General features: G+C 37.9%; 1 protein-coding gene and 1 long non-coding RNA gene across 2 annotated transcripts; one reads left to right on the forward strand and one right to left on the reverse strand.

Annotated features, from left to right (window-relative positions):
- Positions 1-42,181: 42,181 nt before the first annotated feature.
- On the forward strand, positions 42,182-114,429 carry LOC135730343 (uncharacterized). Its single transcript, XR_010525952.2, has 4 exons — positions 42,182-42,819; positions 112,935-113,095; positions 113,794-113,900; positions 113,979-114,429. It is a non-coding gene; the product is annotated as an uncharacterized lncRNA (long non-coding RNA).
- LOC135730341 (leucine-rich repeat transmembrane neuronal protein 4) lies at positions 109,463-118,390 on the reverse strand. Its single transcript, XM_065248227.2, has 2 exons — positions 117,748-118,390; positions 109,463-111,047 (listed from the first exon to the last, which is right to left on the reverse strand). Exons 1-2 carry the CDS (start codon positions 117,749-117,751, stop codon positions 109,501-109,503), a joined length of 1,551 nt encoding a protein of 516 aa, XP_065104299.1. The 5' UTR covers positions 117,752-118,390; the 3' UTR covers positions 109,463-109,500.
- Positions 118,391-144,179: the final 25,789 nt, after the last annotated feature.

Here is a 144,179-nt window from a genome sequence, read left to right on the forward strand (position 1 = left end):
AAATGGTACATATTAAAACCTAAAATGTACAACTTTTCTGAGTTTTTCTGATCTTTATTCAATATTAAAGATTAAGATTATACTTTCACAGAATGTTCTTTACATTATGTAAGATGATTTTATCTTGAAAACAGTCAATCACAAAAAAAAAAAATACTTTAGCTGTTTTTTTCAGATAGGGTCATAAATCTCTTATATGTTTTTATTATATTGCACACTGGAATGCTTGATTCTGATTGGGCAGTCGCGACATTTGCAGTTTTTTTATTCCCAGATAAAAACCGCTCAGAACTGATAACACACGGTTACCCGGATGCTGCAAATCATTTTGACAGGTACAGTTTAATATTACACAAAACATAAATATAAATGTATTTTAAAGGGCTGCTATAGGTATCTGGTATCGCCAGAATGTGTCTGTAAAGTTTCAGCTCAAAATACACTACAGATCTTTTATTATATGATGTTGAACATGGCAATGTGTGCAGTTTTTGTGTGTGTCTCACACACAAAAAAAACGCTTTCTGATCTTTATTCATTGATGCAAATTAGGGGGTAGAGCTCTTACACATGTGCTTTGGACAAAAAAAACATGTTTCTTTGGCAGAAGGTTGAACTACGCACTGATAAGGCGAAGTCTGTGACCGGTTATGGTTGGTGCGTAATCAATGTGACATCACATTGATAGGGGATCCCCAACAGCCTGTTTTGTGTGACTGTTATGGTTTAAATAGATGGATTAGAATAGATACATTTGTTTAATAACAGGATGTTTCTGCAACTCATTTTCTGACATATAAAAGTGAATTTTTTAGGTAAGGGGGGCTTTAACTCTTTCCCCACCAGCGTTTTCAAAAAAAAAAATTCAGTCATTTGTCATGATTTTCACAAAAGTTTAATGCCTTCCAGAAAATGTTCTTCTTTAAATATATAAACATACAATATGTCAAATGAAAGAACAGCCTCTCTGCTTAAAAAAAAAACATGTTTCATCCTACCTTCATTAGTTCTCTTTTTATCACCTCTCAAATATGGGTAGGTTTCTTCAAAAACACAACATTTTGATCAAAAAGCTAAAATAATAAAATTATTGTGAAGGACTTTTGATAGAGATCAGATTCAGAGCGATCCTCAAAACATACATGGACATACAGCATTGCCGAAAGTCGAAAATACTCATCAGCGTTTTCTCTTAACTGACGAGTTAACTCGTCAATGGCGGGGAAAGATGAAATAACCAACAGGTGTGATCTGTCTTACCGAAAGTAAACAAGTTTTCTTTGCGGAAGGTCTGCATTCGTTAAAAAATTGCAAATCAAATATTTCAAAACATTATTTAATTTTCCTTACCTTACGTTTGAGGTAAATAGCAGTGTAATAAGCAGGATAATACAGTACAGGCAGCAGGTGGTTAAATAAAATAAAATAAGCCCTGCGATAACAACCAGCTGCCTATACATTATCCCCTATACTTTAGTCTGGCACTTAGTTTCAATTGTTTATACTCAAGACACAAATTATAACTCAAATCGTGTAGTTATGTAGGCAAATATTTTTTTAAATCCCAGTATCATGTCAGTGAGTTTACTTTTGGATGTATAAGAGAAGCACCACGGCTATAATATATGGCTCATTTTGAAAGCAGGCATTGATATTCAGCAAATCTATATTTTGTGATTTACTTTCCAAAAAGTCTAATGTTATGGGTGGATTTGTGGAAATTGAATGGGATGTGTTATACAAATTGCATTGGCACTCATTTCTGTCTTCTGGAAAATCTGCTGTATATCTGTTATGCCAAAGCAGATAGTTTTAGAAAGCGAGTGTCTGAATGATAACCAAACCTTCGCATTTGACATGAATAATTTAGGCTCCATATCCTTAATAATTTCACAGTAAATCTGCCCTGTGCCTTCACTATAAGCACAGCGTGTATCATGTAAAGAAATATGGCATCACAGGTGCACGGTATACGCTGAAATAAACTGCTTGTGTTACAAAGGCAAACATTTCATTTACATAAACGTAAAATAGATGTAGGAGGTTTATAAGCTAAGCTTTGAAGATCTAAACAAAATGTCATGTTGCTTATGTAATTTTTTTTATTTAAAAATATTTGTCCCTTACGTCTCTGAAGTCTGAAACATAACCTACAATGCTCTACCAATTAACATCTGTAGTCGCTTTGTTAATTTAAGAGCACATCTAAAGTAGCACATATGGGTCATTTTTTAAGATATCTATCCGAGCAAGAGATCGAACAGGTGAATGCTTGGGCAATAACCGGGCCAGATTTAAATTTCTCAAGTCCTGGAGAATCTAAACAAGCTTCAGGGTTTCTCCTCTCAGTCAATATCAATACGACTGAAATATTGAAGTGATTTTATGAAATTCTTCTCATAGTTCACAAGCTGGAAATGAATTCTGAGGTGGACTGAGATCAACGCCGCGCTCAGGGAGGTATTGCATTGCTCTCATCCCGTCTGAGGTGTGTTTGGATGGGATTTGTGTCACGATCGGCTCCTCTAAAATAGTGCTTTCTGAACCAGAACGCAGGTCCAAAATTGAACTCTGAACGTTTCCAATAATCCGGTCGTATTTAATCAGTCTGTTGTGACCTAACACCAGAGATGCTCACAAGTCTCTGAGCTTGAGTCCAAGTCAAGTCTCAAGTCTTGTTGTAACAAATAAAACTCTAATAACAAATAAAGAAATTATAAACATTTATGAATAAGAACAAAGTTGCACATTAAGTAAGGTCTAAAATTAGCATTAGGTACAGAAATTAAATTAAATTGATAATAACACTGTCTTTATTGTACAAATTAAATATTATTATTATTATTATTTTTAGAGCATTAGAAGTGATTTTCAGTTTCTCTTGGGTTGTTTTATTAACATAAATGACACAGATTTAAGTAGGTCAATTGAGGTTACTGTCTCTTTAAGAACAAATAAGCCCAGACTGGTTTCTGACTGGTTTCTTAAGACTATTCAGTAAAAATTTCAAGGTCATGTAAATGTTAGAAACATTTTTAAATGTTGTGATGTGAATCCTTATAAGGTTTGTTGTATTTGATAACAGTTCTCACAGTGGTTAGAGAAAACCATTGTTTAACCCTATTAAGCCGGATGTATCGTCGGCGACATGAAGTTTTTATTCACATTGATTTATAGTTAAGGAACACAACAAACGATTTATTTTAAGATGGTAATAAACATGAGAAGTGTCAGTAATAGAAAGAAGTGCTAATAGAGTAGATCATATGGATAAAAAAATCTGGATTTGTGAAATGTAAAAAATCTATTTTAGGTTCATATTGAAATCTTCAAAAATATTGACTCTGATTGTAGATTAGGGAAATCTGAGCTCAGTTTGTGACATTGAGATAAAATTAGGTGGTGTTTTGAAAGTGCACACCACTGTTTGCAGACTTGCAATGCTTTTGGCAGTATTTCAGCACAGAAACCGTGCCAAAACTGTAAGCGCGGAAAAAACTAAGGTCAGATGCACAGCTCATACTTATTTAGTGTAAATATGAAGTTTCAGTTTTACAAGACATGAATTACACTTACGATTAACAGTAGTATGTTGCAAAACTTGTTTTCTTATGCTTGCAACTCGATTTACACCTTTACAAAACTATTTTTGCACATGCAAATTTATTTTACACTTGCAATGTTAAGTACATTCTTACTAATTTTATCCTGCGCATGAAAATCTTTTAGGCGCTAAATTACCTTCATAGTGTTTTCATTAAAGCATTTGCGTTTTAAAACGTTTTTAAAAGGTTGAAACATAAAAACACCTGAAACATGACCAATCACGCACACTGGACATGCACATGAAAGTGTAAAAGAACTCAAGAAAGCATTTTTTATGGTTTTCCCAACATTTCATTCAATCTTTATTTTTTCTCTGCATTAAAACTCTTCAATATGGATATTTTTCTTTTTAAAAAAATGGCAAAAAGCTGAAATAATTGAATTTTTAGTAAAGGAATTTTGTTAGAGATCAGATTCAGAACAATTATCAAAACATAGAGTTTAAAATTAGTAAAACACAAATTTCTGCTTCAGTTTTTTCATAAATTGGTTAAGTGCAAATCTTTTCTCCTAATTGATTAGATAACTCGTCAATGGCGGGGAAAGAGTTAATGTTCTTACTTATTTATATTCACAAAACGTGTCAACAAAACATCGACTAAAATTAAGAAACAAATTATATGAAACGAAATTCGTGTTAAAGACACAATCAAAACTTATTAAGTGGTCGAAAAATATGTCTGAGCCACTCCATTTCTCCCGTTATATTGACATTCAATTCATTACAATGCCTATATACAGTAGACGGTTTTTAATCGGACGCACGTGCGTTGTCGCAGTTACTGTACGTGTCTGGTCGGAACTTTACTTCCGGTCTCTGACTAAACTGAACTCTGAAACAAATACCTTGTTTACAAATACCTCAAAAACCTTTTGGTTTCCTAAAGATGAGGGGAGACGGCAATCATGGATCACTGCTATCTTAAAGGAATATTCCATTTTCTTAAAAGAAAAATCCAGATAATTTACTCACCACCATGTCATCCAAAATGTTGATGTCTTTCTTTGATCAGTCGAGAAGAAATTATGTTTTTTGAGGAAAACATTGCAGGATTTTTCTCATTTTAATGGACTTTAATGGACACCACCACTTAACACTTAACTCAACACTTAACAGTTTTTTCAACGGAGTTTCAAAGGACTCTAAACGATCCCAAACGAGGCATAAGGGTCTTATCTAGCAAAACCATTGTCATTTTTGACAATAAAAATAACAAATATCCACTTTTAAACCACAACTTCTCGTTAAGATCCGGTCGTCATGCGCTAGCGTGACCCGACACAATACGTCATCACGTCAAGAGGTCACAGAGGACGAACGCAAAACTCCGCCCCAGTGTTTACAAATGTGGTGAAAGAGGACCGTTCCTACGTTGTTGTATGTCAACTGATACTAATTAATGTCTTTGTGTCAGTTCATTGTTTACAATGGTCCGCAAATGTGCGTTTTATATTTGTAACACGTGACCTCCCTACGTCACTACGCATTTACGTTAGGTCGCGCTGGACCGGACCTAAACGAAAAGTTGTGCTTTAAAAGTGTATATTTTTTATTTTTCTTGTCAAAAATGACAATCGTTTTGCTAGATAAGACCCTTATGCCTCGTTTGGGATAATTTATAGTCTTTTGAAACTCCGTTGAAAAAAACTGTTAAGTGTTGAGTTAAGTATTAATTGTTGGGCTCTATTAAAGTCCATTAAAATGAGAAAAATCCTGCAATGTTTTCCTCAAAAAACATAATTTCCTCTCGACTGAACAAAGAAAGACATCAACATTTTGGATGACATGGTGGTGAGTAAATTATCTGGATTTTTCTTTTAAGAAAATGGAATATTCCTTTAAGGGAGTTTGGCAGCTGGTTTGTAGTTAACATTGTATATATTATAGTACACATTTTACACTATTAGCACACGTTACACGTTAGCTTAGTGTCATTCTTGATACGCTTTAGCTATAAAATATGAACTACGGTCATCAATTTGTTGTTTATTTTGCTTGATATCAGAAATAAACTACTCTAAAAGGACTTTGTTATTGATTCTTTGCCGAGTTTACAGGAAGTTACGCTTGTTCGACGAAAAACGTTTGTTTATGTTGTTACTGCTGAAACCATCTACATGACATTTAAAATTACAACCTGTCTTTTCGTTAAAAGTAAAGAGTAAAGTAAAAGTTAATTAAATTAAAACAAATCTCTTTGAGGTCTAAGATAAATAAATGATAAAAAGATCTCATCAGTGATTTTTCTTGTGGGTTCACACTTTGTTCTGAGTGTTACATTAAATGAAATCGCACCAAATGTTTACTGCCAACTTTTAAGAAAGTGTAACATTATAATTATCCAATGAGTCATAAATAAAGTTTTTAATAATGTTATACTTGCATGGACAATGTTTTTAGGACATGTCTTAGCTGGGCAATGATCATTATAAAATGTTTAAGATCATAAAGGTTGAACATATTGTGAGAATATCCTGAAAAAATTTCTGATGGCTCAGCTGCTTGGAACATCACGAGTCTATTCAAATCACAAAATGATGATCTGTTTATGATCTTCTGAGTACAATGCAGGTCTATTCATCTATGTATAACCATAGTGAGGGAGAAATCGAGCGAGATTTAAAGAGTGATTGGTGTGTAATTGAAAGGTTGTTCTGGAAATTTCCTGCAGTGCTGGCTCCATCATAGCTGCTCTTTCATTGTGATGCATGACCAGCCCTTACTATAGCGAGACCTAATCAGAATTAATTCAAACACGGTGGCCTGCAGAATTGAAAAAAGGCTTCTAGAAAGCGCCTGCGTTTTAAGCAGAAGAGACAGAATGCTGCCTAGACAAATATAACACTAAACACATCCTGCCAAAACATGCAGCCTGTTTCACATGTATGATCTGATAAAGTTACGTCTTCTGATGTTGATCTTACATATGGCACATGTGTGGGCAGCAGTAATGATGTATACAGTGTCCTTCATATGTCACATTACCATCTGAGTAACTTTAGACAAGCTCAACTTTAACTGCCATGATAATAACTAGCTTTCGGTAACGATCGACGTGCTTTCATGAGAGAGTGTTTCCTGCGCATGATGTTCCGTACGAGACATAGTGGCGTACAAACGCAGGAGCGCAACAAAACTCAAAAAATAAAAATCTAAAATGAGGATTTTCTCACGTCCGTATGTATTGCTCAATACGTCATATGCTGGAAATGAACTCTCTCATGAACGCGTGTTAGTTATTACCGAAAGCTAGTTATTTTAGTTTGTAAAGTTTTAAAGCCGGGGTGCATGACCTCTAAAAGCCAATGTTGACATTTGAAATTACCTAAACAAACACGCCCCTACCCCAATAGAATCTGGACCTTCTTCTGATAGGCAACAATGTTGATTAGCATACAAGCCCATTACTGCTGATTGGCTACAAGTGTGTTTTGGTAATCGCTCCGACTCCATTTTCCAAAGTGTTTTTCACAAATCATGCACCTTTATTATCCCATGGAGCCATGTGGATTACTTCTGTGAATTATGGATGGACTTTTTTGGGCTACAAATCAAAAGCAACATTTACTACCATTATAAAGCTTGGAACTGCCAGGACATTTTCTAATATTACTCTAATTGTGTTCATACTAAAAAAGATAATCATATACATCAAGTATGGCTTGAGGATGAGTAAATCATGGGGTCCTTTACATTTTTTGCTGAACCATCCCTTTAACAACTCTCTTCCGACCCGACATCATAACTTAAAAATCACTGGACCCTATTTTAATGATCTAAGCACATTGTCTAAAGCACACGGTCTAAATGCCACTTTTGCTAATTTAAGGATGGGAAAAATGGTTTGTGCACCAAGCGCATGGTCGAAAAGGGTTGTTCCTATTCTACTAATGAGTAATAGGTGTGTTTTGGGCGTAACGTGCAATAAACCAATGAGAGTCTTATCTCTCATCCCCTTTAAAAGCCAGTTGCGCTGGCGCTATGTCTAATCTCTATTTAGATGACGGACTTTGTAAACTGAAAAAATAAGCGGAGGAAGAAGATCCCCAGTTTAAGAATAATGTTAAAAAAAGTGTTTAACTTTTTGGATTAAAACCTTTAAAAGCCGTTTTCTTTCAGTCATATAAGTGAAAATAGCAGGCTTTAAACTGCTGTAAATGTATTGATATCCTTCATTATCATTGTAATCTCATAAAATAATTTGCAAATATGCAAGAAAAGGTTTGTACTCTAAAAATACAAACAAGAGATAAGGAAAATGTACAAACGTGCGGAGAACGTCTCGGTTACGTATGTAACCCTCGTTCCCTGAAGGAAGGGAACGGAGACGTCACGTCGTGACCGACGAATTGGGAACCGCTTCGCGGGTGACCTATCTACTTCGAGAACTATAAGAAACGCCAATGAACTTGGCATGCAGGTATTTGCATAATGCCGGCGCCGCCCCGCCAGGTGCGTATATAAGGCGCAGGTGCACAATACCAAATTAGCTATATTATTGCTGAGAAGCCGAGCAGCAGTGCCCGGCCTGAAAACAGCAATGGAACAGCAAACTGTGGCGACGGGACGTGACGTCTCCGTTCCCTTCCTTCAGGGAACGAGGGTTACATACGTAACCGAGACGTTCCCTTTCAGTCGGTCACTACGACGTCACGTCGTGACCGACGAATTGGGAATCCCTACCAAAACGCCACTGCAGCTGAACCCTTCCAGTGTCTGTAAAAGCCCTCCGCCCTCCACATAGGGGGCGGAACCTAAGGCGAAATGCAGAAGGCCGGTCACTACCTGTTCCTTAACCCACGATAGTGAAGCAGCGAACTGGGGAAGCGTCTAAACTGAGCGGAGCTAGAACACTGCGGAAGCCATCCCCTAAGAAGGTTGAATGGATGACATAAAAATATGAAACAACCGAAGGTTGCTCATAAAAGTCTCTGAACAAAACATAGTATGCAGAGAGATGCAGAGCAGGCTCTGCTAAGGAAAACGTGGAGGATTAGTACCCCACGGAGTATACACACAAATGAACCCCACGTAGGGGACAAATGTGGACGCCTAGCCTACACAGGTTTACAGAGAATACATCAGTGATAGGTTGACAGCGGATGCTCCGCAACACCAGCTATCAGGGCGGTGGAGGAGAGGCAAAAACAGTTTTTTAGACGTTTTTGCCCCGATGGCCTTCCATATTGGTGCAGATGTGCAGCACCAAAATAGAGGCTCCAAGCCGACACACGAGCCGACCCTCGGCATTCTTAACTAGTTAGTAGAAAGAACCCGAGTGGAAACCGGTTCGACACGAACACTATAGAATCTTGTGAACGTATTAGGTGTCGCCCAGCCTGCAGCTCTACAAATATCTGTTAGCGAGGAACCGCGAGCCAGTGCCCAAGATGATGCCACACTGCGTGTAGAGTGGGCACGTAAATTAAACGGACAAGGCACATTCTGCTTTTGATATGCAAGGGCTATAGTATCCACAATCCAATGGGACATCCTCTGCTTGGTGACAGCTTTTCCTTTCTGCTGACCACCGTAACAAACAAAGAGCTGATCTGAGGTCCTAAAGCTTTGCGTCCTGTCTATATACACACGTAGTGCACGAACAGGGCATAACAAAGCCGTGGCTGGGTCTGCCTCCTCCAAAGGCAGCGCTTGGAGGTTCACCACTTGATCTCTGAAAGGAGTGGTGGGAACTTTGGGCACAAAGCCGGGCCGGGGTCTCAGTGTTACGCTGGATGCAGCCGGCCCAAACTGAAGGCACGATTCGTCGACCGAAAATGCATGAATATCCCCTATCCTCTTAACAGAAGCCAAAGCAAGGAGAGTTAATGTTTTCATAGTAAGAAATTTAACACTCACACTATGCAGAGGCTCAAATGGGGCTTCCTGGAGTGATTTCAGCACCAAGGACAGGTCCCAAGGAGGAATAGAGGGAGGACGCGAAGGATTCAGTCTTCGAGCGCCTCTGAGAAATCTAATGACCAGGTCGTGCTGACCCACTGTTCTACCGTTTACGGGTGAATGGTGAGCTGATATCGCAGCGATATCGACTTTAATAGTGGATGGTGACAGCCTATTCTCCAAACGGCGCTGGAGATATAAAAGCACAACACTAATCGGGCATTCTCGGGGGTTTTCACTTTGGGAAGAACACCAGTCGACAAACAGGTTCCATTTAAGCGCGTAAGCCTGTCTCGTAGACGGCGCTCGCGCTGCAGCAATAGTGTTAGATACCTCTTGCGGTAAATCACTCAAATCCTCCGTGCCCCGTCCAGAGACCACACATGGAGGTTTCACAGGTCGGGGCGCGGGTGCCATAATGTGCCCTCTTGTTGAGAAAGAAGGTCCTTCCTCAGGGGAATCTTCCAAGGAGGGGCTGTCGCGAGGAGAGAGAGTTCTGGAAACCAACTCCTGGTTGTCCAATACGGTGCCACCAACAGCACGCTCTCCTCGTCCTCCCGGACTTTGCATAGGGTTTGCGCAATGAGGCTCACCGGAGGGAACGCGTATTTGCGCATGTTTCGCGGCCAGCTGTGTGCCAATGCATCCACGCCGAGCGAGTCGTCGGCTAGTGAATAGAACAGGCGACAATGGGTCGTCTCTGGGGAAGCAAACAGATCTATCTGCGCTTTGCCGAAACGTCTCCAAATCTGCTGAACCGCAATGGGGTGGAGTCGCCATTCGCCGGGACGCGCAGCCCGAGAGAGCGCATCCGCCTCTACATTGAGCGTGCCCGGGATGTAAATGGCACGAAGAGACCTCAAATTCTTCTGACTCCAAGTGAGGAGATGACGGGCGAGATGCGACAGGTGACGCGAGCGTAAACCGCCTTGACGATTGATGTACGCCACGGTCGCAGTGTTGTCTGTGCGAACTAATACATCTTTGCCCTGTAACTCGTTGCTGAAACGGACGAGCGCAAGATATACAGCCCACATTTCTCGGCAATTTATGTGCCAATGCAGCTGGGGTGCCGTCCAGACCCCCGAAGCCGCAAGCCCATCGTACGTGGCCCCCCACCCCGTGTCCGAAGCATCTGTGCATACTATTGCATGCCTGGAGACCTGTCTCAGAGGCACACCGGCTCGGAGAAACGCACGGTCTGACCACGGAGTGAAAGTGCGACGACACGCAGGTGTAATGATAACACGGTGAATGCCGCGCAGCCACGCTCTCCTCGGGACTCGATCGTGAAGCCAATGCTGAAGCGGTCGCATATGGAGCAGTCCGAGCGGAGTTACAGCTGCGGCTGCTGCCATATGCCCCAAAAGCTTCTGAAATTGTTTCAGCGGGACCGCGCTCTTGCTCTTGAATGTATTCAGGCAAGTCAGAATCGACTGTACACGCGCTTCTGTTAGACGAGCTGTCAAATCGATCGAGTCCAGTTCCATACCGAGAAAAGAGATTCTCTGCACGGGGCAAAGCTTGCTCTTTTCCCAGTTGACCCGAAGACCCAAACGAGCGAGGTGTTTTAAAGTTAAATCTCTGTGATCGCACAGCGTCTGACGTGTTTGAGCTATTATTAGCCAATCGTCCAGATACGCGAGAATGCGCACACCTCTCTCTCTCAGGGGTTTTAAAGCCCCCTCCACTACTTTGGTGAATACACGGGGCGACAGAGAGAGCCCGAATGGGAGGACTTTGTACTGGTATGCTCGCCCCTCGAACGCAAAGCGGAGAAACGGCCTGTGCCGGGGGAGAATCGATACATGAAAGTACGCGTCCTTCAGGTCGATAGATGCGAACCAATCGTTTGGACGAATGCATGGAAATATGCGTTTGGGCGTCAGCATTTTGAACGGCATTCTGTGAAGTGCACGGTTCAGCGAACGCAGGTCCAGGATCGGTCGCAAGCCGCCGCTTTTCTTGGGTACAATAAAGTAAGGGCTGTAAAACCCCGACCTCATCTCGGCTGGAGGGACCGGCTCGATCGCGTCCTTCGCCAGTAGGACAGCGATCTCCGCACGGAGGACGTGCGCATCGGCAGCTCTCACCGCAGTGAAATGAACGCCGGAGAATTTGGGGGGATGCCGGGCAAATTGGATCGCGTAGCCGAGACGAATCGTGCGTAAAAGCCAACGCGACGGGCTGGGAAGCTGTTCCCACGCCCCCAGACACCGTGCGAGAGGGACTAAAGGCACGATCGGTGTACCCGCGGCGGGCGCAACGGAGGTGATCGCCGGTGTGTGCGTATTGGCCGCACCGACAGCAGTGTTGTGCATGATAACACTCACCTGAGTCCGCTGCTGGGTGGGTGAGTAAGGGAGGCTCTGCTGGAGACACCTCACGCCACTCGATGCACCCTCTGGCGAAGGGGGAGGAAGACGATGGGTTATGAGCCCGTGATTGTCTTCTCTCCCCTGAGAAGACAGAGAGCGCGGAGGGGTTATGAGCCCGTGCGTTGCTCTCGTACTCCTCTGATGAGTCGGAGAACGAGGGGGGGTTATGAGCCCGCTCGTGTCTCCGGCGCTCATCTGAAGACCTAGAGATGGAAGTGGAATTCGCTCTTTTTGTGGAATTGTGGGTGCCGACTGAAAAGTCGGCGGAACAGAAAATTGAAACAAAGGATTCCCCAACCGGCCCTCCTCCGGTGGGGGGAGTGGTGCTTTCACCATCTCCCGAAGAGCGATCCCCTCCATCTCTAGGTCGCCCGTCTCAGGGCCGCTTCGATTTTCTTTTTCCACCCTTTGAAGCGGGCTGAGCGGGCGGGGCGGGCTGCTGACGACCGGTTCCTCGCTTCTTAGAAGAGCCCCGGGGAGGAACGGAGGCGGCCGCCGCAGGACGCCCTCGGCGAGGAGCAGGCTGAGGCGCCGACGTGGATGGGGCAGGCGCAGGACGCTTCCGACGTGGCATGATCTGAGCGATGGCCTCAGTCTGCTTCTTGGCCGCGGAGAATTGCTGCGCAAACTCCTCGACCGTCTCGCCGAACAGGCCGGTCTGGGAAACCGGAGCATTCAGGAGCCGGGTTTTATCGGCGTCCTTCATGTCCGCCAGACACAGCCAGAGATGGCGTTCCTGGACTACCAGGGTAGACATCGCACGCCCGACGGCGCGTGCGGTGACCTTGGTCGCACGAAGCGCCAGATCCGTAGCCGCACGCAGTTCAGAGAACTCCGCCGAGTCGTGACCTCCCGCGTGCAGGTCCCTCAGAGCCTTAGCCTGGTGGACCTGCAGCAATGCCATGGCATGCAGGGCAGAGGCTGCCTCCCCACAAGCCTTGTAAGCAGCACCGGACAGCGCCGAAGACTGCTTACAGGCCCGTGAGGGGAGAGTAGGCTGGTCCCGCCAGGAGGAAGCGACACCGGCCGGACACAACTGCATCGCGACCGGCCGCTCCACTGACGGGATACCAGTGTACCCCTTGGCATCTCCACCCTCGAGAGAGGTGAGGGGTGAAGGCTGAAACGGTCGGTTCCGGGCGGAAAACGGGGTTTTCCACGACCGCGTCAGCTCTTCATGCACCTCGGGGAAGAAAGGCACCGGGGGCGAGGACTGAGAAGCCCTGGCACCCCCGAAGAACCAATCATCGAGGCGGGACGGTTCAGGTGGGGGAGGTTTAGTCCACTCCAAGCCAACCGCCTCCGCCGCCCGAGCGAGCATGGCTGCCATCTCGGGGTCGAACACAGAAGCCGCAACCTGGCCCGAAGGCGGGAGCGGATCCGGATCGACGTCCGAGGCTGACAACCCCCCTTCCGATGTTACGGTGGACATCGCGTCGGGTGGAGGCTCGACAGAGCGCGAGGACACCGTAGAACACGGGCCGCTCGTCTCCATCGGGACCTCCGCTGGCAACGGATCAGGGCGCTGGGAGCTGCTGGACGAACCAGCAGACCGACCCAGCACCGTTATACGGAGGTCATCCTTCGCAAGTCTGGTAGCTGCGCTCTTAGCAGCACCAGACTTGGAAGGCGGGCGCCGTTCCCGGAGAAACGACACCCGTCTCCGCAAATCCGCCATAGTCATGCCCTCACAGATGGAGCATGAACTATCACGCAACGCTGCCTCTGCATGCTGGAGCCCCAGACACGAAAGACAACGCTGGTGGCCATCCCGGGGGGCGATGAACACACCGCATCCAGAAACCGAACACGGACGGAAATCCATCTTTAAAAAGACGACCCCGACCGTGACACGAATGAGTGGCTGTCTTTAAAAAGACACAAAGCTCAAACGTGCTGCTCTTTTAGGGAAATCACTCTTTTGTGCAAGCTGGTGAAACACACAGGGAGAGGCAACGCACTCACTCGAACTCAAGTCCTGATTAAAGAGACAGAGAGAGAGAGAAAGGGTGGAGAAAAAACACTGCGAGCCTCCGCTGAGGTGTCTTCGCCCAACCAACTTTGGCAAGCTGAGATCTTTTTTCCCACAGAACAGGATCTACGAAGATCAGTTTTTTCAGAATAGCTTCTCGTGAGCAGATGTCTGCCGGCTTCGAAGCAATAAAGCAGCTAATTTGGTATTGTGCACCTGCGCCTTATATACGCACCTGGCGGGGCGGCGCCGGCATTATGCAAATACCTGCATGCCAAGTTCATTGGCGTTTCTTATAGTTCTCGAAGTAGATAGGTCACCCGCGAAGCGGTTCCCAATTCGTCGGTCACGACGTGACGTCGTAGTGACCGACTGAAAGGGAACCGAAGCGTTTCAGCACCCAGACAGCACCATGGGATTTTTAAAAAGGCATTACTTAAAATGTTTCTCATCTCACCATATCCACAGGTACAGAGTCATCAAATACAATAAATCCGTAAGGTAGCATTTAAAAACATTTAAAAACAGATGCATTTGTTTAAAGCAAAGCATTTATTTACTTACCAGGCTGCAGGTGAAGCAGCTCTTTACGCCATCTAACGTCTCATAATCGATCCTCATTTATGTCCAAGAGACTTAATAATAATCTTTTACATTCAATCCTTTAATCTTTCATATTTAAAAGCGTTTTCGTCCTGCTACGCATTCATGTATGTGATAAGCAAACCCGCGTTGTCGTCACGTTTATAGGCGCATATTTCTAACACGCATATTAAATAAAAGGTTTTAGTTGGTCAATGGCGTAGTCTATTTTAGTTCCCTCAAAAAAGCAACGCCCCAACAATGCGCCTGAACACACCTCGTTTTCAGACCAGAATGCCCATGGGCGCAAAATTGGGCGCAAACGCATTTGCTGTTTAAACAACGTGGAGCTAAACGTGAAAATGATAATTGTGCCGGGTTGAAACTAGCAAAAGACACTTGCGTCATGCATTGCGCCGGGTTTATGATAGAGCCCATTATTATAATGTTACTGTTGTCAAGAGGGTTGTTTTAAATACACAAAAAACTGTGTTGGGTCAAAAAGGTTTAATCCCAACTCCAGATTTCACTCTCTTCCTAAAACGCATGGATTTGAAAAGTTCTGTGTCCCTGACTGGTCAGCTAATCTGTATGTTGTGATTGGTCTGAATACCTGACGCCAGCCGGAAATGTGACGCTCCTTACCATATTTGAAAGATTTGCTCACAATGCAATGCTAACAGGAGTTAACTTATAGTACAGCCTGTGAGTCCAAAGCGGGAGGAATTATGATAATGTCGGTCTTGTCTACATCACCAATCCCAGGAAGTAAACTGTTGCCTACAATCCATGTGTTTGTTGTAGTCCAAGAAAAGAGATTTAAGTTGGAGACGATAAATCACATCATAGTTTACTTTGGGATTTGTACCTTTTGCATATTGTTAACAAGTACTAATACACACTTACACCCCAAAGATAATGTAAAATTGTAAATCACATTTGTCCTTTAAAATTTTTGTATGGGAAATATGTTTTTCACCTGGGTTTGTCTCTTTTTGACCCAACGCTGGGCTAAAAATAACCCAGCAACAAACCAACTTATGGACTGCCGCTATATGCAAAATATAATATATAAGAAGGTCACGTAAAGAGTATTGAATTCTGGTGGACTGCAAACACTGTCAAAGGTATCCAAGTATTTCATGCATACGGAAATCCTGCATACCGTGCAAAGTCCATACAGCAGAGACAGATAAAGGGTATGGCAGTATGCCAATCCAAATATAACATGAACCCATAAAGCTACACTCAGCAGTCCAACACTGTTTTCCAAAACACAAGCCGGGTCGTTTGTCCAGTTATGTTCCTGGACCCGTCTGGTCTCGAGTCCCACGGCTCTCGCATTCCCCACCCTGTCACAGTGCCTCTTTCTACCTCAGTTTCCATGGTGATGACAGAAGAGTGAAGAGTGTATATCTGAATCTATGGAAAAACCCTTCATAAAAATTTGTGCAGGATGAAGGTGAAGAATTGAAGAAGATGAGGAGGGGTTGAGGGTCCTGAAACGCTGCCAGCGTCTCTTACGTCCTGCTTGGCTGCTTTAATGAAGTGCCTGGTGCCTTCTGAGGAGGCTTACAGAAGATTATGTCCTAATGTATTTATCCTTCTTGCAAACCGTGATATTTAGGCAGGATTTTCACAACGGGATATCACTTCAGGCCCGCTTTACCCACTGTTCTCAGCTATTGCGGAGGTGATCTTAAGTTCTCGGTGTGAATGGATAGGACTTCATGACCGACAACATTAGGCATGATGTCCTTCAAAACCCTTCTGTTTAAATACATGCATGCTCCTGGTCTTACTTAAAGGTTTATTTCTTTACATTTTCCTTAGTAAACTTTTATTTAAAGGGGACATTTCACAAGACTTTTTTAAGATGTCAAATAAATCTTTGGTGTCCCCCGAGTACATATGTGAAGTTTCATCTCAAAATATCACATACACTCACACAAAGGATTATTAAGAACACCATACTAATACTGTGTTTGACCCCCTTTCGCCTTCAGAACTGCCTTAATTATACGTGGCATTGATTCAACATGGTGCTGAAAGCATTCTTTAGAAATGTTGGCCCATATTGATAGGATAGCATCTTGCAGTTGATGGAGATTTGTGGGATACACATCCAGGGCACGAAGCTCCCGTTCAACCACATCCCAAGGATGCTCTATTGGGTTGAGATCTGGTGACTGTGGGGGCAATTTTAGTACAATGAACTCATTGTCATGTTCAAGAAACCAATTTGAAATGATTCGAGCTTTGTGACATGGTGCATTCTTCTGCTGGAAGTAGCCATCAGAGGATGAGTACATGGTGGTCATAAAGGGATGGACATGGTTAGAAACAATGCTCAGGTAGGCTGTGGCATTTAAACAATGCCCAACTGGCACTAAGGGGCCAAAAATTGATTCCTGATGGATAAAATCATGTATGTAACAAATATGTTTTTTACATAAATAAAATGGGTTACAAACTAATTTTGAGACTTACTGTATGTAAATGATGACAGAATTTTAACTTTTTGTTTAAATTATTTCTGAGACAAATAAGCGGAGACCATCTGCAGTACAACTGCGTATGATTAAAAATAAAGATACGGTACTGCACTGTAAGTCTGAGCTTACAGTATTCTCACTGCCAGATCTTTAGCTTCAGATAAAGGTCTAATTAAATTAAAAAATCAATTGATGCAGAAGCACTGAACAGGAAGACTTTGTACAATAAAGCATGCAGCTATTTCTGGTGTCCCTATTAGTTTTAAAACACGCTGGTTTCTGCTCGGTCCAAGCAGACCAGCAAACACAGCTACCAAATTCAACTGGATTTTTCAGCAGGGGTTGAGGTGAAGCAGCAGGCAGGTCGCCGCAGTCCCAGCATCCAGAAACATCTTTACAATATTGATGTGGCCAAGAACAAGAGTGGACAGGACACAAAGGATCCAGGTGCTATTGTGTTACAATATTACAGAATAAAACAACAAGCCCGAGTGGATATGAGACGGATGGGTGACTGTGAGCAAATAACCAGCGTGTGTTCAACAGTTACAGAAAAACCATGAGTCCTATGCAATAAAACACAGCAAGTTATTTTGTCACATTAAATAATTATGATTTATGGGACCATTATGCACTTTTACAAATAACAACATTCATAAAAAGCAGCTTCTAATCTGGAAAACAAAGTCAATGCTTATCAAATTTTATTTAGACATCCATATTGTATAGATCTTTACCAGGGGTCTTCAAACTTTTTGTGAGCAAGGGCTACCACAATGGATAAAACAATCTGAATGGCTACTCTTTGATATAGTCTACAGCGGCCATTCCCAAACTGTGGTTCGTGGACCACTAGTGGTCCGTGAGGGTACTGCAGGTGGTCCGTGTTAAGGCAAAATAAAATATAAAATAATATATATTTTTTAAGAAAAATATATATTTTTAAGAATATGTTTTAAGAATCTGTTGTACTGATGTGATGACCAGTTATAGTTTTGTTGATATGTTTTTATAATTGTTTAAAATGTTAGCATGCATAAAAGAAGCCAAGCTAACAGAAAAAAATATGTAATAAATTAATTTTAAAATTGAGGCTTTTAATAGAATTTGCTTTGGCGGGCAACCTGGTGCAGGTGGGAACCATGTTGGAAACCACTGATCTATACAATATATATCTATATTTATGTTTCACAGTTTCATATATGAATATAAATATATAAATGTTTCTGTTTGTATCTTAATAAAATAGATTGAAAGATAAATATGGTAGACATTAAAACTTCTAAAACAACAAGTCTGGTTGTGGTGCCCTAATGCTGCATTTACTCCAGCCGCGGTAGAGGCAGCAAAAACGCGATATTCGGGCTTTACCTTAAGTATACTTAGGTATACTTTTTTCCGCGGACGCGTGCGCGCGTGAGCCGGACGCTTAAGGCCGCGGAAAAAAGTATACCGCGGCCTTAAGCGACCAACAACGCCCGAATATCGCGTTTATCGCAGCTTTCCAAGTATACTCCCCACGGCTACAAGCGGATGGCCGCGTTCGACACTATACGCCATGGGTCTTCAACCGGGGGTCCGCTGCCCCCAGGGGGTCCGTGACGGAACTGCTGGGGGTCCGCCAAATGATGTTCATCAACAAGCTATTTTTTGCTTAAAACGTAAAATATTCCCCTTTAAGTTGTGCACGTGCGTGGCCGCATAGGTTTGAAGGCGCGCGTTCAGTTTAGCCAGCGGGCCAAAATAAAATATATAAAGATTATAAATGTCCACTCAGGAAGCAGCAATAGCGACAGAAAAGTCATCATAAAACAGGAAAATCTTATGTGTGTCTTTCTTTCAGAATGTCATTTTAGAATCAGTGCGACGTGTTGTCTCATCTATATTTCTGAACTTGGACGGCTGTTTCACGCGGTTCAGATTTAAAGCGATAATTCAAGAGGCAAATGACACCACACCGCGTCTGCATTTTAAACTGTGACAAACTATCGCTCGCATTAAAAAAATTATGAAACGCGTGCCGTGATGGTGCTTTGTGCAAGATTCATAGTCAGGTTGAAATCCGCCTCTCAAAAAGTTTCCCCAAAGAGATGCGCTCTGACTCGTTGCATGTTGTTCTCCTAAGTCTGATATGAAGCTATACAGAAAATAAACCTGCGTTACTTAAACTCGTGACAATGATGATACACGAGAAAGGCAACAGACCTCAGAATTATAAAGTAGCACAACCTCTATCCCCACCAGAATAGACAAATAGTCTTTGTGCCATTCACCATGATCAGTCTTCTTTATAAACTGAAAGCTCTTGTCCAATTCACAGTTAAATTAAAATATATTACACTGCAAATACCTTAAAATAATATTATATTATTATTATTATTATATTAATATAAAAACTAAATCTACTTTAACAAAACAATTATGCATTTTAATATGGCTGTGTGACAATTGGTTTGTTTCTATTTATAAAACAGTTCCAGTCCTTGATTCTGATCGGTCATCAGTTGTACTTTACTCCACTTTGCGTTGTGCCTAATACGAAAAGGCAGACTCTCGTACCTTACTGCTTACTTAAATATCTTTGTTTTACACATTTAGTATTAGGGGGTCCCTGCTCCATGCCTCTCTAATCTAAAAGGTCCCCGACCCAAAAAACGTTGAAGACCCCTGCTATACGCAATACAAATGATTTCTTATTCAAATTATTAGTCTAACAGGCTGTCAGGGCAGCACTGATTTGGCGACGTTTAAAGTAAATTTAAAACATTAGGATAGGTGAAGAAAAGTAACCAATCCACCAATGCAAACACAGTTTAGTACAAACAAGAAGACAACAAAGAACAGGAATCAAACATTATGGTAACAAACATGCTCCACAGCTTTCTGTTCTTGGAAGAAGTAAAAGTTAAAGAAGAAGAACGATAGTGTGTGTGCAAATGCTGTCTATTTCCTTTGTATAATTGTTTATAGTGGAGTGTATTGTCGAAATATTTTCACACGCATGCGCTGTTGTACGCACACTGTCTGCGTGGTCTCAAATTTTGGGCTCCACGCGAACGTCCCTAGTATACTTTCGGCTTTAAACATTTGAGTTTACTCGCTTCATTCTCACATGAAAGCCGCGCGTGAAATTCTAGTCATTCGAGACATTCACGCGTAAATTCGCGTCATGGGAGGGGCCTCTGCGACTCTGCTGAGACTCCGCTCACTTCCTGTAATCACGTCACTACTACAGCAAGGTCCTGATTGGTTAATGCGTCGCAGAAATCTGCTGAGGTTCAGATTTTTCAAATCGTGCGTTTCCCGTGGCAACGCTCAAATCGTGCGTTTCCCAAGGCAACTACCATTTGCGTCGCGCCTACCATTTTTATTTACATTTTATGATATAAATCTAATTGATTAATTTTGTCATCTACTCACAAACCCCCTGTAATTCCTTTGTGAACCCCATATTGGGAAATCGACCTGTAAATCGGTCCTGATTCACAGGTTTAAAAACCCCTCCCTTAAAATAACATATAGCTCAAATGCATTGTAAGTCACTTTGGATAAAAGGCACATTGTTCCTAAAATGTGTTTTAGTAGATCAGATCACAAGTGGAGAGGAGAGATGTTTGTCCATTCACACCTGACTACATGACCATCTACTGTACACCACAAAAGCAATCCGCTCAAATGCGATTTTGACTACCTTGAATGTGGTCAACAGTGGACGAGCTCAAAAACGTTTTACACCCCGTTTACACCTGTATTAGCGTGGTCCACCTGTTATCCAATTGATCAAAATGCATCTTAATATCAGGTGTAAACAGACCCAAAATTTCTGCCAAATCCATTAATGTAAACAAAACTGAGAACTTCAAATCTTGAAAGCTACGAAAGAGTAACGTGATCTTCTTCTGGGTGTGAACAGACGATGACGTGTGATGGTTTTGAAAGCATCTTTGCTCAACGTGTTGTAATGACCGCTACACCAGTGGTTCTCAAACTGGGGGCCGCAAGATGGTGCCAGGTGGGCCCCAGTTTTATGACATTTTATAAAATACGTTCATTTACAATAAATTCTGAGTAATTAAACCTAAAAAAAAAAAAAATAGGGCTACTAACCAAAAGCACTACTTTGTATAATTTAATATGTTTTTATTCAAATGTTGAGTTTTAGAACAGTTTTTTTGTCATAATTGTTTTTTGGGGGGGCGCGAAGGAATGCGCCATACACAAGGGGGGGGGGGGTCGCAGGCTGAAAAAGTTTGAGAACCACTGCGCTACACAACAGCCCTGTCATAAATACAGTCTCATACTGAATGTAGAGCAAGCAGAGCATTAGTTTTGAACTATGCAAAAATCACTCCGACCCCATCAGTAAACCCCTGGAGTCATAATGCAGGTGACCCGTGTACAATATAGTATGTGATTGTATAGAAGAGAGGAGGGTGGTGTTGTGTACAGTTGTGTTTCTCCCTGAGCATCCTTAAGGCTGTGTGTGTCTCTGTGCAGTTCACCGCCAGCAGGCAAACGCCAGCAGACTATCAGATCCTGATACACAACTACTGATCATTAATGCAAGAGCTACACACAGTATATTGGTATTACAAGAGAAAGGCACCTTGTATTTTTAAATTAAAGGGCCTCATCATACACCTGGCGCAATGCCCGACGCAAGTGTTTTTTGCTAGTTTTAGCCTGATGCAGTTATCATTTTCACGTCCAGCATCACATTGTTTAAAAAAGAATTTTGGATTTGTGCCCATTTGTGTGCCCATGGGCGTGTTGGTCTAAAAAAAAAAAACGAGTGTGTTTAGACGCATTGTTGCAATTTTGGGGCAACTAAAATAGACCACGTAGACAAAATAAAACCGACTTTAGAGTCAATGGCGCAATATTGTTTTTGTTTAGATTTTTTAATGCTACCCCACAAATTAATTGTATATGATGACTTTGTACCTTTGGATATGGTAAGATGACAAAAAAAAATTAAGTAATATTTTTCAAAAGTTTGCCCCAGTGCTGAAACGCCTCTCCACATGTTTTTAAATTCTTTATCGCCTGTTTGTTACAAATAAAGTATTTTTAAATATCCAAACTTTTTTTGCATATTTGTAAATTATCCTTAATTCTTAAAATAAACTTTTTGAGATTACAGTTATCATGCATCATACTTTATCAGCAATTAAAACACTACTTTTTTTGAAGTTTGAATTGTTTTCAAACAGAAGGACGTAGCTAACTCCTCCCCCTCCCTTCCGTGCTTTCATGGACACGCCCCACCCCCAAATCCTTTTTGTCGTTTATTGGCTGGAACACTTTGTTTTGTTTTGTGGTGCTAGGTTTGGCCACTGTGTTGTTATTGCCGTTTGTGAAGCCTGGGCTGTCTACAGAGATCGCGTTTTTTTACAGTTTGATCAGCGGACAGGCAGCAAGCAGATGTTTGCTGTATGTAACAAAAAATCTTTTATGGTCTAAAACGCGTCAATTCGCTTAGAGCACCTTTAATTGCAAAAATCACCATTTCAATAGATAAAACACAGCACATTTTTTTTTACATCAATCTTAAACTGGTGGTCTTTTTCATCTGCTTAAAGTTTTTTTCACTCACAAACTTCACGCAATCCACCTTGGTGGAGATGGCAGATGAGGGATGGGAGCTGTCTCATTGGTTTTTTGCACGTTACTCCCAAAACACACCAGTTACGCATTACGACAATAGGAACAACCCTTTTAGACTGTGTGCCAGGCGCCAGAGCAATTTCGTTAAATGAGCAAAAGTAGATTCGGACACACTTTGTGCACTTGCGCCATGCGCTTTAGACCATGTGCTAAGATCTTTAAAAAAGGAGAAGTTATGTACAACTAGTGCAGTGTTTTCATGGTCAATTTCAAAAGTAAAATTAAGAGATGTTTTTTTTTTGTAGTTTAAAAACACCCACAAGAGAAATTAAGAACTAAAAAAGCTGTTTTTGTTATTGTACCTTAATACTGTAATGACTACTAAATAAGTTATTATTAGATTATTAGACTTGACAGGCTTAAAAAAAAGACACAAGACACAAAACAACAGCCAATTATTTTTCTGCATGTGCACAGTTTGAAGAGTTTCTTTTAAATTTATCCACAGGATAAATCGCTGTATTGTTCTCATTTTGTAAGTTGTTTTGGATACAAACATCTGCTAAATGATTAAATTTTAATCTTAATTGATAAACAACACAAACACTGCTCATAGCAGACTCTCTGAAGTCCTTCAGTAATTGTTTCTTCTTCTTTTTTTAATCCAGTGAATGTAAATTATTACAAACACTGCGCTTTACTAAGGTGCTTTGAAGAAGATGAATTTAGCTATGAAACAATCTGTCCAGTCTGTCATAAACTCACAACCTATGAGAATTTATTGGAGCGCTGCATCCTTTCTTTTGCATTCCCTGCTTTCTTTCTGCATGTTTGTTCTTCTGCGAGTCTCACCACACAGGTCCTGATGCTCAGGGACGAGAGCAGATTCAGATGAATTAACCTTGGCTGTTTGATGCCTGAATTTGTCACTCCCACTGTGACAGACACCTGGCTATCTTTTCTCCCAGACCGGCAGTCCCATCCTGCAGACAGGAGCTTTTGAAAGGTCATTACACGTGTAGCAAACACATCATCTACCACAGTATTGTGTGATACATTTTACAGGAAACTACACAAGTCTGTCTGTCTTGCATTAAAGCAGCAAACAATCAGATGTAACTTATATTATGAGACAAACAGCATCTTAACACAAGGTTAATCAGCTTTCAACAAATATCATCTACTGTACTCAACCTCGCATTGTTCAAACCAGAGCGCATGATTTTGTGTGAAAACAGACCTATTTACTGAACATCTTCAGATCATTTTCTGGCTACTTGCATCGTGTCAGTAAAATATTTGAAGAGTTCAGGTGCAAAACCCTCTAAGTGTGTCTGACGAGTTCTTGTTAATGAGCATTTGATCAGGTTCTTACATTTAGGTTATTTCACTTTAATGGCAATTTAAAGATTTTTAGTGAGAAATGTAAATACCTTATTTTCACAAATATCACTTCTATAGTCATTTCATTGGTATTTAACAAATTTGACTGTCTTTCGGTGCAAAACCCTCTAAGTGCATGCAAGCTTTTTGGCAAAAACTTCCACTTCTATTAGAAATCGACTTCTTTAGGCAAGACCAGCCTGATCTCAAGAGAATTCATACACATATTTTACAAGTTGACGATTATCATAAATTATAAAAAAAACAATGAAACCCAACCCCTAACCCCGCCCCTAATCCCCAGCATCACAGAGGTCAAGGCAATCTGAATAAAAGTAAAATGTTAAAAATATTTGGTAAACCTTCTTAACCGGGTACAAAACATTTGCAGCTTGACAACTAAAATCCGATTTACACGTGCATTCGCTCATCCAGGTCGTCATCTACATTGCAACTCAACCCAATTCATTTCTTTTTAAAGATTAGGAGATGTAAATAGCACAATTAGGTTTAGATCTTTTCTCCAAGACAAAACTTTATTTTTCTTTGGCTTATTTTCTCTCTGCCAAGATTTAATTTAATTGTTACACACTGTGTAACAAACATGTTTCTGACTTCTCAATTTCTCATTTTCTGTTCTCAGCGTGCATGTCCTTGGAGACTTCACTATTCAAACCAATTTATAATAACTGCACTTGAATTTATTCTCACTGAAACTAGTTTCCTTCTCATTAAATGAATACAAATCATTTCAAGTGACCTTAAATTTCCAAAACGAAGTAAAATCCCATTTAAAAATATTAATTAAAACTGCATAAAAGGCCATTCCATCAAAAAAAAAAAAAAAAAAAAAAAAATTGCTGGTAATTTAGGCCATTATAAAATGTCTGGAAACAAATTATGGAAAGATTGATGTTTTATATCTGCTTTCTCAGCAAGGGTTTCATGCCTGAAAGAGCATTAATTACAGCACAAGCAAAAACCAATACACGGTTATATTCATAATCACTGACGTTTTCCTGCTAAAAGATCAGCTAATATCCAGAAAACAAGACGGTTACAACAATGAAGCAAAAAGAAGCTCTGACAAAAAATCTGACACCCCGTGCTGAACAAATAAAAAAGTATAAATTTATTTAGATTTTAGACGCGAGCGCCAAAAGCGGAACTAATGTGACGCAACGTTCTACACGGGCAAATTAGAGAGGCGCTCCCAATCACTGTAGCCGGCTGCGGGTGATGCTCAGCGAATTTGTTTCCAATCTCCCGATGTTGAGAATGTGTATGCAGGTTTGGGCACTGGTAAGGACTCTAGCTGACTTGACATTGGGACACTGTTCACGTGTTCGCCGTGATGTGGCTGTTAAGCACGGTGATCATTCACAGCTGTTACTCATCAACAACCGGTAAAACCAACATCTCGCTAACTTTTTAAAGTTTACACATTGTAAAAAGCGCTGTAATTATGCTCTTACATATACGTGCATACAATTGGAGGAATTTAATTAAATGTTACATATAAAAATGTTTACAATTTAAAATAAATATTATTTTAAATACTGATTCGATTGTAACTGTCTAGCAATGTGTGTTTATATGTAAACTAAAACAAATGTTTGTCTTTATAAAAGTTTGCATTTCATAAAGTTATTGAGTAGAGTCGCATGATTATCGGTTGGGGGGTTTAAGAAAAGAGCCAAGCTCCCCTTTTGCACCTGCACTCACTCTTGTATTAAATACATATTTATATGATTGTAAAGTTAAATAAAGTTTACGGGACAGTTTCCCGGAAATAAATGTAAGAGCTGTCCAAACTGAAAACAACTTGCAATGCCATATCTTAAAATACACCAGTGCCTTTTGTTTTGCTTCAAAATGCATACAAGTAATGTATTTAGTAAGGCATGTTTGTTAAAACTAGTTATATTTCCTAATTAAACTATAAGGCCTAGTCCTGTCTTAAACTAATTCCTGTAACCACCCCTATTATCTTTAAATATAATTTCTTGCCACTTTTTATGTGCCCCTCTGGTAAAACACTGGCCCCTCCTTGGCCCCACTAGTGAAATTTGTCTAGAACCGCCACTGTGTATGCATGTAGAAAATCAGCAAAAGCTGCATCAACATTCGTATTCGAAATGTAAATATTTCCGAGAGCGACTCGGTCAAGTTGCAAGTAAATCTTTGGTGCAGATGAAGGGTTCATAAAAATGCATTCCACTCTATTAAACAGTATTTCATTATTCTAACCAGTGACCTTAAAAAAGTGATAACTTCTAATGCAGAAGTTTATTAAAAACACAAGGGCATCCACTTTAACCACAGCTGAAAGTTTATTGCCCTTCTTCACACCGAGCATCTACATCACAGTCGAGCTCAGATAAACAGAACCGAGAGAAAACCGACTGAGGAGACGTCAGATCAGTTTCAATTAATAATTGGCTTGGACAGCCATGCGGCACGACGCTGCCGAGTTTAAACCGCGACCGACACAGCGCAGATAGCAGAGGGGGAGAAGACCACATATCAGAATGTATCAAAGAAGAACCACAAGAGATAATTGGCAGACGACTGTGGTCAAATTGACAGCTTCCTTAAGACTCAGATTAGACTTTGCCTTTGTCATAGCAGTGTACCAAAGAGACAAGAGACAACTGTTTTATCAAAACCCACCGAGAAGAAAATCTAAGAGGAGTTTTGTCAAAGTCAAGCAAAATAGTTTGGGGACACTAACAGTTTGTCGTCGACATACGAGTATGGACTATATGGGGTCTGAGGTCCTGTGCAACAGTGAAACAGGGTTGACAGTTTCTGCCAGGAGCACCACAGGAGATGCGGTTCAGTCCACGCTTCAGTCATGATCGGCAAAATGATTAATGCAAACATAAATGCAGTCTTGTTTTCGCACCTTTTTTTATGACGCTAACACGACTATGACTAGCTAAAAATGGCTCTAAGGTGACGAAAACATGACGAGACGCTTTCGAGTTTTCATTGATGAGACGGAACGAAAATTATTTTAAGTCTGACGTTCACAATGCATGTAATTACTTGTCAAACCTAAGCCCATTTCCAATACTTTTGTGGTGTATTTAAATAACAAGGTAATGCGTGCGTTTCTCAACTTTATAAGCGAGGTCTCAGCATAACACACAAACTCAACATGAGTGTATATCAGGCTCAGCTTTTTGTTATGACATGCGCAGAAGGCACACCGACTAAAACAACGGCAATCCCTCAGGGACAACCTTAATGCACATTTTAATAGTATTAAATACACCACAGTTTTTTACCTAAATTAATTAGTTAAAGGCTACTTTTTTTACTAAAATTGACTTAAACTAGAATAAAATCTTTTTGTGTTTTCGTCGACTTAAACTTGACTAAAACTATCAAGTTTATAAGTGACTAAAATGTGACTAAAACTAAAAAGGATTTTCGTCCAAAAGACTAAGACTAAGAGTTAAACTAAAAGAGCTGCCAAAAACAACACTGCATTAATGCAGTGAAATATCATATTTATGAGATAAACACACATGAATACCACAACAAAGTTATAAATACGAGCTAAAACCTTTGACACGCCAACATAGCATAATGACAATTTCAGACCCCTCAATGATTTCTAAGTGGGAGAACTTATATATATATATATATATATATATATATATATATATATATATATATATATATATATATATATATATATATATATATATATATATAATATATATATACAATATATATATTCATTCATTCATTCATTAAAGGTGCAGTGTGTAGATTTCAGCAGCATCTAGTGGTGAGGTTATGAATGGCACCTAACAGCTCAGTCCACACCTCACCCCTCCCTTTCGAAACATATGGAGAAGCTACAGTAGCTGTCACAAGACAAAAATGTAGTCGTCTGAGACAACATAGTGACGCACTTTGTAGAGCAGTTTGTCTGTTTAGGGCTACTGTAGAAACATGGCGGCGCAAATTGGCGACTTCCATGTAAAAGGACCCATGGTGCATGTAGATAAAACGGCTGATTGAAAGGAAATAAAAACATAGTTGTTCATTATGTAAGGTCTTTATACACCACTGAAACGATAGTTATGTATATTTTATATTACGTTTCTGTCATTAGATGCTCCAAAAATTTATACACTGCACCTTTAAGGTAAACCATCCTCTTGCTCCAACCAAATGGACTTTAGCACATGTGATGTCATACGACTTCCTACTTGAATACAAATGTACCAGAAGGACTTGAAAGCACCATTACTGCACATTATTGTTGAAATTATGAGACCTGTGACCCTAAATATATAAAGCATATACCACACATACTGTATATGTATTCCTGTGCAGTACATCACTAACTCAAGGACAAACCAGAGGATGCTTTAGAAAACTGAAAGCTTGTTGGTCTTTTTAATTTCAATAAACGGATGATAGCAGCTTTGTGATGATCTAACTAAAAACCTTTTCACGTCTCACCACCCTAGCTCACCGGCGTCACATGCAGCCCTATAAGCCTTATATATTAGATTTTATAATGTATTTTGATTTGAAATCTAATGTTGCAGAAACAAAGACAAAGTCTTTGGAAATGGTTTGCATTAATTCCTCAATATGTATTCCTCTCCACATCACTTTTTCACAGGCCAGGTCATGTTTCCTCTTACCCCAGGCTAAAGCTGTAAACAATACCTCTCCCGTACCTGACATGAATTTCATATTTCACCAAAAGCCTTTTTAACATTGAATGTTTGCTACCATTACTAAAAAAATTATGTTTACTGAAATAGAGCGCATTAGTAATGTAATTCTTTACCAACACTGGGATGTGAGCCTTCAATTTTATAATACACGCTGACCTTCATAGCATTGGAGGGCTGCATGGTTGAAGTAATGCATTAAATTAAGATCTCCCTTCGCCCTTCACTTCGGTTATGTCATACTATCACTCATACATCATTTTTCATAGAACAATCGCTAAATTGCCAATTGGATTTTGCGTCGAGTAATACAGTATGATTTACAATTCCCTATTTATGTGTCAACAGTTCCTTCTAAAACATTTCAATACATAAGATGCTGTTTTTATTATATAAATATATATATATATATATATACACACAGACACACAGACACACACACACACACACACACACACACACACACACACACACACACACACACACACACACACACACACACACACACACACACACAAAGGATTATTAGGAACACATACTGTGTTTGACCCCCTTTCGCCTTCAGAACTGCCTTAATTTTACATGGCATTAATTCAACAAGGTGCTGAAAGCATTCTTTAAATATGTTGGCCCATATTGATAGGATAGCATCTTGCAGTTGATGGAGATTTGTGGAATGCACATCCAGGGCACGAAGCTCCCGTTCCACCACATCCCAAAGATGCTCTATTGGGTTGAGATCTGTTGACTGTGGGGGCCATTTTAGTACAGTGAACTCATTGTCATGTTCAAGAAACCAATTTGAAATTATTCGAGCTTTGTGACATGGTGCATTATCCTGCTGGAAGTAGCCATCAGAGGATGGGTACATGGTGGTCATAAAGGGATGGACATGGTCAGAAACAATGCTCAGGTAGGCTGTGGCATTTAAACGATGCCCAATTGGCACTAAGCGGCCTAAAGTGTGCCAAGAAAAAAATCCCCCACACCATTACACCACCACCACCAGCCTGCACAATGGTAACAAGGCATGATGGATCCATGTTCTCATTCTGTTTACGCCAAATTCTGACTCTACCATCTGAATGTCTCAACAGAAATCATGACTCATCAGACCAGGCAACATCTTTCCAGTCTTTAACTGTCCAATTTTGGTGAGGTTGTGCAAATTGTAGCCTCTTTTTCCTATTTGTAGTGGAGATGAGTGGTACCGGTGGGGTCTTCTGCTGTTGTAGCCCATCGGCCTCAAGGTTGTGCGTGTTGTGGCTTCACAAATGCTTTGCTGCATACCTCAGTTGTAACCAACCATGCACGCTCAAAATTGCTTAAATCACCTTTCTTTCCCATTCTGACATTCAGTTTGGAGTTCAGGAGATTGTCTTGACCAGGACCACACCCCTAAATGCAATGAAGCAACTGCCATGTGATTGGTTGATTAGATAATTGCATTAATGAGAAATTGAAAAGGTGTTCCTAGTAATCCTTTAGGTGAGTGTGTGTGTATATATATATATGTTAGTGGAAGTCTGAAAACTTCAAAAATTCGGTGCGACTTTGACACGCTTTCAATTTATTAGACTAAAACTTGATTATTTTAATCCTAATGACTAAAATATTTAAAAAGATATGTTCTGTTCATGCCTCATTCTATCAGCCATGCTATAAAAGAGTTTAATGACATTATGATGTGCTAAAAACAGAAAACGTTACATTTTTAAACCGGCCCATTTAGTAGTTGTGAAGAGGCGAATCGCTGTTAAACCCAATGATGCGCAGAGGCTGTTGTAGCAAAGTTACGTGCGCATACAATTTGCTACTCTAATTAAAATAATTTCAAAATGAATTTCACAGTTGGGAGAATGGACAATGTTAGTTTCCGGAACATTAATTCTTGGAATACATTCTCCTCCCGCATAAGCTGACACACACTCTCGGATTTGCATTCGGAGAGACGCTCATATGGAAACATCCACGGTTACATCATAAAACTCAAGCTCAAAATCCACCTACTCGTGAACGCACACCCATGCGGCCCCAGTCTTTTCGGAGGGAACTCGCCCCGGGCCGGCACTCCACTAAGAGACATAATCAGTTAAGTTACTGCGCTGTTGGAAATGTTACGGCACATCCGAGTTGACAGCGCTTGCGACCGGTCATAAATCAAAACGTTCTGTTGCCCAAAGCTCACGAGGCTCCGGAGGAAGATTTTGCATGTATACATCAACCTGCATTAGAGGTGAAGCGTTCAGAGCGTGATACCCCAGAGAAACTCTGCAGGAACTTCCTGTTAGATTTGGAAGCTAAAAGCTGTTGCTCCTGCACGCCCTGTGCTGCTGACATCTACATTTAGACATAAACCTCTCAAGCAGAGGAATGTTATATGAGCATTGCAATTGACAGACCAAATACACCCACAGCATTTAATATGCTTTACAGTTACCGTGCTAACATTATTCTTAATAGCGTTCAACTTTATACAACGTTTCTGTATTTTTGCACTGCCAGTGGTTAAATGTTTGTTATTTTACAAGCAGCATAAATATGCCCATACGTCAAATGTGTTTGCAATGTCATGGCGTGAGTAATGATGACTTTTTGACAAATGACCACCAAACATCTGGAATTTCAAACCTCAACTGTAAAGTGAAGTACCTGCAGCCATGCACGTCAGTGTCAGATGTTTCCACAGAAGGAAGTGATGAGAACAGACAGACAGGTGTTTGGAGACAGCCAGAGAGAAAGAGACAGCAAGAGCGAGGCTTAGATGAAGAGAGAGAGACAAAGAAAACCAAAGAGGGAGAGATTGCAGGAGTAAGAGACAACCAGAAAGAAAGCGACAGCCAGAGAGAGAGAGAGAGAGAGAGAGAGAAAGAAAGAGAGTCAGAAAGAAAGACCGCCACATCAAGAGAAGCAGGCAGAGAGCAGCCCTTTTCACACAGAGATTACGGAAAATACACGGAAAATGTGTCCGGTATAGATTTTTGGTTCATTCACACTGCCAATGATTTTCCGAAATCTGGGCATGCATTCACACACATACCGTAAAGATCCCGTGACATGTTTAAAGTCCTGCACTTGGTAGGTTTTATCCACTGCATCTGAAGTTTGCTAATTATCCGTGATTTCTTCCTAGAAACCATGCGCATGCATTTTTGTCTATGACAAGATCGTAAGGAGTTTGTGATAGGGGTGTCACGATTCTCCAAATCCTCGATTCGATAACATTTTCGATTCAAAGGTCAAAATTTGATTCTCGGTTTTTACTTTTTTTGAGAGAGCAGGTTGCTATGCTATTTTTAGACTAGACTGAAACCTTAAACCCGGAGATGCCCTGCCATGTTAGTTGTGCTGGCAGTGTAAAAATATGGTACATGCACATACCTGATAAAACCAAAGTTCCTGTCAGATGAACATTCCTGTCAGTACTTTGCACCTTAAAAACACGCTTTTATTACCGTCAGACGAGATTGTGAGACTGTACCCCAATAAGTCATGTTTAATGCTGTTTTTATAACTTTTAAGCAACTGAAATAAGTTGATGTGAATCTTAAACGGATCTCAGTTCAGAGAAACGACCGGTCCTGTCACAGCTGAAGGCAGGAGACGTGTGCTGTTTTTTGGTTTCCCATGTAAATAGCAGCAGGCGTGGTGTCTCCTGCATCTGCCATGCTATCTTTTGACTGGCTGTAGCTAGCGAAATTAGAGAAGGTTGACTCGCAGGACTCAACACGTGACATGGGGGAATGGCATTTCATTTCAATTGATTTCGATTTAAAATCATGACACCCTTATGCGGCTTTCACATAGGATGCGGTGTGCGCTGCACTCGACAATGGGTTCAGTGCAACCAAGCGATTTGTGCTCTGATGCCAGACCAAAGTAGGCAGGGTTTTCAATAAATTCCTACAGTATTTATATTTGGGTTAAATGGTGGATGAGGAATAAAGAGACTGATGTTGCCCATCTCCGTTTCACGTAACTTTAAGCTGCCTACCTACAACAAGCTACTTGACTTGTGACCTATGCCAACTTGAATTACTACATGTTTTCATGACACGGCTTTCCTTCCGATCGTAAACTTGTATTATAAAGCTCCGGGAATTCCAGTATATAAGCTTTTCGTCCATTTTGATTTGCTTGTTTGGATGCCCCATTTCTATTGGCCGTGCGGGTAATCGTCACAGAGCACAGCGCAAAAGTTAAACTATTTTGAACTTTGACCACGGCGTGAGTGCAAGCTGTGCTAGCCCTTTGCTCGACGCAACAAAAAACCACCCTCGCGCGGCGCAAACCATTGAAATTAATGGGTTTCATAGCGCACACTGCATCCTTCGTGAAAGCCCCATCAGTGGGTGATGTGCTGTTCTGTCATGCTGGTGAATGATCTCTGCTTCAGTCCAGTTTGCTGACATTTCTCGTCGTGAATGTTGATCTGCATTTAAATCCTGTGTCAAAGAGCTGAACCATAACTTCTTGTTGAGATGACACGTGCGTCCTCACTATGGCACGCACTTTTCTGCATTGTTTCTGCCTCTTAAGTTGTTCACACAGGATGTTTTCTATAAATGTGACGGCAATGTTACTACATGTAGGTCCTTTTTACGGGAGAGATCCCAGAACATAATACGGGACGTGTTTGTGTTCACACAGAAGCCTCTCTGACAATTTTACAGACATTTTCTGGGACCAAAGTGATGTGTGAATGGGGTATGAGAGAGAGAGAGAGAGAGAGACAGAGAGAGAGACAGAGAGAAATACAGTAAAAGAGAGAGAGAGGTAGTAATGGTGGGGATGTTATGGGGATATGGAAGTTCTCCCTGATGAATTTATAATTTTCCAGAAAATAAATTATTCATACATTGTGATTGAAACAATTACATCCAAATCAGGGGCTGCTAGAACAGAATTACACCGTCACATATGAGATTGAGGGATGGGGTGTGAGGGGGGAATAGGGGGTGGGTTTGTTATGTAAGAAATTACATAAGATAACATCACGATATGGCAATGGCTGAAACCTACAGGATGGCAGGTGTAGGTAGAACAGACCATCTTAACAACCTTGATTCCTGCATGATACAGACAGAAAAATACTGTCTGTAAAGAAAGTAAACATTGCAAAAGTTTGCTCTATTGATTGCCCGTGTTTTAAGAAAAAATGACCATGGTAACCACAAGTACTGCTCAGTTTATATAGGACATCTGTCTTACTATAAAAAACTTCATTAAATCTTTTTACGACAGTTGTGACTATTGCCCGATTGCAACAGTTTCTGATGTACTGTAGTATGGTATTTTGGTAAAAGCATAGTAAGGATAATCAAATTGAAGTTTTGGGATGGAGCAGCTCTCCATCCTTCTGTATCACTTCACACTAAATTAAATTCTCATTGGTTGGAGTTATGTGAGATTTCTTCATGGAAAATAACTTTGGTGTGTCTTACTGCTAGCAATAAGCTCCAGGCCGGATCCGCAACGGATCCAGACCGGAGCTGCCGACTTCAGAGCGGTTCCGTTACAAATCCGCCCCAGAGCTTATTGCTATGTGCGCTTTAGAAAGTTTGGCTTTGTTTTTCTTCGTCTACAGTGAACTCCACACTCACTAAAGGCATCCTTTGCCAATATCTATGGGAACAGGAGCCTGTGGTTTTTCCTCCATTGTCTAAGGGTGTTTAGCTGTCAGTTCCCCATCTGTTACAACACACACCACCCTAAATCCTTTGCCGATCTGTGTGGGAAAAGGTGACTCAGCATAGCAAAGAATCTAGCGGCTGGCCACGTCTCTATAATCTCTGTTCCCATCTATCAGCCACGCTTGCTTACATTAGAGCAGGCTTTGGCTTTCCTGAAATTCGGTCGCTGACATAAAAAATACACAAATGAGTCAACTGTTGACATTTATTTCATGTAAAGAGCAGCAAGGGAAACCTTTTGAGATAATTGAGTTCATATTCACATATCAGAATCTTTCATTCTGGCAAATTTAAGCAAATAACTTTGTTGAATTTAATGCATTTAAGTTTTGAGTGTTCAACAATCACATGATTGTTTTTTTTTGTATGCAATTTTGCATGTAAATTTGTATGATCTTGTTTGGGGTGCGCCAATAGGGGTTTCGCCCAGGGCGTCAAAATGGCTAAAAAGGGCCCTGAAATGGACATTCCTGGTTCTGAATGCTTACTAGTCATTTACATTTATACATGCACAAAGCGACCTTTGTTTACAAGGTATATATTTTTTCATCTGTATCTGTGTTCCCTGGGTTTGAATCAATGACCTTTTTTGAACTAAGGACACACTCACTATCCAAACCGTATCCAACCCCTGCCCGATTGTCCCCTCTCCCTACTCACACTGTACTTTATTGATCCAAGCCCGGACACGCTTTTGTCATTAGGATGCGATTGTTTTAAACAAAGCAGGAAGTAAAGCGCTCTCTTAACACTGGAACCCATCAAAATGTTAAGTCTGTGCTTTGTATCTGGAGTCGTTTGGTGCTCGATGACACACAGCCCTTTCACATGCCTATCATATTGCTTAGTTGGTGTCGCGTGTGCAGCTCGGACATTTACGTAACCGTGCTGCGTGCATCAGAAGGTTTTTACAAAGGCAGGTGAGTCGTCGCGCAATTGACGTCTTTCTTTTTGAATCATGTTCTGGTGCGATTTGTGAACACATTGCTCGTTTCCCACCTGAGCCCAAGTGAACCACGCTCAACCCCACCTCAGAAAAAAATAGTAAATGGACTGCATTTATATAGCGCTTTCATAGACCAATGGCCATCCAAGCGCTTTACATATTACCTCACATTCACCCATTTACTCATTCATACACCAACAGCTGTGTCAGCCATGCAAGGCGCCATCCAGCTCGTCGGGAGCAGCTGGGGTTATGTGTCTTGCTCAAGGACAACTCACCTCAACACTTGGTAAGGTGGAGCTGGGGATTAAACCACCAACTTTCCGATTTGTAGACAACCTACATGAACCACTGCTGCCCCTGCAAGCCGGCCAGGGTGCAATTAACCAAACCGAGCAGTTTGGTTTGGATAGTGTGAGTGCGCCCTAATACAATGGTGTAGCACTGAACTATACAGGAGACGGTAAATACAAGCTGAAGAAACTAACAGGTTAAACCTCATTGCACAAACCTGCAGAGCAGTCACTGGTGCACAAGAATACTGTATAACCAATACGCTATGTTCATTCGGTTGTACAATATGTACTGAATGAAATATGATGTACAGTACCTCTAAATGTTTTGAGAACAGTCCTGCAGCTCTGTTCATTCAGCACAGCATTTGCCAAGCAAGCAAATATATGCTCATATGGCCCTTGGTGTTGTAGATCATCTGACCTGTTTGCTGATGATTGCTGATCGAGCTCTGGATTTAAGACTTTGTATAATTATTATGCATGAGATGAGAATTATGGATCGGGTTTGGCTTTCTGGCTGAACCCATATACTCTCTTTGTCCTTTTGTACGTTTAACCTATAAACTGTCTTTCAGGTAAAAACGTTGAGTAAGCAAAACTTAAGGAAGTTTTCCCATGAGCCACCTAAACCCTGAAGGTATTTAGATACGTACTGTACTCCAAGTCAAACTAAGAACTATGTTTTATAACAAAATTGTCCGATGTGAGCAATGTGTGGCCTATGACGGCATATTTTTCAACCCAGTGTTGGGTCAAGAAGGGACGAACCCAGCCTGTTGGGTTGTAATTTAACCTATGCTGGGATACTTTAACCCATTGTTGGGTCAAGTATAAACATTTTTCTGGGTTAATTTAACCCAACAGCTGGGTTTGTTCTTTTTTTATTATTTTCTTAAATATGTGACCCTGGACCACAAAACCATTCATAATTAGCATGGGTATATTTGTAGCAATAGCCAACAATACATTGCATGGGTCAAAATTATAGATTTTTTAACGCTAAAAATCATTAGGATATTAAGTAAAGATCATGAAGATATTTTGTCAATTTCATACTGTAAATATATTTAAAATATAAATGTATCATTCTGTAAAGACTTCAAAGGCAATTTTCTCAATATTGCACCCTCAGATTCCAGATTTTCAAATAGTTGTATCTCGGCCAAATATTGTCCTTATTTATTCAGCTTTCAGATATATGTATATGTTTATATGATATGTGGCCATTTACAACACATCCTCATCCCATGGCGTCAATATTTGACGCCACTTGACCATGCGTCAATATGTTACGCGGAGGGTATACCCTTCGCGTCATTTTTTGACGAACTGGGGACTTCAATACTATTAGGTACGCGAAATTAAACAGTTGTCGCCTGACATTGGGGTTAGGGATAGGTTTGGGTAGGGATGTCATTATGTAAATCTAACCCTAAACCGACGCGAAAATGGTAAGAAAATGGTACGAAAATAGGAAAGAGAATGCAACGGACTCAATAGTATTGAAGTCCCCAGTTCGTCAAAAAATGACATGTGTGTCTATGTTTAAAGGTTTTATTAATGACATGACCCCCAGTTCTCCTCTTTATTCTCACGTTACTGTGAAGTACAATATTCTTCTCCTATATAGATTTCCCCAAACTCTCGCATGCTGTTTTTCAAGCACTGGCTGTTTACAGCACACTCTTAAATATTTCAATCTAAATGCCACATAATCCTGAATGATACATGAAGCTTTGAAGTCGGTCACTACCAAATATTTCATGTCCCTAAAGCATTTCGACTCGGTGCCAAAAGAAACACCAGAGCTAAAGAGCTCAGCGTCTCAACCCCGTCCGATCTTTAATCGAGCGCCTTCGGCCAAACTGATATTAGCCGTAAAGACAAATCACTTCTAATTATTTTTCCTGTCGAAAAGTGCCAAATAAGCAACTTTTCCCCAGGTTTAACACTACTATGTTTTTAAGAGTAATACGAAGCACAAACTTGCAATGGGTTTCTTGGAACGAGACTGCAGGTCCATTATAAAGGGTTAACAGTGGCAACATCAGCTCGGTTACACAAAATCTACTGGGAACTCGACAAGAAAACACACACAGGCATTTATCAGATGAAGAAGGCAAACCTGTGGCTTTGTAGAGCGCACAGCATCACTATCACCAATGCACGCTTTGATTAGCACTTAATAGCACTCTGCAAAACTGAGCAAAGATTACACAGACCGTTTAGCCCATAGCAGATGTCTAATGGATGATTTTTGAGTAGCTTTAATAAGTCTGTGGGATATATTATTAACCGTAAGCCGACGCGCACCCACATAAAATATAACCGTGCCCTTAACAAGCTTAAAAAACTTGATGAGAAAAGACCGTCGAAATAATCGATGACTCTGTTCATCTGTGAAAACAAATTACCCTGTGCTGTTTCTTTGGCTGATTAAACACTATCCCCCCCATCTTTCTTAGTTTGTTCCCTCTCTAGTGCTCATAAATAGCGTTTATAAGATATTTCTTTTGGACGTCGCTTGTTTCCAGGTGCTCTGTTCTTCGGCACGCCTCATAAAAGCGTCGCCCATCACAACCTGCGGACGGCACCCGACATTCGACCTTTTGAGGGTGAACAACAAACATAAAACATGACTTAGACAGAATGTCAGATCTTCAATCATATATAAAATGAAATTCAGCTTGGGATTTATGCGACGGAGGACTTTACGAGGTTTTAAGAGGACACATCTGATTTTGCAAAGAAAGAGCTTCACAGATTCGTAAAGAAAGCTTGAATTCTGTAAGTAGGAAAATTAGGACGTTAAACAAGCTATCGGACAGGCAGAATCGAGATTTTATAATGTCTTTACAAGTGCATAAAGGTTTAGCAGGATCCTTGAGTGTAAATGACAGCGGGATAAAAAATGAAATAAAAACAAGACAACATCGTTGTCATAAAAAGCAGAAGAGACTTTACGGGTTTTTTAATCTGCATGTACTCAGCCAGGTGCATTAAACAGGAGAGACCAGAACTACTCACACATTAAACTCATATAAAAAAAAATAAAAACTGTGAATAAAATGTTGTTTTTTATGCAACTGGCAACTCATTTACAGCTACAATTATATCATACAAAAAATAAAGAATCCATAACCAATAAAATAAGATCTGATCCCATTTTTGCCACAGCTGCGGAGTCAGATTAAAAAACTGTTTACTGATGGATTATATGAATTCTGTGATTTTATGTACATGTGCATTATTTTCCAGGTCTATACAGTATAGTATGACTAATGCATTAACCCTTAACACCCCAAAATGACAAAGCAAGGGCAGAGCATCTGAATCAAGCCAGAGAAAAAGAAAAGATGTTATTTGCACTTTTTTGCTCTTGGCATCAACCTGCTGCATGGGACACAAAAAAATCACACAAAAATGATAGAGGAGGTGAACTGTTTGTGTGCTGGGAGGCTTTTCCCTGAGGAAGAGAGAGAAACTAGAACACTCTGGAAAACAGGGAATGTTACCCCATGCCATTTCTTGCATGAAAGTCCATAAAATATATGTAAAATATGTGACCCTGGACCACAAAACCAGTCATAAGGGTTATTTCTTTGAAACTTGTAAATGTTTACATCACCAAAAAACTTAATAAATAAGCTTTCCATTGATGTATGGTTTGTTTGGCTGAGATACAACAATTTAAAAAAACTGGAATCTGACGAGGCAAAAAAAAGAAGAAGAGAAAATCGCCTTTAAAGGGACCATTTAAAATGTCTGCCCAAAAAAAAATCAATTCATACTCCACACTCCAAACAGACGGGGGCAGTATACCTCCAGAAAGTGAGTTGGTCTATTTTAATTTAGCAGCTGCAAATTTAGCACCATATATCAAGTTTGATTTACATTAGCAACTAAGTTATCATTAGTCACAAAAAAAAACATTCGGTCTCATTAAAATTGCAATGTTTTCCGCTACGTTTCGTGCGTCCATTTGGTGTTCATTATAATCGAAGACATTTCAAGCTTCTTAGCTAATGTTACATTTTAGCATCAGCTTGGTAGATAACGGGTGAAAACCGGATCGGATCCGTGGGTAGAGCGAACTATTAAACGCTAACAGCTAAGGATGCGCGATAATTTGCATGCGATAGTCATTGCGCTTCTCGTAATGAGGAAGGTTTCTTGATTAAAAGTGAATCGCCATCAGCTGCTTTGAGATGGAGCCATATTTACTGCACAAAGCCGTAGTTCATGTACAAGCTGAGCATAGGTTATCGCAATGCCTATTATAAGTGAACTTCTAGCGAAATACTAACAGCATCTTACTTACCAATCGAAAAGAAATGTTGTCATTTCGGAGTCGAACCTCATTTCTTTCATGTCCATTAGTTGTCTCCAGCGATGAAAAGCAGTGCCAGTATTTACTCTGGTTCGGTTACTTTATTTATCATATTTTATTTGTGATTCCGAGCGCGTTGTTCCCTGCATCAAATGGTTGTGGTAAATGTCTCTTGCTTTAGCCATTCTTCCGCTCCCTTCCCTGAACTGAAATATGTCCGAAACCCCTATTGCAAGGCAGGAAGGCATCAAGGCATGTCCGAATCCATGGCTGTCCGAATTGCATTTCTCTGAGCTGCCTTCATGCCTCTTAAGTCAACAAGTCAGCTGCCGTTTTCGGACGCAGCGGTAGTAGTAGAGGGCTGTACTCCCACACATGCGATTTATTCGTGTATTGCAGTTTGGCTGGTGGTTATGTGCGTGGCCCGCATACCGCCTCCCATGGTCGAAACTGGTATTACAACACCAGTCGGGCTGTAGCTAGTAATTTAGCATGCTAATTCAGATTGATATTTCTGCAGCACTATACCTTGTCATTTTTTTAATGAGATCTTTGCCCTTATTTCTTCTCATTCTTTTGATGCGTGTAGCTAATTTTTTAAAATCTTTTACCTCAATAATTACAAATGGCACCTTTAAAGTTGTCCAAAGAAGTCCTTAGCAACACATATTACTAATGATAAATAGATTTTTGTTATATTGAAATATAAAAAATATCTTCATGGAACATGATCTTTACTTATGATTTTTGGCATAAAAATCAATAATGTTGACCCATACAATGTATTGTGGGCTATTGCTACAAATTAAGAGTTTTTTTTGTTGTTACCACCAAAATCAGTATTAAAAAGTTAATTCTTCATTTTAGGCAAAATCCCATATCCACTGTTATTTTGTCATCTTTTCTCCCTTTCTTCCCAAAACGCGAAAAATGCCAGTCCTCCTTCTCTGCAGAATGCAATAAATCTGCTTAACCAATCACAGCACACCATTCCACGCATTGTAAACAACAATGGCGCTTTGCATACACACAGAATCCTAGTGGCATTGATAAACCTGTGGTGCTTTTCTGTGGCAGGGAAGAAACGTAAGCCATCAAAATCGAATCATTTTTACGTGAGAGGCACTCGGACGAAGGAAAAATGTCGACTGTTGTTTTTTCTCACACGACAGCATCAAGCTTCTGCCATGCTAACACATTGACCCCAGGGGATCTTATGAAAAACTTTCCATTATTTTACTCGAAGTCAATGAAAATTGAGCAGGACCAAAACATTTTACAGCTGATTGCTGTCAAAATAAAATTCAGCAACGACGTCCCAAAGATATCAGCAGCAATGACAGTGTTCTTAATATGACAAAGTAAGTGTTTTGATTAATGCCATTAATGTCAATTTTTAATCAGTGTATACCACTAGTCAACTAAATGAATATAACATGGCAAAGATGAATTCACTTTTATATATTGATTTAATAGATTTATTACACGGCTCTCTGGAATGCTTGATTCTGATTGGTCAGTTGAGACATTTGCAGGTTCGTTCTTTTCAAATAATAACCGCTCCAAAGTAATAACGCATAGCCGGTACTACTTGTACGATTAAAATCGCTCCGCGCCAATAAAGTTTACTGTTTGGCGCCATCTTGTGACAAACACTGGACAACCACAATTAAGAATGGAAAATTTTGACATTAATTTTAAAATGTACGGAAAAAAACAAAACATTTAAACAGTGGATAGAAGAACGAACAACGACAAGACACAGTGAGCTTACTGAGACTGAACTTGACAAAATAGAGCATGACAGCTACGAAGCCAACACACAAAAAAATACAGAATGGGCATTAAAACTTCTCAAAGACTGGCTAAAAGAGAAAAAATGGAGACAGACAAGTATGAAGCAGAGGATCTTAATAAGGTATTACCAGAGTCGTATAATAACAGAGTTACGAAACGCTTTGATCTCGCCGCCGCGCGGTCAAGTGATTCATGTAACGTTCTACAGTTCCAAACCAAGCAGGGCTGTCAATCTGTTTGCATGGGTTTTCAGCTATTTTAGGTAAATATTAGCTTGTAATGGGAATTGATCACTATACTTACTGGGTTTATAACGTTTTTTTTTACTAGGGAGTGATGGAAATACAGTACATCAGTTAATAAAGATAAACAGTTAATTGTGACCCAAATATAACTGTGGTTATCTATACCAACTACAGCAACACAGTTTATCTTTTATTTTTGTACCAAAATATGGCTATATAAATGGCTATCAATCTGCTAAAACATAATTCCTACACTTTTACTATATTAAAATCACAAAAAAGATCGCCAACGCGGTTATTTGTAACAGTGAAGCATAACAGAAACACACTAAATTCATATTTTAAATTCACATTAAATGTTAATATAATCATACATGATTTTCCAGGATACATCACTCGTATTACTTACCAAACACAATGAAACACATAGCAGCATTGTGAAGCAGTGTGACTTTCTTATAAGGCATTTAGCTTGTCGCTGTTGCCCCCTAGTGTTACTCGTAATATATAAAAAAGATAAGTATAAAGTAGATGGCCACCAGTAATAAAATATTAAACCATTAAATCTATATTATTCACACATTATACACAACTCATTAAAATATAAAAAATTACTAGTTATTATTAACGATAATCATTACCTACAGCAGAGTTCATAAAATATCACTGTTGACTATATTAATGAAATGTCCGAAAATGTAAAGAGAAACGGTAATTTCATCGATTTACCAGCAGGTGCCATTGAAATGAATGGGCTTCAGTGCTGCGTTTGGAACTATGCGTCACTACCGGTCACTACATGAAACGCTTTTACTTCCGCATTCCATTCTTACAACGGACGTCTATGTGAGTGTCGTAACTCTATTATTATACGACTCTGGGTATTACGATCATTTTATGCATCTGTGCAAAGTTTCGCGGAAGGATAAAAATGTTAATTTAAAACAAATATGCCAATAAAATGTTTCAAATTCATATTCATGTCCAGTTTTTTTTCTTATGTGGCAAGTAGCCGTGTAATAAGCAGGATAATGTACAGGCAGCCTGTAGTTATCGCAAAATAAGCCCCTTCAGTGTGATACAAGACTGATCACACTGTCAGGGCTTATTTCCTGATAACTACCGGCTGCCTCTACATTATCCCTTACTTATAACATTTTGAAAAATTAAAATTATTGCATTTTGTGGGAAAAAAATCTGTTTTATAATAAATATTTGAAAAGCAAATTATGGATGTGAATTTTTTATGTTTTTATAACCTAAAGATGCTATGTGAACATTTGTAACAAAAAAATTGTGATTTTCAACTTTCAAGAAAATACATTAATCAAAATGGATTTATTGCGTTGTGAAACCAAACTCTTCAAATATACCCGTGCGACTAATGACTGGTTGTGTGGTCCAGGTTCAAATTTTTGTAACACAGAAACGGCCATTTTCCGCAGGAAGTTATAAAATGAGCTCTGAAACATTTGGAAACAAATGGCCAGTAAAAGAAGATGTTGAACTTCAATATAAATCTCTGGATGTGACTGTAAAACATTATATTTTTGTTATTTATTCTATTCATTTTAAATGAGGCTTGCAGTTTTACCAATATTAAGGTGATTTATCCTCTGTAACACCTTGATGGCTTAAAGGCTCTGCATTTATACATATTCTCAGAAATAAGCGTGTTGGGTGTGAATGTATGAATTATTCAACACATGAAGGAAAGACACAAGCACTTGTTTTTGATACACAAAAATATATGCGAGGCTGGAAGCACTTAGATATTTCAGTCATTTTACCCACAAACAGGCATGGATAAGCTACAAAAACGATCAATGTCGGAAAAAAACAAACTCCAAGAAGACACACACGGCAACAACAATAACACTTAACCGAAGGGAGTCGTTAATAAATGACAAGCGATGGTGAGATAGAAAAAAGCCAAAAGAATTCATCAAAACCAGGCGTGTCACAAGCTTTCCCCAGGCGATGGTTTTACACCATGTTAAAGCCTCTTCTATCAGCGGTGAGGGATGGCACATATTCTGGAGGATCAGCTTACCCGGAAGCCCTCTCAGGACCATATACTTCCCTCTATCAGCGGTCTTACGTCCCTCTCTCTCTCTCTCTCCGCTGAAATTGATTAGGAGGTCTTAGCTACAGACAACTTATTGTACATTGTTCTCCATCAACCCCAACATGATAGCAGCTGGATTATACAGTTTTGTCACTGTGTGTTTCTACTCGCCGTTCATTGTCCTCTGTAAATGGAGGTCTGTGAAATTGCCTTATCTGTTGGCCTACGTCCACTTGCTAGCGTATACAGCAAGGCTAAGCAGATTGATAGCTTTGCGCAGGGTTTATTTATCATTGCGGAGGGGTCCTACGGTGCATTTGATTAATGTATCCTCCATACAATCAATCTCAAGAATTGATCCTCCAAACAGAAGCACCACGGGCGTTGGTGAATTTCATGACAATGTTGATGAACCTGCGCTGTTATTGCAGGTAGAAACAGCAGCGCTAAACAAATGACGTTTCTTTGACAGCGACTAGAAATGAGACTTATAATCTTGTTACGGGAGAAAAATGGCTTTGAGACGACACATCTTGTCATAATCAGACGCGACAACTCTCGGATTCACAAGCCGAGACATCATTCCTGGTTATCTTATGAAAATCACTCATACTTCCAGCTGTTATAGCTGCAAGTCTGAGTAAGACCTTACTAGTTGCATTTCCATTAACCTTCGAATTGCACAAATTGAAATTGCGAATTGAAATTTAGCAAAATCTATATATTGTAAAAAAGTTGTTTCTCAGTCAATTTGCAGAAAAAAATCTATCGCAAAGCTGCAATTGAAACAGTTTACCTGACGTGCATAAAAGTCCAGAAACATCCCATAAGTTGCTGCTCCCAAAAATAAGGGCTTTCCTTACCATTAATGGTTGAATAACATGGCTGAGTCACACATCGGTTAATGGAAAGTCGTTTTTCTTGCAAACACTTTTTATAGACAACCGTAAAGTTTAGTGCAAATCTGTTTCATTGGTTTGGTTAATGATTAATATTCATAAAATAACAATGCCAGTTATACTTATTATTGGTAGCAGCAGGAGCAGTAATTGTAGTAGTAATGGTGGTGGTAGTAGTAGTAGTAGTAGTAGTAGTAGTAGTAGTAGTAGTAGTAGTAGTAGTGGTAATGGTAGTAATAGCAGTAGGGGTAGTAATAGTGTAGGAGTAGTAGTAGTAGTAGTAGTAGTAGTAGTAGTAGTAGTAGTAGTAGTAGTAGTAGAAGTAATGGTAGTAGCAGTATAAGTAATTTTAGTAGTAGTAGTAGTAGTAGTAGTAGTAGTAGTAATAGTAGTAGTAGTAGTAGTAGTAGAAGTCATGGAAGTTTTAATTGTACTAATCATAGTGGTAGTGGTAATAGTAGTATTAATAGTAGTAGTTGTGGTGGTAGTAGTAGTGGTAGTTGTAGTGGTGGTAGTGGTAGTAGTAGTAGAAGTAGTAGTAGTAGAAGTAGTAGTAGTAATAATAGCAGTAATAGTAGCAGTAGTAGTAGAAGTAGTAGTAGTAGTAGAAGTAGTATTAGTATTAGTATTAGTAATAGTTATAGTAGCAGCAATAATAGTAGTAGTAATAGTAATTTAATAGTAATCGTAAAAGTAATAATAATAATAGTAATAGTAGTGGTAGTAGTGGTTGTAGTACTAATAGTATTAGTGGTGGTAGAAGTAGTAGTAGTAGTAGTTGTAGTAGTAATAGTAGTTATAGTAATAGTAGTTATAGTAGAAGTAGTAGTATTAATATTAGTTATAGTATTAGTAATAGTAGCAGCAATAATAGTATTAGTAATAGTAATAGTTGTGGTTGTAGTAGTAGTAGTAGTAGTAATAGTAGTTATAGTAGAAGTAGTAGTAGTAGTAGTAATAGTAATAGTAGCAGTAGCAGCAATAATAGTAGTAGTAATAGTAGTAATAGTAATAGTAGTAGTAGTAGTAGTAGTAGTAGTAGTAGGAGGAGGAGGAGGAGGAGGAGGAAAAACTTTCTGTAGAAGTTACATTATTACTGGCACCTTACAGTAGACTTACATTTGTGTTATTTACTGGCAACAGTTTGTTGAAAGTTAAATTAAAACTAAACATTAACAAGTCTTTATCTTTACAGAATAAAACTAAAACAACACCGTCATGCAAACCATTCTGGGAACCAAGGAAAAAACAGAAAAAGGTCAATGAGGATTTCTGGTTCCCAAATGCTTTGCATGAGACTGTCATTTTATATTTTACTCTGTAAAGTCAAAGACTTGTTAATGTTTAATGTTCATTTAACTTTAAACAAACTGTTGCCAGTATATAACTAATATTTAAATCTATGATATTACTGGCAAACAGCTGCATAACTACAACAAATTCTTAACAGTGACTGCATGTTGTTGTTTGTGTTGTTATTATCATTCTCACTATCATTATTATTTTATTTATTTTATTATTATGTTATTATTTCAACATTTGCAAAAGCTTTGAATGTGGCTAATATGTTTTTGTGTGTAAATAAAAATGCAATCAAAAGAGTGTCCACAAAATGTCATATTTTACCCAATTTCGGGCATCGCAATAATTAAAAGTACACCATAGATACAGCTTGATAAAGCATGACAACATATTGTTGGAGGCCATAGCAAAGTGATTATTCTCCATCTACATGAGTGGGCTTTTTATGAGCTCTCTGACCTGAAGGTAATCCTCCAACATTCACTTAGGTAAAACATTGATTCATTGGCGTCGCTATGACTTAAGGGCTGCAGAAGGGACTCCGTGCCGACAGTGAATCAATGATTCGCCTCAGGCCTCATAAAAATCATACAACCAGAAAAAACAAAGCAACACATCCTCAGGAAACTCATTAGAAAACAAAGAAAACGTGAAGAGAAAGGAGCTCTGTTGTGATGTATGCTGAATCTGACAATACACTGTTTTACTGCATGGAAACAAATGACAGCCTCCTAAAGGCCACTTTCATTTAAGATTTTAGCATAGAAATCCTGATTTAAAATATGACCCCTGTGCATGCTCTTGTATAACTTATTGTCCAGAAAAAAAAGCAAAGTTATGTTAAAAATGATCTGGGTTCAAACACTGAAACGGTTTTATAAATCATGTTTCTGTCTGCTTCTGAAAATCTGAAGGTTATTCTGGATTTTGTGTTCAGCAGTTTAAGCGTAGGGGTAATGGGCCATTGTTTGACAAATGCAAAGACAGTGAATTGAAAAAGCCAGCAGAAACACAAAAATAAATAAGAGCAAAAGTGAGGAATGAACTTCTTGTATTTTCCCATACTGCACCCTTATTTACAATTACAAACCACCGATAAAGCTGTGGAGGACCAAACATTGTGCTCACAAGGTCAAACTACAGCATGCTTCCATAACACCAATTTCAAGACAGTAAATTGTCTGAATAAATCAAGATGAGAGACGTTAATAACACACTTGACACAAACCAGCAGTTTAATCTAAACCGAGCAGTTCATTGCTACAATATTAAATCATACTGATAAAACTTTCAAAATCTTGACGTGACTGCTGAAATGTCAAAACAGGCAGCACGCAGATGAACGTCTGTCACGTTTTGGCGTGCTGGCGGATGTTGTTTTTTCAGTGAGGTTTCTTTCTCTTTAGACACAGTTGCACATTAGTATTCCAGTGCGATGCTTTCACAGCAGTAAGCAGCGCCAGCCACTTAATTTGTCATTTATTGCACTACGACAACTGAAGTAATTGAACCTTTTGCCCACAGCACGTCACCGGCAACCCGGTGGCCGTGTCTGCCCACGAGCATCATGGTGGCCACGTTTCAGGGACCTTGGGTGGAAATGGAGGGCAGGGATCTCATTTAAAAAAAGCTGAGATGGTTAGCTGGTGTTCTCATCTCTAACTCACCACGGGACTGACCTGTGAACTTCAGACGCCTCGGGGTGCTTGTAGTATAAGAACTGTGACTAAAGGACGGTTAGGAGAATCTCAAAGACTGAAATATGTTCAGAAATGAAAAAAAAAGAGTATATTTCGTGTGGATTAAAGGATCTGCCAAATAAATGTAAGTATTTTATGTAAAATGGCTTATCTTTTGGACAGTCCAATCAAGGATGGGATGTAGCAAGCAATGCGCCAATATTACAGAGTAGAAAGGTGACAGAGGCCTATACGCGCTTACAGACAGGGTTTATTGGAGCTTATAAAAAAATATTTTGCACCAAATGTGACTTAATTTTTTTTACTTTTTGTGCAAAGTAAGAGCCAGGATATGTAAGGGTTAATCCACGGCTAGCCATGCATTAAAGGGTTTTAATGCACGATGTAGAGGCGAAGAACCACCCGACGCGTAGCGGAGGGTGGTTGCCTCTGCAAAGTGCATTAAAACCCTTTAATGCATGGCTAGCCGTGGATTATCCCGCTTATACCTTGGTTAATTGCCAAGTTAAAGCTGTAATTAATGTGAGTAGCGGATTAATTTCTAACGGTAATCAAACTGACTGGAACTACCTGTGCATTAAACGGTTTTAATGCACACCTTCCAGCCAATCAGAATCGAGTATTTAAACAGACCATGGTATAATATTTAATATAACTCTAAATGTGTTCATCTGAAAAAATGAAAGTCATACACACCTAGGATGGCATTAAGGTAAATAAACGATCAGCACATTTTTTTAAAAAATTCTGTGAATTATTATTTTAATAAAACCACCTAGATAATATAAAGATGAATCATGAATAAATGATGCATGTCTGATAAATAAAAATGCATGTGAAATTCTAGGAAAGAATCTGTGTATCCAAATAAGAGTAAACAGAATAAATAATTAATATAGGATGTCAGGGTTTTGTGGTGCTCTTCAATCTAATTTTGAGCAAAGCAGACAAGACTATGATCTAAAACTATGTTTATATAAATTGTAGGAGACACTTCATACACAATAACAAACAGGACGCTATGTCTGGAATATGAATAGGAAGCCTATATATCCACTCATTGCTTTTCCTGAGAGAGAGAGTTTGTCATCTGAACACAGTGCAGATCTTTTTATACATTTTACCTGGAACGTCGTTCTCATGTCTAATTCAGGAGGTCTCTCTCTTTCCCCCCTCTCTCTCTCTCTCTCATCAAAATGCGCCGTGTGCCCTCGCCACTGCTTCTTGCTTTTTGCCCACACAGCACTTATTTGATTTGATTCGTTCCCTAGAAATTGATGGATGGAGCGTCATTGAAAAAATAACTCAGAGAAGGGTCCTATCACCTCTGCACCCCTGAAATGTCAGAGGGCCTGCAGCGCTGGCTCTTTATCACCAGAGATGAAGGTTCTGAATGGATTTCATCTCAGCTATTTACAGGGAAACTTTGTATGAAAGATCAGTGTGTTTTCTCTCGTTCGCAGACTTTAATTGGGTTTTACTTCAGCTGTGGATGTTTGTGTGTTTCAGGTACTTTTACAAGAACAAAGACACAAAATCTTGTGTCATTTATTTTGGCTAGTTTTTAATGAACAATTAGATGAGGCGTTGTCAGATGTTTCTCCTTAAATTCTCAATAGATTCAAGAGACTGTTGACATAAAGTTCAGAACTTTGTATACATTTGTGAATTGTTTGCTTGTTTTTAACTCTTTCACCGCCAGCGTTTTTAAAAAAAAGTTGCCAGCCAGCGCCAGCGTTTTTCATGATTTTCACCAAAGTTTAATGCCTTCCAGAAAATGTTCTTCTTTAAATATATAAACATACAATATACCAAATGAAAGAACAGACCCTCTGCTTTCAAACAAAAAAAAAAAACCGTTTCATCCTACCTTCAGTGGTTCTTTTGTAATCATTTTTTGAATATGGGTAGGTTTCTGCAGAGATAATTCAATTTTTGTGATGGACTTTTCATAGAGATCCCATTCAGAGCGATCTTTTAAACAGACATGGACATGCAGCAGCTTGCCATAGGGCAATACTTCCGGGTTTAAAAAGTTGAGGAAAGTTGGATAATAGCGGTATTGCGGAAAGACGGAAAATCTCGTCATTGGCGGGGAAGTGTTTTCTCTTAATTGACGAGATATCTCGTAAATGGTGGTGAAAGAGTTAATGTTGTATTTTAAATTTAGGTAAATTTGTATTGATATTTTATTGTAACAGCAAAATAATTTAGTGTCCCCAGATGACAAAGTCCTTGGATACATGTAATAAAGCTGAAAAGTCAATAAATCATAAATCATTCGGGCGCAAACCTTAGTAAATCATGTTTTGAGATTAATTTAAAAACCCTCCTCTCATAAACTGTGCATCTGAACGCCTACAAATGCAACTGTGTGCACGGCTAATTGTTAAATGCACGTCTTTAGTAAATCCTTACAACAGTTCAGTAGTTAACATTAGTTAACTACATTAGTTAACGTGAACTAATAATCAACTGCACTTGTACAGCATTTATTAATCTTTGTTCATTTTAATTTCAACAATTACTAATACTTTATCAAAATCTTGTTAACGTTAGTTGATGCACTGTGAACTAACATGAACAAACAATTAAAAGCTTTATTTCTGTTAACTAACATTAACAAAGATTAATGAATACTGTAACAAATGCATTTCTGATGGTTTGTTCATGTTAGTTAATACATTAACTAATGTTAACCAATGAACCTTATTGTAAAGTGTTACCAGTTTTTTTTTTTTTACATCAAAGAGGTGTTTGCACTGTCGCAAGCTGTTTGTTAATCTGGCACATCTCCATAACCAAGTCCGATGCAATAAGCATCTTGATGCATAGCCTACGATGCAACATCGATTTTTTACGTGGATTTAACTGGAGGCTACTTGGAGAGTGTAGAGAGAGATTTATATAATGTGACATTGTGGCGCCATGGTGACCTATGACATGGGTGATCCGGGTTCGATTCCCCTTTAAGGCAATTTTTTTAATATAAACTTTAACCAAGTGACCACCTTTTGGCTTTGGAAAAAATTAAACCCATGAAATTATATTCATATGACATGCTGGAAGGCACACTTTGTGACCTAAAGAGTTATCTTCTTTTCCTTTGCGACAGGGCCTCTAGGGGCGCTAGACGTAAAAAATACATGTCTAGCACCCTCTAGTGGCCAAAAAGTTCTGTGGTGTGCCTTTAAACAGATGCATCGGTTGCATCAGTGCAACATTTTATGCCAATGCACTGAGCGAATCTGGGAATCTTCCTATCCCTATTAGATAGGCTGATAAAGAATAATATTTTTCTGCCATTTTAATCTGCAAATTCATTCAAACTGATTCATTTATTGGTTAATGACGCTCATTTTGTATCCATGCGCAGGGGTGCTGTAAAGGGGGGGTAAACAATGACGATTCTCAGGGCCCACGAGTAAGAGGGGGCCCAGAGAAGCCCCCAAAATTGTGGTGCTAAAAAATATTTAATAGTAAAAATTATTAACTTTATTCTATTTGCTGTTTCCTGGTATCAATTTTTTTTAATTTGTTTAGGAAACACAAACGTCCGTGGGCCCCTTTTCCCCCTCTCAATTATCATAAAATGGTTCAGTCTGCCCAAATTGTATAATCCAGGCAACACAGCTTGACTTCACTTATAGCGCCGGCAGAATATCAACTTGGCAAAACTCAATTTAAACAGCGCAAAATGACTGCCTGTGGACGTTATAGATTAGGGCTGTCACTTTTGTGAAAAAATCATTTTCGATTTTTAATATATAAGTGTTCATTGAATCGATTGTAAAATCGATTTTCCATGTCTAAAAAAGACGTTTCCATTTTCAACGCCAAATAACAGACAAATGTAAAGAGAGCGCCTGAAACGCACAAGTCAGCAATATTTCTTATTCATTGTCATTAAGTTTCGTGCAGAATAAAAAACAGCAACAGTAGTGCAACATTCTCTAAAAAAATATGCAGAGTGGACTGCTGCCATAAATGAAAAACATTACTGCGGGCTTCAACCGGCTGCTTTTATGATTTAGGCAATTCAAAAATTATTTTAAATAATGATTCGATCCATTTCAAACAACTGTTCAAAAATGAAACTTTAAATAGACTTACTTGAAGTTGAGAACATGCTGTGTATTTTTTTATTAAACGTAACCGACACTTAGGCGGCACTAGGCAGGCATAATGAAATGCGCAAAAAGAATAGGGCCATTACAAATTATTGGTCAGGAAAACAAGTCGATCAACATTTTAGGGGTCAAGAGCAGAGCGCTTTTCATTCATTATATGTCCATCTGTTGTGAAGACGCACTCCGACCGCACTGATGTCCCAGGGAAACTCGGGTACTTCGTTGCCAGCTGCGTATTTCGTACTGCCAATCTTCCATCACAAAAGCGGTTGTCAGCTCGCAAGGGTGGCTCCTTGTCATAATTCCTTCATCTTCTGTAACGTCACAATTTCGACGCTCTCTCGTGTTGCACAGGTTTATTGACGTTGTCCTCCATTTTCTTTGCAAAACACTAGATGCAGCGATTGAAAGCGTAAAACTATAGGTGCGTAAAATTGCTGGGTATTTTCTGTCTAGCTTTCGCACACCTACTGCACTTTCGGAATTATTTATTTTCTTTTTCTGCTTGTTTGTGAGTTTTGTTACATCTATATTTTTAACTGTTTAATTGTTTTAAAATTAATAGTGTACATATTTGGTTAAAATCGATTGCCTATTTTCGTTTTCGAAACTTTTTTTGGTTGGTCCGATCGATTGTGCAATCGATTTTCGAACGAAAAGTGACAGCCCTATTATAGATAGAAATGATTATATGTCTGTTTTTATTCACACAATAAATATTTAAACTAGTTTGAATGAAAATGCATGTAGTTTTAGGAAAAGTCAGGGAGCAGCAAGGCTTTATGATTTATTAGACAAAGTTATTGACTATGCAAATTTCAAAACGGTCAAAATGACGCCTTGTTTGTTCTAGTGTTAAAGATAATTACCACACTGCAAAAAATGATTTTCAAGAAAAAAATTCTTAGTAGTTTTGTCTTGTTTTCAGTAAAATATCTAACATTACTTAAATAAAGATGCTTTTTCATGATGAGCAAAACGACCCAAGAAAATTAATCTAGTTTTTAGACAAAAATTTAAGTGATTTTGTGCATAAAACAAGCAAAAAAATCTGCCAATGGGGTAAGCAAAAAAATCTTGAGCATTTTTCTTAAACACTAAATTCAAGAAAAATTCAAGAAAAATTTGCTTACCCCATTAGCAGATTTTCTTGCTTGTTTTATGCACAACATCCTATAAATGTAATATTTTTGGTCTAAAAACTAGAATTATTTTCTTGGTTCGTTTTGCTCATCATGAAAAAGCATCTTTATTTAAGAATTTTTTGATATTTTACTGAAAACAAGAAAAAAAATACTAAGAATTTTTTTTCTTGAAAATAATTTTTTGCAGTGCATAAGTTTAAATGTTACGGTTAAAATGACTGCCGGTGGCCGTTCTAGTGTTAAAAGTGCATGATAAGGGAACTCAATTTTCTGCCCATGTTAGGTCAAGAAAACGCTGGAAAAAATAACAATACACAGTTTTAGTTAAACGTTCAACACTGCAACAATTGACTTTCTTACTTAGTATTTTTGTCTTGTTTTCAGTAGAAATATCAAAAAATTCTTAAATTAAGATGATTTTTCTTGATGAGCAAAATGACCTAAGTAAATAAGTCTAGTTTTAAGACAAATTAATATACAATTTAAGTGAAATTGTCCTCAAAACAAACAAAATGATCTGCCAATGGGGTGAAAAAAAATTGTGAAATAATATTTATTTTTTCTTAAACACTTAATTCAGGTAAAATTTTCTCACTCCATTGGAAGTCAAAATACCATAAAAGCGCATGATTTTATGAAAATTAATATGAAAAAAGTCTCAGCTGTGTTGGGGGCCCTGTCAAGATTATTTTCATGGGGCCCAAAATCCTTAGCAGCGCCCCTGTCCATGCGTGTTTATCAATTCAATAAAAAATGTATTCAATAAAATAACTGAATGGTGTTAATTTCCTGCAGACACCAACTCTGCTATGATAAACATGTTTTAAATTTTTAAGTAAAATTCAGTTTGATAGTTTTTGTGGGGCTTAAGGCAAAAAGTGGCATTAAAATCTCATTAAATGGGGATTTTTAAGGCGGAAAAACCCTTGAGAGGTGTTTGGCATATAGTCATTTTTTATTTATATTTAAAAAAAAAAAATTAAAGAACAAATACAGTATGAATACAAATATTACATTTCTATGAACATTTAGCACATTTATATGTCAAATCAAAACATCTTGTGCATCTAAGTGCAATTTTTTACAGTGTAGGTTTCCGGATAAAAAAAACTATTGTTACTGACCCATATATGTTTGATTTGCCTGAGCTCTATTATGTTCTAGATAAAAGCTTGTACTACTCTACAAAGCAGGCTTGTCCCCAATGCAGGTTTTGCATGTTTGTCTGGCTCGTATAAATCCACTGTTACCTCGACAGTTATAAAGCTGTTGAGGAAAAGCAAAAAGCTTCTTAGATTCCGTAAGGGAAAACAACAAAGCTCGTAGATCACTTCCTCCTGGTCCAGACAACAGGGTTTAAGACATAGAAAACAGGTAGACCAAGCTTGTAGTCGTAATAAATCTTAAAAAAATAAAGATCAAGGATATTTGTTGTGGCTGAAGCGCTCAGTGCTGTTAAACTATCTTGGGATGTCGTGCAACTCTGCATTTCAGAGATGCTCATCCATTTGCACTTCAGAGCTCAAATATGTTTACGCATTTTCTCTCCGCTGGTCCCCAAACTAATTGCTATTGCTGATGCTCGGCTGCAGAGCACTTGGAAGAAAAACAGGAGAAATCGGAAAATGTCAGTCCACTTCTAAAGCTCTGCTCCCAGCTGCTTTCGAAATACCATGGAAACGCGCAAAGCCCTTCAACTCCGGGAGATTCACTTCGGGTTTGGTTAAGCATTCAAGCTGCGTAAGAGCGCACAGGTTTATCTGCGAGCGATGGCTCGTCTCACAGTTTATTGAAACGCTCTGTGAGAAACATTGAAAAATTTAGCTCCAAATACACAATGTTTGACTGAAAACATTCATGATATTGGCAGCTATCAGGCGAACGTGTGGGATGGAGAATTACAGTCCAATAAGAATCCAGTGAAGATTGCATGATCACGTTAAAGCTCTCGGATTCAGAACTTCATACAGCGGTAACCCAAACTACTGGTGCATTGCTGTGGTCTTATGGGGGGTTGTTTAAAAGAGTTTACCTCCGAGCAACAATTATCTTCTGGTCTCTAGATACGGCTCTGCTCCCTCCTTTAAAGTCTATGGGATTTTTGGTTCACCAGGGGGATATGTGAGTCTGATGACTCGGAAAAGCAATAACATACCTCACCTTTTGCACAGTTTGAAGTTCAGTGGATGTTTATAAAAATTAATGGCAATAAATCAACGTTTTGTCTGGAAATTGTGTACCGTTGCTGACTCTCAGATGGAAGAGCAACACAAAGGTTGTGATTCCAAGAGGACAAAAATATGACAAAATGCATTTTGGATGAAAGTGCCAAAAGAATGAATGCAAATTTCTAAGTGTAATATCAACAGCATCTCTGTGCAAAACGTCTGTTTGGTCTCTGTGTAGACAATATTACAATATTACATTTCATCAGAATAACACATGCAGATCTGACATCAGCCTACACAATATAACACTCATTCAATACAATGCCAATCGCCTCCGGATATATTCAGAGTTATGTGAATTAGATTTGCACATAAAGAAAAGAAAGAAGAAAGAAAGAAAGAAGTCATTACACTTATGTTTATATATATTTACATTGAATATTATATACAGTTTTCTTTATATAACACTTCCATATTGATATACCAATGTGAAAATTAAACTCAAATACGCTTTATTTTAGTATACTTGTTAAGTGTACTTTTTACTAATTTTGTACTTAATATATGAAAAGTTAGTATTTAGTACTTCTAAACTTAAAGCTGCCATTTTTCATGATATTAAGTAAGTGTGTAATGTTGCTGTTAGAGCATAAATAATACCTGCAAAATTGTAAAGCTCAAAGTTTAATGGCAAGCGATACACACTCACCTAAAGGATTATTAGGAACACCTGTTCAATTTCTCATTAATGCAATTATCTAATCAACCAATCACATGGAAGTTGCTTCAATGCATTTAGGGGTGTGGTCCTGGTCAAGACAATCTCCTGAACTCCAAACTGAATGTCAGAATGGGAATGGTTGAGCGTGGCATGGTTGCTTGTGCCAGACGGGCCGGTCTGAGTATTTCACAATCTGCTCAGTTACTGGGATTTTTACGCACAACCATTTCTAGGGTTTACAAAGAATGGTGTGAAAAGGGAAAAACATCCAGTATGCGGCAGTCCTGTGGGTGAAAATGCCTTGTTGATGCTAGAGGTCAGAGGAGAATTGGCCGACTGATTCAAGCTGATAGAAGAGCAACTTTGACTGAAATAATCACTCGTTACAACCGAGGTATGCAGCAAAGCATTTGTGAAGCCACAACACACACAACCTTGAGGCGGATGGGCTACAGCAGCAGAAGACACCACCGGGTACCACTCATCTCCACTATAAAAAGGTAAAAGAGGCTACAATTTGCACAAGCTCACCAAAATTGGACAGTTGAAGACTGAAAAAATGTTGCCTGGTCTGATGAGTCTCGATTTCTGTTGAGACATTCAGATGGTAGAGTCAGAATTTGGCGTAAACAGAATGAGAACATGGATCCATCATGCCTTGTTACCACTGTGCAGGCTGCTGGTGGTGGTGTAATGGTGTGGGGGATGTTTTCTTGGCACACTTTAGGTCCCTTAGTGCCAGTTGGGCATCATTTAAATGCCAAGGCCTACCTGAACATTGTTTCTGACCATGTCCATCCCTTTATGACCACCATGTACCCATCCTCTGATGACTACTTCCAGCAGGATAATGCACCATGTCACAAAGCTCGAATCATTTCAAATTGGTTTCTTGAACATGACAATAAGTTAACTGTACTAAAATGGCCCCCACAGTCACCAGATCTCAACCCAATAGAGCATCTTTGTGATGCGGTGTAACGGGAGCTTTCTGCTCTGGATGTGCATCCCACAAATCTCCATCAACTGCAAGACGCTATCCTATCAATATGGGCCATCATTTCTAAAGAATGCTTTCAGCACCATGTTGAATCAATGCCATGTAGAATTAAGGCCGTTCTGAAAGCGAACAGGGGTCCAACACAGTATAAAAACGGCTCGTTCAAACCTGCCCCTGCAGTTAGACGTCATACTGGTTTGAACATTTGCATGACATCGAGACCATGTTACTTTCATCCTGGAGTCAAATCCACTTTGTTTGGACAGCTTCTTTAATCTGGCATGACCTTTCCGGACAATGTACGCTATGCTGCTGTCGTCGAATGACAACACACTGGACCAAAGAACAAGGAAGACATGAGCCCATTTTTAGGACAGTGAAAACAGAGATATAGAGAGAAGTAAATTGTGTTAAAAATACTACGTAGGATACATGAACACATGTTATATTGCGCACCGCAAACACAATTAAAGCTTTGAAAACACAGGAAAAAGCACCATTTATTTCAATCCACTAAAAATCTAAGTATTACTGGTATTTAGTATACTATTAGTGCACTGAAGTAGACCTATACTTTCATTAAACATGGTTCACTGGCGTTAAGTGCTACAAAGCACCTATAGCAACTATCTGTAAAGGTGCTGTACAGCGCCTTTGTCGCATTTGGCAGATGCTTTTATCCAATGCATTATAAGTAATACAATTTTTATCAGCATGTGTCTACTCTAGGCTCAAACCCATTACCTTTTGCTGCTAATGCAATGCTCTACCACTGAGCTTTACACTATAGCACCACTTATAGTTCCTGTAAAGTGTTATAAGACACAGAAAGACAGCTTACAAGGATACAGCCCAACCCAATAACCCACAGCACCAGTGGGCTCATTCCAGTAGAGTCACAGTGGGCAACAATGTGATGACCGTCAGGATCTGCTGTTTCACGAGAGTCGCTCTACAGCGTCACCGTCATCGCTCGGCAAACTTCATGTGCTGATTCACTGCATGCGTCTGACCTTCAGAGTGCTTGGGCCAAAGCCAGTGTCTGCGTGCCATATGATTAATGAGAGAGTAAGACGAGTTTATGTGTGTGAGACAGAAGAAGAGAGAGAGACAGAAAAGGCAAAAACTGAGAGTTGTAACTCAACTGCTCTCTCCTGTGGAGGTTTCTAAATTACCCGTGCACACAGACGTAGTCAATTCTCAAAGCGGACCTCAGGTTTCAGTAAAAGTGCACTGCTTTCATTAGGAGCCAATATAAGCACTGGCCCCTAAATCTGGTCTTCGTATTTGTCATTGTACCTGTGCTTCAATTATTTATTGCATACAGGATGCTTCACACTTCCAAAACATTCAACATTTTTATTAAACTCAAAAAGAGTTCCTTACTGTAAAGATATTGTCTGACTTACTAAAATTACCGCCAATATCACATGCAAATACAAACTAGCCGTATTTAGAAAAAAATTCACTGTAGCCTTTCCAAACATTCCCTTTGGTCATGCCATGAGGGAATTGTTTAAGTTATTGGATCCAAAGCAGCAAGGATCCATTTACACAAGGTTACTGAATTAAGTTTAGGCAGTTCAAATTAATTTCACGCTCATTTTCATTGCTTTTTAGCCCCGACGGAGAACCCCCCCCCCCACACACACACACACACAATATTTGTTATCCTTCCCAGTGAGAATTACAAGTCAGTTTAATATTTTCTGTGCAGAAGATTTCAGACCTCTAAAACTCATGTTGCTTTAAGAGATTACATCTTTGGTTTAAAAGATTAGTTCAGCCCAAAATAAAAACTGTCCTTATGTCAGTCAGTCCTCTGACTTTCGTCTGTGGCGTGCAAACTGCTCGACATATTGCAAAATGTGCAGAATGCTCATTTTCATAACGCAGACCAAAGCTGTCAAGTCTCAGAAATGAGTAATGACTTTGGTCATAATGAATAATGCAATTTCAGTCTGTTTCTCATACAAAGAAAAATGACTTGCAATACAGCACATGAGTTGTATGGACTTTTATCTTTCTTGATACTTTTTTACATAACTTGGAGCTTGACAACGCAAGTCAAACCATTCTTCAATATTTCTTCTACTGTGTTCCACAACGTAACAAATTTTCATTTCTGCACGAGCTAATCTACAGTTAGATGTGTGATCCGGCAGAGGAAAATCCCAATCTGTCCTGTGGTTTAGATGGCAGCACATCTGCTCTGTGCAGTTTCTCTGTTTTCCCTCTGAGCGGCCCTGGCTCTGGAATGACACGGAAAATAAAGACGAGTTTTCTGATAATTCAGCGGGGGGTTGAATGACAGCTGTTGCAGGACTTTGTGCCAGGAAATATGAGGCGGCGACTGCAACTCAAGGTCCCCCCATGTTTTCGGTACGAAAGTCAATGGCGAAGCTCCACCTGAGGGTTTTCTGATTAAAGTATTTTCCGAGTGGCCACCTGTCTCCCCACGACGAAATCAATCCGGTCTGCCGAGAGCCGTCGCATCTAAATCGAAAGTTCCCTCTTTGCCATCAATCAGTGAAGAGGTGTCTGACAACTTTTTGAGTGGCATCTGGTGTCTGTGCACATTTTTATGAGCATCAAGGCCATTATTTGCCTGTTCGCGGGTCCTCGCCCGCACTCGGCTCACCTTGGGCTCTGCTAATTTGGCATCGGCGAGCGACATTGACATCAATCACTTGAGAACAACCAATTAGCCTCTTAGCCTTGGCTCTCCCCTGTTCTCATTACGTCTCGGTGGAGAAGCGCCGCACCAATCAGACAACAATAGATTTCAATCAAATGTGCTCAAGAGTTCCCCGCTCGAGCTTTGGGAAATATATTGACTCAAAAATCTGCCACCTAACACGAGCATAAAACATTAGTACTCACCGTAACTCAGTGAAATTACTGCAGTGATTTAAAGATAAGTCTGACCTCCATCTGAGAGATTTCGGTGGAATTTACTTTTGGGGTCTTAAAGTGGAGGCTGGCACATAAGAATGCAGATGGCACCTTATAAGTTAATTATATTTAGTTATCCTTTAAAGGAATATTCCACTTTCATGAAAATTCCTGATAATTTACCCACCCCCATGTAATCCAAGATGTTAATGTCTTTCTTTGTTCAGTAGAGAAGAAAATAGGTAGTTTGAGGAAAAAGTTTCAGAATTTTTCTCCGTATAGTGGACATTAGTGGACCTTAATGGTTTGCAGTTTCAATTAGGGCTACATCGATTAAATACGATTACTGAAAGCGCTGACAGCGAATTTCATAATCGATTCGCGCGACGTGGAGATGGTTGAGTATTTAAAAAAAGTTGAGTTTACACGGAGCTCTCTCGTGCACTGTGTTCTCTGTTGTTTCCGGATATTTCATTAAAGCGCAAGTCCACCACTGCCAGGGATTCCCCAGGGTCTTAAAGCCCATTCTTAATAACAAGGATCTCTCTCTCTCTCTCTCTCTCTCTCTCTCTCTCTCTCTCTCTCTCTCTCTCTCTCTCTCTCTCTCTCTCTCTCTCTCTCTCTCTCTCTCACACAATTACTAAAAACACACGCAAAAAAAAAACGGATTATCCACAAGCACTACACTAGGTTCTAATGATGACAGATAATATTGTTCTGGCAAAGGTGCACTTTATTTTAAAAAAAAGTCTATACATTTGGCAAGTGTATAGCATACACATGTATGTTTTTTGTGTTAGTCCATTTTTATTTTATTTTTATTATTTTAACAGCTTAGGGATGTTCAAGGAACAACATGTTTGTGCACTTTCAGAAGATTTCAGTTCTGTTTTTGAATAAAGGGTTGAAAATGAATGCTTATTATCATCCGATTCATCGATTATTCGAAAAAATAATCTACAGATTAATCAATTATTAAAATAATCGTTAGTCGCAGCTCTAGTTTCAAAGCAGCTTCAAAGGAACCTAAATGATCTCAACTGAGGCATAAGGGTCTTATCTAGCGAAACGATTATTATTGTCGGCAAAAAAACACAACTAATTGTCTTGCACTAGCCGTGTGATGCGCCAACGCGACCTTATTACGTAATCACGTCGAAACGTCATGCGTTACATATGTGAAACGCACACTTGTGGACCATTTTAAAAAATACACTTACACAAAGACATTAATTAGTATTATTTCACATACAACAACAACATCGGAACCGTCCTCTTTCACCACACTTGTAAACACTGGAGCGGTAGTTTCGTATACGTCATGCATGACCTTGATTGTGTTATATGTAGGGCTGTAACGATTAATCGTGCAAATGTGCGTTTTCTCAATGAATTAATTTTAATGAATTACGATGAAATCTCGGCACATCCCAAAGTCAGGGGGGCCCTCTCGTGCAGAAACTTCCTTTGTGCCACAGAAGAAGTAGCATTACAAACACTATTACAGGAAATGTCTATAGGAATATTTATATCGCTGTTCTTCAAATTGTTTCAGGTATTTTCATGATAATAAAGAAGGCTTTGAATAATTTTGTTTAACGAGTCTTGCGTTTTTTAAATGCACGTTTTAAACGACTCCGACTAAATCGATAATGCTTTTCTGACCAAATGCCGTAGTACATGCACAAGCTGTGCATGAAACACAGAATCACAGTCTTGCGATTCAGAATCGATTTCAAACAGGCATTTTTAACGGGACACGCGATTAATCGTTACAGCCCAAATAATATGTTAGGCCACATTGATGTGTCACATGGCTAGTGCAAGACGAGAAGTTCTGGTTTAACAGCACATATTTTTTGCCGAAAATGACGATTGTTTCGCTAGATAAGACCCTTATGCCTAGGTTCAGATTGTTTCGAGCCCTTTGAAACTGCAATTTTAACTTGCATTGAAAATGAAAACTGTTGAGGTCCATTTAAATCCACTATATGGAGAAAAATCCTGGAATGTTTTCCTCAAAAAACGTAAATTCTTGTCGACTGAACAAAGAAAGACAAACATCTCAGATGACATGGTGGTGAGTAAATGATCAGGGCCCGGTTCCCCGATAACGTTCACTCTTAGCGTGCTAAGAAGACTCAAAAAGATATATCTTACCAAAGTTGTTTGTGTTCCTAAGTGTGTTCCCCGAAGTGTCTCTTAGGAAGCTTCTTAACACGCTGCCTCTAAGAACGACGTAACAATGACGCTGTCCCAAGTGAAGGTGCTGAATTATTTGCAATCGATCTCTCAGGGATCGATTTTCCACTTCACGTGAAGGTGCATTACAGCGTTAAGAACGACAACACGTTCTATACAAATGGAACAATACTCAAATTATTCCAGTAACATTTATTTTAACATAGTTTAGTTATCTGTAAAATATAGACTATTAATTAAATTATCAAATTGTCAGTAATACGGGTAGACGAACCGGGTATCCCTCGCTAATCATCCACCCTCCTTATCCCGTTGTGCCACTTGTGCCGCTTATTGATGTGGGTTTAACGACTTAAAAAAATTATATAATACACTTTTATACTAAAGGTAAGGTACTTTACAATCAGAATTACTTGGCAAGCAGCTGTAGTACCTCTGTTTAATGCGGTATTGCTTGCCACTAATGTTTTCAATAAAAAACAACCTATCTACAATAAACAGAGAGAGTTAGATAGAGAATATGGTCTGAGAAGATCCACCAGCTCCATAATGGGTTGTCTTGGGAGGCAATTTTTTTTATTTAGCCACGTCAGGCAAATTGTCAAAAGGTTTTAAGTGTTGCCTAATAAAAAAAATTGCCATGGACTAAACGGTTACGGGGTTACCGGTGTTACGGGGAAGTTTGTCCCCCTTTTTTACCTTTAGTGCAGTGTTTTTATAGCGTTTTTATCACATTATACATTTATTCTTTATATACATTGACAGTTTTAATGGCTACTGAGATTATTTTTACAGTATGAATCATATTATATGTATAATATATATTTATAATGTATGGAAACATAACAGTTTTAAAACAAACAGTGAAGAGAGAAAAACGGAAAAAGACAGGCTATATGTTAAAAGACATAAAACTGTCAAATATGTAATATTTAATAAATTGTATAATAGAATATATGATATTATTGCTTTTTAGTATAACCAATTGAAATCTTTAATCTTTCTAAATAAATTATAAATGTAACGTGATGAAAACGCTATAAACATAGAGGGAACAGACTTCAATGAGGAACAAACACCGGCGCCGTCTTTGATTCATTAGTTCTGATACCAAATAAAGTCAACTGCATAAATAGTCCTGTATCCATTGCAAACATATTTTATTATAAGTTTTAAAAATGTCCATATCATAAAATCATTGTCAGCATACCATAGTTTGACTTGTACTGCGCTGCGCTGATTTCTAAAGACTGCGGCGATAGCGTTTTGCCTTCAAACAACGCTAAGAGAGAGCTTACGAATGGTCCAGACCAACCTTACGAAAGTGTGACTTACAGAAGATATACTTAGCGTACGAACGTTTTGGGAACCGTGCCATAGAGTTAAGAGAGAGGTTAAGGAATAGGTTAAGAACTACTTAGCGATAAGAACGTTTTGGGGAACCGGGCCCAAATTTTTTATAAAAGTGGAAAATAAAAATGCTGGGTCAGTGGTGGGTCAAAAAAGGACAAACTCAACCATCTGGGTTGTAATTTTACCTATGTGGGTTGTTTTAACCCATTGTTGGGTCAAAAGCGCTGGGTTAAAAATACACCTTTTTTAGAGTGTAGTCCTATCGTGTTTTGGCCTGCAGGTCATTTGTGTCTAATATTTATAGTCAGCTCTTTCAGGGATGTAAAGATTGCCCTCAACTCCAACAAAAGATTTCATACAGAACTACATTTACATGTCCATGCCTGTTGATTTATTCATAACAATTCAATTACCCATTTACTGCATCTTAATTTATACCGTCACATTGATGTTTACACAGTTGGATGAGAATCTATCATTGTTGTGCGAATCTTGTCGGATCCCGTAGGGATACTGAGCTTCCTGCCAAAGAAAAACCTCAACAAAACTGACAAAACGGCTGTAGTAGACAGTTAATATTCAGTACAGACATGTCAAAGCATCTTTACAATGTATATCGCGCAGGACATAACTGCTCAGATTATGACAGAATAATGTCTTGATCAAAAAGAGCTTTTTTTCTAATCCCTCAAAGACTTATTTGAATTTCTACACAAATCAAAATCATCATGTCTTGATATCCACACCACAGAAAGATGTTCTGTTAAATAAATATTTTTTAAGTTATTGTTTAGCTAGATATGATTGCTGCTAGCTGCTTATTTTATATGCAAAGATTATTGTAAATCATCATTTACACTACCAAGAAGGTCTATTTAAATAAAGGATTCACCCAAAAATCTCACTTCTGTTATCATTTACTCAAATTGTTCTGAACACATCTAAGTTTCTTTTGTGAAACACAAAAATAAATATTTAGTTTAAAGGTTTCTCTTTCACATGCTATGACTTTTATGCAGTTACTGGAGCTCCCAGCACCCAGCCTATTCTCATAATTTGCGTATAAATAGCATGCAGTGTGAAAAGTCGTGCAATACATACGCCGAAATCCAATTTTGCCTGTATATGATACGCCAGTCCTTCCTGTTCACTTAATATTGAGCATCTTTTCGTCTTGTTTTATGTATTTGTTTCTTTTTTTCTGTTTTTTACCATTGTCGCATGGTTACATAAAATGACATCCTAACCGAAACCCCAATTCTAACCCCAACTCCAAGCAACCATGGTTTCACGAGTTCACTCTTACATCTAATCTGACTGCGAGTAAGCATATTTTGGCGTGCTGTCTTGGGGGAGGGCTCTGGATCCGGAGTGAAGCTCAAACTCCGAATCCGGGGTATGGAACCAGGATTTGTATTGTTCCCTGAGCCCGGAGAACTCCAACATCCCTCAGTGGGATAAAAACAGATTAAAGTTGGGAGTGGGGTGGTGGAGGGTCGTCGGAAAAGGATCTCAGGTAGGTAGGATGCCTGTATATGTAGTAGGGGTTTAACGATTACCCGTGCAAATGCGCGTTTTCTCAATAAATGAATTTGAATGAATTGCAGTGAAATCCCGGCACATCCGAACTCCAGGGGGCGCTCTTGTGCAGAAACTCTTTTGTGCCACAGAAGAAGTAGTATTACAAACGCTATTCCAGGAAATGTCTACAGGAATATTTATATCGCTGTTCTTCAAATTGTTTCAGGTATTTTCATGATAATAAAGAATATTTTGAATGATTTTTATTTAACGAGTGTTGCTTTTTTAATTTCACATTATAAATCTCGATTTTAGATTGATAAAAACTTCCTACTGATCACAGAGCCGTAGTACACGCACAAGCTGTGCATGAAACAAAGAATCGCAGCCTTGCGATTCAGAATCGATTTCAGACAGGCATTTTTAATGGGACACGCGATTGAATCGCTACATCCCTAATATGTAGTGTTTAGGATGATTACCTAATGAGATGCAACTGCCGAATTTGTTAATTATATGATCGTGCTCCTCCCGAACCTTGTTAATAAAACATTATTTAAAAAACACGGAGAATGCTACAGTACATATTAAATGACATCCTATAGCAAATCTCAAATCTAATGCTGCGTTCCAGGCAACCTGTAACCCGTAACTCACGACTTCAAAACCACGACTCACGACTCTGAACTGGGAGTACATCGATCTAGTACGAGTTCACGGGTGGGAAGTCACGGGTTTGACTGCCGTTCCAGTGCACTTTCACCGGTAGAAGGTTGTAAAAACACGAGTTACAGGCTGCCCGGAACGCATAGGGTCGTGAGTCGTGGTTTTGAAGTCGTAACTCACGGGTTTAAAAACCTGCCTGGAACGCGCCATAACCCCAAACTCAAGCGACAAAGGTTTAAAAAACAGAAAAAAGAAAAACCAATGCATAAAACGGCACGAAAAGATGCAGCGAATGGGAAGGACTGGCATATCATATGCACGCAAAATTGGATTTTGGAATATGACTTTTCACACTGTGTGCTATTCATACTTCGTGAGAATGGAAACTTTCTGGGAAGAGAAGGTTTTATTTAATGTCCACCAGATCACATCAGATCAAAGATAACTAACATTACCTTCAATGTGTTGTGATGCATGTAAATGTTTTGGATTGGTTAAAGTACATACAATTAGAAAAATGGTGGGAAGTAAAACCTTTTAATGCAAGAAACCATGAAAATTGTAAATTAAAACAAGTATAAAGTGTAGAATATTGTGCCTTTGATAAACTGTAGGATTTGGCATCACCTTTTTCATCATGCACTATCAATGGAGATTGCAGAGATGAGTCAGACACATAATAAACCATCTCAAAGGGCTTTCAAAAAGCACAGCGGTGGCCAATGATGGCACCTGCCAACAGACCAGCACTTACTACTCACCCCCCTATGATCAAACCAAATGTTATTCTCAACAAGCCCTTCATTGACTGGAGACTATAGGGAGGCCCTTAACATGGATCAAGTCGGCAGAAGGCCGGAGATATAGCTCCGAAATATCTGAAACCCGCAGCTCTGGAGAGGGAACGGAATAAAAGATGTGGAATCCTAGCCTGGGGCGCCACCTCAGGATCTGAGATATCCTGCTGGCCGTCTAATGACCGTCTACAAAGAGAAACCCTTCTGTGATGTACGGTAGGATGATGATTTTCAATCTCCCATCACAGAAAATAACCTCTGCCAAAACAACACCAATGTCTCAACAGGTTCCTGATATGACAGCCGCTTGGAGTGGAGGACAAAGAGATGAATGAAAGAGGAAGAACGGGAATATGACTCAAAACCAGCCGATGGCCTCGGATCATAATAAACTTTTGAGGGGTTTTGACGTGGCCGCTAATGCAGCCGCTGGTTATTTATAGCACTTCAGAGCTGAGCTCCGCAGGAAAAATTAGAGTTCTCGCTACGATTTATCAGGGGTCTCATTAAACATCAGATCGACTTGCAGGCAGGGGCAAACAGCACTGATATTAGCAATGTTCAGAGGAGTCTCTGGCATTCACAATAGGTTTTCTCATAGTCCGTTATTAACAAAGTCTCCCATCTCATTTTCACAGTTTTCCCCTTAGCCTGTTTGAATTAGGCCGATGTTTTACGAAGAGCAGTATTTCTTACAAGAGAAAAAGTCTTGCGCCTATGCGGATGTTTGCTTCATCGCCTGGTTAAAAATGCAACAGAGTTACTATCTTTTTATAACCAAAGAGAATATGGAGCCCTCAGGTCTCTTTTCCATCAATTGGAATATCTAGGAGAAAAGAATATCTCGAAAATGGTACTCTGGGCAAACAATGAAACACCAGACGCCTCGTGAGACGTCCGCTACGCAGCAGATCTGGGTCTCGATTCCGTAAAAGAAGTCTCTGTGCTCCAATGATAAGCTAAAGTGAGGGGAAATTGCGTATTTTAAAACAATCATAAAACACCAGAGGTTTCACGGGTCTCTGTGAGTTGGTACACACACAGCGGGAGGACTTAAAGTAGGGTAGGCAATATATAAATGTGTTTGAAAACGAAACAAAATGTAATTTGAAGCAACACATATGTCAGCCACATACACTTCCATTTCTCCGGCCTTTATAATGATTTTTGCTCTTATAGGGGTCATGTTCAATATTCAATTTAGACTATGGCAATAGCTTTCCTAACACCTGGATTCACTCGGTTCTCTTATCCAGTAATTACGCCGCAACGGTCTGAGAATTCTAATGGGAACTTTCATCACCATGGTAAAGAAACCATTGGTTTACCTTTACAATACCTGTGTGTGATTGGTGACTTTTGATGCATTTAAAACACATTCTGTTCTTAGTTACCTTTTAGTATTTTTTTCACTAAATTTGCTTTACAAAATCGAACCCATGACCTTGGTGTTGCTAGCAGCATACACTGCAAATGACTTTCTTACTCAGTATTTTTGTCTAGTTTTTAGTACAAATTCTTAAATCAAGGTGTATTTTCCTAATGAGCAAAATTAACTAAGAAAATACTATGTAAGAAAGCTTTTTTGCAGCTATTTAAAAACACTTCGGTCAAGATAAGGTTTTCAAAGAATATAGCTGGAATTATTCATTTTTGTTATTCTTCTTTAAATGAGTAGTTCACCCAAAAATGGTCCCTATTGAAATTTTATTCCTACTATAAAATGTCCATGGGCCCCATTTTTTGGTGTGTAATACATCTACTTAAAATTATTAAACAAGTACAAGAATAAAACATTTGCTAATTCACCATTTCACTCAAGCCTTTCTTTTATAAATAAGATTTTTAAATAAAAGGTGCTTGTCAATGTTTTAATAGTGGCTTTTTGAAAAACAACTTTGATATTTAACGACGACAGTGTTTTTTTTGGACATTAAATACAAGTTATTTTTTGGGAAATTTTTGCTTTTATTTGATAGACAGTATGTAAGGAAAGGACAGGAAAGTACAGGGTAGAGAGAAGGCTATGGGATCGGCAAAGGACCTCGAGTCGGGAATCAAACTTGGGTCGCCAAAACCATCGGCTCCAATAAACGACTACTTTATTTTAAAGCAACACTAAAGAGTTTTTTCTCTTTGCTCCCCCTACAGGTTGGACGCGGAATTGTCCGGTACCACTGTCGTAAATAATTTAGCCTACTGCAGCAAAGCTGGCTCTGATTGGATTGTAGGTCTGCCGTAAAGCAAGTTTTTGTAGTTTTCACTCGAACTACAGGACCGCGACCCAACGGTTGGAAACTTCTTTAGTGCGGTTTTGGCCGATAGAGGGCTGCAAAGCGAATGTGAAAGTGCCGTTCAGCCTGTTTCGAGTGGATGAACGACTGAAACTTTTTTGGAAACTTTATTTTAAGGTAAAAAAACCTCTTTTGGTGTTGCTTTAAAATTAACATACACAAAGTTACTTATAAAGTTCTTCACTAAAATGCCATAGAAGAACATTTTGGTTCCTTAAAAAAAGTTCAGTCAAAGGTTCTTAGAACAATCGTTTCTTTCATACATTTTTTTATTTATAATCTAAATAACATTTTTCATTACAGAGAGAACCCTATCTGTCAACTCTCACATTTTCCCCGGTATTCTCCCATATTTTATTATTCTATCCCGTTTTTCTCACATAACTTATAACTATAAAAAATCTCACTGGGCATATTCAAAATGTTTGCTACATTTGCCACCGTAAAAGCAGGCGGCAGTATAAGCTGTAACATATTACTTAAACCCGCCAATAAAGCAAGAAGAAGAACAGCAGTCGAAGAAGAACAGCATCCTGAGAAAGGAGGATGGCCCTGTTCCAAATGGCACACTACGGACTTGTGGACTTGGTTGGTCTGATTGCTCTTTCGCAAGGACTTCTAGGTTGGTAAAGTGTGCGAAGCCTGCTGAAGTGAAGGGTGCTAAGGGGGCGCTGATGAGCACACTTCGAAGTGTAAAAACAACAGATGGGACACCCTACAGACTCGTAGACTAAGCAAGCTTGCGCAATTTAATGCTGCGTTTACACCAACCGCGTTTCAGGCGTCAAAATCGCATCTACCGCACCTAGTTTGCCGCTTGAACAGTTTGAATGCATTCGCGCGTGTAGAGCGAAGTAGACGCGCGAAAAAGCAAGCATTTGACGTGCGTCATAGGCAAAAAATAGGCACTTCTTGTGGGAGGGGCAAGTGCTATGCGGTTGTCTGTTTGCAAGATGACTGATGTTGATTGTGCATTTATCAAGAGAGTTACCGGTTTGTATTTGGTAACCTTACTATGGGGGGAAATAAACATCACGGGTCGATAAAAGTGAAACGTGTATTACAACTTACCAGGTTGCCCAATGTCCTCATTGACACTCTTCCAAGCGAGGTCCTTTTTATTCCTGTCTCCTCTATAGAAATAAGAACTTGTGTCATATAGCTCCGGGTGACTTTTTACGGACAATATCAAGCGTTCCTTCAGGTTGAATGAGTGACTCCGGGCGGGGCTGCCGCCACAGCAGCAAGCAGGCTCCTGATTGGTTAACACGGCGCAAAATTCCGCCAAAGTTCAAATTTTTCAACTCGGGCGTCAGCCGCAAATTCGCGTGAACCGCAAAATGCACAAAAAGCACCATTCGTGCGTACCGCGCACAATGCTCACTACGCGCGAATGAGGCGGAAACGTGTCTTCCGTGCTGCGTCAAATGCCTCAACCACTCTACGGGACCTTCAGATGCGCATCAACGCATCTTCACATTGACTTAACATTGAAATCACTCGCGCTTCACACCTCTACCGCGGTCGGTGTAAACGCAGTATAAGACCACGAGACCGAAAGTCCACATGAAGTGCGCCATTTGGGACAGCAGCGATGACGAGGCACGATTCCTCTACAAGTTTCACAAAATGCAGTGCCCACCGACACGTGCACTTAGCGCACATGTCTGCCCACTCCTCGCGTACACGCGCATTTGGACGTGCGTGCGGCGGTGTGCAGCGCATTCTTTGTAACTGCGTGTTGGGAAACATTGCTGTTTGTGCTTTACTGTCATTCAAAATCAATCAAACTGGTCAAGCTTACAAACACACTCCTTAGAAGGTGTTAAGGTAGGACTGCAAAATCTGCAACCTGTATGTATAACAAGTCCTTTGCAGATTCAGGATAGCCACACAACAAATGAAAAAAATGTATCATCCATCCATTCTATTAGACCAGAGGTTTTCAAACTGTGGGTCTGGAATATTTAGTGGATTGTGCAAAGTAATTTGCTGGTTGTAGTGAATGATTCAAACACTTTTGTCTTATTAATGACAATTAATGGCAGTGGTTTTGATGTCGTGTAGTATGGGATTGCTATAAAACTTGCATTTAATTCATACATTGAAAACATAAACTACTTTTTTTCTAAAAGAAAAAAATGGTATTACTAAATGTATATATTTTTTTAAATATTTAGGTGGGTCCTGAGATAGATTATACCTGTCTAATTGGGCCGCAAAATAAGGGAGGTTCATGTTTGGGTTTGGAAATTTCCCTTATTTTAAAATCCCAATGTTAACAGGTATGCAGAGAACATTTTTGGATGTTAAATGGTCTTTATGGAATTATTCAGCCAAAAATGATCTTCTATGGCATCTCAAAGCATCTTTATTTTTAATTGTGTTACCATTATAAACCAAACTGGACAGAAACCATGACTAAAGAACTGCAATTGTAAACCAAAACACTGACGTAAACATTTCTCTTTCAATGAACGCTCACAGGCATCTCTGTCTCATTCATCAGCCTGTTGTGTTTAATATGGACAGGATGTTGTGTATTGACTCGGTCTTGACCCTAACTACATTGTCACTGATGTGACTACTGGACAAATCTGACATGACAGGCATGCAATGTGATCTGGGAGTCAAGTAAGCTGCTCTGGACAGAGATGTCCGCCTTTGCTGTAATTAAGACTGACATGTTTGAACTGCCATGAGCCGGGACATATTTAAAGAAACAGTTCACCCAAAAATTAAACCACATATGCTGTTACTATAAAGAGGTGCAACTAAAAGTGAATCACTGTCTTTGCATTAATTCATAGTGACCACATCATGTTGCACTGACAATATTTTAATTACTTTTAAACAGGACAATTTTTGTTCTTGTTGGATTGACATGGCCAGTATGAACTTCTGCATTAAAAAAATAAAATTTACATAGAAAGGAACGAAAAAGGAACATAGAAAGACTTCTTTCTATGTTCCACTTAAATAAAAAAAATGCACACTGCAAAAAATGATTTTCAAGAAAAAAAATTAGTATTTTTGTCTTGTTTTCAGTAAAATTATCTAAAAAATCTTAAATTAAGATGCTTTTCCTTGATGAGCAAAACGACCCAAGAAATAAGTCTAGTTTTAAGACCAAAAATATCAAATTTAAGTGATTTTGTGCATAAAACAAGCAAAAAAAAAAATACGCTAATGGGGAATTTTTCTTGAATTTAGTGTTTAAGAAAAATGTTCAAAAATTTTTTGCTTGCCCCATTGGCAGATTTTTTTGCTTGTTTTATGAACAAAATCACTTATATTTGATATTTAAAAACTCTTTAAATGGTAACACTTTAAATATTTACGTTTTATCAACATTTTTTTATTTGATATTAAAAAAAAAAAATTAATGGTAACACTTAAAATATTTACGTTTTATCAACAAAATTTTTCTTACTTTAAGTGAAAAAAACTTGAAAAAAATTCTTCAATTGGTAAAAATTTAAGCTTTACTGAAAAAATTTAAAGTTACCAATTAAAGTGTTTTTTTTTCTGTCTTTTTATTTTTTTCTTGCTTTTATTGTGATGTAATAATATTCATTGTTCATATTTTCTGTCCATAACATCAACCTGCCAAAAGGGACTACAAATGAAAATTAGCCAATACTGGATAAATCTGGGCCATTTGACATATTTATGTATTATTAATGTGCACTGTCCCTAATTAAATAAATAAGTATTTTTAAAGTTAATCCATCATTTACTTTTTACAGTGTATGAGTTTAGAATGGTGACTAAATAATTAAACGAAAGCGTTTTTGACTGCACTGTTCCTTTAAGCCATTAGCGTGATAATTTAATCAAACTGAACAACAATGCATCGCATCTTCCTGCACTCAGTGTGAAAGCTGGTTTCTGAATCTTTGATGTGATGGACGCGCTTCGTGTCGCCTTAATAAGAGCGTGCGCTCCTGTGCACCTGCTTAAACAATCCTTAATCAACATCTGATTTTCTAAGCAAAGGGCTTCAAGACTTCAAATGCCATTGGCAGAAAATAACCAAATCAGCGCAGCCTTCGTTTTATTTAATGTGCGCTGAGCTGGATGCAGAGAACGCCAGTGCTCGAAATGAATCGCATGAGACAGAGAGAGGCAGACAGACAGTGTCGAAACGCCGCACAGCCGTGGAGATCAATACCAGCTCATGATCTTCAGCTGATGGAAAGCTTCTGCTATCTGCTCGTGGTATAATCTCAGATCATGATTTATCTGTGTTGGGAATGTTTTACCGAACATGGGATATCGATTCTGTGTCCCATCACCCTCTCTTCTCTCTGTTTTTCTCAAATATCTATTACTCTTCCTTCATCCAATGTTCTCCCATTTTCCTTTTAATTTCATCTCTTTTCCATTGTGCTGCACATAGAGAGTTAAGCACATGAAAACAGATGGGCGTACAGTCGTGAAGGGGCTCAGGCTTATAGATGAACAGATCGATATAAGCATACTTGAGGTTGAAACACAATTCTACATTATTTTTCAAGGAAAGTAAGTGGTGCTTGGCCTTGCAAAACTCACTGTCACAATGTTAGCGAGTGGGTGTTTGCCAGGATGTTCGTGTGGATGCTAACTGGGCCAAAAAAAAAGGTTCACCCTCAAAAATATGGTCTGATGAATCCCTAGATAGGGCTGAGGTCCTTCCTTTAATTTATGCCTATGAGATTTTTCTGCTATGAGAATATCATCACAAATAAAATAGCACACCAGTATTACATGCAGGCAAGCATGCACAATGTGAGGTATTGTTCTTGTCTATAGTGAACAATTGAAGTACTCAGATGCAAAAGCTGCTAAAAGCCACCTCTGGCAAAAATGAAATAAAGATATTTATCGAATGCTCTCGGCACGTATAATACGCAAAGCTGCACAATTCTGGGAAAAATTACACAATCTTTTACTTTTTAAATGAAGATCACGATTCTTCCACGATTCATGCCAACTAAACAAAATAATATTTTACTAAAGAAACAATATGAATTGCTGCAATCTCTTTAAAAATGTTAAAATTGGTTCAAATTATTATGCACAATGGACGCAACTTCATCCATGCTTTAAATGCACGCTTGAGTATCTGTGAAGTATGTGAATGGCATGTTAAAGCACAGATAAAGCTTGTGAGTAAACCAATGAAGAAATGAAACCCACTGTTTAAAAATCCCTTTTTACATGAGGACTGCCCTGACCCCACAACAGCACCCACACATATTTTTATGTTTTATTAAGAAGAATCGTTATAAGTTAGGAATGAGATTGTGTGGGTCCTTGAATCGAGATTTTCTTTACGATTATTGTGCAGCCCTATTTATACACTTATCAAATACTTTTGCTCCGAATCCCCTTAATCCCACACTCAGGCCATTTAGAAATGTTTGCAGAATTCTTTAAACGCCACATTTAACGAACACATTTTTCAGCAAAGTCCTCTAAGTGCACAGAAGACCGATCGTGGATCAAATCTAAACCTGGGTCCCTTGTGAGTACTTGGACCTGACTACAACCTGAATGGGGCAGCTACATGCATAACAGCGCCCCCCTAATGTGTGGCTCACTCTTTCATTTTTAACGTTTGAATCTGACTTTCATCTTTTGCAATGTTTCTATTTGCATGTTTAAGGATTTTGTAATGGTTTACTGTCTTGTCAAAAGAAGTAGATTTTTTTTAGAAGTGTACTGTACGTTTCTGCCACAAAAACTTGCAAATATGCACTTAGAGGGTTTTGCTGCAATTTTTTCAATACCAATGAAATAACTTAAGTGACATTTGTGGAAAAAAACATTTCGAATTGCAAAAAAATTACTTTCTTACTTAATATTTCTGTCTTGTTTTCAGTAAAAAAAAAAACATCAGTTAATTTTCTTGATGAGCAAAATGTCAAATTTAAGTGAATTTGTACTGAAAACAAGACAGAAATACAAAGTAAAAAAGTATTGTTTGCAATAAAGTTACTGACTAATGACCTTTTCATTGCCATTAAAGTGTAATTACTGAATCCAAGAATAAGAGCCTGATAAAAAAATTCTCAATTACAAGAAATTTCAGATGCACTGTTTTGGTGATGCCTTAGAAAATACATTATGAACTCCAAAGAAAGATAAAAACAGTATACAGTCAAAAATTTACCTTGGTAACAGAACTAAAGCGCATGATGTACGGTCTAAATGGGCGTGTCTGATGCCACTTTGATAATTTAACGACAGGAAAAATGGTTTGTGCGCCGAGCGCACGCCGAAAAGGGTTGTTCATATTCTTTTAATTAGTAATGGGTGTGTTTTGGGGGCGTAAAGTGCAATAAACCAATGAGAGTCTCATCTCGGTGCGCTGGCGTTATGTCTAATCCCTATTTAGATGACGGACTTTGTAAACTGAAAAACTAAGCGGAGGAAAAAGACCACCAGTTTAAGAATAATGTTAAAAGAATGTGTTGTTTTCATTTTTATTGAAATTTTAATTTTTTGGATTAAAACCCTTAACTCTTTCACCGCCAGTGTTTTAAAAAAAAGTTGCCAGCCAGCGCCAGCGTTTTTCATGATTTTCACCAAAGTTTAATGCCTTCCAGAAAATGTTCTTCTTTAAATAAATAAACATACAATATACCAAATGAAAGAACAGACCCTCTGCTTTCAAACAAAAAAAACCCGTTTCATCCTACCTTTAGTGGTTCTTTTGCAATCAGCTTATGAATATGGGTAGGTTTTTGCAAAAACACCATATTTTGAGCAAAAAGCAAAAATAATTAAATTTTTGTGACGGACTTTTCATAGAGATCCCATTCAGAGCGATCTATAAAACAGACACGGACATGCAGCAGCTTGCCATAGGGCAATACTTCCGGTTTTAAAAAGTTGCGGAAGGGCGCCACCTGGTGGATAATAGCGGTATTGCGGAAAGACGGAAAATCTCGTCATTGGCGGGGAAGCGTTTTCTCTTAATTGACGAGATATCTCGTCAATGGCGGGGAAAGAGTTAAAAGCCTTTTTCTTTTAGTCATAGAAGTACAAATAGCAGGCTCTGAATCGATGTAAATGTATTGATATCCTGCATAATCATTGTAATCTCATAAAATAATTTGCAAATATGCAAGAAAAGGTTTCTGAAAATACAAACAAGAGGTAAAGAATTTACAAACGTGCGGAGAGCCGAAGCATTTCAGCACTTGGACAGCACCATGGGATTCTAAAAAAGCATTACTTAAAATGTTTCTCATCTCACCATATCCACAGGTACAGAGTCATCATATACAATAAATCCGTAAGATAGCATTTAAAAATAGATGCATTTGTTTAAAGCAAAGCATTTATTTACTTAGCAGGCTACAGGTGTAGCAGCTCTTTGCGTCTTCTAACGTCTCATTTTACATTTACATTTTGTCATTTAGCAGACGCTTTTGTCCAAAGCGACTTACAAGTGAGGTAAACAATAGAAGCAATTATGGCAACATAAGAACAGCAATACATAAGTGCCCTGGAACTAGTCTCATCAAGTCCAACACAATATACATAGCCAAGGGTATGTTAGTAATTTTTTTTTTCTAGATAAAGAGGAAGGTAAATAGAGAAAGAGATAAAGAGAAGGGTAACTAAAGAAAGATAGTAAATCTGTACTTAGGAAGTTAGGTTATGGTGGAAGAGATGGGTTTTTAGCCGAGTCTTAAAGACAGCTACAGTGTCAGCTGATCGTGTCACGACCGGCAGATCATTCCACAGTTGTGGGACAGTTCCTGAGAAGGTACGCGTTAGTGTTTTCTTCCCTTTTTGAGATGGTACCACAAGCCGTCGCTCGGTGGCAGAGCGCAGTGATGGAGAGGGTACATAAGGCTCTATAAGCAAGCGAAGGTAAGGGGGTGCTGACCCAGTGGTGGTCTCATAATCGGTCCTCATTTATGTCCAAGAGACTCAATAATAATCATTTACATTTCAATCCTTTAATCTTTCATATTTCAAAGTGTTTTGTGCTGTTGCGCATTTATGTAAGATATGTGATTAGCAAACCCGCGTTGTCATCCCGTTTATAGGCGCATATTAGTAACGCGCTCTTTAAGTAACAAAAAACATATTGCGCCATTGACTTTAGACTTTAGAGCAGGTTTTAGTTGGTCAATGGTGTAGTCTATTTAGTTGCCTCAAAATAGCAACGCACCAACAATGCGCCTGAACACACCTCGTTTTCAGACCAGAACGCCCATGGGCGCAAAACTGGACGCAAATGCATTTGCTTATTAAACAATGTGGCGCTAAACGTGAAAATGATAATTGCACCGGGTTGAAACTAGCAAAAGACACTTGCATCCCGGGTGTATGATAAAGCCCTTTATGTTTAAAACTGTCAAAATCAAAATGCTGAAATCTGTCAACATTAGGGCTGGGACAACGCGTCGACGTAATCGACGACGTCGACGCAAAAAATACGTCGACGCAAAATATGCGCGTCGATTCGTCAGACCCAAAAAGGCGGCGCAGTAGTATCAACGCGAGTGTCTTCAGTCCACGCCGGTTTCACACAGCAAGGGTGAGCAGAGCCTGCGGCCGCGCGGCGCGTGGTTTTTTCAGCGCCCATGTTAACAAGCATGCACCCCGCCGCATGAGCAGCGCGAGCTCGCGGCTCGAAACGGATATAAACGGAGGTCGGAGCCAGACGCAAATACTTGGGTGGCTCTGTAGCAACAGTGCTGCAATCGTTTCTGCGTGGTTCTGCTGCGCTGCTCACGCTCAATTAAAGTGAAAGTGCTTTGTTATGGTTTAAATGCTCGTGGATTTACGCGAAAAAGTGTCATTTTACCATAAAATCATGAATGTGATGCCTAGTGTGTTTTAAACAGTCATTTGAGCAATTTAACAGAAAGCAATGAAATATGTCACTGTTGCCAGAAGACTGCGCTTTCATTCACTCTCTGTCCAGCAGTAAATGAGTCCTAATCTATCTTAACAAACTTAAGAGAAAGAGATTTAATAATATATGTGCTTCTTAAGTCTATAATAAGTCTATCTTAAGTCTATCTTATGTTTATATCTGTCATTAAATGGACTAGAACAGCACGAAAACAATGTGGATTAAACAAATCTAGTTATAAAAATTACACAGACCATCAAAAGGCACATTGAAGAGGTTTTGCTCATAAATGCATGTAAAATAAAGTAATTTGAACTTGAGATTTTTATACGGTTACTTAACTGCACAGTATGCACTGCAAATGCTTTATTGAATGCTACCTCTGTCTTAGAATGCATTATTTTGCACTTGTATAGTGTTTTTTATTTTGAAATTTTAAGAGCAATAAAGATATATTGAAATGTTTACATTCAGATATGTAAATCAACATGTATAACTTGCTATTAGTTAATTAATGGGGAGATAATCGAGAATCGAATCGAATCGAAGTCGAATCGGACTGACAAAATGAATCGTTAGATTAATCGATGCATCGAAAAAATAATCGCTAGATTAATCGTTTAAAAAATAATCGTTTATCCCAGCCCTAGTCAACATTATTATTTATTTTATAAATTGACTCCATCTTCTTTTCTGCATTGCAGAAAATGTTAAGAACAATCATTTTAAGACGTTTTTTTCCAGAAAGTACCTTTGCAATTCGTCTGGATTGCAAGAAGAAAAAAGGTCAAAATTCAAAGGATTTCTTGAGCCTATTTACACAGCAGCTGCTAGCAGATGGGCTCTAAGTACGTCCTATCCTTTACTAAATTGCTTTTACTGTGATATAGCACTTCTGGGTATCATTTTCACAAGACTTTGAAGTCATTTTGCTCCTTCACTTGGCAACAACCTGTTCCACTTCTTGCACCCTGGCCTCTATACTGCACTTATATTCGGCTCTTTCAATTTCTTTTAAAAGCTTTGCATTATTGCAAAATGCATTAAAAACAATTCTTTCAATTGACTGACTAACAACGTATTAAGCTTTTTAAATATAAATCAATAAACAAGGCATTAAGTAATCAATTTCTATTACTGCCGTGCAGAAACGGCAAACAACCTCTAAAATGAAATACAACAACAAACCAAAAATACCAAACGGCTTTAGTGCCATTTTTAAGTCCAAAGCACCTGTAGCAACCCTTAGAAAGCTTGTCCCTCAAAACTCGCTGAGGAAATAAAAACTTGAAGTCACAGAGAGACCAAAGATCCCTCTGAAGGAGGTACAGAGTTCAATAAAATGGATGAAGCTCCAGCAGTCAACCATATCAGGAGTTCTGTACACTACTGCTCTATATGAAGAAACAACACAAAAGATGCCATTACTCAGTGTGAGAGCACATCTGGAGTTTGTTCAAAAGCGTGACCGGGCCACAATGTGCCAAAAGATTTTGTGGTGAGATGAGACCAAAGCCCGAATACAAAGCTTTATGTGCTGTGGAAATCCAGCAGAGCTCACACATCAGAAAAACACCAACAGTAAAGTATGGAGCTGAAGCGTCCCGCTGTGGTTCGGCTTTTCATCAGCAGTGACTGACCATCTTGTTAATGTGCTGGAAGAATGAATGGTGCAAAATTCTGTGAACGTTTTGATCATAAGTTAACACACCATGTTCCTGTAGTGCAAATGATAGAGCAGAGTGTTACCAGTGCAAAAGGTCATGGGTTTAAGTCACAGTACAGCTGCACGATTCTGTATAAAATGAGAATCATGATTCTTTTGCTTAAAATAAAGATCAAGATTCTGAAGAACTTTGTTCATTTTAAAGACGTATAACCTCTGAACATTAGTTTAACATTAGTTTTTACTAGGGATGGGCATTTTCCAGTAATTTACTATTCGAATATTTAAGCTCATAAAGAACGAATATTCAAATATGTAAATTATGTTAATTAAGACATGTGCATTTTGTATTTTTCATTTTGTCATAATTTCACAGAAGGCTTATAATTAGGAAATATCCACAACAAGCTAAACTTATGTATATATATGTATGTATTTTTAAGTTGAAAACATTGTAAAAAAACATATATTTTTTTTATTCTTCTTAAAAAATATCCTACAGAAAAAAAGGCGTTAAACCCCATGCAGAGCGAAGTCTAAGTCAAATCCTCAGTTTCAAGTCGGTCGTTAGTATGAATTCATTACTGTTTGATTATATTATACCAAATATTATACACTAACCCCAAATCTAAGCGAAGTTTGAGGACTTGCAAAGTTTAAAGTTTGAGGACTTGACAAAGTAGGCTATCAGCATTTAAACAGACTCAAAACACCAAATAAGAGCCCGGAGCAAACGAAAAAACACATCTACATAACCGACTGCTCAGTCGCCATAAATATCTTCTGTTTAGTTTGACATGTATTTGTGAAAAAAGAAAAACATATTTATCCTACCTGCTTCGGTGAAATACAATAATGCCGGAGCTGCGGAGAAAACTCTTCCTCGTGATGATGGTTATCCGATAAAAACAACAGACGGATTGAACAAGATTGAATATCTGTATTTAACATTATTTTACAAATAACATAAGCTGGCTCGATACATTATTGTTGACTGTGCAAAGTTACTAACGTTAGCTTAATATAACAACATTTCACAAAGACGGAGCTTTGCTTTTAAACTGCCATGTGCAGTTATCCGGTTCATTTTCGAGAGAGCACCGCATATAATAAATGTTCTCCGTTTCATTTCGTTCTACGTTTCTGTCTCGTTATTAACAAAACATTCGAAAAGCATTTTTTAAATTTCGAATTATTATTGCCGATCGAATATTCTAATATCCGTGCCCATCCCTAGTTTTTACAGGTTAAAATTAATTGTGCTGTTGAAAGTTTCAGATTTGGCGGCAACCAATCGCAAGGCGGAAATGTTTGGCGGCAACCAATCCAGAAAATGCAATTGAGCGTCAGAGCGTTTTTTGACGCTCTCACTGGCGGCGTGAACGTCCATCGGGTGAATAAATCTACATGCACGCTTAATCTTCACACCCACTAGAACACTTGGGCCAAATACAAGAAAACGTAATATAAGTAATTAAGTGCAAAGACAGCAAGTGTGGTTATTTGGACAATGTTTCCCCCGTGCTAAAATTTTACCCTTTCGGAAGGGATAAGATCAGGAATGAAATCCTATTTTGGTACTAAAACAATGTCAAGGTTTTTGTCTGAAATACCTGCGCATTGCTCTGCCTCACTCATTCTCAAGCTTGAATTTATGTGAAATTTTGCCCCTGATTGTTCACTTTTCTTTTTTAAGTTTATTTTTGTTAGTGTTGTTGTAAATGTTCCGATTGGGACAGAGATTGTGCCATTTTCAAAGAGTTTAATTAAATGTTTGTGTTATACATGTACTGTATTTTTGGTTGCATTTGTAAGTAAAAATGTAACTGCTGTACTAGGCACGTAATATAAAAATATCAAACAATTAAACGAATCGGACCGAATCGTAATCGGACCGAAGAGGTGTTTGATGTATAGACAAAAACCGCATCGCTTTTGTTGTATTAGGCTTTCCAAAATATAAAATCTAAGGATTTAATACTTTACTTCCATTTAATAATTTAATACTAATATTTTTAAATATGCATTAGGAAAAATGTATGCCCTGTAAGTCAATTTGGATTAAAGCGTCTGCCAACTAAACTGCACAAAGTTATAAATTGAAAACAAAACACTCTAAAAAATGCTGGTTTGTTTTTATCCCAGTGTTGAGTCAGAAAGGGTTAACCCCAGCAATTGGGGTAAATTAACTCAGAAAATGTTTATATTTGAAACCCCAATGGGCTGTGCTTTTTGACCCAAATATAAAATGTCTGGGAGAATCTGGCATATTTAACATCTCTAGCAATAGCACTATTGACAAATATAAAATTAAGCCATTTATTTTCCATCTTAAAATTAAGAAGAGCGTTTTATTTTAATATTTTATTCTTTAATGAGGAGAATTTACACAATTGTTTGAATATTTAAAAAGAATCACCCACATGACCCTCTTTGAATATGTTTTTAAATATATATCAAATATATACAGCTGGTTGCCAGTAACTTACTGTAGATTTTACATTCTGTTACAACATTCGGCAACAGTTTGTTCAAAGTTAAATGAACATGAAATATTTTCAGTCTTTATCTTCTACAGTTAGTTATTGGCAACCAGCTGCATAATTACAGCAATTTTTTTACAGTCTACTGACCAACCTACTATCTGAAATAATCATCTGTTTATTATCTGTTCAGTAAATATTATAATGCACTCAATCCCTTGCTTCTAAAGTTTTTCTTCATGTAAATCATATTATCAAATCACTCTTACAACATCTACAAACAGTCCCTCTGTTGACCTTCTCATGAACGGACTCGCTCACTCTTAAACTCATCCTCTGGCTGAGGAGAATCTGGTAACCACAGTAACAGATCGAGCTCCTGCCATCACCACGGCAGCACTCGATGATCTGGACACCATTGTCTGTGCTGGCACTGACGTCCCACCAGCTGCCAGGAGTCGTCGGTTAACAGAGAACCAAGCCAAACAGCATCCCTTAAAAATAACCTGCCATCACACTTTAAATCTTCCCCAAACGGTGGAACAAAAACCTTAAGAAATCTTTAAAAAGATGCCTGTGGTGTAAATCCAATTTGTGGTGAGCAACAATTTAAGTGATCGACTGGACTGCTTAGGTTTCTCTTTCTTTGTGTTAAGATGATGAAGAATAATAGAGTCCAGTCTCTAAAAGCGCTAAAGAGAAGTGTTTTCAATGTAGTTTGTTTCACTTTAGAGTAGTTTAGTCTGCAGTATATAAGAGTTGAAATATATTAATGTGTGTAATAGTTATATTAAAGGTCACATTCTTTTTTAAACTTTAGTTAGTGTGTAATGCTACTGTTAGAGCATAAATAATACCTGTAAAATAATAAAGCTCAAAGTTCAGTGCCAGGCGATATATTTTCTTTAACAGAACTCACCTTTCAAAGCCTACAGCGAACGGCCGGTTTGGACTACAGCCCTCTACTTCCCGGTTTGAATGACGTCAAAATAAGAGTTTCTGACTAAACTCCACCCACAGGAATACGTCAGTCGCCACCTAAGCTCAAACGGCTCTGCTAAGCTAAGCATTCGAATCACAACACACTAAACAAACTACACAATCAGAATTCGTTAGTATTTCTGAAGGAGGGACTTCATACAACAAAAAAGACACTTACTCTTACTACGAGACACATGAGAAAGCGTCATCAAGTAAACATCAATCAAGTTATCATAATTCAATTCAATTCAATTTTATTTATATAGCGCTTTTCACAATTTGGTAATTGTATCAAAGCAGCTTTACATAATAGATGTAGTGAAAAGCACAGAAAATCGACAGATAGCATAACATAATACACGATAGCACAAGCAGCTAAATTTGCTGTGGCTATAAATCAACATTATAAGCAAACGTATTACTAATGTAACGTATAGAAGTTAAGCCCAAAAAGGCTGCCTCCCCGGGTTAAAAAACCCCCTAGGAGAAAAAAACCCCGGAATTTTTTTCCGGGGAAGTAAAAAAAAGTCCTAGGAGGAAAAAACCCTTGGGAGATATATATATATATACACATTGAAACGGAAGGAGATTAAGCGGAGATTAAGCGGGTTCTGCCGGTGGTCTTTGGTCAGGCATCAGCTGGACATCACGTTGAAGAACAGCCAGTAGATCAGAGGTGTGCCGACTTTCACATTTACCGGAACTGGATCTGTTTGTCTTATTGTCCTCGTGATAATTCATATCCACATAAGATATGAAAACAGTCAAAGTTATTGGGGCTTAAGGTAACTTCTCATGTTAAATTAAAGTAATAAACCAATGAATTGAACTGAACACAGCATGGTACTGAGCATTTGTTTTGTGTAGGCAAAATATGTAAGGAATAATTGACGACGGGCCATTGAATTATAAGAAAATAATGCACACCCAAGGTTTCACTACGAGTGCATTATTTTCAAATAATTCAAAGGACCGGAGTAAATTATTCCTTTTATACCACGGTTACCACAAACATTGCTCTGGTGCCTATTTTTAAGACATTTGAAAAGTTAGGTGTGCGGTTATCAGAAATTAATGCATACCCACGGAACATTTCTCAGCCAATCAGAATACAGCATTCAACAGACCAGTGGTATAAGTTTACATTTAGCATATTCCTTCTGTTCTTCATGTTTACAATGCTATGAAATTAGCTGGATTCGTACCTTAGAAGTACATTTTGATAAGGTATGTCAAATTTGTGCACAAAATAAAAAAAGGAAAAAAAATTGATTTACGCTACAGAAATTGTTCAATTAATTGAACTAGAAACACTAAAAAAATTACTTTCTTAGTATTTTTTTGTGATTTCAGTACAAATATGAAAAAATTCTTGAAACAGGATTCGTTTTCTTGATGAGCAAAATGACCCAAGAAAATAAGTCTAGTTTTTAGACCAAAAATATCAAATTTATGCTTCAAACAAGCAAAAAATCTTACCCCATTGGCAGATTTTTTTGCTTGGTTTAAGAACAAATTTACTTCAGTTTAATATTTTTTATCTAAAAAGCTAGATTTTTTTCTTAGGGGATTTTTCTTATGAAGAAAATGTTCAGCATCTTGATTTAAGAATTTTTAGATATTTGTACTGAAAACAAGACAAAAATACTAAGTAAGAAAGTCATTTTTGAATAGAAAATGTTTTGTCCCCATTTTTTAATTATTAGATAACAACAAATAAGATTTTAATGATATTTTGGCCATTGAACTAGGAAATGTCCCCGGTTTTCATTTTAAAAAATCTGGTCACCTTACTGTAAACACAATCAAAGCTTCAAAAACACAGAAAGAACGAGACCTTTAAGATAATATTTTGTAAAAGGGACACTCCACTTTATTTGAAAATATGCTGATTTTCAAGCTTTGTTTGTTATACATTTGATTTTTACTAGGGATGCACCGATAGGATTTTTTTGGGCCGATACCGATTTAAACAGACAACTTCTGGCCGATACCGATACCGATATTAAACACTTGTATACAATACTATAAAGTGGGTCTATTAGCTTATTTATTTCTGCATCAAATTATTTTTACTGATTGGATCTAATTAACATTCAACTGACCAACATAATAAGAGAGGCACAAATTAAGCTAAAACAAATATAATAAGACAGCATGACAACCTTCAAAGGTGGTTTTTGATATTCAGCATTTCCTTTATTAACAACTTTAACTCATTTTTTACATATAATGGATTTCTTTATGCAGTTAATTAATAAACAATCAGTATCGGCCTTTCTCATGCTTTTGCCGATATGCCGATGGTTTCAAATTCATCAAAAATCGGCCGATTAATATCGGCGGCCGATACATCGGTGCATCACTAATTTTTACCATTTTAGAATCCATTCAGCCGATCTACGGGTCTGGCAGTACCACTTTTAGCATAGCTTAGCATAATCCATTGACTCTGATTAGACCATTAGCATTGCGCAATAAAATAACCAAAGAGTTTTGATATTTTTCCTATTTAAAACTTGACTCTTCTGTAGTTACATTTTGTACTAAGACCGACTGAAAATTTAAAGTTGTAATTTTCTAGGCAGATATGGCTATGAACTATACACTAAAAATCAAGGACTTTGCTGCCGTAACAAAAATTAAAGCTGGAAAATGATCATATTTTTTTTTTTTAAAGTGGAGTGTCCCTTTAAGAAAATATATACTATTTTATAGAAATAATTTGATTTACATCATTTATTATAGATTGAACCTGAATCATCTGTAAATGTTTTATCTTGAGATATGTTTTATAAAATTAAAAAAATGTAATCCATTTGTAGGTAAAAATAGACATTTTCGTTACATCACCCACCCCTACATACAATACGTTTCAGGAAATTACATCAGTTAGCATAACAAAGCTGTGACTAGAGAGACATTTTTCATGCTTGTAGGGATAGTTATCCCAAAAATAAAAAATTTGTCATCATTTACTCACCCTCGTGTGTTTTTTTATTCTGTTGAACACAAAAGAAGATATTTTGTACGGATACAAAAGTTGACTTCACCCATTGACTTCTATAGTAGGATAAACGAATACTATTGAAGTCTATCGGTGCCAACCACTGTGTGGTTTTATCAGGGGTGCCATTAGCAATTTTGGTCCCTATGAAAGAATATAAGACTGGGCCCTCAACCACACCAATGTTACTACTAATAAAAATGATCTTTGGGGTCCCCAATAGTGCGTGGGCCCTTAAAGTGGTCCTACCTTCCCCTCCTTATAGACGCAACCGGGTTTCATTTTTGGGTGAACTGTCTTATTAAAACTTTAACTTGAAGAGTTTCCGGCACGTGACGGTTGTGCTTTGTGTTCTCAGAGCGAACTGCACAGTTGGCCCTCGACCGTGCCGCAGTGTTTGAATGGCGGTTGCCAGAAACTCACTGTAATGAAGAGGTTCGCCTCTCGTAGCCACTTTCAGGCTCTCGTGATTTCCGGCGAGTTCGCGCTCCACGCCAAGAAGCGGCACATTGGAGAGCGTGTGAAGTATCCACGCCGGCTGCCTCACCTCTGGAGAGCTCAAGATGAAGTGAAGCAGACGTTGAATTGTTTTGTCAGAATGCTTGGCAGCACTTAAAATCAAGTGAAGCGTTTATGGGATGCAAAATGCTCGCGGAGCGCTCAGGAGAACAGAGGTTTGAACAAAGCAAGCCAGGTGATTACTCCTCAGTGCTTCAGGCACAAAGCCAAAGTCAGACAGCCGACAGACTTCTGCTTTGTGCTTTATACGGATCTAATTAAAAGCAGCGAAAAGGGAGACAGCGATATTTTTATTGTCTTTGAAAAACAAATGCTTTTGAAATGCATTGCTAAATTTGGGCCTTTCATCAACTTTTTTAGCATTCTCCATAAAAACAGACAACACCATTCAAACTTGATCTTTTCTCCAATTTCATTCTGTCATCCAGCAAAATATCTCATTCGTTGGAGAGAAAATAAACTTTATGGAGCTTAATGAGCACTTATTTCATTACTAAAAACAACGATATTTTGTGCATTTGGTATAATACAATGTGTTTGCGTGGTTTATGGTTAAAAAAACACATTAATTAAACACATTATAGGTAATTCAAATTTGGCTCCCCTTGTGATGTCAGAAGGGGATAATACCACCCCTTAATCTACACTATCCAGCCAAGGCACTGCCATAATCTAGATGGTATTTTGAGCTTAAACTTCACACACCTACTCTGGAGACACCAAATATTTATTTGACATCTTAAAAAAGTCTTGTGAAATACATAATTTTAGTCTGGGACTAGACTTAAGCCCCCATCCGGGAATGTCAGTGTAGGATGTTTTCTTGACAGGTTTCATGCAATTACACCTAAAACTAATGAGAATTGAGAAACAGCAGCTGCACATAGATCCAGGTGCTCATTTTAGTCGTCCCGCTCTGCTCTGTCTGCATATCTTACAATTCCATTCATGCCAAGATCTGATTTAAATACATAAATTCCTCTTGGAAAACAAGAGAGAGGCACTCAAGATCCGATGTGCTGAATAATTCAAAGACAAATGTACATTTTCACAAGTAAGACACTGATGGGGACAAAGACAAGCAAGAAATCTGTAGGATTGTCCCAAAAAGTGAAAGACAGAAATGAAAGACGGAAGCCACTCCTGCAGCGGGGTCTGCCTGCCACGCTCGGGGTCGCATCATTAAATGCTCTCTGGTGCAAAGTGAGTCATCGCTCGTTGACATTCGACACCAGATCTGAAACACAGAGCGACGGATTTTCACGGCTAGAGGATGAGGAGCAGAGATGAGGGGGCCGAAGAAATGGGAGAGGTGGACGCACAGCTACCGACAATGTAACGAAATCACTTCCACCGGGTAGCCAGGCATACATAAATCCCCGTTAAAACTTTAATAGACTCATTTCAGGGGCAAAAAAGCAAACGTCTCTCATGTTGAGAGCGAAGCCGAGGACAATTGCTTCTAGCGTAAAGGATCAAAAAAATCCTATTAGGTTTTTAACGGCCCCTTAAGGAGGCGCAAGGCCGGTGGATCACAGGGGTTAGAAAGAGATGTGGAGCTATTAGTTATTCTAGCCCAAGGAAACACGATTAGGCTCTTTTGCAAAGTGTTTCGTCCCCAACATGAAAGTCCAGACAGACAGTTATCTTCTCTTAACGTGTTACGTGCTTTGATGATGCCACCCTGATGACTTAAAGCGACTGCTGTGGGGATGGCGTATTTTTTTGTAGGCAAAACCCAGAAGCGAGTTTGCATTTTAACACGTCAATAGGGTTTTGGTTAAGATCTTGGGTTAAAACAACCCCAATTTATTTATTCTACAACATAAACACACCAGTAATATCCCCCACTTCTGACTTTTTAAAGATTTAATGAATCATTTAATGGGTGGTTGCTAACAAGTTGCTACATGGGACTAAATGTTTTCGTGGACTTTAAACCTCATCAGGCATGAAGATATCAAAACCAACGCAGCATGGGTACAATTTACTTTCCTTCCTATCAGCTAAAAATGTATTAAAAGCTGTCAGAAGTTTGGTGGTGGTGGTGATGTTGATGTCGAGAGACCGTGGTGTAATTCGCTTGTAGCCTAAGGTGCATTTAGACGTAAAATTCATAAAAGTTGTGTTCATCTGTAAAGATTATCTTGTTGGACAAAACGTGTAAGTGTCATGAAACTTTTATTAAAAACAAAGCTTATGACTATGGTAGGGGTGTCCTCGACTAAGGATTTACATATTCGAATCAGAATTGTCGAATCTTTCCATAGTCGACCGATAGTCGAATCATCTATGTTTGTGTGCATGAGTTGGGAGGGAGCCAGACCAGGTACAAATTGGTAACTTTAATTTTCTTTCACAAGCAGCACACATAAACAACTTTCTGATAAAGTGACCAAAACTGTCTTTCAAGTAATAAACGAAGACAAAACTGAGGATGCATTTATATTTTTTTAAGGTAAAATGTAAGGCAACATTTGTTTAATTATTCCTCATAACATTTTAAAGCCACGATCTACAGAACATCACACAAAAATACATTTTGATAACTAAACCTAAAAAAATAACAAAGGTGATCCTGCCTTGGAAACTCCGGCTACAATTCAGTGTTTTTATTTAATTTGGAGATAGCGCGTCAAAGCAGTCATGACCAAAAAAAACCGACAAATGAGAAATGACAAATAATTTGTGATTGTGACTGTAAATGATAAAAACTAATCTTTATATACAATTCATTAAACGTTAATTTATAACAAGAAAAACACTGAAATTAATGATTTTATAGACACTACGCGTTATTATTTAGCACAGAAATACCTGCTTGCTTGCTTTGACTTTGATCATCTCTGTATTAACTTAAGATACAGAAAGACCGGATGATATTATTTATTTAAGGAATCTCTTTGCTATCATTTGAAAGTGAACACCGCCCGACCATAATATTAAATCACAAGAAAGACATTCGTGTCAGGCAGAAATAGGTTCGGTGCAGTCGTGCAGATAGTTTCCGTTTCATCACCGAAATTTAAAAAAACGGCTTACCTGTTTTGTAGTTTAACTTTTGACAAGATAACACCTTTGTTTTAAATACATTTTAAAAACTTATACTCGTCGAAAAACATCCGTTTTTTAATGTTTAGTTTGATGAACTCCTAAATATGAGACGCAGAGAGCACCTTACCCGTTCGGCTAAATTACATGCGCAAGCATATCCAGCACGCAACAGCGCAACATCCATACAACGAAAAGCTATCCAAAATTTACATACTTAAATTAGATCAGAATTTACGTTTATAATAAATACAATTTTTTAAATAAAATAAGGTCAGAAGTAACAAAGTGCAGAACAAATATGTAAAATGCCTCAAGTGCACGGAAACAAAACACAAGCCAAATAGTTAAATCAGATAACCCAAAGTCATTCATAAATAAAATAAAATATAGAAATTATTAAAAGAACGAAAGGCATAATATAATTTGCCAGCTTTGTCTTTTAAATGTAGAAACAAAGAGGCAATGGTTTATTAACATAGAGACCTCTTATGGACGTGAAGCCCGGGCACAGGGGTTCTTGGATTTATAAACGCATTTTAAAAATATTTATTGAAAGCTGCTACTTCACATATTATTTGCAGCATTATCATAATATGCAGTATATTAATATATTGTGAGAAAGATGTTATATGTGAAATCAGATAATGTGTGCACCCATATAAGGCCAAAATTGAATGATCCTCATTTCATAACACATCTGCGACGATTCGACTGTGAGATTGGTAGTCGAATCAGGCTTCTCCTATCGATGCATCGAATCTTCGACTATTCGGGGTCACCCCTAGACTATGGGAAAAATGAATGGGCTTTTTGGCGAGAGAACCTGTGTCCCGCTAACTTCTGCGTTAGCCTATAAAAATACGTCATTCCTCCGGCAATCTATTATTGAGAGCAGAGAAATGTCTTTATTGCATTCGTGCCGGTCGCTACATTAGCATGAAAGTGCATGGATGGTTCATGATATAATCGTGCTGTTCTGAATGGCAGATGCAAAACGAGAGAAGAAAATAAAATAGTGCTCAATAGGATCATTGCTGCATAAATAAATAATACTGTCACCATAATGTCTATTGAATAGCTTGAAGTTTCCTTTCAAAACAATCTAATGGATTTAATTCAACAAACATTTCACAGGCAGAGAAGAAATGTAAGCATACAGACATCAAGACGTGCCACTGCTTACAGATGACTGACTTTTTGGTAAAACTCGATCATCCGGGGTTTGGGCCTGAAATTAATGTGCAATCGCAATCCTGCCAATCGATCCAGTGGACCTTGAAAGAGAACTGGTAACACTGATATGAATGGGTCCAGGAAATTAGATGTGAGGAGAACCAAGGGCTAATTCAGAATATAGGACCGGTGCCAAAGAATGAATAAAAATAATATGTTAAATTGTTCTTTGATATCTACATAGAAGGTATGTGGCTTTATTACAGTTTGCCTCAGTTGCTTTGGTACATTGAAATTCTAAAAACTACCCGTTCAATCTTCACATCATTAGGTATGTTTACAGAACATGCAACCAAAAAATCAGTTAGTAATCGTATTGATGGCTGAATCGTATTGAATAAGCCTTCATGTAAACAATCAATCAATACGATTGAGGTCGATCGGATGCAAATTTGGATCGTATTGAAGAAGGTGTTGTAGTCCAAACTGTGATCCGATCAGCAGGAGAAAAGCGCGCATGTAAAAGCATGAATCGTAGTATTTTCTCAATCGGATGCAAAACTACATTGTGCATATGCGAGGAACATTTAGGATCAAGTTCACGTCTTATATTTACCTCTTATTTACAAACACGCAATATCAAGGCAATAGCAATATGCATTATTAAGGTAATGGGGTCACGCGCTGTACATTCTTTAGCGTGCATGTGTACTTTCATAACATTAGGCTACATAAAGCCATAAAATACACTGTAAAAAAATAATACGCTGACTTTACTTAAAAATATAGTGCATTATTTTTACACCCACTTTTTTTACATGGAATTTTTAGCAATTGCTTAAAATTTTATGTAAAACTTACTTAAAAATAGTGAGCAGTGAGCGTCGTGCCTTTTAAAGGTGCAGTGTGTAAATTTTAGCGGCATCTAGTGGTGAGGTTGCGGATTGCAACCAATGGTTCAGTCCACTGCTCTCCCCTCGCTTTTGAAACACATAGAGAAGCTACGGTAGCCGCCAATGGAAAAACATGTCATCGTCGAAGACAACTTAGTAAAAAGGTTTGTCCATTAAGGGTTTCTGTAGAAACATGGCGGCACAAAATGGCGACTTCCACGTAAGGGGACCCTCGGTGTATGTAGATAAAAATGTCTCATTCTAAGGAAAAAACATAACGGTTCATTATAAAAAGGTTGTTATACACCCCTGATAATATAGTTTTGTATATTATTTTGCATTTCTGACAAGAGATACTTTAAAAAATTACAAATTGCACATTTAAAAAAATGTGTTTTCATTGCCCATATCTGAAAATGTCTTAAGAAAAACTTTCTCCAACTCAGCTTTGTATATTTATCCAGAGATAAAGCATGAACTCGAGAAGTCCTCTGCTTTTTTGAGTTCAGCAATTGTTTAAACAGGTTGTTTTTTTCCTGTGGGTTAAAGATGAAAGGATTTGATTCATTGGTTATTATTTGGATTGTGAATAGTCATTGGGATGCTTTTTGGGCTAGTTTCGAATGTCCATTGGGATGGTTTTGATTCCCGAAGCTGGCAAACCTGGCTGTGCGTTTGCGCAGACGTTCGGTTCAAATTATATAAAATGTGCATGTAAACAAACATTTTAATCAGATTGCAATGTTTAGGGTGCATGTAAACGGTATTGTCTTAACCTTCAGATTAAAATTCAGTCAAATTGACAAAAAAGCAGATCATAGCATGATCACATGCAAAACGGATGAACAAGTTGTCATAATATGTAAAGCATATTTCTATACATTTCCATTACATTTCCAGACTTGAAAAGATTCTTTCCACACTGCATGACAAGAGAAGATATTCGTTGTGATGTGATTGAGAATTTGTGGCCCAACAGACAGGAACGTCAGAAGGTGTAGGAAGACTGCACTGGAATTCGTACATTTACTGTACCGTTTTCCTAAGGAGATTGTCCTATGTTGACATTTCTACTTGAGTTTTTTTCTTTGTGCTATGCAGTGTTGTCTTTTCCTTTCTGTATTGCAATGACATGGTCTGTCAACAAATTACAGTACAAACAGGAAAAGCGTAAATGTGAATCTTGTCCAGTCTCTTGCAATCAAACTCCCACATGCACTTAGGTGTAACCTACAATTTACAATAATTATCATCAAAACTTTAGCCATAGTTTACATCCGAATATCCCTCTAGAGTAAACTGTTATATTGACAACATGGCTAAAAAATGTGACTGTCTCATTGACAGAGATATTCTTATTTTTGAGAGATGAACTAAGGATTTTGAGCAAGAGACTGGCTTTTGCAGGTAATCCATAGTGTTTTGCTATTTTTGCAAAATGTACCAAAGCGACTGAAAAAAACTTGTCCATTTATGGTCATTTACAACCCCTGGATTTGCCATTAGAATGAAATGGTCTATTATTACCTTATTTGAAGGGTCATGGATAATAATGTTGAGCTCTGATCTGATTGGCTGTTTCTCAAGAGCAGCTTCTTCAGTAGCTCTGTGTGTGTGTCTGTGTGTGTCTGTGTGTATAAACAGACCTTGGGCCCTATCTTGCACCCAGCGCAATTGACTTTGTCAGTGACGCATGTATCATTCGTATTTTGCATCGGCGCACAGCGGGTTTTTCCCTCCACAGACGCACGTCTGCAAACTAAGGAATGAACTTGCGCTCCCTGGGCGGTTCAGCGCAAAAAAAGAGGCGTGTTCCGGCGCAAACCATCCCTGATGCTATTTTGCAGTTTCAAAAAACAATTGCGCCACTGACCAGAAAAAAAAATTTTAAAGTCAGTGGCGCGTTGCGCGTTGTTCATTATGCTATTTTAAGGGCGCATGCTTGACCATAATGTTTAGCATGCACAACACGCACACACTTTGCATCTAATCTACACAGATGCAACAGTTATTTTTGCAAATCATAAATTGTTACACTAAAAAATATTAATACACGAGATAAGGGGAATCATAGTGGTGAGCATTGTGGTGATAGTTTTTATTTATTGTGTGGCTGCGTTAAAAAATTCTCATGCAAATAACGATTAAAATATTTTCATACGGTTTTTTGTGTGGCTGTATTACGTTTATTTTATGTAAATAATAATTAAAATGTTTTCATAAGAAACCTTAATGTATATGAACTTGATTTGTAAGAGTACTTTGGGGTTGGACCTTGCTTGCGTTTCTTGGGTCAGATTTCAAAGCCTCCAAACCCTTTCAGCGGTGAGGGGGACGCAGCGATGTCCTCTGCTGGCGTCTGTGTAGAGGCAGATCCACCTCCCGTTACATGGCGTGCCCGATTAATGCTGGCAAGCTTGGGATTTCCCCGTCTCCTGACATCATTGTAGCGCTTGGCGCAACGATGGGGATGCCAGCTGATGAGACTGTGGCTATTTCCTCTCACGCCTGTTTAACCTACGCTGATTTGGGTGAGTTTCTTCCATCCCCATACAAAACAACTTCTCTGTCTTTGACTGCTCTTACAAGAACGTCGGTCTCCTCGGCTGTAAACCGCTCCTGGCGTACGCCTGGTAAATCCGTCATAATAATAGCAACCCGCCACGGAACTTGCGCCCTTGCGTTTAAAGGGAATGTTGGATAGCGTTCTGATTGGTTTATTTGACGTTACGCCCAAACCACACCTATGAATAATGAACCTACTTCAGACCAACCCCTTATTGATTTGCGCACGGCAGAGGAGATATTTCTCCTGCCGGGAAAATAGCAACAGCGCCCAAGATCCGCCCACAAACTCACTTGCGCGTTGCGCTTCGCACTTGGGTTTCAGATCGTTAAAATATGGCCCCTTATGTTTGAGTCTCTATCAGCAAAAATACAGATTTTGAGGAATAATCAATTGTTTGGAGATTGTTAATGGACGTTTATGAGTGGTAAGTTTGTGTTTTCTTCAGTATGGACCTGCAAAACGTAACTATAACGTCAATAGTAGAACTTAAGCCTAAATGCTAGCATATAGCATTAACTAGCATAAAGAGCTAACTCAGCGGTCACAACTTTGTTTTTGTAACATCACAGTTGGTGTTATGTTGAGATTGGTCTGTTTTCCTGCGGTCTTTTGCATGCACAAGGTTTACATAAGGAGGAGGAAAAAACATGGTTGAGACTCACGTTTTTTTGTGATTGTTGCGGGCAAAAAGCCTTGATCTTGTGGCTTTTCTTAAAAATCGACTTTTCTTAAAAAATGCGATGGAATATGTGGGATATTTAAACAATGAAATTGCAGGAACTTTTCAAAATTGTGTGAACTTGCAAAAACTGCGTAAACTTGCAAAAACTGTTTGCAGCTTTTCATTGATGTTCACGTCACGTAATTACATCACTTCCTAACATTCCCATGGCAACAGGGGACATAGCTGCGCATGTATGAAGTAAATGCAACACTTTTTAACTTTCTGCTAAGATATATGTTACTTTTTGCTATGAAATCTGCAATTTACAGTATGTGGTGAAAGTGCAGTGTATTTTAAAAAAATGCGTCCCCTGCATAAATATGCAGACTTTGACTGATTATGCATTGAATCATTAGCCTGGTCCAACCAGACTCTCGTACATTCATTTCATTTGTACAGAGAGTCTGGCCACGCTCCATTGGAAAGCGTTACTTCCGTTAAGGAGGGTCCATTGTTGAAGTTTAAAACTATTGGATCTGCCCAGAGTCACTCAGGATCTGCCAAAGCCAATCGCTAACGTGTGGTCGTATATCATGCACCAAAACCGGACGGAAACAACAAGTCAGAATAATCAGACAAACAAAACTTAGCAAACCTGGTTCTTGCTCTGGCTTTAACTTCTGTATATTCGGCAGTTTTGCAACAACGGACCGAATAGCTTTTCTCACGTCTTTCTCCGCTGCCATTACTGAACTACAACTCAAACTGACGCGCGACCTCAACGTCATCATTCTTAGCCACCCCCATCTGTTCGCTGATTGGTCCTGCAGATTTTTGCAGGAGAAAACGAAACTCTATAGAGCCATCCCAGACGTACTGCTGAAGGGAAATGAAAATTAAGCGGAAGCACGTAGGAGGGTGGAGCCAGGCTATTGAATCATGCGATCGCATAATCACGTTTTTCTGGAGGGACTGCACAATGTTTACATTAGGCAAAAAGATTTGTATCTTCAATATTTTCATGGATAAGAATAATACTCTTAATAATAAAAATAAGGGTGCTTTATGATGCCATAAAAGTATCATATTTGGCTAAATGGTTCCATAAAGAACCTTTAACATCTCAAGCACCTTTTTGTTTCAAAAACGGTTTTGTAGTGAAAGGTTCTTTAATATATATAGCGTACATTTATCATGAAAGGTTGCATTTCTAATCAGGCTGCAAATAAGATAAAAAACCTCTCTCTTCGGTGTTCAAAGAAGAATCAAATTCTGCCGGGGAATTGAATCTTGTACGACATCAGATCTGTCAGCTCTCCCTGTCCCGGGACTACATCACGTCCAAATGAAACACTGAAGAGAACAGACATTCCCAATAGAGTTTCCCAAAAACAATAATGTGGTTCAGCTGACACGTTCTCGGTCGATTTCAGAGTGCAGTAAGGAGGTTTGTTCTGAAAGATTTTCCCCTAACCTAAATATACACAACTAGTTTGCATCAAAATGGGCTCTAAATGTGATCGGTTCCAGTAAAGGTGCTCTTGAGTTACGCATACAGCTGCCGGTCTGGAGCCAATCCCACAGCATCTGAGCCATCGCGTACCCGGCCAAACAAAGCTTTTATATTGAGATGCGACAATGAAAGCGACGCCTCACACAGCTGTGCGTCTGTTTGCCTGCAATGAGAAGAGTGATAGATGAAGCACTACCATCATACTGTCTGCAATGATGTGTGTGTGTGTGTGTGTGTGTGTGTTTGTGTCATGCACTGTTTATCACACTTCAAATACACTGCCAAAACCAGGAGTGACACAGAAGAGAAGAGAATGAGATGGAGGAGACACACAAAGAAAGATGAAAACTAGAAAGCAGAAAAGGGAAGGACCTCTAATCATCAGAGGACAGGTTCATGTGTAAAAACTACCAGGATACACAAGATGTGTTATCTCTATTCTGTATAATGGTCAAAAGAAAAACTTTGATGTATTTTGATACAGGACACTATAAATGGATACTAACATTAGTCGTGCATTCCTGACAATTATATTAAAATCTGTCAGCTGTTGGTTAAATATCACAGATTGGTAATAATGAAAATGGATATTCAACTCAACCCAAACATTAAGTTTTATGTACACCAATAAAATGTGCTTTCTCCGATACATCTTTTAATGTCATCTTCTATAACAACAGTATAAACAAATAATGCATGCCCCCCCAAAAAAAATGTAATTGGCTCAAGAATTAATATAAATAAATATATTCTGGACACATCTATTTATATTTACACTTGTCTGTACTTGGAACATTTGGGTTTACAGCTGCAGTCCATATTTTATACAATCCTATAAAATTATTTGTTTATACTTACATTTTTCGGTAACACTTGAAGGGGTGTTCATAAGGCTGACATGACATCTTTATAATCATGACATGACACATTTCATGAACATGAAGGAGATTTTATGACAACTGTCATTAAGTGTCATTCGTTCAATTATGTCATTTTTAATCCAAAGATGACATTGTTTAAAATGTCTTTGTTATGACGACTTGACATAAACCAATACATAGAAACCTGTCATAAATCAGTCATAAACATGCCAGCAGATTAATTATTAAGAAACTACCTAGCTTTATGGGTTACCATTACATTAAACTGTCATTTAAATGTCATTAAGTGTTAATACAAATGTTACCTAAACAAAATGCAACAGACCCATCAAAATATTATATTTAACTTTATGTATGTGCACAATACACAAAAAACTGACAACAAACAGAACTTGTTCTGAAATTTCCTGACATAGAAGAAAAGACAAACAAAACGTTTAATTAATTTATTGTAATTCATTGTTTTTAAAGCGATATGGACCCAACGCTACATGGCTTAACCCATTATTTTACTGATTTAATTTCATTTTAGGTAAATCGGTCTCCAAATGCAATAAAATATAATTTCATCAACTTCAATTATTATTATATTGGATGATTGATTTTATTTCCTAAACACATGGAGGAAACTTTAAAAAACCCATTATGAACTGAACAATATTCAAAACTATTTAACAGAATATTATAATTTATACAAATTATATTTGTACCACTGTAGTTGAGGTCAAGAAAAATATTCATGACGCTGTTATAAAACTATATGACAGAGTATTAACACTTAATGACATTTTAATGATAAATTTAATTTGTATCACTGGTAAAAAGTAATCAGTTATGTTGTCTTGGTAATGTCAAGTTGTCATGACAAGTTATGATGTATTGGTTAATGTCAAGTTGTCATAACAAAGACATCTTAAACAATGTCATCTTTGCATTAAAAATGACATAATTTAACAAATGACACTTAATGACAGTTGTTATAAACGTGCATAAAATATCCTTCATGTTCATAGCACGTGTCATGTCAGGGATTATGAAAGTGTCAAGAGGATCGCACACCGGCCGCGCAGCTCAGCGTCACGCCGCGCCGCGTCGAGTCGCGTCTAGGACAACTTTGAGGTACTGTAAACCGGAAGTGCACATTAAATAGCGCGAGCTTCGTCAGATACCGTCTACTTCAAAATGCTAAATATACGTTAGCAGCCAATGTTAATCCTTAACTCTTTCCCCGCCATTGACGAGATATCTCGTCAATTAAGAGAAAACGCTTCCCCACCAATGACGAGATTTTCCGTCTTTCCGCAATACCGCTATTATCCACCAGGTGGCGCCCTTCCGCAACTTTTTAAAACCGGAAGTATTGCCCTATGGCAAGCTGCTGCATGTCCGTGTCTGTTTTAAAGATCGCTCTGAATGGGATCTCTATGAAAAGTCCGTCACAAAAATGGAATTATTTTTGCTTTTTGCTCAAAATATGGTGTTTTTGCAAAAACCTACCCATATTCAAAAGCTGATTGCAAAAGAACCACTAAAGGTAGGATGAAACGTTTTTTTTTGTTTGAAAGCAGAGGGTCTGTTCTTTCATTTGGTGTATTGTATGTTTATTTATTTAAAGAAGAACATTTTCTGGAAGGCATTAAACTTTGGTGAAAATCATGAAAAACGCTGGCGCTGGCTGGCAACTTTTTTTAAAAACGCTGGCGGTGAAAGAGTTAATGATTTGGGACAAATATGATGTTATTTAATGTTAAACTATGTGAGTGGCGCTGTGTGGCATGACAGGGATTTGAACAACTTCCTGAGTCACAGCTGGGCGCCGCGGACAGGCACCACCTGGCGGTGCCGGTGTGCGTATACTTATAGAAAGCAATGTGTTCGATTTTTTTAGAACGGCGCGGTGCTGAGCTGTGTGGCCGGTGTGCGATCCCCTCCAGCTACAATTTTGCTGTACAATTGTGCAATGAAAGTAAAGGAATTCAGTTCGGTTCTACAGTAAACCAATTAGAAAAAAATATCTGAATGTCATTCTATTACAGAACAAAATCTCAAAGGATGTGGCATCTCCAAAGTTTTTAGACACATTTCAGCAATGCTTTATAATGCATGTATAAATTCACTTATGTTTAACTATACGATTAGATTTGCGCAAAATTGTGCTTTCTTTACAATGAATGCCATTTGCTTGGGTATTTTGTTCATCTAATGCAATGCCAATCATATACTTTGCACACATTGCACATTTTTAATAGCACTGTAATTTCTAAACAATATTGTTCCTCATTTACGGGATTGTGATGAGATAATTAAATTTAAATCACAAAACAAAACAAAACTATAACAGAAAGGTTTCATTTCATAAGGACCATCTGTAGCTTCTATTGGTGTATAACCTTTCCTTTTCCAGCAGAATTGAATAGATTATCAAATTTCTCATCGACACACCTAGAATCCACATCCCAAGTGCTTTCATCCAGATTCAACAACCTTTCTGACAGTATCTGCAGCGTCCCAGTCATCTGGGGTCAAGACTTACGACAGCCATCGGAATGAAACCTTTTGTTCCAGACGCCTGCCTGAATGGAACTGTATAATTGAATTTCATTATCAATTCATTAATTCACCAGAGGTCTGACTTTGCCTGAGAGCCACCGGCTTTAAACACCCATCAGGATGACTTTTATTTTATCTGACCTGACAGGCCAATGCTATAAAACTCACTGTTCCCTTACTTTATAGGCGAAAGATACCTGAGATTTTAATGCCGTTTTATAGTCTGAGAGGTTAGAGACAATGCGAGATGAAAATTGACCCTGTTTGCGTTCTTCATAAATGTCCTTTACGCTTACCGTAAACAATTAATCTTAGCTTGCTGCTCTACATGACAAAAAAAAATTTCCCACCTCCGAAACCACATTTTTTGCAAAAAACAAGTATTATCTCCAAGAAATGATTTTTCCCCCTTATTTTTGTAGATATATTTGGACAAAGCATCAAATGTGAATGTAATGTAAATTCAACAATAGTCCCATAGGTGGAGATATGACTAAAAACCAAAAAGTGAAAAAAGCATGGTTATTAACACATGGTTACCACAAAAAACCATGGTTGAGCTACAAAAACAATAGTTGCTGTAGTAAAACTATAGTTTTGCAAATGGTAATCAACACGCCAGAAAAAAAAACATGTGGACTTTTCATTATCCAATGGTGGAGATGTGACTAAAAAAACAAAAACAAAAAGTGTATATTTTACCATTACGTAAATAAACATCATGCAAAAAAATCAAAAAATCATGGTTTTGCCAATGGTAATCAATGCGGCAAAAAAGTGTACTTTTCATTATCCAATGTGGTCCTCTCCACATTTTTACCTGACAAACTTTAAGTCTCACTAAAAATTCGTCACTTTACACATTATGGGCTAAATTTAGGATCATTAGGATAATTCTAGTCCTCTTGAAGATCACTTCTACAGCAATCTGACAACAACTTGATTAATAAGATCAGGACCGCCATACAGTACTGCATTCAAGATGCATTTTAACAGCCTGAACTCTGTATTATTATCAAGGTCAATGACTACAAAGGCTTCTGATACAGCGGTAATTTGTTTCTCCAGTCCAATTGAAAGCCAATGGCATTCTTCACTAGCATGTTTCATTTGCCAAGACACTAACAACCCAAGCTATATATCGCCTAAAGGTTGTGTTTTGTATCCTTGGGGCCAATTTTCTGTTCTGTTTTCTATTTAAGCTTTGTAAAATGCAACACATCCATTTAAATACTTTTGCACAACCTTTTCTACTGAACTACTATTACTCTCATTTTAATATGTACCCATCTTTGTTAATGAGCATCTATAGCTGACACATTCATTTAGCACTGTGTTATCATGAGACATCAATCTACATTATATTCCTAAACTCTTCCCTTTAATTTTATTTAACTACTCTTTTAAATTTCGGTTTTAAAAGCTAATAGATTGCCAAGTAAGTGACCGCCTGTAATGCTACATAGGCAGTAACTCATTCCAACACAAGGAGCCCTTCTGCCAAAAAGTGGAAAATCCACAACACTCACAAATATGAGTTCAGAATATAATAATCTCAGTACTTCATACTTAATAAAATAATTTAGTTTTTCAGTAAGAAATATCAACACTGTCAACCACTGTCTAATTTAAAAAAAAAAACAGTTTTGCACAACGCTGTTTTTGAATTTAGGGTATCTAAGATGTCAACATTGTGTTCCTGCTTACCTTTTAGAAAAATGTTTACATGAAACACCTAAAAAGATGCTTAAAACTGCTGTTTAAGTAGCTATTATCACTAGGTACATAGCTATTATTTTTTAGAGAGAGATACTGATAGAAAGATACTGATAGAGAGATGATACTGAGTGATAGACAGACTGATAGAGAGATACTGACAGGCAAACATATTTACTGATAGACAGATACACGGATAAACAGACAAACAGACACTGATAGATATATATACACAGACAGACAGACTTACTAATAGAGAGATAGTGACAGACAGATAGACAGATAAACAGATAGACAGATAGACAGATAGACAGAGAGAGAGAGAGAGAGAGAGAGAGAGAGAGAGAGAGAGAGAGAGAGAGAGAGAGAGAGAGAGAGAGAGAGAGAGAGAGAGAGAGAGAGAGAGAGAAAGAAAAGTAGACAGACAGGCAGGCAAACTGAAAGATTTACTGATTGATAGACGGACAAACAGATAGAAAAACAGACAGACAGACAGATAGACGGAGGGGCGGACAGACAGAAAGGCTAAAAGGCAGACAGACAGACTTCCTGATAGACATATGGACAGACAGACACAAAGATAGATAGACAGACAGACAAATATAAAGAAAGATACTGATAGATGGGTAGACACAGACAGACATGTTTACTGAGAGACAGATACTAATAGACAGGTAAACAGACATATTTAAAGAGATGAAGACTAACTTTTTGTTCACATGAGCCAAATGTAACCATACAATACAAAAATACAGACATTTAAAGAAAGAAAGCTGTGGTGTGGTTCTGTGTGGTTCTATTTAACAACCAATGTGCATCCATAAAGTAGAGCCATGCTGGGTTCGACTGTTTGGGTCTTTTGGGGTGAGAAAGTTAAAGCACTGCTTATCGGGCCAGAAACACAGGGAATCGGGCCAACAGAAGGACGAAGCCTTCACCGTTTGGAGCAAAAGAAGCTGACCCGACAGAGAGCTCTGTGAGAGTTCTGTCCTGCTAAAGAGAACATTTGTAGTCGTGGGGAAGCTCTTGTTCATTTTAATACACTAAAACAATGCTGCCAAAGCCCCTGGCTTTGAACAATATCTCTGTTTTTGGAATAAAGCCAAACATGGTCACAATCAGGGGCGTCATGCACCAATTTTTTTAAGGGGGCACAGTGTGCACAGCTTACAGAAATGTGTGCATACATAGTGATGGTCGTTTTCGAAGCACTGCTTCATGAGGCTTCGAAACATTTACCAATCTTTTGTTTTGAATCAGTGGTTCGGAGCGTGTATCAAACTGGTTGAAGTCACGTGATTTTAGCAAACGAGGCTTCATTACGTCATAACTGTTTTAAACGTTTAAAAAATCCAATGGTTTACCACTAGGGGGAGTTGATCACAAATGACCAGTGTCAGTGTAATATGTTTAGGTGAACTCGGGTCAGTTTTATTATGCAAGTTCATAAAACATTTATCCGATCTGACTAATAACACTACCATTTTGTCTACTTTTTGTTTATAGACAGATTTTATGACAAAAATGTGCATAATTAAAAGGGTAGTTAGTTTTAATGATTTGTTTGCCCCAAATAAAACTAAAAACACATTATACACTTTAAACTATGTCTTAATTAAGTTTTATATTTTTTTAAAACATTTGAATAAAAATCTTCCTATTATTTTATAAAAAAAAGTGTAAAATGTTTGGACACATCTGCTTTTACACTCTTTTGACCAGCAGGGGTCGCCAGCGTGTGTGGTGTTTCGAACTGCTTTGAAAAACTGAATCAATTTTCGAATTAATTCGTTCAATTGATTCGAAGCTTAGAAAAGTTTTGTTTCTCCCATCATGCATACACGGACATCAAACTAAATATTAAAGAGCTTTCAGTCTTTTCCATGGCACTATTTTGAGCCTTCCTGCCTTCATGACAAAAACCTCCAAAATAAAAGTGTTGACTAACTTTCATATCAAATACTATTCAATCGGAATAATGACATATTCCATCATATTTACATCTGGAACGGCATGTTTTGTTTATTTACGCTTTGTTTAATGACTTGTTTAATTGTGTCAATGCATTTTGCACAACAACTGCATAATCCTATACAATTAATGTAATTTTAAATCCATAAAGTTTATAAACAACGAAAATTACATAAGCTATAGCCACGTGATTGAGTTTAATGTGTAATAAAGATTCAAAATTTTTTTAGATAAAAATTATTAGAGGAACGGATTTTTGCACTTTACCTCATATGTGAACATGTGTCATTCCGCGTCCCCGTGAACTCTGGCGAACTTTGGCGTTGTACCAAGAAGATGAATCTAGAAATCTCTACTAATATAACTTTGAGACGGTCATATTTTAAACCATACAGTTTCTACACAGATGAGGTTAACTGCACATTACCGTACTGGGGTTTGGAAATGTTGTGAGCGTTTCTTACACGTTTTAATTCCTCAGTTGGCAAAATGCAGCAGCAACAGCAAAGAGCTTGTGAGCGCGCTCAGACGTTGATGACGTCAGCGACTGCGCTGAATGCGGGGCCTGCCGCCAGAAGTAATGTAACACTATCAAAACGGCGAAAATCTCCGAAAAGTGACAAGGATGCAGCACAGAATTAATAATATTATGCATAGTAAACAGATTAAAAGACAAATAACAGATTAATGGACGCTTCTTTGATTTTGAGGCTCAAAAAACCAAGGGGGCAACTGCCCCCTCAGTTTGAATGGGCATGACGCCTCTGGTCACAATGATGATTAAGCAGTGACTTTTCACAGCTGTGCTCCGTACAAATCTTTAAACACATCGGCAAAGACTACTTTTTGTAATCAAATGCCTTATTAATGTCATAGACATATAAAAGAGCGCTTATATAAAGAATGGCTTATATTTCCAAAAACTTGCAGCCATCGGACAGGCAAAGTGTGTACATCTGCTCAGACCATGACATGGCACTAAAAACATTTCCACATCAAAGACAGTTTTTATAAATATGGACTTTCCGTGGATTTTTGCATACACACATTTACGATCAAATCTGTGCTAAATCACAACACATAAATAGGAAAATGTTCGCGTTATTTTGTCACTTATTGGGAGTAGTTTGCTAGCTGGAGCCATTTACTTCCAGTCTTTGTGCTAAGCTAAGCTAGCAGGGGGCTGCGTCAGACAGTTACAGCACGCATGGAGATGAGAAAGGTATGTATGGACTTGTCTAACTCTGGGGGATACGGTGAATAAGCTAAATTCCTAAAATGTGGACGTGTTACTTTGGGACCAGAACCTTCACACTTTAATAACACCATAAACTTGATCGCATCATGAGCCAAAAAACCAAAAAGAGTTGATCGTCACAACGGTATGCAAGCACAAAAAAGGCATGTACCTGTCAACCCCGCACGACAAATGCATACAACACACAACGCCAAGATTGGGGTTTGTCGCAAAACATAACACTCTTATATAATTACAAACGCATTTACAGAAATTTTACACAGCATTCACAGAATCGAACTGAACAACTAGTTGTTAATGTATGTCTATCAGGGTGATGCATGTCTCTTTTCTATGCATGATGCAGGAAATCCCATGAAAAAAGATGTGAGCATTTACCTCCTTGTGTTGCTAGATCTTGTGCAAAAAAACAAAAAAAACTAAAAACAACCCATGATGAATCCACATGTTACGTCAAAAATAAAATCGAACTATTGTGACTATCTTTCCGATTTAATAACTTAATCGCTTTATGAGGCAAGGCCGAAAATATATAAGCCTCAAAATGTAAAGCCCAAAAAATACGTTGATGTGACAACACTGCAACACAGCGCTATGCGAAGCTCCATCACATTTTGAAGTTTAGTTCGAATGGCATATCACAACATGTCTTTTTGGTGTAATATTACTTTGGTCAAAAGCTTGCGACGCAGAAAGCAAGGCAGCAGAATGCTGTGTCAATCATGGCATTTGCGGGAGTGAATCTTGTTTAGCTCTCTGTGTGTATAGGACCCGGATGAAACAATAGCTATACAGTAGCTTCTATATAGACAACAACTATCTGTGTGTATTCTTTATGGCATTGTATTGATCTAAAGCATATGAGTCACTATTTGTATTTGCTTCTTATTCAGTGTTTCAAATCAATCACTACATACTACAGTACGTGATGTAGGCAGCAAGTATGCCTCTGAAAAGTCTTTCCATATAAAAACAAAACATTGCAAAGTGTATAGAGGAGATAGTCACACAAAAAATATTATCAGCAAAATGTTACACATCACGTTCAGTCTCACCGTATACCTCCTATACCGGGGACCTCTATCTGTGTGTGCAAGAGACGCCAATGACAGCGTTCACGGGAGGTCGCAGGTTATCGACGTACGATAAAAATTGCTTTCTGACAGCAGTAGCTTTATGTCTCTGATCGCCCTCTTTGACACTTCCAATTTTCTGAGATAGAATCAAGGTCTTTCCTGCTGTAAATATGGCCAGCCTGTCTGTTCACAACATCAAGGGGTTTCAGTAATGGCCCACTGCCTGGACGTCCCGCGGTTCTGCCTTGTCAACAGAAAGCTGTCAGGGACTCACAAGCTAGTGAAGGAGAGCAACCGTGTGATTAAATCGAGAGGAGGCGGCTTGAGTAAAAACTTTTCTATAGCACTAAAAATATTTTATGGCAAAATTATAACAATATTCGGAATAAATTACAATAGATGACTGCACTGCATTACATTAAAAGTATAGTTCATCAAAAAATGCAAAAAAAAAAAAAAGAAAAACACAAAGGAAGATATTTAAGCAATGTTTTATTTATTTATTTTATTTATTTATTTATTTTGAGCACCACTGACTTCCATAGTTGTGTTTTTTCCCACTATGGAAGTCAATGGTGCATCTGCTTCCTGTTTCCTTACAAATACACTGAAAAAATCTCCAGTTGCACATGATTGAATTAAGTTTTCTTAAAATTACTTTTCTTTAAAAAAAAAATTTGGATCTACATTTTCAACATGATTAAATTTTGTTTTTAAATGAAGTAAATTTTTATTAATGTTAATTTCATTTTAAGAAATCATATTTAATCACCAATGTCCAGAAGTTTTTTTCAGTGTATCTTCCTTCGCGTTCACCAGAAAAAAATAAACAGGTTTGTAACCACATGAAGGTCAGTAAATGATGACCGAATTTTTATTTTTGGGTGAACTATCCCTTTAAATCCAATCATAGCTTGTAGTGAAACCGTATAACTTGAACCCGAGTTAAACCTGAAATAAATCTCTAATTTTTCCTTCGAGTGGACCACAGACATTATGAATCTCACCGGCTCCAGTAACACTTTACAGTAAGGTTGCATTTGTTAACATTAGTTAATGCATGAACTAATAAGCAATATAGTTTTTTAGCATTTAATAATCTTAATTAACGTTAGTTAATGCAAATACAATTGTTTATGTTGTGCATTGTGCATTAACTAAAGTTAACAAATACAAACGGATTTGATTTTATTGATTTTAAATTTGTTTTAGTACGCTGAAAATAACATGAACTAAGATTAAATGCTGTAGTATTGTTCATGTTAGCTAATGCATTCACAAATACACCTGTATTGTGAAGTGTTACCAGTTTTTTCTTAAACTGAACAACAACAGGCAGAAAAAAATCAAGCACTAAATGTGACCACCAATCTTAAGTAGCACAGTTAAATTTGTAACAAAACTGTATGGGTCAAAATCGATTTATCGATTTTTCTAAATCTGTGGTAAATATATATATTTTTTTTATTATAAGTAATATGTATTGCTAATGACTTTTTTGACAACTTTATTGCTAATGACTTTTTTTCCTTTTTTTTTTGACAACTTTAAAGGTGATTTAGATTTTTGCATAGTGATATATCTGCCAAATATTGTCCTATCCTAACAAATCATAAATCAATAAAAAACTATTATTTACATTATTTATAGATTATACATAAATCTCAATTTAAACAAATTGACCCTTGACTGTTTTTGTGGTCAAATCTGCAATAATTATATACATTTCATACATTCCTGTCGCTCTTTGTTAAGGCCTTGAAAAATCATAAACATAACATATTCAAATAGATATAGCGCCAAATCATGTAAATGCAATAACTGTAATAATGTTCATTTCATGTTTTCATCTAATTTTTCAAAGTAATTTTAATTCAGCACATTTACTTTGACATGCCTATCATTTATAGCTTCAATAATTACAAACCAGATTCCCAAGTTAAAAAAACGGAAAACTGACAAAAGCATAACCAGGCCAAAACCTTTTGTTTTGGTCATGTAGCAGAACTCTATTATGGACGCATCCCTCACAATGTTTTTAGTGGTTACAGATCTGGCAACTGTAAATCATTTGTGAAATGCAAATGATAGTTATATCAATTATGCGTATACTAATAATAAAGACAGCAAAAGGTTTCAGACCTGCTACCAAACTGTAAACAACATTACAGTAAAAACTACAATTATGAATAATTATGCATCCGTGTTTGAGCGTAATATAGATGATTCAATACGGCACATAAAATATGATTTCAATCCTGGTTACATAGCAACTAGAAGTACCAGTGGCTTGCAAGAGGTCTGATGGTTCATCTCATACAAAATCACCCCATATATATATATATATATATATATATATATATATATATATATATATATATATATATATATATCTACCATAAGGGTTACTTGTATCTTGTAAATATGCAAAGCTAAAACACAGGGTTCATTTTCACACGTAAACAAATGTTTTTACAGTACAATCATCCAAAGAGGAAAAACACATCACCAGGGGCAACAAAGGGGGCAATGGACATAATGGATGTCGACAACAAAAATACTGTACTGTAAAGCAAATGGATCAGCATGGCACAAATACACAAGCGGGACAGCAAAACTACGACATCCAATATTTGAGATCACTGCTGTGAAAGCAAAGACAATCACCATAGCACTTCTGAATAAATCTCTAAGCCTCTTAGTCCAACACTTGTGAATTACATCTATTCGTTAATTTCATTAATTCACCCCAATAATTATTTCAGGTTCACGTGACATTTCATAATAATTTCCTGCAAAGCCGACTAGAAAGAGCTGTGAAATCAGATGCATCCCTCTGGTCTCATTATTTAAATGGAAATACAGTGGCCAACAATATAAATGTACCTACAATCCACTGAATCAATAAAGCAGAAATTATGACGTGATCTCCAGCAAAGCTCATGCGCACGTCTTCAATTGCAAACAATGCGAAAGAATTCAAAATGGAGATGGTACTCAATATGACCTTTAGAGAAAATGTAACAAAAAAATTGGATGTACACGCACCGGATATATTTCTACAATGAAGATTGTCTTTCCTTTTGCTATTCTGTTGAAAGAATCATTTGCATTGTATACCTCATCTCCACAACGTTCACCACAAGCATTTTCGCAAGCTTCATTACATCTCTGACCTGTATCATTCAAGAGTTCATACAGAGAACCTATGACACATTCCAGCTGCATCCCATCATTTACAAGATCCTTGCACATCAGGAGCAGCCATGTGGCAAGATGACTCTCAAGGATCAGTCATGTGTGTCTTTAATTACATCCTGAAATGGTAATTTATCTGATAAAGTGCATGATACTTCTAAAAAACTCTCTGACCCTTCGATAATCCGGTCAATGCTACCTTGAATCTCAAATGAGTCAAATATTTATCTTGGAACCGCACCAATATATTAGATCTTGCATTTCATTACTGCCTTTTTTCCTTTACACAAACATTTTATCCCAATTCATGTGACTCAGCGTTTATGGGCCTGCATGTTGGTACTGATGCAAAAACACACACAGGATAGGAAAAGACCAATGCATAGAGACTTCAGTATCCAGTAATGGAAAATTCACGCTCTTTGTCAGCCAATCAATCACCAAAGCTTAGAAACGTTTAGAAACGTTTATATTACTATACCTGAGGTAAAAGGTTTACAAAACTTTGCTTAAAAAGTCTCAAAACTCAAGTTGCCATGCACTGACCCATGTTTCCTACCCATTGGAGGGGAACAGCTAGCGGGGGGACAACACAATTTGCCTCACATCGACTGGACATTTACCTCTTGTTCCCTGCAGTGGTAATGGATTTTAGAGGGCGACGGATCATACCTCACATTCTCGGGAGCCGGAGATGGTGTAGGTACAGGGTCCTGTCCCATTGACCAGTACGTCCATGGTCTCAGAGTTTGTGGGTTTGTAGTCCACATAATATTCCTGTAGCGGAGAGCTGAGGGTCCGCTCCGTCTCTCGTGCCTTTTTCCGGCGTTTTCTCACCATGGAATGCTGCTGCAGTTGCTTCATGCTGCTGGGGTAACGCTTCCAGGAGACGTAGATCACTAGCAAGATCATGGCCACGGATAGGAAAAGGGCGACGCTGCCGGCTATTATCTTGTGAAAAGAAACATGCTCAAAGTCGTGCTCAGGGGCAGGCGGGGATGCGACCGTTGGGGAAGGAGCGGCGGGATTGTTGCGTGCTATCTTCTCGTTCGCTTTGAACATGGTGGGCAGGGGCAGACGTCCGGTTTTGGACTTAGAGTTTACAGTGGAGAACAACGGAAGGTAAGGAGTGGGGGTCGTTTTACAGAATCCATAGGTTTCAACAGCCTCGATCACTTTCTCGCCCTGAACTTCCTTTGGTCCAGCACAAATCATGGTGGTCTCCTTGTTTCCCTTAAAGTTCCTCAGCCATGCCACAAGGGGACATAAGCTGGGACTGCATTCCCAAATATTACCTGCAAGACTGATCGTAGTGAGAGAGATCCAAGCCCCTATGGCCCCCTGGGACACGTTACTTAGCTTATTGGAGTCTAGATTAAGAGTCTGCAAATTGGGCAGACACTGGAAAATGCTGGCATCCAACACTTGCAGGTCATTCCCAGAGAGATCCAGCTTTTGCAATGAGGTCCAGGTCCATGTAATTCCCTGCGTTATTGACTTTACTCGATTCCACTGCAGATACAAAGCCCGGAGATTGTTAAGCCGTGGGAAATGAGAAAAATTGATCTTTGAGAATTGGTTGTGCTCCAAGTGTAACTCGGTCAGTTTGAGGAGTCCCGCAAACGCGTTACGGGTAAGACTCCTCAGTCGATTGTAACCCAAATCGAGAAACTCTAGGTTTCGACAATCCTGAAACACGCGCATGGGAACCGTCTTGAGGGAATTCGATCTAATGTGAAGACTCAACAGTTTGCGTAAGCCTTGAAACTGATTAGGTTGCAGGACTTGCAGTTTGTTGTAGGAGAGGTCCAGATTGCGCAAGTTGGGAATCGAATGAAACGTGCTGTTTTCCAAGTGCGTAATCTTGTTAGAGCTGAGGATCAATTCCTTCAGTCTTCGAACGCCCTGAAATGCTTGTCTGTCTACCATGTTGATGTAGTTATGGTCCAAGTACAGCCAAACCAACTGACTGAGGCTGGCAAACTGACCAGGCCTAAGATTCGCCAAGCTGTTGTAACGCAGAGAGAGGCCCTGGCATCCCACCGAAACATTCTTTGGCACATCGCGAAAGGCATTCGACTCGCAATAGACTATTTTGCCATCACACCGGCAGCTTCGAGGACACGGTTTCTCTCGGACTCTGCCTTGGGAAGCCAACAGCCAGGCTTGCACAAGCAGTGGGATCATAAGCCAGCGGGATCTCACCAGGGATCCTGCACAAACACAAGAAAAATTATTTGGTCAATGCCCATCTTACAAAATGTACTAAAATGCATTTTGTATTAAGTCAAACACTGAAAATACTTTAGCTTTGTTTTTGAATATGTTTTAGTTAATACCTTATTTGTCCCGTTATACTGTTTTAATGAAGTAAGCTATCAAATTACACAGTCATTGTTTACTTTACTGTATCTTATATGCAGGTGGGAAGTATGAACTTTATTAGTGTGGCTCCGAGTCAAAATTTTATTTTCCTCCTCTTCATTTTGAAATAATGTGATTACTATGCAAATTGCTCGACTACAGCCGCATTCTTAAAAAAAAAACGTTAATGTCAATTAATTTTTCCTGTTTAATGAGTTCATGTGCTTTAATTAAAATGAAAGCAAATATACACCTTTACCTTGAAGCAACCAATAAAGCTGTACAGACAACAGAAACTTTATTCAAATAAGGCTGTTAAAAATATTCTCACGCCGCGCCAAGGTTTGTGAAATAAACAAAGTTTATGATTAACAGTCCCTAAAAGTTTATTCACAAAAAAAATGTGTGGAAAAAGCTCCCAACATAACACACTCAAGTTATCAACAATACATAAAGAAAATGCAATCACCCTGCAAAAGAAAAATACAACAATGGCACAACAAAACAAATAAGAGAATATGATGTGATTCTTGCATTTTTATGCAGTTGTTTTGTTCTTTAAAGGAAGAAGACAGCCTCAAAATCACACGAAAATCTTCTTCAATATCTATTGGGCCATCTTCCTCGGCTTAGGCAGAAATGGGGCGGAAAAGGGTGCCAGAGTTGATAAGAGCTTCAAAACAGGAAATTATTGGTTTATCTTGAGTGACCGGACCAAAGACAAAGGGTCTGAACCTTTAATCATATTATAACTATTGAGTAAATATTACAGTAATTATATAAATCTACAATGGTGAGTGCAGCATTGAGCAGAAATGCGTTTAAATCATCCGTCCCAACTACTGTTTACTGGCCTCTAGATCTAATCTAAACGTTTCGTGTAGGTCAATTGAATAAATCCAGCTAATCTAATAGTCTTGGAGACACAACGTAGGCAGAACAAGTTGTTATTTGCAGCACAATCGCTTCAGCTTTGTAAATTGACTTTGAATTATTTTCAAATGTTGAGAAACAAAGTCCTAGATCTGTTTGATAAATAAACTTAAGTCAGGTTGTTTCAACCCAAATGCTGGGGTGTTTCAACCCATGGTTGGGTAACAACTACTCAGCATTGGTTTACATATAACCCAACGGTTGGTTATGTCCAATATTCACCCAACCATTGCACATTGAAAATGCTTGGGTCATTTTAAACCCACAATGGGTAAATACTGGACAGAACACATGTTAGGTTAAAAATTACCCCATGGTAATAATAACCCAGCAGTTGAGTTAAACCAACCCAGCATTGGGTCAATTTTGAGTCAAGCAGTGTTTTCTGTCCAATATTTACCCAACATGGTTTTAAAATAACTTTAGAGTGTGATTCAATTAACCAAAAATGTTTAGAGTGTTTCTTGAAAATAACTTTGTTTTTCATTTTGCCCAGTGTAAGAATTTCAGCCTTTAAATTCATCTGGTAAATCACTTGGGAGGACCATGGCCGTCTAATTAGAAGAAGAGGGGTGGGTTAATCAATTTGTTCTCTGCAACAGCAACTACACAGAACCTTAGGCAAGATCACCAAAGTTATGCAAAGGTGTGCAAGGACACAGCTGCACACCCCAAAAGGGTTTGTATGCAAATTCTCAAAGTTTTAATTAACTCTGTGACTATATGGTCACTCTCATGCTTTACGTACAAGACCAGCAAACCCACACTCTAAAAACCGTTGGGTTATTTGTTTTACCCAATAGGTGGGTTAAACGTATTGGGTTGTTCTGTTGGGTTATTCCTAGCTTGTATTGGGTTATTTCCATAACAACCCAGAGAGTTGGGTTAAAATCGGGCTCACGTCACGCATTTTGAATTTCAACGGTTGACCGGTGCCACTGCTGAGTGCGGACAGACACGAGAGGTACGTTTTAAAATATATATCTCTGTGTAATGTTTTATTTTGCTACAAAGTGTCTTAAGCTCTAACACACAGTAAACTATCAGTCACGTTTAAATAAGTGTACAAAAACGCTGTTGTCTAGTTTTTGTCCGTTACACCTGTTCCATTCATTAACTGTTATCGATGCCAAACGCGTTTTTAAGCAATCATAAACGTAGAGAGACATTGCAATTTATTTTAATACTAAACAGCACCAACATGGTCCCTTACAAAAATGACCATTTCTTCTTTTAGTAGTATAACATTAGTTTCATGGCGTATTGATTGTCATATTGCTTTAACCATGCTTTCTGTAACAGACAATGTTGTTTTGTTTAAAGTGTAGTAAAAACCGTTGTTTAACTTTTGTAAGGGATGCAACCGGCTGCTTTTTGCTCCAAATATTTTATTTTGGCGGTCTGTGTTATAGACACAGAGCTGTAATATAAATGTGATTCTGAATGTAAATGTCTTAAGAAATGACTCGATGGCATTTTATTGTCCTCTTACTTCAGTATAATCCCTGATAAAGCGCTGCACGTCTACTACTGTATACTGTAACCCCGGTAACGGTTGAATTTGCAATTCAGCGCCATCTACTGTCAAAGTAGAGTATTTATTCAGCGTGCCAGATGTGTTTGCTTTGAGATTTAATTAATTATTCTTTTCTTTAAATGTAGACATTCTTGGAGATGTTGCATTAAAAACCTTACAAAATGGCCAGCAAGATGATTCAGCCTTCCTACAGTACCAAGAGGCAAAGCAAACATTTATTAATTTGCAACCTGTAAGTATCATTTATGACACTTGTTTTTTTTAACCTGTTTATGTGTGCATATTTACATTGTGAAAATTCTGTCTTCAGGTCAGAAAACAAACATAATTCAGTATTTGGAGGAGGAGGTATGACGAAGACCCCATGTCCTCCTATGGGATGAATTCGACTAATCACAAGCCTTTGTTATCGTGGGGAGGCATGGCCCTGGAGCAAGACCAGCAGTTGACATGTGCTTTAATTTTTTTTTTTTACATTTTATACAGAGTATCCCAAGCCTTTCACTACTGTTAAGTAGTTTCTGTAACACACAATACATTTTGTACCATGTGATGTTTCCTGAACACACTGTCACCTGCTTAAAGGGACAGTTCCCCCAAAAATGAAAATTGTCATAATTTTCTTCCTCTCCTGTCGTTACAAACCTGTACACATTTTTTTGTTCTGATGACCACAAAGGAAGATATTTTGAGTAATGTTTGAAACCAAACAGATCATGAGCCCCATTGACTGTCATAGTAGGAAAAAAGAATACTATGAAAATGAATGGGGCTCATGATCAGTTTTATTTTTTAAACATTCTTTGAAATATACCTTTGTGGTTATCAAAGTAAAGACTTATATACAGGTTTATAACAACATGAGAGGGAGAAAATGATGACAAAATGTGTGAACTATGCTTTTAAGCAGTTTTTAGTTGGATAAGATTGAGTAGATTTGTTTTGTTCTTATGTTTTTGTTTATTTATGTATGTATATATTTATGTATGTGTGTATGTATTTATGCTTCTTTACATGTATGTTTTTATACATTTAAATGCAGGTGCAAATGACTAAATGAAATTAAAGCATTATAAATGTATTTGTAAGTTTTTAATTATTTATTTATAAAGCAAATAATAGTAATAAATAATAATAATAATAACAATAATAATAATGGGGTTAAAACAGCATTGCAAAAATAACCCAACAAATTGGTTATTTCATAACCCAACTAATTGGGTAAAACTTTCTACCCAATGCATTGGGTTAAAATAACCCAACAATGGGTCGGTGCTATAGTAACCCACCATTGGGTTATTTATTGGGTTATTTTTAACCCAACTGTTTTTAGTGAGCATAAACCTCCCATTTTATTTGTTCTTCTCCGTCTATATGCATAAAGCATAATGGCTCCTGGCCTTCTCATGCTACCTGCTTTCAATTTATCATGATAAAGGATGCTAGCCGAGATGCAGTCAAATAGCGCGTGTAAACCAGCCCTTGATCGTAAAACTCATTCATCATGTTACCAGCATTAAAACACACCCACATCCTGACCTCAAAACCACAGTTGCTTCAAAACTTTTCCTGTGGTAGAAGCAATCACACTAACTGGATACCTATCGGGAAAAATCTAAATGAGATCCATTTCATATCTTAATTGTTTCTCCTAGAGTGGAATGAAATTAAATGGAGAGCAACCGAAGACTTCAGCGTTTCAGACTCGTATCCTTAACAAAAAACATCCTAGTAATTTCACTCGTCTCCTTTTGAGCTTCAATGGAGATCTCAACAATGTCTTAAACTGTGTTCAAGTTTGCCTTGTAATTTGGCCATTAATGAAAAGATGTCAGGTTGAGATCTTTACCAAAAATGGTTCTTCTATGGCACCGCTGTGAAAACCTCCTATGCATCTTTATTTTTAAAGAGTGCAAGCTATGAAAGTGCAATATCTGAGCAACACGGTTATCCTCTTGAGTAGATATATTGGAACTTTGTGTTCGCTGCGTTATGTACGTCCTCATGAAATTTTCTTTGTTTAACACAATAAACTAAACGCAGAGCCTTGCGAAAATACTGTATCAGTGTAACGCTGGCCAACTTTTCAAACCTAATCCCATCTGTGATTTGTTTCTGAGTGAGCAGGAAAAGCTTAATCCCAAAACAGCAGTGCTAATCTCACACGAAGATAATCCGACAGAAAATTGAACTACTCTGGCGCAATCCCATCTCATTCAAACAGAAGCAGAAGTCACAAAAGGGATTTCTCATCTCAAGTTTTTGGTATTCCACCTCCCATCAAACCAAATGATATTTCCATTACCCACATTTTAATTTCCCCCGACAGCCCGGGTCACATCCGAAATACCATCTTCACAGTTTAAGCAATCAAACCGGAGCAACTTCCTTTCCTGTCCATTTCTCATTCCCTGACCACGACGTCCCTCAACATTTATCTGTTTTGACAGCCTCTCCACTTTATTTCATGGGAAAGCTCCGAGGCATTTAATAAGGGGACACTTCATATGTCCAGATGTCTTTCATCTGCTGCCATACCCATGACATAAGACAGGTAGATAAAGAGGATGGGAGGGATTCGTTTTGGCTCTTATCCCTTCTGTAGTGTAATGGGAATGTTACAGTAAGCACTCGTTCTTCATGCTGTGCTATTATACCCAAGCAGACACCACAGACATGGCAATAAAACAAGCAAAATGACAGGTTAATTTGGGTAAAGATTGCACCAGAAAATTCATAAATGCTAATCCGCCAATGATCCTGTTGATTTTACAGTAAAGACTCAAATATGCAAAATTGAGATTTAATCAATCATTCTCATTTCATCTTAAGTTGCTTTATCTTTAGCCAAATTCATGAGAAGGGACTAGTTTTAAAATCTCAGCTTTAGGTATGGGATGAGATCTGACTGCGCTAAGCAAACAGCACACCTGTGAGGCACGAGAGAGAACATCCACCTACATCATCTGCTCAGAAAGCAGCCTACAGTATATCAGGACACTAAGACATCAAGCCGTTATAATAAAATGAACCGTTTGGTTCAAATGTCATATTGGTTTGGGCTTATCTCTATTGCACAATTCCTTATTTGCTTGAGGCATTTCAAAGTATGCATTTGACCAGAATTTCATTTCATTGAGCCTTCTTATGAATGGCTTTGCATGTACACTACAGTAAGCAGGGTGGCCATTGATAAAAATTGAATGGGGGTATTGTTTAAGATCTGTTTATAATTATTTATGACAGGACAACTTGACCACCTCTCTTAAGTCTTATAGGCTAAAATTCCTCAAATTTAAATAGCAAGCAATGCATGCACCAGGTAAAAACAATACATACGACCTCTGCACTCCAAACAATATGAATTTCAGCATATTTCTCAGCATAGAATTAACGTTTACTGTGAGTAAATCACAGCTTTTTACTTTTGTGAGATCATCTGCATCAAAACATCAATCAAAGTCCAGTTTTTTCTCTCTCTCTATCTTTAAAGAATGCCAGAACTGACATTAACCCCCGCATGTCCTTCACATAATGCATGTCTTACACATAACTATATACATGAAGTGTTGTATTACTATAATCAGCATTGCATTTACTGTGTCGGATGCTCTTATGCACAAGGGCACATCTAAGGCAGCACTGTATAACAACCGATGCGAGTTCAGAACCGTTTTCAACAGAAGAATCAGGACAGCAAAACAACACAGAATCAGCCTGTTGATCATACAATACATGCACAACCATAAACTGCATTATTATTTTGTAAATTCATCTTCTGTATGATGTATGCACGGGTGTGCATGTTGAAAGTTGTCGCGCAAACACCAAGGACAGCTTTAGATGCTTCGTTCTTTTCCATTAAACACATTCAAACACACTTTCATTTGAAACATTTCTTACAGCAATGTTATGTTAAGAAAGGGTCGCGCGTCTCAAGAAGCGCGCCACAGGGTTTTGGGATCTCTGATAGAGCTGATATCACCTGCCAAGTGTATCAAAACAGCAAAAATACCACTGAAAATGTATGTCGATTAATAAATATATTAACTAAGTTGAATTCACAAATGCAAACATACCCATCTCCGCGTAACTCTGATTTCCAGCAGGGTTTACAGTCCTCCGATGAGTGATTTCCGATCCCGCATGTCACCGTCTTTAAACGAAAAGAAAACCTGTCCAAACCTGCGCGGTGCAAGAGATGTTGGTAATGTTGGGAAAAACTCCTGCAACAGTACCGTTATTTCAATCCCGCAGTTGCGCCATTAAGCAGCAACATGTCCAAGTGAAAACCAGCAGTGCAAGGGCTCTTCCCAGCAAAAAAGGACATTTGCTTAGTGAGAATGTCCGAAGATGAACATTTCCGCGTGCATCACTTAAATCCTTCACAGTAAAATAGCCTCCGCGTGGTTGGAAAGTTTGGAGAGATTTGCGCAAAAGCGCTCCATAGGATATTCGTCACGGTGCGCAGCAAAAAAAGCCAACTATGGAATGGCAAAAAAAATATTTTTATGTCCTGGAGGCTTAGACGGAAAGCTGCGCGCAGAATGAGTTATGTATTCCAGATATCTGCTGATCTCTGAGAAGCTCAGGTATTGTGTTGTCTGACGCACTGTACTGTAAGCCACAATTAGCTTGCTATTCTTTCTTCGCACATCTGTCACAAAAAAAAAGGGTTTAAAGAGGAGCTAGTGTGTGTATGCGTGTTTGCACTGCGCACTGGTGCAGTCACACTATTGCCAAATCTTCTTTTACAAGTGAGATGCATCGGATTGCCCTCTTCTGGTGAGAAAGTAGCGGTATGCATTCAGATCAGTGCCAGTAAGCAGTAAGAATAAGCATTTATGAAGGCTTCTTTGAAATGACGACATAATGAATATAGAGTAATTGCAGTTACCGGGTAAAACGTGAATAATTATGCTTTCTGATTGTTAACTGTTAGATGCGTAAATGTAGAGTTAACCTCATTGGTGCGGCATTTATTTGTAGCCTAATGCTTCTTTCAAATCCTTCAATAAGACTGCTTATTGCATATGCTAAGAAATAATATCTCTAATGTAAATCTTATATTTAATAAGCAAGCTACACTTAAGAAAATGTAAAAACCACTGCATTAAATTTGAAATTTTAACATAATACGAGAATATTTTCCAAGCTAAATTGTTGACAGAATCAACTATTCTCTCTTTCAACCAAAAAATTGTTTTAAATTACAAAACAGATCAAAATTAAGATTACCTCTACTACTTTTCGTGGTGCCAATGGAGAGCTGTCGAAAAGCGCAAAGCTGGCGCGCATTTACTCTCCATGTTTACGAAAGTAAGTAGCGAAAGGCGGTAACACTTTTACAGCGTGTTTTGTCAAATCATGCCAGTCTGCAAGTTAAAATGCGTTTTCTATTCATTTCTACGGAAACAGTTCGTCTCTAGGTGGATTGTGGGATTGTCAGTGTGTCACGAAAAGCGACTCTCGTGGCCTTAGCGCACTGCAGTGTCCAAAACCGCTCACTTCACTATTCTCTATACAGCAAATAACACTTGAGTCCACTATATAGGGAAGATTGGAACGAAATTGAGTGCGCGCTTTCAGACAATGACGTTAATACCATGCGTCAGAGAGCGCTGAGGACATTTTCATAATAAACATATCACAATGTCCTGTATTAACTTCTGTGTGGCTTTATAGGTTGTAAGTTCATTATGTATATGTTGATAATAAAGACAACAAACAGCTAGTATATTTATTTATTATGTAAAAAAATAAAAAATATTTATTTAATCGTTTTTTAAGTATAAAATAATAGTAAAGAACAAACAAAAGTGTATATGAGTGATTATATTTTTGCAGGTACATTTGGTGTCCAATTTTCTATTTTTTTTTTTGCTTTATGCAACTGGTACATTTACAAATATTTCTTACACAAGATGTTAAAGGCCATAACAAAATATTATATTTTCTGTAAAAAGTGTCTTATATAGCTGAAAATAGATTATAGTTTTGCGTATGTCTCCAACCTTTTTGTGAACAAGGGCTACCACAATGGATAAAACAATCTGGAGGGCTACTTTTTGATATAGTCTACTCAAAACTTATTTTACCTGTTGGTTTTATTTTATTTTACTTGTTGATTGTTTTAGTATTGTTTAAAATGTTAACATGCATAAACCAAGCTGAGCTAATATAACAAATATAATAAATATTACAATTGAGACTCTTAATAGAATGTGCTTTGGTGGGCACCTGGGCACGTGCACCATGTTGGAGACCCCTGGCCTACCGCGTCGCTTTTCATATACTTCTGCGTCGTCTTCTGTGTCAACGTGCAATTATATATGCAGACTGCCAGTAGGCGGTATCCACACGTGTGAGCAATGAAACAGCCAAAGAAGAAGCAGGTTGGCCAGTAAACCCACAAACGAAGAAGCAGCAGCTTGTTGTGTATGTTTTGAGTAGATCGTCTGTTGGATCGGACCACACGGGCCAGCCGTGAGCCTTGGCCGCCCATGACACTGTTGCTGGTTCACCGATTTTTCTTCCTTGGACCACTTTTGATAGGTACTGACCACTGCAGACCGGGAACACCCCACAAGAACTTGTTTTGGAGATGCTAGTCGTCTAGCAAATTTTGGGAAGGCTGGCCTGTGTGGTCCGATGCAATGGTCAAGCTACTGTAGCTGAAATTGCTGAAAAGTGAATGCTGGTTTTGATAGGAGTCCATGCCTCGACGGGTCAGGGCTGTTTTGTTGGCAAAAGGGGGACCTACTCAATAATAAACAGGTGGTCATAATGTTATGGCTGATTGGTGTATAACTTGTACCGAAATTATAATGTTGTTATGGCCTGTAACCATTTGAAAAATGCAGAATAATAATGCCTTTGGACACCAAATATACCTGCAATTTTATAATCACATAATCATACATTATATTTTAATCATTATAATCATACAATATTTTCTTGGAGGTTTTCTGTAAGTCCAATGTACACTCAAAATCAGAGTGCATTCTGGGTAAAAAGATTAAATGAATCTAGGGATTGAAATTGTAAATGGCCAACACCGAATATAGTGCACTAAAGAAGGTAGGGGCCGGTTTCGGGGAAAGCTTTATAAATTTCGAAAGTATGATGCACATGCAGGCTTGATGACAAAATATATGTTACAGTATTTGTCTGATTTGATTGGATCAGTAATTTTAGATTGACACTAGCTTTGTGCTGTTTATACAGGGATGCATCAGTTTAAACAGATGAAAACTATTTCCAAACAAACACTAAAGCAACAACATCAGCAAAACTGTGCAGATGGTCTCGATTCCCACTTATTGCCCAGGTGTAAAGTACAAAATAGATATCCAACAATCATACATTATTAAAACAACAAAGCGAAATAAAATTCAAGTGATACTGAAACAGCATCTACTATAATAGTTCCCTGGAGTGTTTATTGGTTTGCTTTACATAAGCAGTCCAAAACTGTTTGTAGGCTTTAATTTTACAGCATCCCACCCACCTTTATGAGTGAGCACATAAATAAACACAAGTTCGAAGAGCATACGACGTCCTAATATAAGGGTCAACAACATTATTTCCAAATTGGCTTCCTCTATCTGGTCCGTACAGTCCGTCTAATTAGAGATAATGGACACTCGAGCTCATATCTGTAATACGCTGCAGTTGGTTTCTGACAATACAGCTGGGAAGCACCGATCCATTCTGTCACTCTCCAGCCGTGTGGGGAAAGCTGTCTGTTGCTATTGTGAAAACAGATGATCAAGGACAATAAGACAACAGCAGGTTCATGCATCTATGAAGTAGATTGTTTGTGTTGTTTGTGCATAAAGGCCGATCTCTATTGTGATGCAGACTTGGACACACTGCAAGGATGCATAAAAGCAAATGAAAACCAATATTAAATCTTGATGTTTTAACAGTGCATGTTATTCAAGAGAAAAACACAATGGCCTGGATTCACAGACAGGGCTTAGCTAAAGCTAGGACTAGGCCTTAGTTAAATGAAAATGTTTAAGCATCTTTAATAAACATGCCTTAGAAAAAGACATTACCGGTGTGCAAACAAATTAATGGCACTTTTAAGATCTGTATGTGCAAGTTATTTTCAGTTGAGACAGCTCAAACATCTGTCTTAGTCTAGGACTAGGTTTAAGCCCTGTCTGTGAAACCAGGGCAATGTTTGTTTTAGCCATTTCTAATTTACTTGTCTTGTTCTACTCCGAAATGTCACATTCATTGTGTTCAGACTTGCTTTACTTAATGGCATCAGACTGTAAAAACAAATTTTTCTTGTAATTGAAAGTTTATATTTTTAAGAGAATAAGTGCACGATTACTTTAGTTAACTTAACAACCTGTAAGTAACTACTGTATGAAAGATTGCTAATACACTGGTCAACTTTTTTTGCAAAATATATGTTCCCCAGCATTTCCCCCAGTTTGTAGCCCATCATGTGTGGTTTGTAATTTCAAAATATGTGTTCTGTGCGTCGAGTGATCCTGTGTGCATCACGTGTCTTGTCAAAATAAGTGCCTGCTGCAGACGCGTCTAAAGGGTTTATGATAAAAGAGACGCTTGTGTTTGCCAGATACTCGCATAATCTCATGCGTAATCAGATTTTACTGTTAAGGGAGTGTCTTTTGTGTATTTTGTGAACGTGAGCGTCTCTTTTATCATAAACGGGTTTGACGCGTGTGCAGCAGGCACTTATTTTGACAAAACACGTGATGCACATGGTTCACATGATGCAACAAACGCATATTTTGAAAACACGAGCAACACACATGACACTCCGAACACATATTTTGCGCCCCTCGGAAGAGCAGTCACGAGCTGCCACTGCTAATATGTACCATTTCAACGCAGGCTCACGACAAGTCATGTTATAGTAACGAAAATTTTGATTAATTAATTTGTGTTTGCTGATACAAATTTCCGCTGTTTTTCGTGTCTCTGGAGACGAATGTCTTTTTCGTCCTTCCCAGTACGAATTTCTATGGCTTTTCGTGTCTGTGTCACGACTTTCTTTATCGTGTCATTTAATTTTTTTTTCTCATCGTTTTTTCCTATTTTTAAATCATTGTTGCTAGGGGTTTAGGGGTTAGGGTTAAATTCGGGTTTGCATTAGGATGTAATTTTATGCATTGGTTTTTACATGTTTTCGTCAGCTTTTAAAATAATTCCACCTGGAGTTGGGGTTTGGATTAGGAAGTCGCAGAAAGTGATTCTAACCCAAACCCCAAGCGACAATGGTCAAAAATAAAAAACAACAATGAGAAAACAAAATACAAAAGGACACGATAAAGAAAGTCATGGCACAGACACGAAAAGCACTGATAGAAATTCATGCTGGGAAGGATGAAAAAGACATTTGTCTTCAGAGACACGAAAAATAGCGGCAGTTCGTGTCAGCAAACACAAAATTTACTAAAACACGACTTGCCGTGAGACTGGGTTGACCATTTAGGTACAGATATGTATACATTTGGTACCAGCATGCAGTGGCGTGTTTACCCACCACGCAAACCACGCAATTGCATGGGGCCCCGCGGGCTTGGGGGGCCCCTACTAGCCACAAGGTGTGCGAAAGTATGTTATGTTTATTCAGACCCAAATCTAAGGTACGGATAAAGCAGGCGCAAGCGAGAGATGTGCGAGTATGTACGTAGAAAAATATTTGCGCGCATCCTTGTGAGGGCACATATAGGCTACTTCATGAGCAAAACTCTACGGGAAAGCGCACCTCTGCTTAGCATGCACAAATCCAGCCACACAAGTGCTGGAATGAGCGCTCGCTCGAATCTCTCTGTGCTCTTGTAACTGCACAACATTCACTCAATGGTCAAGTTTACTTTAAAGACTTTGGGCTTCACACCTGTGATTGGTGGTTTGGTTTGATCAGTGACACGCATCTTTTGTTCCACGCTCGTAGAGGTATAAACGTGATAAAGACACGCAGGGGTTTAAATCACATCGAAAATACATAAATCATATTCTGTATCTCATCATTGTCATTAAAATCTCATATATGCTTGTTGTATCTCACAGTAAGTTTGTTTTTGCAATATAAACATGAGAGTTAAGTGATTCCCATCCATAAATTCAAGCAATAACCAACTTACAATGTTGTTTGCTGGTGTTTGTTAGTTCACTTTGTTAGATCAGTCTGAATCATGTATCATATATACTGAATATTATTGTTGTACAATTCAAATAAAAAACCTTGGGCAATGCTGGTGCATGGGGGGCCCCGGTTCTTGGGCTTTGCTTAGGGCCCCCAAAATGGTAAACACGCCACTGCCAGCATGTACCTTTGATATATGTATCTTTGAGCTCTCTTTGATACCAACATATACCTATGAGGTACTATTATGAACTCTTTAGGTGCAAAGCTGTACTTTTAGAAAGGGTACACCCCCAGTAACAGCTGGGGTACATATTTTGATCATTGTTTCTGACAGTGTAGCTGTCACTGGGGCAATACCCTTTAAAAAAGGTCCTAATATGTACAATTTACTGTAGGTACAGATATGTACCTCTGAAGAATTAATATGAACTCTTTATGTGTACTTTTTTTTAAAAGATTAACGCCCCAGTGACAGCTAGGGACTATTTTTTCTGGCAGTGTACCAGCCACAAATAAATAAATAAAATAAAAAACTCAATTAGTCAGAAACTTATAAACATATAATATGAAGAAAATAAGCAGGTTTAGATTATTCAGAGCAAACTTGGTTGAACCTTGAGGTATGAGAGTTAAGTAATGAAGCTTATTCATGCAGCAAAACCTGGCTCGGTTTCCCAAGTGATAATTGTATTTGAAAAGATATGCCAGTGACATCAATCGCATGTATGCCTCTTCAAATATTGCCATTTCATTATCTCTGCCTTTATTTAGCTGAAGAAAAGAAGATATAAATAAATAATACAAAGATTCAAGTTTGTTAAATCTAGCCAGTGGGAGAACATTGCATTAGCAGCAGAAAAGGTCATGGGTTCATGATCTCACAAAGTTCCGTGGGATAGTCACAGAATTTTTTGCTCATTTTTCCGTGGCATTCTCACGGATCTCCGCATATTTCCGTGGCCCTGCCACGGACTTTCTTTTCCGTGGCATTCTCACGGATTGGTTACTCAACTGCTTTTTCCTATTTTCAAACCATTGTCGCTTCGGTTTAGGGTTAGATTTGGTGTTTGTGTTAGTAAGTCACTTTAAGTATTGGTTTATACAATTTTTTCTGATGTATTCTTTTATATTTTCTAAACTTTAATCAATTGTTGCCTGGTGTTGGGGTTAGAGTTGGGTTTGGGTAGGGATGTCATTTTATGTAAATCTAACCCTAAACCGAAGTGACAATGGTAAGAAAATAAGACAAAACAGTTGAATAACCAATCCATGAGAATGCCACAGAAAAGAAAGTCCGTGGCAGGGCCACAGAAATATGCGGAGATCCGTGAGAATGCCACAAAAAAATGAGCAAAAAATTCGTAAAATTCGTAAGATCAGGTTGGTTCGATTCCAGGGAACACACATACCTGTAATGCCCTTTTGGATAAAAGCATCTGCCAAATGCATATATGGAAATGTAGCCAATGAGACACGGTCCTGTTACAGATAAATCTTGTCAATCATGTTTATGTAATAAAATCTTTTGATTTGATGGACAGAATGTTTTTATTACAGACATCTTGTGTAATTATGAATCAGATTTTTTGATTAAATCTTTACTCGGACTAATTCAGCTCAACTCTAAACAGCTTTCTGCTGTCAATGTCACTGCAAAGCCGCCAAGGTTACATCAGAAAATGGAATTCACTCGATGGCGAAACTAATTAACCTTTTTGTACTAATAAGGATGTTTGTTAAACTGCATCCCCAGCCACGCAAAACACAAGTGTAGGAAAGCTTTACTCATTAACAAACATGGTAAAGACAAGTAAACATACAGACTAACTGTAATGCGCTACAAATGAGGCACTAAAATCAAATCGCTTTGAAAAATGTGTTTCCTTTCAGCTTCTTGCTCAAGTCTTTCCATTTAAATTCATTTTGCTGTCAGTTCAATGGTCTTAACAAAAGAGACGCTGTGGAGGTCAGTCATCAATTTCTTTTTGTATCTTAAATGCACAAAAAAGCCATACGTTGTTAAACGGGATCTTATTATCTATGCTATTTTCTGAGCGGACGAGACATTGTTACAATGAACGTACAACCGAATGCTTTCAGGCTAAAAGGGAAAACCTTGTTTGTTAAGCAGGACGTCTGAGACTTCAGACAGAATGAGATCACTTCACTGTGGTTAAAGTTGTTCGGTTCTCACTTTAGTCATTTGTTGTTTGTTGAATTAGCAAACCATTTGTTTCAGACTCAAGGACTACATGAAAGAACATCGATAACATTTGTTTTTTTAAAGGTCCAAAATGAAACCAGCACGCAAAACTCATTCTGGACCAAACAAACCCGTTTTTGTCCAGATGTGTTATCTGTGTTTGTATCTGCCTGACAAGTAAATGCCAAAATGCGGTTCTGCACAGCAGGCACCAGATCCAGCATGGCAGCCATTTAACGTTCGCAGTCGCACCCTCCCCTTCATACCAACTGTCAGAAAGAGGCACGCGAGCCGTGAAGAAGCATTGAGAATAAGCGAAGTGTTTGCGCGGGTTGAAATGAATGTGCTCAGCTGTCAGAGTGCACGGCTCCGTCAGGGACCTCTGGGTAAAATGCTTTACTGGCCCCCAAAATGCCTTCCCCCTGCTGTCAGTCCTCGTCCATCGCGTCTGCTACAGGGACTGACATCTCACAAACACTAACAAGTGAACGATGGCATGCACAACATTGTGTCAATGCTGTGAAAACTGTTAGGCCGCAAACGCTCAACACCTACACTTCTATTGAGGGAACTTTTATGGATTTTATCGTTTTAATCTTGAACCAAACATTCGATTTTAAAATATAAAAATCATAATTTAAATGATGCATTTTTAAAAATAACAATATTTGACAAAAAAAATTATACTTATTGTTTTACATATAATGAAAATCAGACTTTTTCCACATTTAAGGTAAGCTTTAATTAAGTCCCAAGGTGCTTCTATCAACCTAGAAAATGTGAAAAAGATCACAACAACTTAGTTTTGGTAAACCATTAACTGAAGCATATGAAAAATAGGTCATTGAAATTTGGCTGCCCCTGTGCCATGTGCAATCTCGTGGCAATTTGTACGTATTTTACAATGTGGCGAATTCATATGAATTTGTACGACCACATTCGCATATTTTTGTATGTTTTGCCTTTGCCCTGAGACGGGGTTAGGGGTGGGGTTTTGTTATTGGTTTAAGATTTTGCACAATTACCTTTGTATAAATTCATAGCCAACTTGCAAAATATGTACAATTCTCGTGAGATGGGGCTGAAATATCACTTGTAAAAGTAAACGTTTGTAATACTTTACTATAAGGTTGTATTAATAAACATTAGTAAATGCATTAACTAACATGAACAAACAATGAACAATATAGTTTCTTAGCATGTATAAATTCTTGTTCATGTTAGTTAATGTCAATACAGTTATTCATGTTAGTTCATGGTGCATTTATTAATGCAAACAGTTACAACACTTGATTTTATACATGTATTAGTGCAGAGGTTCCCAATCTTTTTCACTTCAAGGACCCCAAGTTTCCCACAACAATATTTGAAGGCCCCCCACTCACTAATTGTTTTCCAAATAAAATCTACCAGAGCTTGGAATGACTTGACACATGTATATTTGCTACTAAAATAGACACAATAAATAAGAAAAATCTTGATTTTTGCCTGTTTAAGCTTACTTTAAAGCTTGTTTTGTCCAATTTGTAATAATTTTAAGTCAAGTTGAGGCCCCCTTGGAAATCTGCTGAGGCCCCCCTGTGGGCCCCGGCCTCCTTGTTCTGGTTGGGAAACACTGTATTAGTAAATACCGAAATTAACATGAACTACACTGCAAAAAAAGGATTTTCAAGAAAAAAAATCGTAATATTTTTGTCTTGTTTTCAGTAAAAATATCTAAAAATTCTTAAATTACGATGCTTTTTCTTGACGAGCAAAACGACCCAAAAAAATAAGTCTAGTTTTTAGACCAAAAATATCAAATCTAAGTGATTTTGTGCATAAAACAAGCAAAAAAATCTGCCAATGAGGTAGGCAAAAAAAAAAACAAATCGTGAAAATTTTTCGTAAACACTAAATTCAAGGAAAAATTTGCTTACCCCATTGGCAGATTTATTTGCTTGTTTTATGCACAAAATCACTTAAATTCGATATTTTTGGTCTAAAAACTAGACTTATTTTCTTGGGTCGTTTTGCTCATTGAGAAAAGCATCTTAATTTAAGAATGTTTAGATATTTTTACTGAAAACAAGACAAAAATACTAAGAATTTTTTTCTTGAAAATAATTTTTTTATGGATTAACGGAATGCGGAATTAACGGAATGAAACACCTTTTATAAACAGGTATGTGTCTCTCTCGTCCACTGATGAGCCGATCCTCCAAAACGCATCTAAAAATTTTCCCCGCCATTGACGAGTTATCTTGTCAATAAAGAGAAAATGCTGCCCTGCCAATGATGCTTTCCTGTGAGTTTTTACGATAATCTGTAATTCCGCTATTATCCACTAGATGGTGATCTGTCCCAATTTATAAAAAACAGAAGCAAAACTAACTTTATTCACTTTTAACTCTGTGTTTTGATAATCGTTCTGAATCTGATCTCTAAAAGAATTTCTTATCAAACATCCAATTATTTCAGCTTTTTGCTCAAAATTGTGTCTTTTTTTAAGAAACCACATATTTAAAATGTTATAAAAAGAGAACAAATGAAGATAGGATGAAACTTTTTTACCGTTTTATTTTGTTTGTTTGAAAGCAGAGGGTCTGTTCTTTTATTTGAAATTTTTGTATGTTTTATAGAAGAAATTTTTCCTGAAAGGAATTTTGTGAAAATTACAAAAAATGCTGGCGGGCAACTTAAAAAAAAAAAAGGCCAGGAATGAGTTAATACCAGGTAAACAGGGTCTAGAATCATATCCCACTATTTTTATTTATTGGAGAAATAACTGGTCAGTCTGCCAAGCCGACTATTTGTACTTATTTGGATTTATTTGTTTCCAATCTCTGAGCATTTATGTACTCGAGTCCATATAAACGTAATGGAAGATGTGAATTACACACTGCATACTTTCACCTTTAATAACCCTTTGTTTCACAGTGCTTGCTTACACCCATCTTATTTTACAATTATCACTTCATTGAAAGATGATCGCAGTGTTTTCTCTGTCAGTCTGTCAGTATGTAAGCACATCCACTGCCCTGTATATCTGCTGGAAGATGTTCACTACATCTCAGTCTACATGCATCATTAGTCTTAGCCTGTGACAACTATCTGTGTAAAACAGGACACCATATATCAACTCCAGAGTATAAGGATGTTAATGCCAAAACCTTATATCTATAGCATATATTGTACCAGTATAACTGGCCTTGCTGATAGATGGTGTAACTGAACCTTTCTGGGGCTAATCCTTCTCCAGTGATCTCCATTCAAGAGTTGCAATGTATTTGAAAGAAACTGGACATTTTATGCATTTGATCAATTAGTTTTAAGAGTACTTTGTCTTAATATGTCTTAATTTCCACCACATCTTATCACTATTAAAAAATTGGGTGATAAAATGGCTTGAGATTGTCTTGCTAAGGCTGTATTAAGATTTAGTGTCGTATAATGAATATGTTTTGTGGCTCTTCAAACACATTCAACCACACAAGCATCTACACCATAAATGCATTTTCGACTACCTTTAAATGTGATCAAAAGTGCACAAGCTCAAAACGTTTCACATCTGTATTTACACTGTAAAAAAATTTCGTAGAAATTTCAATGTTATTGCAGCTGGGTTGCCGGTAATTTACTGTAGATTTAAATTTATGTTATTTACTGGCAAGAGTTTATTCAAAGTTAAATAATTTTTAAATATTAACAAGTCTTTATCTTTACAGAATAAAACTATACAATAACCGCCTCATGCAAAGCATTCTGGGAACCAGAAATCATCATCAACCTTATTCTGTTTTTTGCTTCAAATTTTGTTTCCCAGAATGTTTTGCTTGATGCTGTTTTTTTAGTTTTACTCTGTAAAGACAAAGACTTGTAAATGTTAAATGTTCCTTTAACTTTGAACAAAATGTTGCCAGTAAATAACATAAATTTAAATCTACGGTAAATTACCGGCAACCCAGCTGCAATTTCTACGGATTTTTTTTTACAGTGTAGCCTGTTGCTAAATGTTTTAATGTGATTTTGCACACTGTTTTGACACGTACACAAGCAAAAGCCCATTTAATATTCACACATGCTTTATATAGCCCTGATATGGTGAACTTGTTACAGAATCAGCTATGGTTCGCCTTGTCCTGTCATTCATCACACGCTTCATACGGTCTATTGTTGTTTAAATCAATAAATGTGACTGTAACTTTAAAATAAAGCCTCAGCGTGTCACATTGATCAGGATTAATGTTGCGTGTGCATGAAACATATGCCCTTATGAACTCATCGGCTTTGTTGATTATCGCCGTAGTTTCTAAACATCGCAGGTTATTTAGTGATTTCTGCATCATGTGTCTAATCAAAGGACCCATCTATCCCATTGACCTCTGGATGTGAGCCAGATGCTGAAGGATAATTAAACCTCTTCAATACGTAGCATCTCCTTACACCCCTTCAATCATTTATCAACATGTGGCATGACTTAACCAATAATGGGTATGAGCTATTATCCAATAAAGGAAATTTTAAAAATCGGACGTATTTGGAGTAATACGTGATTAAGCCTTTCAAATAAGAAAATCAATTAACTGAGCATTTGTAGGACTTGGTATTAAAAAAAATCCATATGTTAAAAAATCAATGAGATTAAGTTTCAGAAGAAGAATTAAACATAAAAAAAATATTCTTAAGACCAATGCAATGCATAATAATTTTATATCTACATATACTTAAAAACAACAACAACACTGAGTTAATTTTATTTTATGTTTATTTTATGTTTCTATTTTTAGCTCTCCTAAGTCATTTAAGGAGCAGCATCTGTCTCAAAGTTATTGCTTTAAAAAAACATAAAATTAGAAAGAAAGAGCAACTTCTGAGCAATACTGTTCCTCTGGGAAAACTATGAAGTTCATGCACAATCTGAGCTATGAATCTTACTGCAATGTGAAGAGTTTTTTATTTGGCTTTAAATAAACAAGTTATGTTTACATTTGCATTGATGCATTTGGCAGATGTTTTTATACAAAATGACTTACAGTGGATTTAATGCATGCATTCAAGCAATATTTTTGATTAATCTGTGTGTTTTTGGGGATTGAACCCACAACTTTTTGTGCTGCTAATGCAATGCTACCAATAGAGTTACAGGAAGACAATTATAAAAAATTGTCAAATGACTAACAAAACAAAAACTGTAAATGAAAGAAAAAAAAATCTTAATTCTAATAAAGTCCAAAAACAATTTTACAGATTTTTCTGTAGCCAAATATTGTTATTTTACAGATTTCCCCCATATTATTATAATTAAAGACCTTTAATAAAGTGACCAATAAAAGAAAAAGTGAAAAATACATGATTGTGTCAGCATTTTACCCATCCACTGCAAGTCATGAACACACACAAACCACACAGACACAAATACTGGGCAACTATCACTGCAACACAGAAACACTTTAGATTCAAACCAACAACCTCTGGGTTACAAACAAGTCTGTCGCTTTAACCACTAGGCTACGATGCTTGGACACAAATCTGTAAATCCCAGTCGCTGTTACCTTCAGTCTGTGTGAGCTTTCTAAAACCTTTATTTATAGACTTGTCTTCATGTCTTGACATTTATATAAGGCATACTTATTGTGCACTCACTACCATCAACTCAACATTTTGAATTCACAATGAGCTACTCACACTGTGAGAATGTCACAGTATGAATGGTGTGATGTCACTGTGATCATCGTGTGATCTCACATGTTTAATGGGTTTTGCACCTTTCTGTGATGATTAAGTTTGGTTGGGTTAGGTGATAGTAAATATCATTAACCTAGAAAATATCTTAACTCTTGTTTTATTTTTGGAGTCCAATTGAGCTACTTTGACATCTCTGAAAAATATGCTAATTGTATTTTTAAACCTTTAAACCTACTTTTGGACTTTTCCTTGATACTTTTTGAATTGAAGTTACTTTTAGTCACTTTGGATAAAAGTGTCTGCCAATGTACACTGAACAAAATGATTAATAAAATTTTTTAAGGTAAATGGTCGCAGTCAATTTATTTAAGCTACATTTTAACAAAAGTTTTTTGTTTTGTTTTGTATTTCAATTTTTTTTTTCTTAAATAAATAGACTGCGACCACTTACCTTAAAAAAAATTTAGTAAATTGAATGAATATTTTTTTCTATTTATTTAAGCAAAAAAAAGTAGCTTAAATAAATTGACTGCGACCATTTACCTTAAAAAAATTGAATTAATCATTTTGTTCAGTGTACATTGGCAGACACTTTTATCGAAAGTGACTAAAAGTAACTTCAAACACAGTGTTCCTGTAAAACTGAACTAATGAGTGTTTTTACTATTAATATGTAAAAAACTGGTAAAACTGTTCTCAAATAAAATAAATATTATAAATAATTTTTCATTACTACTTTTATTTTTTACTAAATATTAGTGCTGGGTAAAGATTAATCGCGATTAATTGCATACAAAATAAAAGTAAATTTTTGCATAATATATGTGTGTGTCCTGTGTAATTATTATGTATATTTAAACACACACACATACATGTATACATTTCAGAAATGTTTATGTACATAATTTTTTAAAGTATACATATAATATAATATATAAAAATATAAATAAATATATATACACATGTAAATGTTTCTTAAATACATATATGAATGTGTGTGTGTGTATATATATATAATACATATATATAATACATAATAATTACACACAGAACACACTTGTATGTTATGTTACAAATCACTTTTATTTTGTATGCAATTAATCGCGATTAATCTTTGCCCAGCACTAAAATTTATGTGCTATTAAAGATACGTTTTTATAGAAATTAATCTATTTAATAAACGATTTATGAATATAAACAAATAAAAAAGTTGTTTTTTTCCTGCAATTTTATTTTAAATTTGAAATTATTTAGCATATATTCAACTATTTTGACCCCAAACATTAAAAGTGTTGCTAAAATTTGAACATAAAAGGAGGGTTTCACCAATCATTATTACATATTCGGTCTTAAGTGACCCTATACACTTTACAATAAATTAATCATAAAACAGATATTATTTTACAGTTTTGTTCTTTTCATGTTAAATTCTTAGTGTGGTCATGTACTTTTAATATTATGGACTACACATTTAATTGCATTTTTATTGTAAATGTACATAAATTTGTAAGTAGTTAAGAAAACAAATTAAAAATATACTGTATAAATAATGCATAGATTTTCCGTATATTATCATTTACATGTATTAAATAAAACATTCAAGCTGTTAATTGAGTGATAATATTTGTAATTTCAAAAAGTTTTAATTATAATTTAAATAATGGTAAACCACTGTAAAAAAATGTAGAGTAACTAGGATCTTCCTTTAAAATGTGCCTTTAAAATCTTAGAAAAGAATCTTGTAAATAATCCTAGATAATGTAAAGAACATTCTGTGAAAACATAATCTTGACATCTTTAATACTGACTCAGTGAGATCATGTCAAAGATTAAAATTAATGAATGAAAACAGACTTTATTGCTCCTTATCTCTCCTCATTAGATTATAAGACATTATTCACAGACAGGGTCACATATGTTCCATAAGAAGAGTCGCTTCTTTAGTTTGCATTAACAGGACCCAACAGAAAGTCTCCCAGCATCATCCTTAAACCCAAATAAAGCATCAGTATAGCAGCGTGATGCTGTTTCTCTGTCCTCTGTGATTTCAGTGTTGTTTTAGCATGTGGGAACATTACATCGTTGAGTACTGCCTGCCACGTTTCTACAGGGACTATCAATCTCCCTGGCAACAGCACTATTGTGTGTAAGTTTCAATGTTGCTCCTTGATCGTCACTCACCTCCTACAGTGACTCTGCTCCCCGTCTCTCTCTCTCTCTCTCTCTCTCTCTCTCTCTCTCTCTCTCCTATAGCTGTACCACCCTCAATCAAACAATGCAGTTCATGTAAACCAAAAAAATCATGTAAATAATTCATTGCAAAATAATAAGGGTTGTGATCGCTCGAGGTGGCTTTGTAAGGTATTGTGCTGTTTACGATAATAAATAATACTTCTTTACCAATACCCAGAGTCTGGTATTTCTGGTATTTTTGAAATACTTTTCCGATTTATAATGAATCCTTACAGAGCGAGCTGCATTGAGATATCTCAATCAATAACACTTCTTTGATTTTTTTTTAAAGAATTCTTAAAGAAAGTTTTGCTTGTGCTTTACTGAATTTAGGCTGAGTTTATACTTTCAGACTGTTTTCTTTAAAAATGCATTTACGTTTGAGGGTCAAAAAAGTTTCAAATAGCAGCCTTTGTGGCATGTTTCTACATACACTTTTAAATGAGTCTCTTTGCAGTCATTAGAGATGGTGACTATGACATGTTTACGTGCCCCGAGAGCGGGTTTATAACCCAGGTGAGGAGTGGCAAGGGAGACTCTTAGCACAAAGAACTGATAAAATATGTAGATTTGGCGGCAGGGGCCATTCTTCATTGGTGCGGTTTTCAGATAGGGCACACCTGCTCACATCAACCTAAATTATCGGCTTTGCTCTGTAGACTCGTGCTAATTACACCCCGGTGATACATCAATGTGGATTGATTTAGCTTTGCTCCATGGAGCACAAAAAGCCCTTTTAATAATTTCCCCATCTACCTCAATCTGAGGACCATAGTCTTTAACAAGGCCACAGGAATGAGGTACGGCATTCACAGTGATTACATGAAAGTTCCAGTACTGAGGCATCACATCAGTGTTTACATTGTTTTCTATCTCAAACATTCCCATCATGGCAAAGGGTTTGTTATGAAATGCTCTTGTTGTGGTCAGAGACTGTAAGATGACCTTTAAAAATGTGTTACCTAAAGTCAGTCTAAATTTTGCCCTGACTTTTTTTTGTGTACGTGACTGTAAGTGTCTTATCATACCACACCATCGTATCGTATTGTATCGTGCATTGCCATACAGCATATGACATCGCACCAAATCATATTGTATCATATATACACACATTCACCTAAAGGATTATTAGGAACCCATGTTCAATTTCTCATTAATGCAATTATCTAATCAACCAATCACATGGCAGTTGCTTCAATGCATTTAGGGGTGTGGTCCTGGTCAAGACAATCTCCTGAACTCCAAACTGAATGTCAGAATGGGAAAGAAAGGTGATTTAAGCAATTTTGAGAGTGGCATGGTTGTTGGTGCCAGACGGGCCGGTCTGAGTATTTCACAATCTGCTCAGTTACTGGGATTTTCACGCACAACCATTTCTAGGGTTTACAAAGAAGGGAAAAACATCCAGTATGTGGCAGTCCTGTGGGCGAAAATGCCTTGTTGATGCTAGAGGTCAGAGGAGAATGGTGCCGAATGATTCAAGCTGATAGAAGAGCAACTTTCACTGAAAAAAACACTCATACAACCGAGGTATGCAGCAAAGCATTTGTGAAGCCACAACACGCACAACCTTGAGGCGGATGGGCTACAACAGCAAAAGACCCCACCGGGTACCACTCATCTCCACTAAAAATAGGAAAAAGAGGCTACAGTTTACACGAGCTCAACAAAATAAACTGGAAAAATGTTGCCTGGTCTGATGAGTCTCGATTTCTGTTGAGAAATTCAGATGGTAGAGTCGGAATTTGGCGTAAACAGAATGACAACATGGATAAATCATGCCTTGTTACCACTGTGCAGGCTGGTGGTGTTGGTGTAATGATGTGGGGGATGTTTTCTTGGCACACTTTAGGCCCCTTAGTGCCAATTGGGCATCGTTTAAATGCCACAGCCTACCTGAGCATTGTTTCTGACCATGTCCATCCCTTTATGACCACCACGTACCCATCCTCTGATGGCTACTTCCAGCAGGATAATGCACCATGTCACATAGCTCAAACCATTTCAAATTGGTTTCTTGAACATGACAATGAGTTCACTGTACTAAAATGGCCCCCACAGTCACCAGATCTCAACACAATAGAGCATCTTTGGGATTTGGTGGAACGGGAGCTTCGTGCCCTGGATGTGCATCCCACAAATCTCCATCAACTGCAAGATGCTATCCTATCAATATGGGCCAACATTTCTAAAGAATGCTTTCAGCACCTTGTTTAACCAATGCCACGTAGAATTAAGGCAGTTCTGAAGGTGAAAGGGGGTCAAACACAGTATTAGTATGGTGTTCCTAATAATCCTTTATGTGAGTGTAATACTAAGATATATAATATCATATCATGTCCTGCTGTATGGTGCTGTACGTATCACACCGCACCGTACTGCAGCACATGTGCATTGAACTGCAACACATCATATCATATAATAATATCAAACAATGTATAATATCATATTTTGCTTTGTACCGTGGTGTATCGGACCACACTATAGCGTATCATAACGCATTGTACCGTATTACATCGTATCTCATATCAAACATGTATACCGTAACGTATCGCATATCATATTAAACATCATATTATATCAGAAAAAAGTCATAATTATGAGCCAAATAAATTAAACTGAAAACTATTTCATCAAATATGACAGACTGACAGGCAGACAGACAGACAGCAAGAGGGCATGATGATTATTAATTATCATTCATTTATAATGCAAATTTTGCTTACTTAGATGTATTATTTAGACAGTTTTTAAACGGCACTGTGTAAACAAACTCAAATATTCTTAAGAAATGTGATTTAATCTTTCATGCAGATTTTAACAGCATTATTGTTTGCCTACATCTTCAGTCGTTGCACTGAAGCATTGCATCGTATCTAAATCATAATATCCAAAAAGTGTGTACTTCAACAAAAATGCTCTCATAAACTGAGTCCAAACTGTGAAATTTACCTCGCCATTATTCAGCAGTTTGACCATCAAAGCTGTAACTGATGCAATGTGTGTGACAGCTGCAAGATCCACAAAACCCTTGCTCACTTGGCTGCGAAACCGCAGTAAACCTCAGCATCGCATTTATCATTATTTTTGAAAGGCGTTCTCTAAAAAATAATAACTCACAGAACTTCTCTAGTGGCATTTCACTGAAGTCATCATCATGGCTTTTATGATTTACCTTTCCTTAATAATTACAGTGTTGGATGCAGTCAAAACAAGCCTCATAACTTCATGTTCTGCATCATAAAACAAAGTTAATCTTGCCGCACAGCCTCATTATTGGGCATCAAAGCTTGTGGCACGCCATCGCCGGCTGATAATTGTATTTGTTGCATGGTCTCAGTAAAGGCCGTCTGCTCGGGCGTGCTGAGATGCAGTGGAATTAGTTTTCTCCCCCGTGGCCATGATATGTCAGCTTTTGTGTGCTTTTTAAATAAGGAGTGTGAAAGTGAGAAATCTTAGTCTGGCGAGCGTGTGGTCACTGGAACCGCGGTGGCAAAAATGTGATGCTCACGCTCGATGGGGACCTGAAGGGCTTTTTTAGGAGCTCCCTGGAGTTTCTGTCGGTCCCTGCGGCATCGTGATACTGAGCAGGTAAAAGACGGCGTGTCTGATGCCTGTGTGGCCTACATTAATAAAGTTCACTTTTGGAAATTGCAAGCAGTATTTGCCAAGATCAACAAACTGGTTAAAATCATATTCTTCCTGAAGCTGTGTTCACAGTCTCCATGGACAGCTGGAGTTTTCAGCAGAGACCTGATTAAGACCCGTGCCATGTCTGTGGCCCTGTGGCGTCATGGGATTGCTCTGAAAAATACTAATGCACATTACTCCCATTTTTTAGCTATGAAAACAATCCCCATGTCTAGGTGCTGCTAGTTAATGAACGTCCCTTTTTACCATTTTTCTTTGTTATCATTTTATGCACTATTAGTTTGTAAAAGTTTAAAGCTAGTGGTCAATAGTATAAAGGCAATGATGCAACTTACCACCAACATCTTTCTTATCATTAAGTTTCTCCATTGTCTTTCCTCATAGTAACCTTTAAAGTAAAAAAAAAATGGTGACATGAAACTTTGATTACAGGGTAAATATAACAGTAACAATGTGTGCACTTTAGCCCTATTGTTTGCAAGGCAACAATTATCTTCATGCTCATCCCTATCATAAAACATTCAACCGACGCTACAATGTTTTCTCTGAATTCAACTGAAATCAAACTGGGTAATTCTCACAAAATCCAGATTTAGAAGGTGTCCAGCATCAGAATTTTTAAAAAGCCCTTGAAGCCAATTTTTTGCACATATAAGATTAAGGTCTAAACTTTATATAACCATTATTTTTAGAGGATTTAAGAATATTTATTATTTAAAAAATTTTTTGATTATAATTATCAAAAATGATCATTACCGCAACATGATATTATATTAAATATATGCATTTACAAACTCATGTTTTGGTAATGAGAACTAAAAAGTTGTCTAGGTACTATGACAAACAAAATTTCAACTTTTATCTGGAGAGAAAAAATAAGAACTGCTTACCTGGTAGCCATCTTGAGTGTCACAGTCAATTATGTCCCTTCCAACAATTTTTTATTTAAATGTTAGTTCCTTGAGGGCTTAAACAATGATTGAAAATGATTGCAGAGGATGAAAGTTGGTCTTGGACACATTTATATTCCTTATTATTGTCTCTACGTTTATCAATGATCACCAAATACCACATGTTTCTTTACTGTAAATGTTTATAGTATAACATGCACTGAAGCTTTTTATTTTTTAGATTTTTTAATTATAAATATTTCCATGTCAAAGAACCCAAATCCAGTCATGGACACGTTGCGGTAATGAAAATGTTCCCCTTAAATGTGGAAAAAACAACAAAATTGGTTTGTATGATGTCATTTGAAATCATGTGCAAAATAGTACATGAAGAGATGTTTGTAACTGTATGCTTCTTATTTTGATAGCATTTACTTTTTTATCAAAATGTTTCATGACACCTCATAAGTCTAATTTCGCGAGAATCACCCAACCGTAAATAATTAATGTACATTTATATTTATGAAAATTAGACTGTGGCCATAAAATGTACATGTATGTATAACCATACCATAAAAAATCTCAATCTAATTGAATTCTTTTTCTGGCATGGTTCAACATCGTGCCTGTTCTCATCCAATCCTGTCACATCCATTAACAGTCGGGAGTCTCTCCAATTATTAACCTTCATTTGGCCTGTGAATCCTGCAAATGTCCCATCATGATGTCCTGCAGAGCTGTGGAACCTCCTGTTGGGTGAAAGTGTGCGGCCATCATCTGTCACACATTACTTTTTATAGCGCTGACCCATATCCTCTGTTTCTTCATCTACATTTCCATCTGCTGATATCTTGACAGTTTTATTAATTATTGTTTTTACAGTTCATGCTTGAAAAGGTTCAATACAGTCAATTTAGATCCGACATGTCACATCATGTGTAACTGCACCCGTCACAATAATGTAAGCTCAAGCGGAAGTGACCACCATTAAACCAGACTAAAATAGGATCAAAAATTAGATTTTTTTTCATTCTTCCTTATTCTGATTTTATTCTTTGATTTGTATGCATATTGAAAGGTATATGGTTGTGCAAAACATAGCACAATGATTCTAAGATTTCATATACTGTATGGATTACTGGCCATTGGATGGTTGATAGGGCAGTGCCAAGTGGTTGCTAAGGTGTTCAGGGCTGGGTTTCCCGATAACGATTGAACTTTACACTTAAGAGCACTTTCTACGAGCTACTAAACAAACATTCGTTGTTCATTTACGTGCGTTTCCCAAAGATGCACGTAAAACGATCGCTCGCAGCTGGGTTTTAAGTGCTACTTAAGAGTCACTATTCCTTTGTCAAATGCTGAAATGTCACCTATAGACCAATTTCGTGTTTGCAAACAGAGATGACGTTTTTTGTGGGCGGAGCCAAACTGGTTGCAGAAAGTGACTGCTCCGCAGTAGGGTTGTGAAGTGTTTTAGCATTAAACCGTGTTTTTTATGGATCCGGTGTTCTGTCGAAGTCTGATTCCCCTATGTTTCCCTTTAGTGCAATGTTTCTTATAGCGTTTTAATCACGTTACGTTTATTTTTTTAGATAGATAAAAAGTTTAAATGGCTTGGCTACTGATATGCATGTATGTAATGTATATATTGTTCTTTTTTGCTAAATCAATTATTTTTACAGTCTGAATCGCTAAAGTACATATAAAAGCAATACTATCATGTAATATATATATAATAGCGTTTATTAAATATTTCATAATTTTCCTGTTTTCTATTATTTCTTCCTTATATTTATCTTACGTGTTTGTTCTAAAACTATTATAAAAGTATTATGTTTAAACATACATTAAAAAGGCCTGTTTATATATTAATAACACTTTACATCATGTGTGTGTGTGTGTGTGTGTGTGTGTGTGTGTGTGTGTGTGTGTGTGTGTGTGCGTGTGTGTGCTATACTGTATCTATATATTTATCAAGTATGTAAACCAGGCCCAGTACTAGGCTTGCTGGACTGGGGGGCAGTCAGGATTTTTGGGTGGGCAGCCATTTCTCGACTAAAATGATTCATACACTAAAATTATGGATGTTTCAATCCAATATTACTTTGCATGTCTTATAATAAAAGGCAATTTATATGTCATTTTGCACGTTCACATTTTAAAAGTAGATGCAATTAGATTAATGATTTATAATGTTATAATGACTACACTAGTTTGACACATTTAGTCACAGTTAATGAAATCAGGCAAGCAGGTGATATAAATATAAAGCTGTACATATAGCTATATTTTATTAATGTTTACACTGCATGTAATCTATTATTTTACTTATAGATAAATTAAAGCCATTCTTATACCTACCCTACCCAACATATGCCTTTATTCTAAATAAACACTTGTTAGGAACTTTATTTCCACTTCTCAAACATTTTCTTCATGTAAAATAATGTATTTTCAATGTGATAAGCTGTATTGTCATTAATTCCTGACCCTATCATTGCTGCTTCAGCAACCTCAAATATCACAACAAAGCACAACGCTTTAAATAATATATTGTTGCATCATGTAAGCAATTTGACATGCATGAAAAATTCGTCAAAGGTTATCCTGTTTGCCTATAACAGCACCAGACAAAAGCACAAGCCCTAAAATACTGTAAGTGGGATTTGCGACAAGACCAAAGATAAATCACACTGCTTTGTTTATAACACATCAAATTAGATATTATAATACAACGCAACATTATAAAATACAACGTTTTACCTTACGATGACCTTGCGGAGTGAAAGCTCCTCTTGAACTTAAAAGTCTGTAGATTTTTGCGTGTGAAGTTTTTCTCAAACGCGAGCTGAATGAGCTGATGAATGACGATGACAAAACCGCTAAAATTTGATTTTAAAACTGCACTGCACGCGATGCTCAGCTGTTACAATACTGTATATTTACTGTATAACCATCTTATGTCATTTATATCTACTATATAGTATGCCACAACCAAACTGCATATTCTAATTTTAATAAACAGAACTACGTCTAAAACAAACACATTAAATGCTGCTGGAGACTTGCCATTGGCTGTTGTATTTGCATGAATAAATAATGAGGTGAGTCTAAGAAAGGATAAGGGGCTATTTTGGGCATGTTTTACTATAAAAAAAAGTTTTAATTTAATATGTGTTGGGTTATTACGTTTATTTAATACTAAATTGCATTGTTTTTGATATATATTTTAAAGATGCGTTTTTTTTTTTTAGTTACCGTCATAGAGAACAGTAGTACTTTTCCAAGTACTGCTGAAAAAACCTTCAAGGTTTGAATAAGCTAATCAGACAATAGTGGGCGGGAGCTGTAGACGCTAGCGCTTGCCTAAATAAGACGTTTTTTATGTAAAGAGACTCCGTTATTTTAAGGTTGGCTGGACATTTTTGGGGGAGCACAAGGAAAATCTGGGGGGGCAATTCCCCCCCAGCCCCCCTGTAGACCCGGCCCTGATGTAAACATAATAATTTTAGAACAAACAGGAAGAAGACATAAGCTAAGATATAAGGAAATAAAAAGAAATAATAGAAAACGAAAAAATTATGAAATATAAAAAAAAATTGTGATATTATTGCTTTTTCAGTATAAAAAAACATTTATTCTGAATAAATTATAATTGTAACGTGATAAAAACGCTATAAGAAACACATGGAGGGAACAGACTTCGACAGAGCACCGGACATTCTCTCTACTTTTCTATTCTAATTATTAAAAGATTTCCAGATGATTTCATCACTCCAGTCTGTCCGTTTAAGGGCTTATTGTAATCATAAACACCTACGTTTATCTTCAAATGATGTCTGCGACGATGGTATTCTATAGAAATGAAAGCCATCTTTTTTGGCATTCTTATTCTGACACTTAACAGCACAACAGGACATTTTCTAGTGAGTTATCTTGCTCTTTTCACTCGTGTCTAATTCATTTCCACTCTTTTTCTGCAACCGCATTGCACTTGCAGTGACGTAACTGTGATGTCTACTCTAAATTGGTCTATAGAATAACGCAAATTTGTAGCAGAAGCTTTTTTAGGCTAATTATCTTCAGCAGATGTGCACTAATATTTTTAATATTATTATTCATAATTGTTCAATTACTTTTTAAACGTTTTAATAATTTGTGGATAATGAAATATTATTTTCCGTATTTAGTTAGGAGTCGTCCCACTGCGAATTGCCCTCTGCATTTAATATTTTAGTTTAGATTTGTATTATTATTTGTTTTTATTATCTATGTTTATTTATTATTATGGATTATTGCATTATACCGTTAATATTTATTTGGTTTCTTTAATTAGATCCCATTTCCTTTCAAAACTATTTTTAGCTAAATTATAGCATCAATTGGTAGGAACCATTTATTTATAAATTTGCTAGTACCAACTTTTACCAAATAAGTTTTCCTTCTTTATTAATTTATGTTTAGTCATTTAAATCTGATTTCTCATTTGAATTTTAAATATAGTATATTATATTATATATTTAATATAAAATAAACAAAGAAGAACCAAATGAATAAATATACATTTAAAACATTACATTATCGTCATTGCAGGAGTGCAATTTGCTGGTTGTCCTGCAGGTGACCTTATAACTTTGTTTGTCTTACGATGCACTTATGAATGAACGATTACTCCAGAGCACTCGCAGATCTACTATGATTTTCAAGTGCTACTTAAGTTAACGGCCCGTAATTCTAAGATGATTCGTACGATCGTTTTTACGATCTACTTAGCCTTACAGTGCTTTTGGAAAACCCGGCCCTGGTTAGTTGCTTAGTAAGTCAGGTCAAAACATTATTTTGTACAAAGCTCACCGATCTGAAAAGCGCTTTGTCCCTGATTGGCCGGCTAATCTGTACTTTGGGCTGAATACCTTTGACGTCAGCTGGAAATGTGACGCTCCTTACCATGTTTAAAATATTCGCTCACAATGCAAGTTGTGAAATACAATGCTACAATGCTGACATGAGTGAACCTACAGGCTGTATTTCAGGGGCCTCATTTAAAAATGCTGCTTGGAAACCATCCTATATTTGATCTTACAATCATTTATCAAAAATGCATACGTGTGATTCATAAACCGAACATACGCGCAAAAAAACACCTTTACCTCGTTCTTTCAGATGTGAAATTTATAAATTGCAAATCATCTTGAACTTGTGCGCAGCTGAGCAGTTTCAGATATCCGTGTTTAAACGCTAGCTAATTAATTTCATATATAAGTATATAAGAGATTTATGTTGAAAACGATAACTCACATCATCGTTTAAATTAGGGTTTGCACCTTTGGCATATCGTTAACATTTACTAACACACACTTACACACCAAAGGAAATGTAAAATCGTGAATCGGACCATGCCCTTTAAAGCTCACATAACACACCCATTTTCCGCTTATCTCACGTTAATTTTGAGTACCTAAAGAGTGGCATTGCATCCCTCATATCTCCTAAGAATCTTTATTTTTCATTCATAAAAGACAAATCAGCTGTACCGATTCATTCCGAATAAACCTGAGCTCCTACAGACAGCTGGTGAAGTTTGTGTTGTTTACATTACATGCACGTACGCGCCGATTGCCAACAAAACACAGATGCAGATTTAATTACCGCCTGTGACTTATGACCCGGTTGTGACCGCCCCATTTCTGCAAATTCAGCGTTAAACAAACACACACTCATAACTTC

This window comes from Paramisgurnus dabryanus, chromosome 11 (genome assembly GCF_030506205.2).
Source record: "Paramisgurnus dabryanus chromosome 11, PD_genome_1.1, whole genome shotgun sequence".
Taxonomy (NCBI): domain Eukaryota; kingdom Metazoa; phylum Chordata; class Actinopteri; order Cypriniformes; family Cobitidae; genus Paramisgurnus; species Paramisgurnus dabryanus.